Source organism: Epinephelus lanceolatus, chromosome 5 (assembly GCF_041903045.1).
Source record: "Epinephelus lanceolatus isolate andai-2023 chromosome 5, ASM4190304v1, whole genome shotgun sequence".
Lineage (NCBI taxonomy): Eukaryota > Metazoa > Chordata > Actinopteri > Perciformes > Serranidae > Epinephelus > Epinephelus lanceolatus.
The window spans coordinates 10,793,775-10,931,164 of record NC_135738.1 but is presented as its reverse complement, the minus strand read 5'-3'; the positions used below and the strand labels follow the sequence as shown (position 1 = coordinate 10,931,164).

General features: G+C 41.1%; 5 protein-coding genes across 17 annotated transcripts; 2 read left to right on the top strand and 3 right to left on the bottom strand.

Annotated features, from left to right (window-relative positions):
* Window positions 1-1,708: 1,708 nt before the first annotated feature.
* samtor (S-adenosylmethionine sensor upstream of mTORC1) lies at window positions 1,709-14,622 on the bottom strand. Of its 2 annotated transcripts, none has more exons than XM_033635052.2 (5): window positions 14,371-14,622; window positions 7,504-7,645; window positions 7,245-7,373; window positions 4,513-4,627; window positions 1,709-4,247 (listed from the first exon to the last, which is right to left on the bottom strand). In XM_033635052.2, the coding sequence occupies exons 1-5, from the start codon at window positions 14,528-14,530 to the stop codon at window positions 3,615-3,617; spliced, it is 1,179 nt and encodes a 392-aa protein (XP_033490943.2). In that variant the 5' UTR covers window positions 14,531-14,622; the 3' UTR covers window positions 1,709-3,614. The 2 variants fall into 2 exon arrangements, with proteins under 2 accessions (XP_033490943.2, XP_078023831.1); XM_078167705.1 differs by lacking the exon at window positions 14,371-14,622 and adding an exon at window positions 7,857-7,994.
* A 6,698-nt stretch (window positions 14,623-21,320) lies between these two features.
* On the bottom strand, window positions 21,321-26,990 carry LOC117262236 (uncharacterized). Its single transcript, XM_033635051.2, is given in 5 exon segments — window positions 21,321-24,593; window positions 25,290-25,387; window positions 25,477-25,544; window positions 26,141-26,939; window positions 26,942-26,990. Coding segments are annotated over 5 exon segments (4,146 nt in total). The 3' UTR covers window positions 21,321-21,461.
* Window positions 26,991-31,030: 4,040 nt separating this feature from the next.
* LOC117262746 (forkhead box protein P4-like) lies at window positions 31,031-50,728 on the top strand. Its single transcript, XM_033635864.2, has 16 exons — window positions 31,031-31,093; window positions 31,890-32,058; window positions 34,914-35,018; window positions 38,207-38,293; window positions 38,749-38,857; window positions 39,506-39,683; window positions 40,120-40,224; window positions 42,215-42,302; window positions 42,716-42,853; window positions 43,618-43,801; window positions 43,911-43,981; window positions 45,430-45,531; window positions 45,640-45,761; window positions 48,044-48,113; window positions 48,222-48,352; window positions 49,627-50,728. The coding sequence occupies exons 2-16, from the start codon at window positions 31,903-31,905 to the stop codon at window positions 49,745-49,747; spliced, it is 1,767 nt and encodes a 588-aa protein (XP_033491755.1). The 5' UTR covers window positions 31,031-31,093; window positions 31,890-31,902; the 3' UTR covers window positions 49,748-50,728.
* A 3,462-nt stretch (window positions 50,729-54,190) lies between these two features.
* On the top strand, window positions 54,191-62,515 carry LOC117262089 (myoD family inhibitor domain-containing protein-like). The gene is made up of 4 exons (XM_033634767.2): window positions 54,191-54,428; window positions 54,770-54,859; window positions 56,516-56,776; window positions 59,904-62,515. The coding sequence occupies exons 1-4, from the start codon at window positions 54,368-54,370 to the stop codon at window positions 60,173-60,175; spliced, it is 684 nt and encodes a 227-aa protein (XP_033490658.2). The 5' UTR covers window positions 54,191-54,367; the 3' UTR covers window positions 60,176-62,515.
* A 5,658-nt stretch (window positions 62,516-68,173) lies between these two features.
* On the bottom strand, window positions 68,174-105,095 carry ankrd26 (ankyrin repeat domain 26). 12 transcript variants are annotated; one of them, XM_033635240.2, is made up of 45 exons: window positions 105,027-105,095; window positions 103,613-103,901; window positions 102,662-102,776; window positions 102,339-102,512; window positions 101,491-101,597; window positions 101,256-101,393; window positions 100,435-100,595; window positions 100,290-100,316; window positions 99,984-100,020; window positions 99,830-99,899; window positions 99,699-99,750; window positions 99,416-99,612; window positions 96,762-96,945; window positions 94,038-94,099; window positions 93,638-93,737; window positions 92,272-92,376; window positions 91,735-91,790; window positions 91,581-91,650; window positions 91,442-91,486; window positions 88,023-88,289; window positions 87,831-87,932; window positions 87,672-87,742; window positions 85,908-86,879; window positions 84,226-84,401; window positions 83,668-83,883; window positions 82,767-82,797; window positions 82,529-82,670; window positions 82,110-82,323; window positions 81,790-81,973; window positions 81,476-81,622; window positions 80,826-81,288; window positions 79,471-79,976; window positions 79,177-79,329; window positions 78,818-78,993; window positions 78,516-78,609; window positions 78,266-78,292; window positions 77,794-77,871; window positions 76,164-76,298; window positions 75,946-76,058; window positions 74,938-75,085; window positions 74,553-74,843; window positions 74,092-74,327; window positions 73,718-73,961; window positions 69,287-69,332; window positions 68,174-69,179 (listed from the first exon to the last, which is right to left on the bottom strand). In XM_033635240.2, exons 2-45 carry the CDS (start codon window positions 103,810-103,812, stop codon window positions 69,049-69,051), a joined length of 7,263 nt encoding a protein of 2,420 aa, XP_033491131.1. In that variant the 5' UTR covers window positions 103,813-103,901; window positions 105,027-105,095; the 3' UTR covers window positions 68,174-69,048. The 12 variants fall into 12 exon arrangements, with proteins under 12 accessions (XP_033491131.1, XP_033491132.1, XP_078023820.1 ...); XM_033635241.2 differs by having other exon boundaries at window positions 85,971-86,879; XM_078167694.1 differs by lacking the exon at window positions 105,027-105,095 and adding an exon at window positions 104,220-104,367.
* Between the last annotated feature and the right edge of the window lie 32,295 nt (window positions 105,096-137,390).

The window sequence follows — 137,390 nt, the reverse complement described above, 5'->3', positions numbered from 1 at the left end:
GTCCTACTTTACTAGGCCTATGTTTATATTTTAACTGAACAACTGTGTTCCAGATTTTAACTCTCATTCTGTGCAAAAGCCAGGATTTTTATACTTTTAATACTGAGGTCATGAGTTCAAATCCCCCCAGTTTAATCCTACCTTCCTGAGAAAAAAAAGATTGTAAAATTGTCTTTAAATATCTGAATTCCTTCCTTTCACATTAAAGTTATTTTTTATGGCCCTGAGGTAGTAAGGTAGGTAGTGTGGACTTTTGAGTGAAATTATAGTGTGTGTGTGTGTGTGTGTGTGTGTGTAAGACATGGCTTTTATGTCAGAGTGGCCTTAAAGGCTAGTTATAATACAATGTCTAATGTACAGTATTACTACATTTAAAGAAGCTATCCTGCCTCTTGATTCAGGTCCCTGATTTATTCCTGTTTTAACTGCTACTGACTAATTCCAGATTTAAAATCCTTCACAATAAAGGTCAAGTGCTGGCTTAAACCAAACCGGTGCTGTACCAACTATTTGCTATTGCGCTAAAATTTCTATGGGGTATTAGTGTATAAGTGTGTAGTGGTATGTGTATTTTAGTATATTTCTTGTGGTATGTGTGTCGCAGTGTCTGTTTTGGTAGATGTATTGTGGTATATCTTATGATGTATGTACTGTGATTTATGGATTTTATTGTGCAATCCTTCCATGGTTATAGTGTAGCATGATTTGATGATATTTTTTAAAAACCTTGTAGGCCTACATGGAAAAGTCCAACTAGGGACAAGAGTTGAAAATTAGCAACAGCTATAAACTCTCTGTGCAACACATCAGTCTCATACTCTGTATTGGAACTATGTTAAATTGCATCATTCCTATCAAATAAAATACAATGTTGACAAATATTGTTTGTGTATCAAAAGAAATGTCGATCAAAAACCTGCATGATCTTCTGCAGAGGGGTTACCATTATTTTGCAGGTCACAAGTAAGTCTCAAGTCTTTGCTCTCAAGTTCCAAGTCCATACAGGCAAGTCCTGAGTTAAGTCCCAAATCAATACTGATGAGTCCTAAGTCAGGTCCCACGTCCTAAACTGCGTTCTTCACCAAATGTAATGTCATTTTAATGTCAGAGTAATAGTGTATTAAATTTACAAAAATTACAAACTCTTTATAAAATTTGTATTTAATCATTAAAATGTGTTTTTCAGAAGTTGTTGCATCTCTGTATCTGTAATTTTTAACCCGCACATTTTGAATAATCCAGTTCCTCTGTTGCTGACCACCAGGAAGTTTGCGTACGCAAACAAAATTACCTTTGGTATCATTTTTTCCAACATTAGTACCTCATGGTTGTCTCTTGCAACTTGATTGGATGGCTGTAGGATTATGGGAGTTAAGCGTTGATTTGCTCAGAATGAACAAGGTTAGTTAATTCATTAGTTTGTGGCACACTTTTAAATAACATACTTTTTAATCAAGTATTTTCAAGTCAGAAGGCTCAAGTCCAAGTAAAGTCACAAGTCATTGGTGTTAACATCAAAGTCATGTTGCAAGTCTTATTTAATTTTGTAAAGTTGATTGTAAAATAATAAAATCTGTGACTCAAGTCCACACCTCTGATCTCCTGAGTCAAAAATGCCCCTTCATAACTTCATAACCAGCACACAGAGCAGTATTTTGAATCTACAAGAAAGGGTGCACTGCACACCAAAAAACTCCACACAGACGCGTTACATTTACATTCATTTATAAAAGAGAAATACAACCATACTATAAGCACACATTGTTCTGCATTGTTGAAAATGTTGAAAATGAAGATGAAACAACTCATGCAAATGGACCAAAAAGAAACATTGGAAGACAAATGCACCAATTAATCACAAAACCTTAAAGTCTGAGTATGTGCGGTACTGTGAAATGTTGTTTTCCTGTTAAAACAGAGAAGATATCAGCATAGAGATGTGCATTAACTGGAAAATGATATGGGTATGGCAACAACACACTGCATTACATCAACACTGGAAATGTCTCTTGTTATCCATTAATATGTCAAAGGAGAACTGGACAGTTTGTACATACTGTTTGGCCTCAGAAGCTTCATATCTTTTTAGTTGAAAGGTATGAGTTTCATTTTCTCCAGGGGCATGAAAGTCTGCTTGCAACATACAGTAAATGTGAACAAAGAAGGCACCTTAGACTTATTGGTATTATCTTATGGGCCCGTCATATTGGTTGTAAAACTGTCATCATAGGAAAATAATTACATCTTGTGACACCCTTTGGGATCAATGATAAAGTGCCACTGACAATAACACATCAACGTAAACTCATTCCTTCATTCACACAATCAAACCCAACCACACCCACACAATGAGCCCATTCAGGGACAGGCAGAACACACACTAACATTTCATCTGGTAGTGTCTTTAGCTAAAACCTCCCCCCGTCGGATACAGCATCTTCAGATCTGCTCTGGTTTGCTATTGCTAAAATCTACAGTTTCTCACCTGTTTCAGAGGTTCTGTATGACAAAACAGTAAATTAGTGCAAATCTCTTGTGTCAAGGTGAATTTTCTGTAAGGAGCTCAGATCTGGATCTTTTTTGGAGGCAGAGTACTTAGTTTCACAAAGTTACAAAATTGTGTCAAAGGATACTGGTGCTTTAAAGTCCATTTGATATGGGTCACTGACTTGCTGTGTTGTACTATTTCTCCGAGAGAGCACAAAATGTACTGGAGATAATTCAGTCTTAATATTTGTGAGGACAACGAGAGGAGGAAAAAAAGTCTAATACCTACTTTGAAACACTCGTACCTTGTTACACAATGAGTAAACACAGTTACAGTTTCACATTAGTAAACCTAGTAATACTCCTACCGTATGGTTCTGAAAATGTTTAAAATGCTACAAATACCACTTTCTTGTAAAAGATACACAAATCATTCAGATGATGCCAAGTTAAAATGGCACTGCCACACTTTACACTGGACGACACCAATGTTTTGACTGTTGAGAATATATATATTTCAAAACGATGAACTTCGTTTTTTTTTTTGTCTTGGAAAACTAAATGCACATCAAGGATTTTCAGAAAGTCTAGCTGCATGACTGTGACAGAAGCAAGCGTACCAGTCCAGTCACTCCATCTCAGTCTCTCCAGTGCAATCAAACTCCTGTCAGACTGCTCAGGTTGTTTGTCTTTTATACTAAGCAGCCTGCCACACTAGCTTATTCATATAGAGACAGAGTACAGACAAGCTGTTTTTGTTATTGAAAGCTGATTGGAAGATGATATGGAAATCAAGGAGCGGGGAGTTAAGATATCGTCAGGGCATTCACTTTCCAACTCTTAAAAAACCTAGATATTTATCAAAATATATCCATCTTAGTGTGTGTGTTTATGTGGATATGTGTGTGTGTCTGTGTGTGTACTCTCAGAGGAGTGTGGATATGAGAAAATAATCTGTAAACTTCTGTCTTTCACACTGTGCAAACTGCATTGTTTTCAGGAGAGGGAGGAGACGTGGGAGAAGAATGCAGCAGGTTAAATTTGGCAGCGCAGCAGTTGAAGGGGAGGTGACAGTGGAGGAAAGGAGAGGAGGAGGAGGAGGGGGGGGAGGGGGGTAGCTGGTTAACCTAGCTCTGAAGCAGTATGGGGTCTTCTAGCTCGTGGAAACCAGGCACCGAGCTGCCCTGGCTCTCCCCGGAATCTGAATCATAGGGCGTGTCAGGCAGCTCCGAGAAGCCCCATGCCATCTGGTCATCCTCAAATTCGGAGCGCACCTGTACGGGCACGTCGGCACACTCTTCCTCCTCGTTGGAGTGGAAGTCCTGAGGGATGTAGAGCATCTCTGGGTAGTTGCGTGACACCAGGTCGCTGGTGGTGGCCAGACACACCTTGCGGAAGGCGATGAGATGCATGTGGGAATACTTGACGTATTTGTAGCGCTTGAAGCCCAGTGACTCCACTGCAACGCGCCAGCTGCGCATCATAAGGGCGTGGCGGTTTTGGTGGGAGGAGTCGGGCGTGATGATGAGCAGCAGGCCGTGAAGCTCCAGCAGCTCGTGGGCCTTCTTACAGCAGATCCAGCGCTGGTATGGTGAGGGGAAGTAGGACAGGAGCAGGGAGAAGACCACCACGTGGAAAAGCTGGGCAGGCAGCGAGTCGATGGGGTTGTGGAGCTGGCGGAGGAACGCCTCAACCGCATCGCTCGCCAGCTGGAGAGGCTGCTGGAGCTGAAGGTTGAGGAAGTCACACTTGTACACGCTCTGAAGGAGAGAAAACAGGCAGAAAATTCAGCACTTTTAAACGTCCTATACTTGCAGCTGCAAAATGCAAGACACTTTTTGTTCTGCTTTCTGCAGAATTTGTTCACACGCCGTCAAACCACAACACGGATAACCTGTGCATGAGTCATTTCTGGTGCTGCTTTTGCTCTGTAATGCCAACACTGAATCACCAGACAGGAAAACCTCATGCATTTTATTTGTGTCAACATTTTGTCAACAAAATGAGCAGAATAAACAAGCTTACCTCAACTGCAGGCACTATGTCAATACCAACTGTGAGGAACTCGTCAAACTTCAAGAAAGGGTTGAAGCAGCTTCCCACGTCAAGAAGGCGCATTTTCCCCAGCTGAGAGATTGAACTGTAACACAAATGTGGAACAAGCGTCAATGTCAAAACCATCATGTGACTTTTGCATCCAACAGTGCCTCTTTGTCTAACAACCACATCGTTAAATTTAAATCAGCAGAGGATTTTTTTCCCCACAACAAACAAACACATCACATGCGACAGCCCATCGAATCTTCAATTAAACTTTCTGACTGTTACAAAATGTTATTATGCAAGTACGGTGTGTTAAAAATATATTGATGCTTTTGATGAGGAGCAAGGTCCACATATAATTTGCAAACAGAATTCCTACACAATTCTTATTTCATAATTCTGCTAAATTATCTTTAAACTCGGAAAAGCAGATGCAGGTTTTAAACTGTGGGCGGATAGAGGTGTAAAACAAAAAAAAGACATTTATGGTAATAATGGGAATATCTTAACATTCGATGAGCTGATCAGGAAATACAATATCCCTCGCAAACACTTTTTCAAATACCTTCAGTTAAGGAGTTTTATTAGAGCAAATCAAAATCAATACATGTCCTGTCTGCCCCTGACCCAACTGGAGAAAACTCTTATAAAAAATCCTTTCGGGAAGGGCATCATCTCTGAATTTTATGATTTACTGAAAGCCTCCTCAACTGAGTCTTCTGACTCTAGTTTTAATGCATGGAAATCAGATCTACAGGAGGAATTAACACTGGAACAGTGGTGCAGCGCATGTAAAGCATCCCAGACAGGGACGGGTAATACTTGCTTAAAATTCCTACAATATAACTGGCTGATGAGGGTGTATATCACTCCAGAAAAATTGAACAAATTTAATGTGAATATTCTGGACACTTGCAATAGGTGTGGTGTAAATAAGGGCACTATTTTTCACTGCCTATGGCAGTGCCCAAGAGTGGGGGAGTTTTGGGAAGAGGTTAGATTAAATGTGCAGGACATCCTCTCAATCAGATTAGAGCTAGAGCCCAAACTCTTTCTACTTGGCCTCTCTACCCAGATGTATATAATGTAAAACGTCATTAAAAAATCTTTTTAAACATATGTTTTTTTCAAGCAAAGAGGACAATAGCTCTAACATGGAAAAGTATGAATAAGCCAGGTATTGCAATCTGGTTTAGGGAATTATCTTCTTGCTTACCTCTGGAAAAAAAATTCTTACATTCTTAAGGACAGGAGACATTTCAAAAAGTGTGGGATTGATTTATTCAATATACTAAAAACAATGATCTATCTCGGGGCGTCGGTAGCGTAGTTGATAGTGCCCGCGCCCCATGTACAAAGGCATTGCCTCGCTGCAGAGGCCGTGGGTTCGAATCTGGCTCGCGGCCCTTTGCTGCATGTCAGTCCCCACTCTCTCTCTGTCTCCCCATTTCACCCTCTGTCCTGTCAATAAAGGCAAAAAGCCAATAAAAATAATCTTTAAAAAAAAAAAAAAAAAAAAAAACAATGATCTATCTCATCTGTTGAAAGAACCTGGAGTAGAATAAGTGCACCCTCTGCATAACTCTGTTCCCTCATCCTTTCATCACTGGATTGTACGGCATGTATGGACTCATGATCCTATATCTTTACAGAAGCATTCTATTAACTGCCATGTTTTGTTTGTTTTTCTGTTTTTGTTTTTTTTTTCTGTCCCATTTTGTTTGCACTGTTATAGTGACCATATGTGTGTAAAGGGGGAAAACGTAATGTAGGGTTTTAATATTTTTGTTTCATTGAATGTCCCTGTCCTACAAGGACCTGTATGTTAACACACTGTCTCATTTGTGTCACTTTGTTGGCTTTTTGTTTTGTTTTCTAAATTTGGAAAATTCAATAAAGATATTATTGAAAAAAAAAAATATATATATCTTTAAACTCAAATTTAAATCAATCATCAATATTTTTGTCTGCACTTTTGCTATTTTAAATGTTGATTTTTTTATTGTAAATAATTTAGTAATTAATTTGACATTTTATATCTTTTTTTCATTCATTCATTCATTCATATGTTATTTTTCAAATAAGAACAGAAAATTAGTTGATAATAGTTTAATCATTTAATTTCCCAAGTGTCTTTGCAGCTTTGTTTATTTACTGTGTTCACTGTGTGTTTCCTTGCACATGAAAGATTTACTTTTTGATATCCACATCTCTGCATAACTCATAAATATTCAAACAAGCTTAATATGTGGTTATTTGTGATGTTACACATAAATTAAATTCAAGAATAGCATTTCATTGCATTTCCTTTTTCTGAATTTTATATGTCAAAGAAAAGAATAGGGCCAATAGTCTGGATACACAAATATTTTTCCACAAGATCTTTTGTTTTTTCCGTACCAATCCAAACCTGAAAAATTACTATAATCATATTCCATACTTTTCCATATTGTGTAGAAACTCTGTGCAAATAAAACTGAAGGTGCTTTTTATAAGAAACAAGTAAAAAACAAACACATATTTCATTACAAACACTGTTATTTCATCTCTGAAGTAACTAGAAATTTGTAACTGTAACTGTATTTTTTTTTTCCTGGGTCATGGGTGAGAGTTTAGTTGCTCTCACAGTTTTTGACTGTGCCCCCAATCCATACTAAATATTCTAAGCGGGTTGTAAGGATGTACTGTAGTGTGTTCACCTTCAGTGTGCTTACCTGGGGATGGTGCTGTTCGGTTGGGCACTTACAGACGCTGCAGTCAGACCCATGGTGAGCATGGCACTTTTCTCATCCTTCTCTAACATTCTTTTCATCCCGCCGTCCAAAAAGTATTCTTGACAGACACTGTGGAAGTGGAATGGAAACACTGCTCAAACTTTAATGTGAAAGTGGCAGCAACATGTCACAGAAGCACATCCCACAGACTCCACTGTCAGGAGGTGTAAAACTGCAGCTGATTTGATTTGAGCTGTACCTGCGACACCAATCGATGCGTCCCTCTCCTTCGCAGTTTTTGGTCCAGTGGTTGTCAGCGAGATTCTTCATGGCGAGGGCGTACTCACTCAGCGTCTGCTCATCTTCACAGTGCTCGCGCCAGATCTTGTCAAAGTCGCCCACTGAGAGAGGATATATAAAAATCAGGACAGAAACAAATATATAACAAATATAACGCAACACAAAATGTAAATCACAGACTTCAAAACTTAAAGGAATCAATTAAGACTTTCAAAGTTAGCTTAAGCTACTGGTATCATCATACTGAAGTCCTACTTTTGAGTTTTATCTGGCACAGTCATCCACGGCAAGTAGCAAACACTCATAACCTACTTGCCAACTTTGGTCATCCCCTTCAGCACCAAAACATGGCAGCACTCCTTGGGAAGAAAACTGATAAAAAAGCTTAGGCCACATTTACCGCTACAATGCCTACATGCTCACTCCTCTCTGCCAGCACAGAAGTGTAACTGTTCCTCGAAAAAAATCATCTTCAAATAGCCATTTCACAGTCATACTAAAGTCCACAGAAACTCCGTTCAGCACATCTCCACAGTTTACAGCCTGTAGCGTAGGCAAACACGCTGATAAGGGAAAAATCTCATGACCACAAAGAAAACTCTCATTTAGATTTGCAGAAATGAAAGAACAACAAGAGGAGTGGTGGTAAACAGCAGCACTCTAGAAGCATGACCACTGTGATTCAATGCCAAGCCCACCAGATCATGCTTTACTTATTAACCACTCATGAGGTCTGCTAGCAGGACGACTTCTCTGTACAGCCTCCAAAACAACCAGCTATTCTCTCTCACTCCCAATATTTCAGACTTATCCAAAACACAACATCACGTTACAACACTGCATCATGGTTGCGTAGTGTTTTTAAGGTGGAAAAGTAGGACAGAGACTACACAAATAACAGCAAACCTGACCTCTTTGTGCATTGGCTGCTACATAACTGATAGTGGAGAATGTGGCAACGTTTGCTACAGCACAACACTGACTACACGAACATTACCCAAACTCCTTTTTCACACTTTTGATGAACTGTTTTAAAGTGGTAAAACTTGTCTTGTGCCGAGTCTTCTCTGTCTGCTGTTTGCTTCGAGGTATGAGAGCAGTGGAATGGTCAAGTGCATATTTTGGATTCAGAGGCAGTGGAATGAAACAAAACAGCCAAAGCATTCAAGCAGGAGATAACCTACGTCATGATATCTGTGGCTGCTGTACAGCCCCGGTTCCAAGACAGTTAAGACGCAGTGTAAAACATACATAAAACAGAATGATTTGCAAATCCTTTTTGACATAAAGTGGGGAAGTAACTATTATATTATATTACTATAGACCCACATAGACCTATTTTTGTCTTTTTTTTTTGGAGGGGATCTGTAGGGAGTGATAGCAGGTCAACAGTATAACACATAGAAGTGGTATTCATCATCTGAAAGCTAGGAACCTGAAGATTAAATTAAGATGCAGCTCAGCACCATGTGTCAGGGTTTTCTAGTCATAAATAAGTATTAAACATTGTGTTTACATAACTTTTAAAGTTAAGCTAAGAACATTATGATGGAGGTATGTAATGGCTATTCCCGTGCTCATTTACGTCTCAAAGTTGTTACACAATTTTTGGTTGATACTATTTGTTGAACAATTTTGGTGCTAAATCTAAGCCTCTTTTTACCACACAAGAATTTTAAAAAAATGACCAAAAATTGCTTCAAAATACCACATTAACACACCAAGTTTCAAAGGCAGTAATTATCTAAGATAGTAGTTCCCAACTGGCCCAGCCACAGGGTCCAGATTTCTCCTTAGTCATAAGTCCAAGTAGGGATGCACGATAACTATCGGGCAATAACAGGAAATTATTACGTCATTCGATAAGTCCAATATCATGACGAATAGCCCCGATAACATATATAATTTTGTCAGCATGGCAGTGCCCCGCTCCCACTATGAGACCTGAATGGCCTGCAGTGAATGCTGCGTTCAAGTGACGTCGGCATAATCAGAAAAACTCTTTCTGACTGGGAAAATTCAAGAATACCCCCTCATGTCGGAAAACAACTCCTTAAGTCAGTCATAATTTCACACAGACACTCTCTCTCTCTCTCTCTCTCTCTCTCTCTCTCTCTCTCTCTCTCTCTCTCTCTCTCTCTCATCTTCTCTCTCTCTCTACTCTCTCTCTCTCATCTCTCGTCTCTCTCTCTCTCTCTCTTCTTCTCTCCTTCTCTCTCTCTCTCTCTCTCTCTCTCTCTCTCTCTCTCTCTCTCTCTCTCTCTCTCTCTCTCTCTCTCTCTCTCTCTCTCTCTCTCTCTCTCTCTCTCTCTCACACACACACACACACACAGACGCGCACACTCTCTCTCACACTTTGCACGGTATACTGGTACCAATGGTAGACCGCGGCACTAAAACTCCACAGTACATATGATACCATAATGTTGGAGTACCGTAGTACTATGGTACCTCAGGTACCACTGCTGTGGGATAAGTTCAAAGTCCAGTCGCAAGAGGGTGAGTGTCCATGCGCCGTCCAATAACGGCGAATCCTGCCAGTTGTGGGTTGAACGGTGGTCACAGACACAGACAGGAATACTATTCCTGTCAAATACGGCAGCCATAGTGCTCCGCGGCGCAACATAACGGCTTACCGGCGACGGATAAGTCCGGCTCCAAGTCCAATAATATCCTCTTCTTGGTGTCATGACTGCCCAGAAGTACCTGAACAGCCGAGCCGTGGCGGCACACAGGTATATGACGTGTCAGAGGAGGAACGAGCCGTTCACATTTCTCTCTTTGTGGCAGGTAACGGTCCACAAACCTCACCGCACTGTTCGTTACTTATGAAGGGACCGTCAGGGGAGGAGGGTGGCTGGTTGATTTTTATTTTATTTTGATCCCCCCTATGTTAATCACTTATTGATGCTGTTTTTGAAGTATGAATAAGTCAAAAAGTAATTTATTCCTTTGAAATATCATTGATGTATTATAGAAAAGGCACATCTGCCTCATTTTTGCTGTGGTATCGTGATACTACTCAGAACTGTGATACTTTCACTGGTATCGTACCGTGGGTCCCAATTTTGGTACCGTGACAACACTATCTCACACACACACAGACGCGCGCGCTCTCTCTCTCGCTCACTCGCGCGCTCTCTCTCTCTCTCTCTCTCTTCTAATATGAGATAAAAGAAAAACTGAACCTCATTTACCTTAGTGAAAAGGTATTCATTTGAATGGAACCATAAGCCAAAATTCTTTAAACTTATTTTTTTGTTACTATGGAATGCACTTTTTCAGTTTGTTTACATAGTCAAGTCTAACTTGTTCAGTGCAATCATTTTCTATATATATTTATTTTTTTGAACTTCTGGAATGAATATTTCAGTTTGTAATCCCGATGCATGTATTTGCATCAGTTCTTTTCTTTCTTTTTTTTTTTTTTTTTAAAGATTATTTTTTGGGCTTTTGCCTTTAATGTACAGGACAGAGTGAAAGAGGGTGAGAGAGAGCGGGGGGGTGACATGCAGCAAATGGTTGCAAGCCAGAGTCGAACCTGCGACCACTGCAGCGAGGCATTGCCTCTGTACATGGGGCGCCGGCACTATCCACTACGCTACCAACGCCCCTATTTGCATCAGTTCAAGGGGCCTTTATTTTTATATCAGTAAGTAATGCACCTTATTTAAATTGATGTTCATTTGAGATATCAAATAGTTTTTTGTTTGATATCTTTTCGAAAATGTTTAAGATGCTTGCCAATAGTTTTTCATTGGAAAAAATAAATATCTCTTCATTTAAAGGGTCAAAACTGTTTTGGTTTTGTTCATAGTATTGATGTCATGGTCTTAGGTGTATATATATATATATATATATATATATACTGTATATGTGTGTGTTATCAGTTATCAGTTATCGGTATCGGCCTTTAGGAGCTGAAAGTTATCAGTATCGGTTTAAAAGAAAAGTTATCGTGCATCCCTAAGTTCAAGGTCAAGCGTCACGCTTTCATTTGGCCATGTCACTGAGCTAGTTTGCCGTTTCTGTTAAGTAGCTGTCCGTTAGTCACTCACCCTACAGTGGGAAATTCACTGTTCTTCAAAATAAAGTCTGTTTTTTACAAACTTAACACTTTTGTGAGTCACTTGCAGTCAACTTAGGATGGACCCACAACCCACCAGTTGGAAACCACTGACCTAAGAGGTCACAGTAGGTGTTTTTGTACAGTACAGTTGACTAATATCATCGCACATGAATAAAACTGGGCTTATTGAATCCACAGGAGTCTCAGCTTTCAGGTCATACCCAATTAATGCTATTCCAAGACCATTTAGAGGCTGCAGTATGCAGAAATATTCACATACAATAAGCGACAATGACACATGCAAAAAACTGCATGTTTTGCCCAAAACTGCATGGGACAAGCATAAAGTGAGCATGTCACTAAAGTGGAGACTCGTGGGTACCCACAGGACCCATTTTCTTTTAGGTATCTTGAGGTGGGAGGCCAAGGGACCTCTGTGAAAATGTCCATACGGGATTTCCCTTGTCAAACTGACACAATCCTCAGTTACCAAATGCTTACTAAGTGTTGTTAAAAGAAAAGTTTGAACAATAAATATCTTGTCTTTGTGTTATATTCAAATGAGTATATATTGAAAAAGATTTGAAAATAGGAGTTATACTTGCAAATTCAAATAAGTCTTATAGCCTACAAACTGTTGGCTGTTGTGCTGTGACAATTACCCAGATAGCGATAAATAATGCAACATTTCTTTACTCAAGTTAAAGACTTTGCAAGATTGTTGTGTTTCCCTCCTACACATTCTCCAGTAAGACTTTGCATTTCCTCAGAAAGAGAGAATGATACAGAGAGAGTGCAGCTTCAACAACAGCACAATGCTTCAGGCATTGTAGCATCTTACTGAATCCGGGCCACTTCAGCGTTGCTTGTAGGCACTTTAAACTACACAGTCTTGAACTTCAAGCTCCTAGCTGGAATAAACGATTTTGTCTATGCTGCAGAGTAAAATGCCAGTTTCTTTTCCGAGCAATGAAGAATTCGATTACTCTGGCTGATGCTCACACGTCAGTGCTGATCGTCTTGCAAAAGGGTTTTTCCAAACTTCCCATTTTACATCATGCTCTTATCCAGACTGACTCATAATCAAGAAGACAGATGTTTTTGTCTTCAGGACAGACAGCTGCTGATGAACACACACTGTAAACCAGTATGGAAATCTAACCCTGACACCCTGAAGATAAATTAACTCTTTTTATTTCAGTCACAGTAACACAAACACATGCCAGAATTGAGCAGCAATTTGTTTTGCATATTTGCACCCATAAAGGTCGATTATGGTCAGTCAAATTTTGTTTGCAAATAGTTATGGGCTCGCTCTGAGTGAAGACAGATGAGGTGATCCAGAGCAACATCCCATGACAATGTAAACATTTTGACAAAGAAATCACAGCTTCAGAGATACAGTATCATCTGCTTCCATTAAGTTGTCACTTTTGCCTTTCTTGCACTTCCTCAAATCATAAAAGCAGAAGTAAATCCACCCTAAAGTGGCAGTTTGGATCTTAACTTTGTTTATCAGTATTAAATGGGGGAAATTTCTCTTAAAAAGTATGAACAAAGTGATGTTCTCAGGTGACATTTTCTCCACCTGCCTTTTAAAAGGGATGACAAATATGACTTTCTTGGCAATGAGCGATTAATAACATGCTAACTATTCGCTAAAATGATGCCAGACCTATGGCCATACTTAGTACTGGACAAAAATAACAGAATGTAGCAGCCATAGGTCTACCAACATTCATTTTCTCTATGAAATATGTCCCAAATGATTTTATATTTGCATGAGAACTGATTTTATGACATATTATTCTACTGTAACCCTGCGGTCCACCCCTAGCATGTCTATAATATAGCTATACTCAATATTACAATCATTTTTAATGGTCAAATTGTGAGAACTGACAGGATTGCATTTCCATAAATCTGTATTTTACACAACTTTACGTGCCAAATAGATTGATTGACTGATTGTCGTACCACCTCTGTACTTCTGCTTTCTGGCAAGAAGTCAGACTCAATCTCTTTTCTTTTAACTGAGCACTTAAATACCTTGGCCCCCACAACACCAGCCCTTCCTTACCCTAAATATCCTTCCCTGCAGTTTGGCATATAGTCAGTTGAGTTTGGATCCACTCACAAAAGCTCTACTTTCATGTCTTCAAACAAACTGTGGATCTGTGGGTTTATTTTTTGACATTTTAAGAAGCGTGAACTCCTTTTGGATGTGCTGTCTAGTTCTAAATAACACCAATGCTCAGACATGAAGCTACTTTGGTTGTAAAAGTTGCACCAAATGTTTGTTCAGTCCACAGAGTTATCATTTATTGGCAATAAAGAGGCAATAGAAAGTCATTCATTGCCATGAGATCTGTTTGTGTGTGTCATTAGTGATGTATTAATGCCTCTGCTGTCAGTACACTGGGTTTAAAGGGGAGATAATACGTGTTTGCGGTAATAGATTAAGTTTAAAAACAGCAATAACACTGCCTGTGTGTAATGTTATTGTTCAGTAGCTTTAAAAGGCCTTGCTTGCTGAGTGCAACCCTGACTGCGGTCTGCCTCCATAACAAGCTAACTAGAGTCGACACAAGACCCTTAGCTAGCAGGGCTAACGTTACCGAGCAGAATAAGTTAGCTTTACCGGGATTAGCGTTAAGAGAAATTGTTTAATGTCGCATTTAAGAGGTAAGGTTTAGTGTTCGCCACTCGGCTGCAGGGCCACAGACAGCAAAAAGGGGCCCAACCGAGGCTGCTTACCCTCTCTGTATTTCCTGCGCAGTTTTCTGTGGACGTTTTTGACGACCCCTGACAGCTTCTCCTGCTCCCTCTTACACGGTGCTTCCTCCGGGATCGGCACGGAGAACAGCTCTGTGTGGTTTTCCGTCTCCCCGGTCTCGACATTGTCCCTGAGGTCCATAGCACCGCTCCGCCGATGCTGCCCTCGCCAGTTGCTTCCCCCTTCTCCCAGCTGCAAACCGACCGGCGAACCGGTGCACCGGCCAACAAGACGCGACCCGATTGGCTGACTTTGACAGACATGGTTCGGAACTGACAGTCCGTCGGCCAATCACAGTCCTGGAAGCGGACCCGAGCCTGCGTGTGTGCCAGGGAGCGTTCAAGTGCAGCTGGTAAAATCCCACGACTCCCAACACCTCATGACATGACACGAAATAATTTGTATTTGTCTGTTAAATATGTTTTCATAAATAATTTTAAAATGTATTTACAAACTGTTTCCTCCCCTTTGAACTGTTAAAACTGTAATAAAGTTTAACAGATGCAATCTATTCGTGTAAGTGTATTTATTTATTTTATTTCTTATGCTCTCACATCACTTTTTACTTCATTTTAATTTTTTTTTTTATATACTAATATATATCTAACACTGTGATGCATACTACATATTACATGTTTTTGTATTTTTTTTCTCTTTTAATTTGTAATCTACACTTTACAATTGTATGTCTGTACTCTGTTCATCTGTATTTTAGGTTTCTTTGTCTTTTTAGATTGTGGTCTGTGTATATTGTAAATTATATGTTGGGACTACAGATGGAAGTTAGCAGTTATTGCTAAATCTGGTCCAACCATCTCCTCATCTCTTGTAAATGATTAATGCTATTGCACACTGTCCCTTGATAAACTAAATAAACTAAACTAAACTAAACTTGTATTTTAACCTATATTAATATTTATTGCACAATTAGCACATCAGTGTAAATGCATTTTAATACACATATTGTTTATTATGTGACAAATGAAACCTTTGAATCCTTGGATATATATTTTGTCATGTGTTCTTGGCTCCTCCCTAGCATTATCGTTTAATGGTGTAACCTGTGAATATAAATGTAAAATTTAAGTAAAGTTTATTTCAAGTAAAATAAATAAATAAATAAAATGAAATCACCAGGAACACCTTGCTTGCACCTTACTTTTTATAGTATATTACAGTAAATAATTTTCATTTACAGCTTATGTTAAAAAGACTATTTAATTATTTAAACAACTAAGTCACACTGTAAACTATACTAAATATACTTAAATGTTTTTAAAGGCGGCACAAGTACACTGTAAACTACATATGTTATCAGTCAGGTCATTAACTGTACTTAAAAATAGTTTCATCCAAAAACATGCTCATTTAAATGTTCATTACAACCTACAATAACTTGGCACAGATATGGCTAAACAACAACTAACTGCTTCAGCAAGTAAGATAATCTGATTAGGCCCTGAAATAGAGAATGGAGCCTGTACAATAGATTTGGGAGAGTAAGTTGGACATGAGTATGGTTTTGTCCTGTTCAGGAGGTTAGTGAGAGAAGAGGCACTTGGACAGCCTATATTTTTGCGGTTTGTGTGATGTGCAGATTATCAAGGAGCACTGGATAGTAGATAAGACTGTTAGACATCTCAGAACTATTCATGAGCATCACTTCTTGGATTAAAAAATGGGCTAAGAAATTAAATACCTGAACTAAAGAGATTAAAACAAGCTACTGTTTTCAAAACAGCTGGGAAGATTCTAGAATGCTTACGAAATTGTTATGAACACTGTGTAACACTGTTGTTTACGGGAACGTTCAAAGCTTCCCTTGTGTATGGGTCCCGCATACAAGGGAAGCTTTGTACCAAGTGCATTTAGTAAAATGAAAAAACAGCAGTAAAACAACTTTATGATGGGATTTACTATAAAAGTTGTATCGACTTCTGCATCGCTGCCATGATGTTGAAGATTTGATGATGCTGGTGATTTGCAAAGTGTCTTGTGATGTGTTTATTTTTATTGGTGAGAAAAAGACAAAATTCTCTCCCTGGTGGAACAATAAAATCAAATAAATATACACATTGTGCATTCAGTGTAAAAAATTTTTTTTAAACCCATAAAGTGTTCATATAATTTTGTATGGTTAAAATTTTGTGCATCAAATTTGACTTGTAATAACTGTGTAGGCCTATATAGTGCCATCCAATGGTTCCAGTGTTATTTATCTTGTGTGGACGCCATATTTCCTATGACTTCCACTATACAGTACATCGTTTTCATTTGTTTTAGTTCGCTGTTAATATGCCTACACATTTAAGTCTACATTTCTTAAAAACAAACAGATTGGAAGAGCTGAGTTTGAAGGAGTTCAGCAATGAAAACACAATATAATCACCTGAATCACCAATTATTTTACAGTTTCAGTACTGCTTTTGTCCTGATTTTATGTTCTATGTAGTGTGAATTCAAGACAGTTGTAGCTCTATCTAAAGCTTTGTTATCCAGACTGTGTGCGTAAATCATTTTAAATCCCTTGCCTTAACATAACTACTCCTGTCTTCCAGAAATAACACACAGCACATGATAGTTAACTGTGTTGTTTTCTTAGCTGCAGATACACTGGCTTGTTGTGCTGTGATACTGTCATGGGTGGGTGGTATGTAATTACACCAAAAACACATACTAACGTTAGTGGGTATTTATAGGATAAGTATCTTATTTAAAGGCTCTGGTAGTAAACAGGATGTTTGAAACAAAAAAAAAATGAGAAAGGCCTATAAAATCGTTTTCGAATTTTCTCTCATTTTGAAGTTATTTCGTGCTGCAGATCACAAATAATTTAGTTCTCATGTTAATATAATTAGCACTACTGCTTCTTGGAACTCCCTGATTGAAATGTTGATCCACATCCTCATATCACATTTGATTTATTACTACACTCCAGTAATAAAAGTCCTAGAAAGAGGACAAACAAGCATCTGCTAGGAACTGAAGACACTTGGCTGGCTGCAGTAGCTATTAAACACTGTGGTCGTTATCAGAATATGTAGTTCAACAAGTGAAAGGGTCAGCCAACGTGGTTTGATGATACATGGCCAACATGAGCTCCACCTGCACGGCTAATAAAAATTAGCGTGGGCACCAATTTTCACTTCAGGTCAAATGACTGCTGGATGATTTCAGTGAAGTGACAGAGGAATGTTGTTACTGTATGACAGATCTGATACTCCTCTGTAAATCACGGTCTTATTTAGAACCTCTAAAAGACAGAAAGACGAGGCTGGATTGAACAGCAGAATTCAACTCACAGATTACCAGTTTATTAAAAAAGGATACTTGTAATAAACTCCTGTCCCTGAAGGCTGTGATTGGAATTTGATCCACAAGGAATTTGTGGTCAGTAATTCTTTCACAGATAGCTTACACTCTTCTATAGCCTATGTCTCACTTGTCAAAAATGTTGTTGTGTTTCTTTTGGTGGCTAAAAATGTTCGTGTTCATTTGGCAAAAGAAAGTGGTAATCCTCCCAGTGGACTGCCCCTGAAATCCCCTGGCGAGTATATTACTGCAGCTGTGTTCTGCTCAAAACATGGCTAAAAGCCAAAGTTCAGATAAGGAGCAGGAAGTACATGCTATCACCACAAGTGACTTGATTCAGCTCCCAAGACATATAGGCACTGAAAGTTGTTAGAAGAGTGCTGCCTATTTAGATTTACTGTTGTGGACTGAAGTTAGAATTTCACGTATATTTGGCTCAATGCTTGTCCTCTAGTTGGAACAACTTCTCTTGGACAGAAGTATGTCATAAGATAAGAAAGGGAAGGAATAATCCTTAAAACTATCTTCTACTCTGTTACGAGAGCTGTTTGTTCATTTGTAAATATTGATTTTCAGACTACACTTTGTAAACCCCGGACATGGCCTCTAACTGTATGAAAGTACAGGTTAATACCTCTGATGGTCAGCTTCAAGCCAAACATATTTCACTACTGATAAGTGCTGATAACAAGACACCCGATTTGATCAGAATGCAGTGCAAGATTTAAAAAAAAAAAACATTTCAACACACCAGGAACACAAACAAGAATCCAAACTGTCGAGTCATTGCCGGTTTCTGCGTTCTTGTCGAGTTTCAGGGTACGACCGCAGATCTCTGACACAACATACCCCTGATGGCATTCATATTTTCTATTGAAAAACACTGATTATGGGTTAGATTATCTGTTACTAACCTGACTAACCTGAATACTCCCAGAAAATAAAATGTATTTTAAGTTCATTCACTTTACTGTTTATTTGTAAGCGGGTACATTTAGCTTATTACAGAAAAATGCAATGCATACTTCTATCGGATGGATTACCATGAACTTTGGTGCAGATATTCAGATGTTAGAAGATGATTCCTAATGACTTTGCTGATCCCTTGACTTGTCCTCTAATTCAATCATGAGGTTCAATTCATGTTTTTGAATGATTTGTCTCTGAGACTATCGGATGAATTCCCACCATAAATCGGAACAGATGAAGATGCATTGTAATAACTTTTCACCTAGCTACATTATCTAGACAAAACTTTAATTTTTTCAATACTTTTGGTGGCAACATACTCAGCTGTATGTTGTGCCAAGTGTTACTTCAAATATGCGTGACTACGATGGCAAATCTGCCAAATATTACACCTTCTAAACCAGAGGTTCTCACATGTTTTAAGATAGTGTTCAGCCAAGTACCCCCTGACCAGCACAAATTACCCAGCAAGCAATAATCGTGATTTAAACGTATTGGCTATATTTAGCTCCGATTTAGTCTAGCTACACGTAACCCAAATCTAGCTGATTTAATTTTGAAATTGATTAAATGTAATTTTCACCATTGCAGATGGCGTGCAACATGATATATAAATCACGTATGGAGAGTCAACAGTAATTAAAATATGTTTATCTCCATTTTTTGGACATGGTCTCTACATAGCTGTATAATTGATGATGTCTACACTTTGGCTATGGTTAGACGTCTACCAAATTTTCACTGACAGCCCAAATTCAGCCGTGATTTAGCCTAGACGTCAGGTCTTCATGTAGACGGCTATTAGACGTTTTTTAAACCAAAAAATGCTTGCTGGGTAGTTTTGGTAGGAAAAAAGCCTATTTAAAGAGGTGCAATACAGCACAGCACCATCACTATCTGATTTACTAAACAGCATTGTGACTGCAAAACACTTAAATGGGACATTGCAAATGTTCTAAATCAATAAATTCCTGGCAAACTATTTTTTTTAACACCATGCAATAACACAGAGACGGCAGTGTCGTTGCATTGAACTGCATCTGTTCAATAAGTTGCACTTATAATTTACTGATATGATTATGCGCATGACTGATTAAAGAAAACTCACGTACCCCAAAGTACTCTGAGAGGTACCCCGCCCCCATTTGAGAAACACTGTTCTAAATAAAACAAAGTTTAGCTCAAAACACCACTTCAAAGCTAACCGTATGGCTGTAGGTTACAGTCTTGTTGGTGGATATTAAGTTGCATAAATTTAAGCTGCAGAGACTGGGGATGCAGTTTAGCTGTATAGCTAACTCTGGCTCAACAGTTGTGTTGTGTAAAGCCCATGTTAAAACTAAAATAAACTAAATCTATTCTGTTATTCCCTTAGCTGGCCACTATTTTTAGTCTTCTATTAGTGTTGTTAACACTGATAGTAATATAGAGCCACTGGACACATTGAATTATTTGTCTACAGTACAATTTATTCATTCAAGGCTTATGAAAACTACATGTACCCTACAGAAACACAATGATTTATAGGTGGCATCCAAACACACAGCACACTGAGAACCTTGAGAAAGCATTAACGCTCTGCAGAACTAATCAGTGTGAGCAATGGTCCACAGCCTGTTGTCTGAGTCAAAACTAAGTTGTATGTACAGAAAAGAATAAAGATCGTTTCAAACTCCTGACAACAGAGAGTTACTCCCATAGGGAATATACAGCATTTATTCTAATGTGTGTCATATATCCTTTAAATCAATGCCCATTATCATTTACTGTTCTATGTATGTGTCTTCCTCGTATATTTAGACCATTACTAATTGTGAAGATCTTGTTCAAATAACTAGTACAAAGCAAAAGTAGAGTTTTAAATCTACTGAAGGCTTGTGTCAGCACTTGGCTTACACACTCATGAACCAAGCAAATTGTTAGAAAACTGTTGGCACTGTACGTTCCTGCAAACCAAGGATGAGTTACATTTCTATGCCATTATGTGAAGGATACGTTAAAACTTTTTTGTTTCAACAACGCTGTGGTTAACATGTAGTTAGGTTTAGGCAAAAAACCCACTTAGTTATGTTAGGGAAAAGATCATGTTTCCGATTTAGATACCTGGCTTTGGGGGCACGATCCAAAAAAACAAAACAAAAAATGCAGTGATGTCTTGGTAAAAAACAACCACTTTTTGTGGCACTATCTCCAGTGGAAAAACAGCATAGGGCACTAAGAAACACTCATGTTTGGGGCCTAAAACGCTGACAGAAAAACAGCCACTATTTGCTAAAACCCACCCACGTTTGAGGGCAAAAAAGGCAATAGCAAAAAAACGCCACTGGTTGCTAAAAACACCCACGTTTGGGGCTAAAAACCTGCCGGAAAAAAAGCCACGGGGTCCCAAAAAACCACCCATGTTTGAGGGCCAAAAAAACGCGAGAAATACAGCCACTGGTTGCTAAAAACCACCCACATTTGAGGAATTAAAAGCCCCTGGAAGAAAAGCCAAGGGTCACTAAGAACCACCCACGTTTGAGCGCTAAAAATTTGCTAAAAAAACCCCCCACATACTGGTCATTTTAGAACATAGCATGGGTTACTAAAAAAACAATTGTTTTTGTTTTTTGCTGGTCGCAAACAGTGGTCTACAGCTTGGCAGGCATTTGCCAAGGTGCCATGCCATCCAACATACTCTTTACCTCCTGATGATAAAGTCAACTCATACACTACATCACTTTAGAAATGTTGATATGATGCCTATAAAATGTACAAATGTAATCTTGATTTGCAGAAACGCAGTAGCAGTTTAATTCAACTTATTCTGCTGTTTTTGTTGTCCTGGCTGCCTGTCTCCCTGACAATAGAGCCAAACCACTGATACCAAGTAGAGCCCGAAACAGGCAAGAAAATCATACCGGTGGGCCACCACAAAAAATACAACTAACAAGGTGGCATATAACAATGTTTTTGAGATATTGCTGCAGGAAAAAGTCTCTCTCCACCATGCAACATTTCTATTGATGCTCTCCTGTTCACCTGAATCTGCAGCTGTTAGTTGGATTTCTGCTATCTCCATGTCCTCATGATTGTCCAAAAGGCAGCTGAAGTGTTGCTCTTCATCCAGAGACTCGCTGATGGGTGGCATGGGTGTGGACAGTGGTTTGCCTCTGCTTATGGAGGGCCTTTTGGCCACATTAAAACCTGTATCCTTGTTTCTGTCTTTCTGGGGCTGAGCCCCAGCGTGAACGGCCCTCAGACAGTGCATGTACAACTCCACCTCATCATCTGAGTCAGACTCTGCCGAAGAGCTGTCATGGCTTTCTTGGTCACTTTCAGGTTCACCTGTAAAAATCCATGAACCTCCCTCTGCAGCGGCGGAGTCATTCTCATTTCCCTCAGCTCTTGATAGGTCATGTGTGACATTCTCGAAATCTTCCTCATTGTAAAGATGCATTTCAGTTGGGATGTGTCCATTTTGCCCTACACCTGTATTTTCTTTGTCAATGACTCTCTTGTCCTGCACATTGTTCAGTGAAGCAGATGAACCATCCTCAGTTTTGTTTTGTGTAATGTCTGATCTCTCCTCAAAACAGCCCTCTTCATTTTCCCCATCCTCTATTGTCATGCTCTCTGATTCTACATCAGCAAGACTTTCCTCATTGTAATCAGGATTCTCCACTTCTCTGTTTTCCTCCCTTGTTTTTAACTGATCCTCCCATTCCACATCTGCATCATAGTCATCGCTCAAGTTTATTTCCATTTCTTCCTCCTCCTCTATCTCCTCTTCATCTTGGACATTTAACCTTTGGGTACTGATCTCTGGTGTCACTGCAAAGTGTTTTTCTTCCTCTAACTCTGCCTCCTCTTGTTCCTGTCTTTTTTCTTCTTCAGTCTCCTCAGATGGCTCTTCCTCTCCAGCTGTCTTTGTGGTCTGAACATATTCCAATTCTTTCTCAACTTCTTCCCTGTCTTTTTCAGACATAATCTTGGAAATATCATTGTCTGCAGTCCTCTGCTTGTCCTCTGAAACATCTGCATCTTCAGCCTTGTTCTCAGTCTCTCTTTCAGCAGTGATCTCCAACATTTCCTTCTCTGTTTTCTCTGTTGTATCTCTATTTTCTGATGCTGTCTCTATCCCTGCATCCTCCAACTCTATCCCTGGGTCGTCCAATTGTCCTTGGTCTTTCTCCACAGTTTTTACACTTACAGCCTCGCTTTCTACTTCATCTGTTAATATGTTTTTCTCCTCTTCTTCAACCATCATTTCCCAGTTTACCTCAGTTGTGTCTGCCAAACAAAAATCCTTTGAGAGAGCGGCCTCCATTTCATGATTCTCTTTTTCTTGAACGTCTTCGTCCTTGAGCTTGACGAACACGTCGCCATTGTTGTGATTACTTATCGTTGCTTTTGTCGTTGACTCAGCTACCTCACCAATTACCTTAGTTTCAGCTGAGTGTTTTGCTTCACCTTTATATGAGTCGTTTGCCACTTTATATCCTTCTTCCATATCATTAGTTTCAAGAGATATCTGAGGTGTGGTGACATTCTTTTCCTCCACAATTTCAAAACAAGAAACGTAGCTATTCTCAGTTTCTTCTGTGGCTGAATTATTGATGTGCTCAGGATTCAAATCATGTAAAGCTGCTAATAGTTTATCCTCCTCTGAAAGGTCATTGCTTGTTGGTAATGTTACTGTTTCGCCAACGCCATTGCCTTTGTCTGACTCATGTACACACTTGAAGTCATTTGCTCCACTTCGGCTGGTCTGTTGATCTGTCTCGTCACTAACACACTCTGACCCACTCTGAGAGGGCTGAAGTGGCATAAGTGAGGTTTCTACACTGGGCATGTCATCACTCTCTGCAAGTGTTTCATCGAGATTAGTTTGTGTGCATGAGTGCTCTGGCAGTTGGAGGTCATGGGTTAGATTGTTTTCCTGTGCCTCTCCCTGGAGATGTAAACTCTCATGAGGTATTTGTAGATTTAACAAATCTGTATTTAAAATGTGTACAGCATGTGGATGTACTGTGTCTAATGAAATAGTATTTGGAACCTCAGATGTATCTGTGCGACTCTGGTCTGAAAGTATGATATCAACTGGATCCTGCACAGTTTCTGCATGGTCCAGGATGTCATTTGCCATCACACTCAAACTTGTTTCTTCTTCTTCTTCCTTGGGAGGACTATTTGGAGTGGCATCTAAGAATTCTTGGTTTGATTCCTGAGTCGCTATCGCATTTCCGTGAACTTCCTCATCGCTGCCTCTCGTGTCTCTTGGAAAAGGGCAGCTAGTCTGTCTTCTTTCAGTGTAAAGGTAACTTTGAGTTAAGTCTGCAACATTCAGTCCTGGATTTCCCCAATCACTGACGTTTTGACTTTCACTTCCCACTCTGCCAAACACCTGATGATACAACGGAGCCACTACAGTTCCAAATTTGAAGCTGTTGGTCTGACTTACAAGGCTGCTCACTTCAGTTGGTTCTGCTGCGGCGTTGCTTTCCTCAGCTTTTGACTTGTTGATATTTTCTGCAGGAGCAGGCTCATCATTTGAGGGGTTGTGTGGGATATCCGTGGCACTCTCACCTCCTGTTAATAGGGCAGAGTCAGCCAAATTGACGCTCTCAAATTTCGCTGTCTCACTGTTAGATGTGTAGTTGTGTGCTGGTGATGTATCATGTAGAGCATCAAGGAGAGGTGCGCTGCGTGTTTCCACAGATTCAGAACATTCTGATTTGCTGCATCCCTCAGTAAATGATCTCACATCCAAGTGTTTTTCTTCTGGGGTTTCTTCTTGAGCTGCCTGTTTAACTTCTGGAGGTGATTCATCTCTTTCAGTGTCATCCACCCTTCCATCTCTCTGAGAAAAGTAGTCCCTCACCCGAGCAGTCCGTGCAGCCTTTCTGCGACTTCTTCGACTGCAGTTATGTCTGCTTTCGACCTGTCCGTCAACAACAGGGATAGATTAATTTCAGTTTGCACACAGAGCGGTTATGCTGTTTTAAGAAATGGAGTAGGGTGACACTTAAAGGTACACATCACACAGTAACATGCTCGCAATAAATAAAATCCTTGACTGCATTTTTGATTAAATACAAACAGATAAACGATTGAAATAGTGTTAAAACAGCATGCGTGACAAAATATGAGACACTGAGGAAGTGCTAACTGCATGCACAGAGTGTCCTTAAGGTGCACGGGTACATTATGTCTCTCTGGTGCTACTCAGGTCCCAGTCATGTGATATTCTCTCAGAAAGTGCTCCAGGGGTCATGTTAAGTTTTCTTTTTCTCCTGGACCTCATATACACACTGTGGTGTCTCTAAACTCTCTTTCATAGACGATAATGCATCAATGTTGTCAAACCAAGTTTGAAAATAAGAGATTGTTTAAACAGTCACAGAGTTTGCAGTATCTTGTGAGAAGCAGTTCAGATTTCACAACGATTTGATGGTTTCCAGTTACTTAACGTGCAAATACACTTGACGTTGCAAGCACAAAGTCATTGAATTGGCATTTAAAGTCTGGATATTTGGCTAGGAAGTCTAAAGGCAAAGCATCAAATGTCTTAATAAACCAGACTCTTGTGTCTTGTTTTATACGTGCCAAAAAAAAAAATTTATTTCTTTTTACTCACCAGTAATTTCTGTCTATCCTCCTCTGATGTTCCTGACTGATCATCTGAGATTTGCTTGACTTTGATAGTGTCTGCTACCCCTCCTTGTTTCAAAACAGCTGGGAAAAAAGAACCATTTTACTCTCATATTGAGGCTGTATTATTTCTTTTAATTCCACAATTATTTTCCCCATAATAAAATATTCACCTGTTGAAATGTGTTCTTGATTTGAAGCTTCCACTGCTGTAGGGTATTCCACAGTGGAAGTGCTCTGACTGTGAATTAATAAAATTGGGATCAATCACACTTTCATGCAACTATTAATAATCAGCACACCACAAGGGGTGACAACGTTGAGATACATTAATCATTTTTAATAAAAAGTATTTAAAATCATTTTGCTGATGGCATTTGTCAGTGTAAATGTGATCATCCATACTGGATTTAAAAAAAAACTTTTACAACTGCCTGTATTGGTTGCACAATCCCAGTCCATCATATTATTAACTCAGCAGTAATATAGAGGATCTTTCCACCAGTTATGTGAAATGATTTCTCACAAACTTAAAGAAAGCACAGACCTCACATAATCCACACCTAAATAAACCTGATTAGCTAGTTGTCACTTGCTATTTATAAAACCAAGGCTTTTATAAAGGTAACATCTTTCATACAATAATTACAACAATTTCTAGTTTTGATCAAGCTACTAATGAACAGTAGCCAATATTCTAAAATTATATGGCAGAAATTGGCCAGTGCGCTCTTTCAGCTTCAGCATGATGGACATTTCTCCTGACTATGTATGATTGTCATCATTAAATATACTGCACTGTGTCTACAAACATCATCAAACGCTTAAAATCCTCACCTGACAATCTTCAGGCAACTTTTTTTGTTCACATTCTCCTTCCGTGGTTTCTCTTTCTTCTCTTTCATTCTCTGGTGACAAAACAGTACGTAGTTCCTGCCGTTATTGTTGGCCCAGAATGTCCCTTGTGGAGTCTCATACCGTAGACAAAAGTCAACTCTGGCTCCCTGCTCCCCAAACGGAGGCACTAAGGTGAGCTTAAATGAAAAAAGGTCCATCAGACTGTAACTGGAACCGGGCATGTACTCTGCCAAGAGGTCAAAGTGGCTGGACCAGGTGTCCAAAGTGGCTCGGACATATACCGACTTAGTGAAGGAGATGTTGAGGACACGGATCACTCCTTTCAGTATTGTGGTCCCTGGAATTAACTCGATAGTCTCCAATTCCACTTTCTGCTCCTGCACTTTGACGAACAGCTCTGCCGTAGGCAACGGAAGGGAGAAAGTGAGAGGAGACAGGAAGTACTCCTCTGCAACTTTACCTAGAACTTCAGAAGGGTCACATACTGGCAGCTTGGGTAAATCCCAAGTTTCAAACTTCTTCACTTGCACCAAACTGAGGCCTTTAGCGTCTGCAAAGGACACTCTCCTGGAGCCCGGCAGAGGCGGCTCCGGCTCGAAATCCTCGTCACTTGTAGAGCTCTTTCTCCGGGGGAGAGGGGAAGATTTGGGCCTGATGCCGATCACCACCTCACACTCGTCTTCATCCACGTCCAAGGAGCTGAGGCCTGGCACTCCTAAGAAGTTACAGGCCTCAGAAGCTTTCGGTTGTCCCACAAACTCCATGGGGCTCTCGGTGGGAGAGTTAGCGGGAAGTGAACTGCAGTGCTTCTGCTGCTGGCAACTGACATTCAACATGCTCCGACTTCACAGATGGAGTCGAGTTACAGATGACATTGTTGCAAGGGCCAACACTATAAATAGGCCAGAAGGGACTTAAACTATGTACAGTAGTCTAAGCTCAGGAGGAGAAAATATCATCCTCTTTCCTCTGAGAGGCAGAGTTTGTGTGATATAATCTACAATATAGACTGATAACTTCTTCTTACTACAAAACTGTTTTCACATCTTAGAGTTGTGGACATTGTTCTTAAGTAACTGTATTTATTGCTCCCCAGAGTGTTGTAATGCTATTTGTATAACAAGCATGAGATTTACCATGGTAGCTATGGGTTGCTTTTGGCCCACAGTGGGTCACATGAGGTCCAAAACAGAACATATGTACTTCACATAGTGTTCAGGCCTCCGAAATAATTCCCACTGACCAGTCGCTGACTCTCTGATGGTGCAACTGTGAACTCCTGATAATATGTAAGAAACAACCATTCCACAGACGCTCATTCTTTTATCTGCTTATCCCATATCGAGATTTATCTGTGGATACCAGAACTACAAAGTTTACAGTTATGCATTGTGTTTGTACTACTTCCTGTGTTTATCTCGCAGCTGTGACAAAGTGGCATGTCCAACCCGAGCCACGAGCAAAACGGTTAATCCTTAATCTCACTGAGCAAATAAAATACATATTTTAACAGTGAGTAAGAGTGTTGAGTCTTAACAGAGGAATGGTGAACCCCCTCCTGAACTGGATATGAACAGTATAAAAGCATGTAAAGGCTGTCTCGGAGATAAAAGTTTTGTCCAACAGGAAAGAAGCAAACTGTCAGAGGATGTGGGATCTGATGCAAACAGGATACTTCAGATTTCAATGCAAGGACTTGGAAGTGAAATAAACAATGAACACAGAGGGAGGAAGAACAACGCAACATCTCACAGAGACTTCATACGTGAAAGAAGAAAAAGCAGGATGTGACTTCATGAATGCATCTACGACAGGAGAGAGCAGCAGAGAATTTATAGGGACAGAAGTGGCTGCAACCACGGCAGACGCTGTCAGCACCTATGAGAGCATCCTCACCAGCCCAGCTCATCCACCTGACAACATGAGCTCCTCAGACAATCCCTCCTCTGAGGCCACACAGCTCTTCTCAAAGCCTTCACTCTCTTACATTGCCCTGATCGCCAAAGTCCTCCTCTCCGCCCCCTCCCAGAAACTCAACCTGGCGTCTATCTACAGAGCCATGGAGGAGCAGTTTCCCTACCTCAGGAGCCGGGGTCCGGGCTGGAGGAACAGCGTCCGGCACAACTTGTCCGTGAACGACTGCTTTGTGAAGGTGAGCCGCTGCGAGGACGGCCGGGGCCATTACTGGGGCGTCCACCAAGCTCACCTGAGAGACTTCCAGCAGGGGAACTTCAGGCAGTACAAGAAGAGCAGGGGGAGGAGGGAGAGGGGGCGATGTGACAAAGTGGAAGAGTGTCTGGTTTGGATGGAGACCAGCTGCTTCCTGGGAAGCTTCTATGAGAACAGATGTTTGGGTTGTGTGGAGCCACAATGCCCTCTGCAGGAACCAAGGAGACATCAGATGAGTTACTGGGACTGGACGCAACTGTGCTATCAGCCTTGGAGCATCAGTGCGGGTTGGGTAAAACCCCCAAGCTGCATGAGACATTACTATTTTCCCGAGAGGCTGCCTAACTCATATGGCAGGGCTGCAGCTGGGAGAGGGCACAACGTTCAACCCATGACCTCCAGACTGCACTGCTGGGAGATGAACGACCCAGCTCTGAAAGGCATGAGAGAGTCACATGACAGCAGGTTCATGACTCCCCCAGGGCAAGAACTCAGGTTTCCTGGCTGCTGGTGTACATCTCCAGTCATCAGAGAGTTGATAAAACCTTTTCCTTACAAAGTCAACTTTTAATTTTGCCCCTGAGCTGTCTTAAAGCAGTATAATGAAAGAAGAACAAAGTGGACACTGTATGGAAGGGTGTTTCCTGTTTCTAAATTGACAGAGAGAAATTCACATGTCACATGATAGTGGAACCATCTTATGGTGATCACGTCTGTCCAGGGCAAATTGATCACTATCAGCAGATCGTAAGTGCTATATCGTAGGCAACTGGACTTGCTTGCGTTTCTTGAAGACGTTTCGCCTCTTATCCAAGAAGCTTCTTCAGTTCTACAATATAGCACTACCATGACCTGGATGACTGAGAATCTTCACCGACAAACTATCAGCAGATGATTATCATACCAATTTTTCTTCTTTGTCATGCACATTACCATCTAACTGTAATTTTTATGTCTGTTACAATGCTTCATTTTCTCTCTCTTTATCAGCGGCCATGGCTGTGTCTTGTTGTTTCAGTAGACTACACAAGGGATCATGAGGAACAAAAAGTCACCGCTGCATCACGTCGGCTCATTTTGAGCAGTTTGTAATGAGCTTTGAGGACACTACATTTTTCATTGTGAGAAAATGACTTAACTTTCCAGCCAAAGTATCATGGCAGTTAGGTGGAAAAAACAGAATTACTGTAGTATGTTGTCATGTATGAGAAGACCCAAAATGAACATTGTAAGTGGACTACTTGATTACAATAAGCCAGTTATCTAAACAGCATTTGTATAGGAATGATTCTGTCCCAAGCTTTTTGATCCATATCAGCAGTTGATCACTATAAGCAGGCTCCACTGCCAATAAAAACTGGAAGGCAGGTAAATACTAATCCAGTAGGTGGCAGAAAGTTACCTTGGTAATATCGACAATTCAATCATTAATTGCTCCGTCCTGCTTTGACATGTTTTGAGGTGAGATTTGGCCTCTCTGCTCTGCTATCACTCATAGAAATGCATCATATCTAAATGTGCAGCAATAATCTACATTTATATGGTGTAAACAGCTTCATCTTGTTGTGTAGATTTATAGCTATGCCCATGACAAGGGATAAACATGTAACATTGTGTGCGTGTGTGTAAAAATATTAAAGAATGTATTCAGGGTCTTTGTTCTTTACCTTGATATCCCTCTCATCTCTCCAAAGTAGAATAGCTCCTGATGTTACAACAGCCTGGCCTTTGGTCTTCATCATCCTCCTTTATTATTCACTTGCAGTCTGTAAAACAAATTTGGCAATAAAGTGCTGACATTACAAAAAACACTGAAGGGGTGTGATAAAGGTGCTTTAAAGTAGAGAAGAAAGAAAAAGGAGAGGAAAGGAAAGGAAAGGAAAGGAAAGGACACAAATGTTGAACAAAATGCTTAAAAACATGCAGACATGACTGTGCAGAAATGTCCTCCACAAAGTTTAGAGTCACTTCAGATATTATTTTCCAGTGTAGCTGTGTTGATGTTTTACACTCTAGGGTACACTGCATTTATCAACAGCCAAAATTAAAAACCCTTTTATTTGTTTTTTAACAGATGCACTGATATGCTATTTGAACAAAAGTGCCGACAATACTGTAAATAGCTCTTTGATAACAGTTTGACAGTTGTGTAGCTGCAGAGCTCTTTTTGCTGATGATACTGCATATCTAAATAAAGTCACAGACAACTATACTTGTCTTTTCTCAACGCGGAGTCTTTGTTTTAATCATGAAAGACAATAAATTATGCTTGTTTTGAGGCATTTTTTTTTTCATTGGGTTGTGTATGTCTATGAATATCAACAAAGAAAAGCAGCGCCTGCAAAAATTGATTCACACTGCAAAATAAATGATGGAAAAGCACATGCACTATGTTACACATTATATTTTGTGATATGATTGTAATGTAGATGTAATATTTATTGACTAATGTAAAATGTAGAGGACTTCTTTTTTCACAAATGCTGAAGAGAAATCATCATTACAAATGTGGAGACACTCACCGGGTAAGCACTGTTAGAGTAAACATGATCTGTAGCTCCAGCTGATTTTCCTGTTCCTCACATGCCAGCAATCAACTGCTGTTCTCACTGTCTAAACCACTGGCTGACACTGGGACTCCTCCCCCTCAGGTAGACACACAACTCTATCAGTTCTCTCCCATCCTCACTCCAAACTGCATGACTTCAAGTCTGAGACATCAACTCTGCCTGGCTGCTCCGAATTCGACTATTCACCTTAACGGTATGTAGCTTTAATACAATTCTTACAGACACGGAGGTGTCAGGGAGCTTTGATTTTGAGTTTACTTCCTGTATATTTTAGGAGTTATATGTAAAGTTAAACTCCTGTTTGTGCTCAGTTGTAGAGGTAATAGGTTGTATTTTACAGCTAGTTTCTTCTTCATGCACTGCAGGGATAAGTTTGAATGTACTAAAAAGTTGGATTTGAAAAACTTTATGCAAGCTTTCCTGGATCTTCATGCCCTGCCAATAAGATACGGATACATTTACTGACTTAATTCTGGGTCAGATAACAGGGATTTGAGCAGTGATAATCTGAAATTATAAAAGTGGTGCTGTGCAATAACTGTTACATGCATGTCTAATTGTCGATATCATGTAAAAAAAACTTAATATGTTAGTTTGCTGAAGGGATTTTGTGTATGAGGTGTGGATGATGTTAATGCCCAGAAATCTGGATTTTTTTCTGTGTGAATTAAATATGCTGACATGCCTACTGGTACACTTTTTCTGCTGTTTCCACCTACGTACAATAAAATTCTTACTTGGAAACCACAGATTTATAAACTTTATCGTGTCTGTGGTTCTGTAAATAGCATTTGAGAATTGCATTGTTTCTTTAAGTTGTGCAAAGGAATGTCAGCACCTCAATAAACATGCCCATCGTCTTTGGTATTTTTTTTCTTGCCACGTCTTTAACGCAAAGCCACACAAAGTCATAATTTAGCAATGAAGCTAAACTGTACCTACAGCGTTTGAGTGTTTTATCTAATTTAGTGTTGCCTGCTTTCTTTTAGGACCTCAGCTGGGATGCCTGAGTCTCCTCTCAGTCCCACAGCAGCCCGTCAAACCCCAGCCAGCAGCCTCCTCAGCCACACAGACGTCGGTGCAGGAGGGAGAGTAGCTAATGGGGAATCCTGCAGTGGAGTGAGTGGTGAAAACTGGCAGAGTCTCCACCATAAACAGGTATCTTCATCCTCCTCAATATCCCCCTCGTCCTCCTCTTCTTCTGCCGTCTCTTCTTCCTCCTCTTCATAAGAACAGTCTTAGCAAACAGATGTCAGGAGAAATACCAGCTCCATATTGGACGTCCTCTGACAGGACACCAAAACCCAGTGACTGCAGCTCTGTTGACAGTGGCCTGGATTTCATATGAGATCTGATCCGGGTTGGGAGTTGACACGCAGAACTGTGTTTGTCCTTCATTATTAGTTTGTGAGCCAGAGCCAGGGAGGAATAATTGTCCACAGACCTAGGCCAAACAGATGCAAGTGAAAGGCAAATAAGCATGACCCAACATAATTTTATGGTTGTCTGTTGTGATTCCATCTCTGCGAATGTTAATCTAGGGGATCAATAAAACAACCGAGATAATGAATGTCTGGTCGCCACCATTTCCTCAGTTTGTTCTCTCATCTTGTCAATTTTGCTCTGCTCTTTTCTCTTAATTCACTTTCTAAACCTGTGCAAGGCACCCAACATGTGACCCTACATTATTTTAACAATATTTTTGTTTTTCTGTTTGTAATCTTTAGCAAATATGACTATAGTGACAATGTCATAACGCCACTGCTGCAACACTGCCTGTCTGCCTGAGTGATTCCAGTCTTCAAAACATAATAATGGCTTGTGATATAAAAGGTTTTTCATCTGGCAAACTGCAAATTTCACAAATGAAGATTATGTACAGTGAACACTAGTTTTCTCTCATGACAAAAATGAGGGACTTTCTTTTTCTCACTGTAGCATCCAATCCACACACCACACATGGTTACCCAGTGATTTCTAAAGCGTGATAATAAAGCCAGCTGTATGTCAGTGTCTTCTTTTAAACTACATACACAAGTGTGACATTAGGGCTGCAGTTGTTTCAATCATCAATTAATCTACCCAGTATTTTTTTACCATTAACTTTTTAAGTAATACACTGTCAGAAAATCAAGATTTCCCAGATGCCAGAGTGAGCTTTTTAATGTGCTTGTTTTGCCTGACAAATGTTGGAGAATTTAAGGGGCATGTGGTGGAGTACGGACATTATAACCTGTACATTTTTACACACATAGGTGATTTTTATTAGACACACTAGGTTTATTGGCTGGTGCATCCACTGTAAGTACCAGCCGCGACAACGTCAAGACAGCTGGTATTGTTTTGCCTCTGTAAGTCTGTGTGTGCCTGTCATCATGGCACAATGTGGTCCCGGTGACACCTATTGTAGTGAGAACTACCACAGAGAAAGTTTCAGGTATTTGCCATGTGTTTATATGTCTGTCTGTCTTTGTCTCTGTATGTGAAAAAAAAAATTCACTGCCTTAACGTCACTGCAAGATGCAGTAACAAAATGTGGCCCACATTCGTTGTAAGCTGCAGAATGCAGTATTTTTACGATCAATCAATTAATTATTTAGCACTTAACTGTCAGAAAATCACAATTTCCAGATCCCAAGGTGACCTCTTTAAACTGCTTGTTCTGTATCACTTAAATAGTTGGAGAATTTCAGAGGTAGCTATATGGTTGGATAAGGGCATCAAGTTGAGTTGGGGTACCCTCCCTGTGCATTTTTACCCACAAAGGTGATTCTTATAAGACACACTAGGATTACTGGCTGGTGCATCCACTGTAATGTTAATGTGTTAGGTGTTAAGAGTTTAGTTAGCTCAGATGAGAGCAGTAAGTTTTGTAAATTTTGGCAAAGCCTTTAAAGAACCTATTTTTGTGTGTTTAAATACTGCAAACAGTTACATAATTGCTGAACATTTTCTGCTTATTCCAACACTACTTTGTCTGCCCTATTCATTTGTTCTAATGTGTTATTGTCTCTGGTTTAGTCCAAAACAGACATTCAATTTGAACAGATGTAAGATTAAAAAAGCAAATCCCAACATTTACGAGGCTGTAAATGCCTAAAAACTTGTCTTAAAGACTTAAAAATTGTCACTTAAACGACCAGTTGATAAATAACACCAAATAATACATGCCAACAAGCAATGCAGATCATGATACCTGCCGAGCCAAAGTGTAAATTCATCATCTGATTTCCACTGTTTTGAACTTTCTACTTATCTTATCAGTCTGGTTGAATCACAGGAGGTATTATCTCAAAGGACTGACGACAACAATGACAAACTTAAGGTCCCTAATGTGTTCCTTTTTCATTACATCCTGCAAGCCGCTAAGATATTACTCCAATATAGACACTGAGCTTCTCTGAAACCTATGAAGAACATCCGTCACAACCCTTACACGTCTGTGTACAGCAACTGACATTTTAAACGTAGAACAAAAGATATATTGTTTAAACAATAAACTATATTTTCCCCAACAATCAATTGGCAGCACCAGTATATTTTTTTTGCATTGTTTGTAATACAGCATGTTGAATTTGTACATTGCTTTTGTTGTTTCGTAATGCATTCATGGCAATTGCTGTTGCCTGTGTTTGAATACAAAAGGAGACAATCACTGTGTTATTTGTCACAAAATCAGTAACAGTGCAGATCAGTTATTATTCAGTGAGTGTTTGCCTTGATTAATACCCATACACTTCTATTAGGAGTCACAACAAGCATGTAATTGTGTTGCTAATTAACTGGTCATCCCATCTCCCATCTCATTTAGGGTCAATGACACAATCCGGCATGATGATGTTCACAAAAGGTTGACAGCGCTGTTTTGTAATTGGATTGGAAAGATTCCCAATTCGATGGTTATTACTGTTTAACACCTGACACTTGCCTTCTGTCTTACTCACTCGTCCTTCTGCCTTCGTTGTGTAGACTGTGGTCCTCTATCATTTTATCCTTTCTCCTTCTTCTTGCAGGTGTTTCTGGCCATGATGGCTCCTCAGCAGATGCAGCAGCTCCTGTCCCCAAACCAGCTGCAGGCCCTGATCCACCAGAAGCAACAAGCCCTTCTGCTTCAGCAGGTATTTATACAACACTTATACTAATATAGGCACTACTACTACAACTACTACTACTACTAATAATAATAAATGTATTTATAGAGCACTTTACATCAAAGTGCTGTACAGGTGAATTTAGTAAAAACATGCACAGCACTGGTAAAAACACAAACACAATTTAAAACAGGACACCATAAAAAAAAATTAAAAAAAAAAAAAAAGCAAGCTACCTAAGACTCAATACGCAACAATAAACAAGTGGGTCTTAAGCTTTGCTTTAAAGACCTCAATCAAGCAAGCCTGTTTAATTTCAAGAGGCAGGTTGTTCCATAGTGTCGGTGTCAGTAAGAAAAAGCCCGCTCACCGAAGGTCTTCTTTTTGACCTTTGGGACACACAGACGACCACTACCCTGAGAGCGAAGAGACTGTATGGGCAAATAAAAATGAGTTCTGTTCTGTCAGGTAAGAAGGTGCCAGACCATTTAAAATTTTATATGTCAATAACAGCACCTTAAAATCAGCTCTAACCTGGACAGGTAGTCAATGAAGAGAGGCCAGCATGGGAGTTATATGGTCATATCTAGATGATCCAGTCAGAATACGAGCTGCCGCATTCTGCACCATCTGTAGATCATAAAAACTATTCTTAGGCAACCCTGATTAAATAACATTACAATAATCCAGCCTAGATGTCACAAAAGCATGGATAGGGGTCTCAGCATCTTTCAATGAGAGGACAGATCTAACTTTCGCAATTTTTCTGAGGTGAAAAAGGCTACCTGTCACCTGCTTTACATGCAGGTCAAATGAAAGGGTCTGATCAAAGACCACACCAAGATTACTTACCCTGTCCTTGCAATGAATGACGCAATCATCAAGAGACAGAGTAAAGTCATCAAACTGGTGGCTTAATTTTGCTGGACAAATAGCTAACATCTCAGTCTTAGCTGGGTTAAGTAGCAGAAAGCTAGTTGATAGCCAGGTCCTCACAACAGCCAAACAGGATGTAAGTTTGTCCGAATCAGACCCATTCCCTGCAACAACAGGCATAAATTTGCAGGTCATCGGCGTAGCAATGAAACCGAATCCCAAAAGAGCGCATGATCTGACTTAGTGGTGCCAAGTACAGTGAAAACAACAGTGGACCTAGGACGGAGCCCTGAGGGACCCTGTGCCTAACAGGACAAGAATCAGAAGACATGTTATTGTAAAAAACACATTGAGATCTTTCTGACAGGTAAGATCTTAACCATTTGAGCACCTGACCAGATGCCAAAATAATTTTCAAGTCTGTCCAAAAGTATACAATGATCCACTGTGTTGAATGCAGTGCTGAGGTCCAACATCAAGAGAACAGATGTTGAATCTGAGTCTATGGCTAGTAATAGGTCATTTACAACTCTTGTAAGTGCTGTTTCTGTAGAATGATTTGGGTGGAAAGCAGACTGTAGTGGCTCAAATAAATCATTTAGTGACAGAAATTTTAAAAGTTGGATTGAGACCACTTTCTCAAAGAAAGGCCAAACTCGACACACGCCTGTAGTTTACCAGAGAGTCTGGATCTAAATTTGTTTTTTTCAATAAGGGTTTAACCACAGCAGTCTTAAAACATACTGGAAAGACCCCACTGAAGAGCGAAAAATTAAGGATAGCTAAAACATAGAATCCTAATGTTGACCATAGCCCCATTAACAGCCCATGCTGGCAAAGAGTCCAAAGAGCAGGTAGTACTTTGCGCAGCCATAACAACCTTAGTGAGATCAGCCAAAGCGATAGACTCAAACTCAAAAAAACCCTTCTCCTACAAAACTAGGCATAGTAGCTATCAAGGTAAGATAATAAATTAGCTCTAGCTTGTAAGCTAGCTAGTTTGTCTTAGCTTTCACATTAGCTCATATCAGCTAATAAATTAGCTTGGTTTGCTAAGCTAAAGTAATTGGTCAGTTATGGTAAGCTAATTTTCGGCTAAGACAAAAGAGACAAAAGAGCTCATTTAATAAAACACTATTGAGATAACTTATAGCTAAAGTGGTCTGCTAAGGTAAACTAAGTTCAGTTCAAATAGGCTAATTGTATGCTAGGACAACTAGCTAGCTAACACAAACATACAAAGATGTGGGAACTGCACATTGGTTCGACAGCCCATTGTTCCGACCATATTAAACTCATTGTTCCGAAGTCCATTCCGAAATCATCATGATGCCCTGTGGTTAAGATCTGGTTAGGTTTAGGCACAAAAACAACTTGGTTAGGGTCAGGAAAAGATCATGGTGTGGGTTAAAATGAAAAAGAAAGTGAAAACACATAAGCTGTAAGCCTGCTTCGCCTCAAGCCGGTCGCGGCGCACCATACGCCGCCACGAGCCGTTCAGCACCGCGGACAGTCGGACTAATGGGATGTCGCACCAATGGGCTGTCGAACCAATGACATGGACCCCAAAGATGTCTGGGGAAAATCTGCTAATTTTAGCCAGCTAAATTATAGCTGATCTAGTCAAAAACTGGTCAAAGCTAGAGCAAAATTTTCCCACAAAAAAAAAAAAAAAAAAAAAAACCCTCATCAACTTAGTTTCAAGTTACTTTGGTGATGTATTTTAAAAAATTAGCTAGTTAGCCTAGTTAGCATTAACCTTTCAAAGATAACTATACTAGCAAAGAATTTGGATTGGTACTAGCCTAAGCTAATTTGTTTGATCGTCTTCCTGGGCAAACTGCTCTGCTAAGGTATGCTAAGTATACAATACAGTGGTCAATTTAAAGTTGAAGCCAGTTGCTTAGCCTACCTGACCAAGTAAGTTCAACCACAGATCTGACGTTTGTTAAATAGTAATATTAATAAAGGTCGTACTCCATTTCGCTTCACTAGTTCCAGGGCTCTGCTTTTGTATTATTTCTGCCTCCGCAAAACTCCTAACTACCCTTGACTGAATTAAGTGTTAATAAACAAAACCCTCTTGTCATTCTTTCCAATTTTCTCGTAACTAAGAAATGTGTCAAAATTGTGCCTCACATCTCACATTGGCTCATTGTTTGTCATGATAGTTGTCAATAAAATACATGTGTCAAACCTCAATGAATCCAGAAATATTTTGTGTTGGTAATTTGTAATTCAAGATTTTCAAGATTTCAAGATATATTCTACTTATTTTACTGCAATATTTTTGAGTGTGTTAATGTCTATATAATAATGGTGCTTTACTATTTTCCTAGCAACATCTGAAAGAGTTTTACAAGAAGCAACAACAACAGATTCACCTGCAGCTGCTTCAACAAAAGCCCAGCAAGAAAGTTAAAGAGGTCAGTAGTTATTTGTGGTCTGTTTTTTAAATTCTATTTATTATTTCTTTAAGAGTGGTTTTGCACCAACGTCTATGTACACATTTTGGCATAAAAAATCTTTTAAGTGAGATTAATTAAATGTAACTGATTAAAAAAAAATACTGGTGCAAATTAAGTGACACAAATCATGAAAATATTGCTAATATGATGGATGGCAGAAGGTAGGAGTTCCAACAAAAATATCCAGTGAAAAGAGAACATGTTTGTGTGCTTTGTCACTTACGTTAAGGATTTGAGAACAATATTTTCTGGCCCAAATGTAGTAGTTGTTGAAGGACGCCTTTAGCAATGCAGTATATGCCACTGATTTTATCTCAGGATCAATACCTGGACACCTACAAGCAAGTGTGAGCAGAGCTTCACATGAATGCTACCTCACATTTCTGTGAAAATTCTCTCTCTCCTTCCTCCAGCTCCCTGCACAGCAGCTTGTGTTCCAGCAGCTCCTCCAGCTCCAGCAGCAACAGCAGCAGCTCCTCCGGGTGCAGAGACCGGTCCTGTCCTCTCCTGCCCCCTCTCCAGGTCATTATGTTTCATCTCCCTCAGTAGCAGTGTCTGTTGAAAGCAATGGTGATGTCAGCTGATTCATTTCCAAAGTATTTTGTATTCCAATTTTCTACAGTAAGGTTAATTTAGCATGTTGTATCATATCACAAGGTCACATAAGTAGACAAACACTGACAAGCGTCTGATACAGTTTTGTCACCAAGACCTCCACACAGGGAGATTTGTTTCTCCTTGATTTTATGTTCTGTTACATAACCACACTGAGTTTAAAATAAACAATGATGAAAGTGAAACTTAAAAGTAGAAAATTCATCCTTAGTCATAATTTTGGCTGTGATAATTATTTCTGGATTACTGTGAAGAGGTGACATAAGGTCATGAGAGAGAGTTGCTCTCCTTGTTTCTGCCCTCAAGCTTTGAGGTGGGAATAAGTAAAAGTCACTGCAGAGCACAGATTTAAAAGGTGCAGATGTAATCAGCAGAAAAAAACAAACCATAACTATTAAGTAAACATAAATCGGGAAAAAAGTCAGCTGTCTGTAATATATTAGGGACAGATAATAAGCCCCTTTGTTTTTGCAGTTTCCTTAACCAGCATGTAAAAGAAAATATTCAGATTTAGAAATTTACAACATGCTGTATCTCTCTTTCTTTATGTTGTAGCTGGTTTGAGCCCTGCCGAGATGCAGCAGGTATGGAAAGAGCTCGCAAACGGACTAACTGAAGATAAAACAACATTGAAGGGCAATCAGGACTCCTCTGCCAACAACATTATGTCAACAAAAGTCACAGGGAGGCAGAGCAGTGACCAGCAGTCTCCTTCTCCTCGCAGGGCAGAATGGTACGATCTGTCTGTTCATGCTGTAAACTGATTGTGAGAACTGATACTGCTTCTTTCTAAACATCAAAGACTCGTCATCTGTAGACATTTTCTTTCTCTCAAGGTACGGGTGAGGAGCTGTTTTGCTTTCACAGCGAGACTTCACTTTTAATTCCCCCTGGGATGATATATTTTGTCTTGTTTGTTTGCTTTGTGTTCCGCCACCTGAAGTGGTTCAGCAAAAAGAAAAAGTTTACATGACTACACGTCCCAAATCAAAAGTAAATAGTTTTCCATTTGTTTTTCAGTGCTCTCCTCCACCTCTCTCTGTCATTTTCTGCCACCTGAAAAGAAAAGAAAAACACGCTTGTATCTGTTTTATTGTTGCTTTGCTCCTGTTTTGATGCTGTTGTCTGCCTGCTGTGGTTTTTTAATCATGACAATACTTTCACTCCAGTGCTGTCAAAGCTGATCGCGCTGCCACACACGCTCTCTACGGTCACGGTGTGTGTAATTGGCCTGGATGTGAGTCGGTGTGTGAAAACTTCAGCCAGTTCATCAAGTAGGTTTTAACTCCATCCTAATCCATTTAACTCTTTGTGTCTTTGCACTTTTCTGATTATGATTTCAAGAAGTTCTCCTGTGAAAATATTTTCAGTATCAAATACTCCAAGGAGATTTGAAATGTTGGTAGTCTGAGTTTTGTCATTACATTTAGGTGACAGAGCTATGCATCCATTTTCCTGAGACATAATACCAGTTTGCAAGGTTACAACTGAAATTCAAGGGAGACATAAATTACATATCTCCTTGCTCATTTTGTACAACATAAGAAAAATATGACCACTTATTTGTTAATGAAAATATAAAACATAGAAAGCAATAATGATCAAATGTATAACTGATAACACTTTTTAACTGAATTAGCAAGGTCAAAGTTATTTCGTATTTCGTATTATTTATTTGCACAGTATTAAAACAATTGGTTTTAAAAACAACAACAACAACAACAACAAAAAACCGGTTGTGCAGGTGAGATGAAAAACTCCTTAAAAGGTTATAAGTTATCTCACCTAAATATTCAATAAAACAAAAAGACAAAGATTTTAAATTGCCTTTAAAATAATCAATAAGATACAATATAGTACCAAAAATCGAAATATAAAGTAGAAAAGAAACATAAAGTAGGCCACCTAATAAAGTCCCTAATCAAGGTCAAAGTTATTCCCAGCTTCCACCTTTGTTTAGTGAGAAAAGAAGGTAACCCAAATGCCAGAAAAAATGTGGACATTGTACATTTCTGCAAATCCCAGATATGCTACATTTACATGTGTAGTGGATACGTTGAAACTTTACGTTTCAACAACACTATGGTTAATGTGTGGTTACGTTTAGGCACAAAATAGTCTCTATATACAGACTCTACATTCAGTGAATGTAGAGTCTGTAGGAAAAGCCCAGAGATCTTGCTTCCGGAAGAAGAGCGGAAGAGCCCTGGTTTCCGGTTGTAGGCTGTTTGTAGTCCGCGTGATATTGACCAATCACGTTTGAGCCGGCTGCAGTTGTTGCCAGGTTAAACGGTCCGTGCGGTGAACTAACGAGGCGGAACATAATTTCACTGCAAACTCTGAATCCATCGCAATGGTTCACCATATTTACTTATATATAAATGGAAGTCGGAAACGGAGATTCGCCTCCTCCGCCCAAATCAAACCGGAATGCCAAAAAATCGGGGGTCTGCCCCCAGAGGCTGTATCACTGTCTGCCGGAAGTCAGACGCCGAATACAGCCGATGGGTTCCGAGAATGGGCACAAAACAACTTGGATATGGCTAGAAAATTATTAGGTTTTAGCTTCATTTATCCTGTGTTGGGGGCACGATCCGCTCTGGAAAAGCAGTGATGTCTCGGTGAAAAACAACCACTTTTCGTGGCACTATCCCCGCTGGAAAAACAGCAGCAGGTCGCTACAAAACACCAAAGTTTGGTGGCTAAAAAAGCCACAGGAAACACACCTTAATCTTCATCATCCGATGGCAGAGTCAGCTCATGTGCTACACCAGTTTAAATATGTGGATATGATGCGTATGAAACATGCAAATGTAACATATTTGTGGTTTGCAGAGAAAATCGTATTGAGAAGGAGTATTATTTTATCCAGATGGACAGAGGAGTATTTGAGACTGTGAAACATCTTTCACAAAAAGCTTAGGCTTATCTCAGTGACTTAAATGAACGAAAACAACAAAACAAACGTGTTAAAATAGCCATAGAAACTTCTGCAGCATAATCTACTTATCTGCTGTAGATGCATATGTTCAGTGTGTTTCAAACAATCTTCACTCTGCCAAGAAACAGGTTTAATTAATTAATTAATTTCTGCCCAAGTGTTTTCAATGAAGTTTCCATAAATGTTTCGATAGATTTTGACACAGTTTTGGGTCTCTGGGGAAGCCATTGTAGCTACTATCTTTGTAAGGTAGTAGAGTATTTGAAATTCAATAGACGGATATTCAGTGGAGTATACCTTTAACGCTCCTGTGTGTGTTTCAGGCATATAGGCAGTGAGCACACTCTGGATGACAGAAGTACAGCGCAGTGCAGAGTCCAGATGCAGGTGGTTCAGCAACTTGAGCTTCAGGTAGGAACAAGTTCTGCAAAGATGTCCAACAACAAAAGTTGGAACTGCTGCTTGGATGTGAGTTCTGAGTCCTGTGCATTATGGGTCAAACACAATAAGGTGGAACTTTGAGTTGGCACAGATGATTAGTTTTTACTGATTTAAAAAATGTCTCCCCTGATATTTATATATCTTGGGGTGTTAGTCTGAGTTGCTGTCAGAGTTTCCCCAAAATTTCTCCACCTAAACACCGTCTTGCTCGTGGTTATTATTCATTCAGTTCTTTCAACACTGCCTCCCTCCTGATGTTTGACACTGCAAATAGAAATGTACTTTGCAAAATGTGTTTGGGTCACAGCGCTCCATTTCAACAATGCTGTGTTTAGTGTGTGTCCACGCTGATGTCTTCCCTCTCCCCTCATCACCTCTAACAGCTCTGCAAAGAACGGGAGCGTCTGCGAGCAATGATGGCTCACCTGCATCTGCCATCTTTGGAGTCGCAGTCAATCTCTGCACCTGCGAGTCTTCAGTCCCCACAGTCTGATCCGGCTGTTGACCCACACGGTCTCCAGGTAGATAGTGTGCAGTAATAGCTGTGTGAACAACAGAGACGAAGCAAATGAGGTGTAAACTGTACGGCATTTTGGGGCTGTAAGCAAAACTCAAAATGTGTGGTGGAGAGTGAAAATAACATGTGGCTGCAACCTCATCTTCTGTAGCACTGATGAAGATACCACCAGCGTGTTGAACTGGTGAACTTTTATAGTTGGTTGAGTTGCAAAAATATGTTGGCATTTTCTAAGAAACAAAACATGGCTTAGGGGTACACCTGCAGAAGATGAGGGTCAGAAATATTTGAATCTGCCCAGAAAAATGATGGCAAATGTATTTCGTGGAAAAAGTTTCACCATTTTGCACCTTCTTACCATAACTCTCAAATGACTTTTCCTTTGTTGAGATCTCTGTACTGATTGAGTGTGACTCGCTGCATGATGTGAGTGCCTCTTTTCCTTTCGATGCTCAGCTGTTGGCACCAGATGGCTGCCGTTGTGTTTTCAGACAGCAGACATGCTCTCGTAACGTGGAAGCTAATCAGATGTTAATCTTGCAAATATTGCACCATAATCACAACACTCACCAAACAATTTCACCCTATAATTAACAATAATTGGCTTCCTTCTTCTTGCGATATTAGCAGAATCACCTCTGAGGAGGCGAATCCAATCGCTCTGTTACACTCTGTTAAAAATCTCCCGCTCTGTTTTGTTTCTCTGTCAGTCTTTCCATTTCACTTGTCCCTTTGTTAACTTGGATCATCTGCTTGTGTCGCTCTCAGCTCAGCTCAGTCGCCGCCACCAACAACAACCTGAGCCCGTCAGACTCGCCCCAAGTGTCCCCACAACCTCTGATCCCTGTCAGCGTTCCATTCCAGGGTGGTGAAGGAGAGTCGCCCACTCATACACCATGTGCTGGGGCCATAAGACGTCGCCATCACCCTTTGGTCTACTCGCTGTCTTCAGGTAAACTAAACACTGTAGTCACCTTTATGTTCATACAAAAAATAAATGCTTCATAGCACAATTTCTACTCCATCTTTCAATTACTACTGTATGTTTTGTCTTGTTTCAGAAAATGAATATGAGCTTTACAAGAACACCGATATCAGACCACCTTTCACCTATGCAACACTGATAAGACAGGTACAGTCTATGACTTGGAGGAGAAGTGATTTCTGTCTTTACTTAAAGCTGGGGTAAGCAAACACCAAATACCGCAGGCAAAATGCCCCCCCAGTGTGTGATTTTAGATAGCGTAGTGGAAGAAAAAGTAGCATGAAACAGTGTCAATGTCTAGTGTGACATATGTTGACGGCTCACCCTTTTTCCCCTTTAAGGGCAGTGGCCTTGTTAGTAACCTGTGAGGGTGTGACATGTGCTTTTTGTATGTGGAGGGAACCAGCTCTCTTGGGGTGTTATGGTGAAGACAGTGGGTGGCATAGAGTGATGACATCAGTAGAATTCAGTGTCTAGATGAGCTCAATCATTTACCATCATTGTTATATGGCAGTTGGTCTTGTCCTCTGCTCGGAGGGTAAGGAGTTCCCGGATCTCATTGTCTCCCCAATTTTCAGATATTTTTAGTTGCTGTACTTCTACTTTGAGTTAGCTGCTAACTGCTATCTGAATTTTAAATCTCTTGCTAGTGGGTTGTAGACATAACAAGTCGTCAGCCTCTCTTGCCGGCTTAAAGGCGAGACAATGCTGTCCCTCCACTCCACAATTGTTTCTTTTGTACAGAACTGCAAGCCAGCATAACGAGGCTCTAAATGGCTACATAATCTTAAACATGAGCTAGTATTGGTAGCCTATTAGCAAACTACTAGCTACATTTTCTGTCCATCTCTTTTCCAATATTGGCACGATTTATTTCATTTATGGTCAGATTCTCTTTTAGTCTCTGTTTACGATAAGTCTGTCTCCTTTTGTTTTGGTTGCTTTGTGGTGTAGACAGACAATAGCAAATTTCTCTGCAGGATTTTCCGCCAATGAATCGGGCTTTCACCATCTGAAGGCACGTGCACACGCATCTGCTTTTGTGTAACAGCCAGTAGCAGCAACCTCTTTCTGAAATGACCTGTGATTGGAATAGGTCTCCCGTCACGTCCTAGATTTTGTAAAGCTTGTAAACAGAGCCAAGAGCAGGCACAGAAATCTAGTTTTCTCTCAGTCTGCTTGATTTACAATATGATCAGAGTTTAATATGGTCTATTCAGCCAGTGACGGAAAGAAAAAACATTTAACTTTAACTTTAACTTTAACAAAAAACTTTAACTTTAAACATTGTCCAGGTGTAATATGTTTACATTATCTAAATCCCTTCAGAGACTAATTGCATAATTTGCAATTTAGATGAATCCAGATGTTTTCTCCTTTGAGGTTCTTAATCACTGTTTTCCTTTTTTAAAATATTGTTTTATTTTATTTATTTATATTTGTGCTGGGCCCTTTAATGTGAACAATATCATATAAGAGACCTTTCTTGCTGATAAACAACCTTTCTATGTTCACGTTACATACTGAATCACCTGTCAGGGCTTTAATTCAATCCTTTAATGTGCTACAGTTATTTATTTCCCCTCCATCTACAGGCTATTATGGAAACATCGGACATGCAACTAACACTCAACGAGATATACAACTGGTTCACACGGACGTTTGCTTATTTCAGGCGCAACGCTGCCACTTGGAAGGTATTGCACCTCGACATAATTAACTGTGTGATCCCAGTGTGTGTCATACCTGATTTATGCAGCATGCGCTCAGTAATATCTCCTTCACTCTGATTTTCTCTGGATCAGAACGCAGTGCGCCACAACCTGAGCCTGCACAAGTGTTTTGTGCGTGTGGAGAATGTGAAAGGCGCAGTGTGGACGGTGGATGAGGTGGAGTACCAGAGGAGGAGATCCCAGAAGATCACAGGGTACGGTAGATGACTTCCTGTTTATCACAGCATCTGCATATATTTCAGGTCAAAATATAATGATACATAAGACATTTCTTTATTCATTCAAAACAATAATTTTATTAGCAAAAAGTACAGAAGCAAAGATACTTAAGGGTCTCCTGTCTAAGCTTCAATATTCATGTAGAAAAATTAAAAAACCTTTCTTCTTCCTTATGGTATCACCTAATATTTAGTGGTGTCGGCTATTTAACATGCTCATAAATCAGTGCAAATGGCTAATGGTGTGAGATTTAAAGCACAGCATAAATGCAGAATAAAAAAACAGACAATTTTCAATTTTTATATTTTCCCTTTAAAAAAATGTAATGCATTTTGAGACAATTTTTAGACCTTAAAGAGGACCTATTACGCTTTCCTTATTTTCTGTCATATATACAATGTTGCAGTGATGGATGTTTAAGCAATATCACACAAGAGGGAATGATGTTGTACTGTTTATCGTCACAGCTGTGATTCGGTCATAGGAAGACAATTAAGTAAAGTAATGGTTGTATTTATATTTATAACACCTGTGAGCGGAGTGATTTTACTGTTACATGCCCCAGTGATGTCCTCTATATCAGCACTCATGGGATGCCTCTCGTCCAATCAAATTACTCTGTTGGAACTAACTGTTGTATAATTATGTTTAACGTGGCCAAAGTTTCAAATAATGAGGTAAACATATGTAAAAGTAAAACCTGTTGCCAAAAGTTGACGTCAGATCGTGATGAATTTCTCTTTATAGTCATCTGCTCCAGGTTCGCCACTGCAAGTGTTTTCATTATGTAGCCTACACTGCTACATGTAGATATATGCTAACTTCAGGGAAATATGTCTTATTGGTTGCTGATGTTACTATTTTATCCCCGATTGCGGATCATATTCCTGTTGGAACATGTCCAGTTGTGTTTTGAAGCCTTTAATAGTGGTTTTTCAAAGTAGAAAGTGCTGCTGTACTCTGTTGCAGTCATTCTCCAGCTGCAGTGAAGGTGCAGAGAAAAAGTTGGACAAAATTTGGAAAACCTGGAAACACTGACCAATCGGAGCTGACTGAGCTTTTTAGGGAGAGGCACGTAAAGAGACAGGCGCCAAATGGAGTCTCCTTAAGCATGACTTTTAGTAGGTTGCGCCACATTTTTGATGAGCATCCCTCGACAGAAATGACGCATTTTCAACAGGAGAAAGTTTTCCTCAACACTGTCCCACACCTGGAGAATTTTAATATGTCACGGACAATGGCATATTTGGTCGCGCAATGTGATTGGTAGTGTTACTATTGTCAGAACAAAAAAATACTTTGCACATATATTTCCAAACAAGTGTGTAGGAGAGGGACGAGAAGAGAAAAACTCCTGCACACTTTATAATTTGCAAAAATATTGATTTTAATGCTGTGATGTTTCTGTAACTAGACCTTCATCGAGCATACCGAAACGTCGCAGCATTAAAATCAGTATTTTTGTAAGTAAGGGTGCAGGAGTTGTTCTACATGCGTTACTGATGTCGCCATGGCAATAGTAGTTTGCAGTCCACACTGCCTCTAACCTGCATTTGGCACCTCTGTCCACAGAAGCATCCATCTGCCTGCAGAGCTGAAACAGTGACTGATCAAACTGCCCTCACCAGGCTGACTGACAGCAGATATTTACTAAACCAAAACACGTTTAGCACCACGGGACAAAATCAACAGTGTTCATTTTTATTGAGTCATTGATTTTATTTCCCAGCCCACCATAGTGAGTGAGGGGAACCTGCTGCTCCCAGACACTGGGAGCTGATCAATCAATGTAGATATGGTTAATAAGTTAAAACACACATATACAGCGGGATATATTTGTGTGATTTAAACAGCAGTCTGTGCAGATTACGCTTCACTAAACGTGACAGAAGATGACTCAAAACCTTTCCCTGAACCATAAACTGAAAACGCTGTGTGACCATTTAATTTCTGTTGAGCCACACTCTTCAAACTCCTTATTTCATCCAAAGTAGTGCGCTTGTTTGTTCCTTAACAACAGGCCTCTGTAAATGAATGATAAATATGGCTGGACTCATCCTGGTGACAGTTTCAAGGCTCTTTCCTGATTGTTGTTTGTGCGACTGAATTATTTGTCATCATAAACGACCTTGCCTCAAACTATTGCTGTTTACCATGTTGTGGCTTCTGAAATATACACAAGGTATTGATTTGCTTGTTATAAATTACACATGGATTGTGTCCATTTTGAAATTCTCTTACCTCTGTCATTCCACAGGAGTCCATCACTGCTGAAAAATGTGTCTTCCAACCTCGACTTTGGGACGGTTCTGAACACCAGTTTACAGGTGAGAGGATGTGTTAGTGTACACCTTTAAAGCCACTGCAGCACCAGCTTCTTGATTACAGGATCTGGTTGATGTCGCTGTTTGATTTCTGATCAATCTTCTTTGTAGACCGCACTGGCTGAGGCGTCACTGCCGGGATTCAAGAGGGAGTGTGTTAGCAGAAACTCCAGGAGTCGAATACAGGAGAGCAAAGCAACAAACAGCCACAACAAACAAAACTTCTCTCCAGGAGTCCAACAGTGAGTTTTGGTTATTGTGAACTCTAAAAATGTATTAGAGCTGGGGTAGGCAGGTTTATTTTGGTGTAATCGGGCAAGAATCCTGTAATAAACCTTGAGCATATTGTAATTCAAGTGGACTGAGAGAACAGGAGCCTTCTGCACCTCCTCTTGGCTCTGTTTTCAGGCTGTAGAAAATCTAGGCCACTAGAGAAGTCTTTGGCCGATCATGGGTCATTTCAGAGAGAGGGCGTTCCTATTGGCTGTTCTACAAATGCAGATGTCCATGCACGTCTCTGCAGTGAAAGCTTGATCCAATGTCGGAGAATCCTTCAGAAAGAGTTGCTATTCCAGCACCGGCAACAACTACCTACACTGCACAGCAACCCAAAAAAGGAAAACAAAGAGAAAATGTTGCTAATAAATTTTGCCTTCGGCTAACCAGAGCTAAACGCTCATGGCTGCGGCTTCAAGTTCACGTCTATGTAGCCATAGAACCTTAAATCACAGTTTGTCTTCTCAAGGGGCTTTACAGGTGCGCACCTTTAGTCAGCAGCTGTAGCAAATGAAACCGAGCCAGTGCAAATCCCAGACCATTCAAACTCTCCGCTAGATCAGCAGACTTTCTGTTGCTGCCATTACACAGGTTAGCCCACCACTGCCGTTGACCACCAGCTTGCTGTGATCCCTGGCGCTGGGGGTTTGCCCTGGCTGAATTCAAGTTTCCACAGCCACTGACCAAAGGTCCGTCTCTCAAGCTGCTGCCTGCTCTCCTCCCAGGGAAGCAGTCCACAGCGATGGGGAGCCAGGCAGATGAACCATGGGGCGGCTAGCTGGCTAATTTTTGTCTCTCAACGATGAAAAATCCAAATAATTTCAAACTGCCGAGGGCTCAACTGCAATTTTTAGAAAACATTTTATTCTGTTTTTTGCCGTGCCAGTTTTATTTATATGCGCAGCTGCGACAGAGATAGTCATTTGTTCTCTTATTTTAGTGGTGACATTACTGTTTCCTTTTTAACAGCCAATCAAAGTGCTCGAGGAAAAGTGCTGCACAAAGAAGACGAAGACTGATTGATTTTATAGTTTTTTTAAGAAAAAGATGGTAAAAGGAGCATAAAGGGGCTGAATGAATGAATGAATGAATGTAGAAACGGAGGCATGTGAAACACTGGGTTACTGTCTGAAATGCCAGCATTGTTTTAGAGAAGAAGTGCCTATCCCAGCTTTAAATGACTGACGTGCAGCAATAATTGATCCATGATTGAACTGTCTTTGTTTTTCACCTCTTGCAGGTCTCTAGATCTGAATGACCAAGAATCTCTGCTGCCAACAGTAAAACCAGCCGGTCTGCAGCACGACATGACTGAAGACGACGACGACGACGACGACGAGCATTTGTTTGACCTTGAATGACAAAAGAAAGGATTCAGACTGGATCGTTTGAGTTAAGTTAGCCTTCGTTGAACATTCAGGGATATAAACCCTACCATCTTCACTTCATTTTAATCGTCAGTGTGTTGTACCAGTCGGCCTGAAATTCTCACATAATATCATTAAGAACTCCGAACTGTGGCTCATTACATAGTTCATGTATTCATAGTTTCATACACAAGCAAACTGGTCTGATGTTGTTGCCTGTTGATGACTACATGTCTGCAAAAGTGGACATTTTCCTTTGACTTTAGACCTTAAAGAAAGGAAAGTGAAATATAGTGACGTCTATAGTTTTTGTGCTGGCTTATTACTTTATTATTTTCTGCTTTTCTGATCAGCCAGAGATTAAAAACAAATGAATAAATAAACAAATAGTTTAAAGATATGATAAAAAGCCTTACAGGTGCTCACATCTGAACTACACACATAAAAATTTTTTGATCTTGATCTTTGAATCCTACCCTTTTCATGTAAATGATTCCCTCCAAAGGCCAAAGTACAGGACTAGTTGTTATAATACTGTGTAGAGAACGACTGTTTGTCTGTTATTGTGATAGCTCAAAGAAATAACACAGGGTGAATGTGGATGTTACATTACAGCAAAGCCAGAGATGTTTTGCTGTGACTGTTTTCTGTTGATGACATATCTGAAAACATGTATTACAGTCTGTGCCGTGGCTTCTCTCTGTTGTCTCTGTACATTAAAACTACTTGTATGATGCACATCGGTTTGCTGAAATGTGTTTTATCGATGTCACCGTCTGGTTTGTTTTCCTGTTCCTGTGTGTAACTTATGTATTTATTAACACTGTGTTTCCACTGAAATAAAGAACGTTACAAACATTTCACTTTTATAACAGTATTTGCAATAGACACTGTGCACATAATACTGTATTTATAAAAATGTGTTTGTCTGTAATTGTGTGTCCAAAGTGTCAGTTTTTAATGTAATAAATATATGTAAACCCTGATGATTGTTTGTGAGTTCATGTTTATTTAATCACCATCACACATTTGTGTTAAAAAAATCAGGTATTCAGACAATCATTTATATTTAATGTTACATGTTTGTTATTTGGTTGAGATGGTGTTTGTATATTTAATATCTAAGACTGTTGTTTATTTATCTGTATTTATGGTTGTAAATAAGTTTGGGATAGTATAGACAATTTTAAATGAGACATGAATACTGAGGAGGTAGGATTATGTAAGTGTACACTTCTTCCTGCTCCTTTTTGAGCATGTCTGTTCATGTTTTGCTTGTTTTTTTATTTTTCATTTTGGTCAAAATAAATTAATTCATTCATACACTCATAACAGCACACATATAGACTTAATACCACACGCTGTCACTAGAAAATAAATGTGAAATGTGTACATATTTTTGACTGAATATCAACAGCGAGAGCACGGTTGTGTTTCTCTGGATTTTAGTTTGGCTAATTCTAATAAGAAATTTGAATTATTTAAATCAAACTAAACTATGATGACGTAATTCAAAATGATCTATTCACATGGATGCTTTGTGCAAATCAGATCCCTCACAATATTGCTGGCATTTACAATTCTGAATTTAGCAGTGTGTGTTTTATGTAGTTGGTGTGCAAGCAGAAATTGTTACCTATATGAACAAAGTAAAAATGGATGTAAGATTCTGCATGACTTAAGTAATAAGTAATAAATTAAAATAATAAATATAAATTCCTACTGCAAGTAATGATGATTAACATTAAATTATTACATAAGCTGCAGATTGTTTTTTAAAAAAATATATTTTTAAAGCATTTTTGTTAATATTCATGGTTGTTTTGCTTTTGATGATCACTGAAAGATTTTGTTTACCCTCCTTTATCATACCATCATGTAAAATGCCATAATAATAATAGGGAAAATAAATAAATAAACAATGGCGTCACACCATGAAGTGAAGCTGTTACTGTAGACTTCACCACCAAATCCAGAACAAAGGCCTCAGATTCTCCAGCTCCCTGTTTTGACTAATGTCAGTAATTGTCTTTGCTGATAACGAGTTAGCTTTAAGTTTGCTGTTGCCTCCCAGAGCTTCCTTTGATTCGCTGTCAGCCTATTAGACGACATTTTCCTCTGGCTGCCTCTCCACTGCTGCGTTCACTGACTGAAAGTTAGCATGGTGCTCGACAACTTCAACAGCTTCACTTATGTGTTGCTTTGATGTGCCATATACTCGCAGTGAGGCGGGCGAGTCAACATGTTTCTCAGCGCAGCACTTTTGACAGCACTTAGTCAACAGCCGTGTAGAAAGGGGCTGGTCTCTGTTCATCTACTCATCAGCGTGTAATCAAGATGCTGTCGCCCATGTGTCCAATATCTCCATGAAATACTCATCTGTGGGAAAACATTTCCACATGCAGAGATTTCAGTGTCACTGACTGTAATTAATCACTCAGTAATGGTTTTATTTTGTTCTGGGAGGTTAAAGTAAAAACTCTTGATTGGCTCACTATCACTCTATGCCCTCAAGTACATATTAAGATTAAAGGAATACTTTACCCACAAATTATCATTTGTATATTAATTACTCACCCCGTTTTATGCTGAAGTCATGAGAGAAACTCAGATTTTTTTGCATCCTTCCACTGTAAACAAAGAATCCAAAAACTGACAAAGTCCTTGATGTGTTGCAGTGAAAGGGGGCCACGTGTAACGACAGCAAAACTGTGTAAAAACACCTTTTTACAAACACTCACACAGCTGGTGCAGTATAATCCAAGTGTAATTTGTCCTGTTGTAATCAAACACATGCATTTACACTAAAACTTTACTATTTAAAATATGCAGGTCCATGCGTTCTACTTGCATGTGGTACTAACGCCTTCTCATGTTGTTGTTTTGACAAATTTGTCCAAATTGACAAAGGCTAAAAATACATTTCCTGTTTATTTGCATTCTATTTTAGTTTTGTAATATTGTTTTCAGCCATTTCTGTTTTTTTTCTAAAGTCTAGTTTTTGTTTTTAAAATTTCAGTTAATTAAAAAAAATTGTTCACACCTAGTTTTAGTTAGCTATACCAACCTTGCAAGCGTGTGTTTGTTCTCTGCTCGTGCAGAGTTTTTGAGCAGAGTTCAAATGAACATGCTTGCACAGACGCACTGCTCCTCCCTGTGTGAGACTGTTAATGCGGAAGTGTTTTAAATCGTAAAGTTTTGGCGAGAATGCATGTGTTTGGGAAGTACTGAGCATCAACTGGATAAATGGGACTTGGATTACACTGCAGGAGTTGTGTGAGGCTTTTTAAGTTAAGTTAAGTTAAAGTCCCACTGATTGTCACACACCTGAGTATGTGAAATTTGTTCTCCGCATTTGACCCATCCCCTGAGGGAGCGGTGAGCAGCAGCGGTGCGCTCAGGAATCACGTGGTGATCTAACCCCCCAAATTCCAACCCCTGATGCTGGGTGCCAAACAGGGAAGCAATGGGTCCCATTTTTAGTCTTTGGTATGACCTCCCAGTCTCGGGGCGGACACTCTGCCACTAGGCCACTGAGCTGGTTTAATTGGAGGTTTGATGTAGTTTGCTGTTGTTAAACATGGCCCCCTTTACTTTAATTCATCAAAAATTGTCTACATTTCCTTTGAGTTGAAAGGGGTCAGATGAGGTGGTTCGGGGATTGGATCAGGATGCCTCCTGGCCGCCTCCCGTTAGAGGTGTTCCGGGCACGTCCCACTGGTAGGAGGCCCCGGAGCAGACCCAGAACACGCTGGAGGGATTCCTATCCCATGTGGCCTGGGAACACCTTGGGGTCCCTCAGGAGGAGCTGGAAAGTGTTGCTTGGGAGAGGGATGTCTAGTGCTTTGCTTGGCCTGCTGCCCCTGTGACCTGGCCCTGGATAAGCGGATGAAAATGGATGGATGGATATCAATGACATAAATGTTGTTTGAAAGTATATAGAGGTACATATAATGTTATTACTGATACTGTTTTGTATATGTTGTGCTTGAAGATGTATTGTCATATTTTGTATGTTTGATGTCAAGCAGTGTCTTCTTATCTCGTGGGATCGGCCAAACATTTTGCATGATACAGAAATAAAAACTAACAGACTATTAAAGTGAAAACATGGATTAACATAAATACAGCAAATTAGTAATTGCATTTAGTTGCAAACAGAATGGTAGATCATGCATAACTTTGACAGGTCTGTGTGTGTGTGTTTGTGTGCATAAGAGGGTGCGAGAGCTTGCATACATAGAGTATTCAGCTAACACACTCGTGGGGCATGTGCCTCCGTCGTGTTAGGTGACTAAAGGCAGAACAGAGAAGGCAAACTAAAGTCACACAATCAGACCTCGGACGTCTCAGCTGCTCTGTGATCAGCATGTTCAGAGCGGCGACTCAGGAATCTGCTGGGAAGGGGAGTGTTGTTAAGTCACTGAACAACAACAAAACACACACACACACAAAGAGTACAGCTCACAGTCTCCTGAGCGGTGACTCAGGGCGGCATGTTGGGTGTTGTTGGAGGTTTCCTGACCTCTTGGTGCCGACAGAAGCAGGGAGATGAGAAAGGTGAACGGTTGAACGGAGTGTAAAGGAGCTCCTGAGCAGTCATGAGTATCAGACATGTTAGAAGGAGACCATTCACCTGTGGACAGGACGGAGGAACACGGCAACCCGACTAAAGGCAAGTGCTCATGATCTGACCTGACATAAGCTGTAAAATATGTGTCTTCACGCTGCTGCTCTTGCCTCGTGTTTCAGACAAAGAGACAATATTTTGTGCTGCTATTTATTCCCCATAAATTTGACCATTTTTGTCCCAACAATATTTAAAGTTTTAAGTGTTTCCTGGGACACTGAAGCACCTTAATAAATCATGTGATGGTAAGGAGCTCTTTAAATCAGGTCTACACTACACATATTAAATGGTAGTGATTATGATAAATGACTACTGAGTGGTCAGTAATAAATCTGTCATATCTTTTAATACCTTTTTAACATCACTTTCTCTTAATGTCTCTCAAGGTAGTGCGTCTTTAAAATCAGCGCAGGATATCCTTCCAGCACGTGACCCTATTAGCAGAGGAAATACCATCCCCGCTGACCTCATCAGCAGTAAGTGGAAACCGTGAGATCTGTGAACAATACAATGACCTAAATGAAATATTATTATTCTCGACGTGGGGCTATCCGCTACCACAACGTGTAAAGAAAATGAAAAGAAAAGTCCTGCGTGCAAAACAATGACTGTGTTTCAAAGCTGTTTTACACTTACCAGTGTGTCTCGAATTTTAAAGGGATGGTTCACATGTTCACAAAACATTAAAACCACTGACATTTGAAGTTTATAACACTTGTCATCTCATTGCAACTCAACATTCTGCTGTTAAACCTTAGGTCCTTGCATTCATTTGGATGCCACCTGACATGTGGTGGGACCCGTGGGACATGACGGTATCTCAGAGGTCCTGTGTCCACACCTCAACAGGTCAGAGGCCCCATCATGGATCGGCCTTGGCTCTGACCTGTCTAGGCATCGACACATCACCTCTGGGTGTGTCCTGTGGTGTCTGGACCTAGGGAGTTGGTGGTAGATCCCAATGTCCAGCAGAACATTGTATTGTAACGAGGTGAACAGGGTTATTCACGTCACTTGTGGATGGTTTTAATGTTTTAGTTGATAGGTGTATGCCACTGACAAAAATAAATACCAGTTTAAGTGTGCACTGTCCATCTATGCTCCCTTCAAAGGCACCAGATTCCATTGATAAAAATAGTAATTTTACTTCACATAACACAGGAGTGGTTGGTCTACCAACTTCCTCAAATTTAACAGTGATTAAACTGAGTAACTTCTCATTGGCACCAAATCCACATTGGCAAAAATTGACAGTTTCACACTTGATATTGATTACTCCTCAGTCTCCCCCCCCCCCGCAGTTTAAGAGTCTGGGGGTCATCCTCGGCAGCACTCCCTCACACCGCAGGGTACCGCCTGGTTACATCCCGTATAGTCTCTATAAACAGACTCTACATTCACTGACTGTAGAGTCTGTAGGCAAACCCCGGAGATCTTGCCTCCGGAAGAAGAGTGGAAGAGCCCTGGTTTCCGGTTGTAGGCTGTTTGTAGTCCACGTGATATTGACCAATTACATTTGAGCCAGCTGCAGTTGTTGCCAGGTTAAACGCTCCATGCGGTGAACTAACGAGGCGGAACATAATTGGCGTCACTGCAAACTCTGAATCCATCGCGATGGTTCAGCATATTTACTTATATATAAACGGAAGTCGGAAACAGAAATTCGCCTCCTCCACCCAAATCAAACCGAAATGCCAAAAAATCGGGGGTCTGCCCCCAGAGGCTGTATCACCGTCTGCCGGAAGTCAGACACCGAATACAGCCGATGGGTTCCGAGAATGCATCTCGTATTGATTACTGTAACTCACTCTTTTTTGGTCTTCCCCTCAAGTCCATCCACAAACTTCATCTGGTCCAGAACTCTGCTGCTCACATCATCACCAGAGCCCCCTCCATCAGTCACACCACTCCTGTCCTTCAGTAGCTTCACTGGCTTCCAGTTAAATACTGCACTGGCTTTAAGATCTTACTCATACAACCCACTTAAAAAAAAATCCAAACTATCCCTTTAATGCCCAGATTGATTATAGCTTTGTGCTCACTCTGAAGCTTCAACACTGAGTAATTCTATTCTTGCTCTGTGATGGGGTATTAAGACTCTTCCCTGTATGTTTGTTTGTTATTTTGCCCAGCCCAGCCTCTACCTGCTGCAGTCCCACCAGCAGAGGCCTCGCAGGAGGCAGCCAGGTTTAAGAAGCCTCAATGTGACCTCCAAAAGCCCACCTGCCCACGATGTGGCCTCACAGTCCCAGACCACAGTCTCCCCGCTCCTCCCCCAGGCCTGAGCCGACTGCAGGGCTCCAGCTTGTCGGTGCACAGCAGCAGCAGCAGGAAGGGCAAGAAGAGTGCGAGGAGTGTGGCTGGCTCACACCAATCTACTGCTACAGCAAGTGGTAGGCACAGCAATCATGCCCCCCCCCCCCCCCCCCCCCCCCCACTATTTCTTGCGCTAGGTTTAGTTTTTTCCGCTTTCTCCAGCGCTGGCATAGCACTAAAATGAAGTGTGGACATAGGTCTGGCAATGCAAGACTACCTGTCCTAGAATCACCACCATTTAGGTCTCCTAAAGCAAAGTGGTCCCAGCTAAGCTGGCCAGACTAAGAGCGATTTAAGAAGACCCCGAATTAAACGGTCTAGAAGATGATTGAGTACCTCATCTGGTACGAGGAAACCAGGGTCCCCCCCAGAGGCTGAGGAAACACCCTGGAGCCACTGCCCACAGTGGGAAGCATCGGGGTCATGTGTATTATGTGCCAGGCAGCAGGCAGGTGCAGGTACCCAGGCGTGCTGACTCTTGACATCACAGACAGAAAGAAATTAGATTGGGGAAACAAGCTGCTGAAATGAATTTCCTCCATAGGGTGGCTGGGCTCAGCCTTACAGATAGAGTGAGGAGCTTGGACATGTCGAGGGAGCTCAGATTAGAGCTGCTGCTCCTTCCTGTCAAAAGGGGCCAGTGGAGGTGGTTCAGGCATCTGATCAGGATGCCTCCTGGGTGCCTCCCGTTAGAGGTTTTCTGGGACATACAGTTGGTAGGAGGCCCTGGGGCAGACTCAGAACACACTGGAGGGACTGTATATCTCATCTGGCCTGGAAACCCCTCCAGAGGAGGAGCAGGAAAGTGTTGCTGGGGAGACGGACGTCTGGGGTACCTTGCTAAGCCTGCTGCCCCTACAACCTGGCCCCGAAAACCTGGATGAAAATAGATGGACACATGACTAGCGTTAGGTTGGCTGGTGAAAGAGCAGTGCGCATAATGATGGCTAATGTTAGAGGAAACATTGGAGAGACTCAGCCATACATGTGAGAGATGAGGAGTCTGTTGTGCACCAAAATTGGTGGCTAGTATACGTATCAGAATACTAAGTGTTGTTTTGTTTATGTTGTTTGGTTAGCTTGTGGTGAGCTTGTAGGCTAACTGTCAGTGGCTTACACAGCGCTAATGGTTGTGAAATGGTCTACACTAATATGGGATTTTTGGCAGACAGTGGAAGGATGCTCCAGGGTCCAGTTAACATCCAAAAACTACACACCCTACCAAGTTTGCTGTCAAAACCTTTGCTATGCTAACGCAAACTCTGCTTTCTGTACTTACCGCTAATATGTGTTTCCAATAATAGACAACAATGGGCTGTCATATTAATGACGTATATGATCTATCTTGCTTGGCATACGTTTGAATCCAGATTTTAGGGCAGTGCACAGACATCGGTACCCTGGAAATTCTCGCAAGAGCACAATTTGAATTTGCTCAGCGAGTCACTCTGGCAATCGTAATGATGCTCATTACCCATGCCGTTGGAGCCGAGCTGCACCAATCACATCGGTGTATCTTATAGGCGGGCCAGGGGCGAGCTAAACAGATGACGACAGCGCTGCGACGACGAAGTCCGGAATCAGTCAGTAAACATTGTAAGATGGCTACGAATGAACACCAGCTGTTTGAAACGGCTTTGGCCGCTACAATGAACGAATTAGACTTGGCTTTTTCTCTAAAAGAGGAACAGAAGATGGCGCTCGAATCTTTCCTTTGCAAGAAGTACGTTTTTGCTGTTTTGCCGACCGGATACAGCAAGAGTCTAATCTACCAGTTAGCTCCGCTGGTAGCGCTCTGGATACGTCACCCCGTGTATGCTTCTGATTGGTCGTAGTGTTATCCAATTGTGTGCAGTGATATTTACAAATGCATGCTTGGTGCCGCCCCTCGAGTTGGGCCATTTTCATTACTCATAGCCAGACCCTAAATCTTTCTAGATTTGAGTCTGGATTTCCAGGCTAAGACATCGGCACCTCAATTACAGGAATGTGAAAACAATTCTCTAGTAACTAATGAAGTCAGTATAGTTCAGGTCAGACATTTTAAGGTACATAAACATTTTTGAGTCGATGGACTCTTTAAACAGCAGTGGACAATATGATATAAAATTAAAACCACAATAAATTGTCATATTTATCCTGACATATAATACATTGATTAACAACATTTGAATTCTCAAACTTACATTTTAAGTATACTTTTATATGTATATTTTGATTAATAACAGAATTACCGTACATATTTTGGACTGCGTTTTGGACTGCTGTTGGTAATTTAATAAATTTGGTTTATCATGCACCATTATTGGAAAGTTATAGTTAAATTGAAAGAGTATAAAAACTGTTTGAAACATTCAAATGATTTTTCAGTTACCACCAAAGACAATCTCTCTTCTGACACAAATAGATCTCTAAAAAGTTTCCCTTGAAGACTTTCAGACTGCTGCACTTTCTTCCAGTTTTATCAAAGCATGCAGCAGGCCACTCCTTGTTTATCCTTGTGTTCATGTTGTTATCTCTGTGAAGTTATGCATTAAATCAATACAGTAGCCACACATAATGCTCCTTTTTCATCTACACACATATATATAGGTATTAGCATAAGTTATGCTGGGGTGTATAATTCGAGCGGCTAAGCAGGAAAACGCTGAACCCCACTCCCCAGGGAATTCTGCCATCTGCTTTTCATTTACTTCCTTGAGTAAACAGGATAAAACAGCTCGATTTGCATGAGCTCACTCACTACCTGGTCCTTGCGAGGATGAAAACAGCAGCTGAGTAACAATACAACAGTTAGGATCGCAAGAGATGCACTGTAACACACCAGCGGGGTTAATATATGCAATTTCATCTGCACCTAATTTGGGCAGGAGAGCAATTATCTTGTGACAGCTTCTTCCTAGTTGTTGTTCATCACTGGCAGCCTCGGTGGCCTTTTTTATTTTCCCTCGAGGACTGAAGGAAGCTCTGTGATTAAGTAAACACAATCACACTTGATCACTGCGGCAGAGCTGTTTCTCTTTTATGTTCTCGTTGGCACCACAAATAAACATGCGAGAGATTAATTTAGGGTTAATAGAATCGTTAATCCCCGTTTCTGATGATGTCTGACAGGCGTTTAGAACATACAACAGCTTCTCTGTGACCTCAGATGTGATATTTGTGGCAAAATCACTTCTCTGTCTCATTTCTCCTCACCCACAGACTCTTGTTTACACCTGCTGCTGGCGTGCCTGTGGTGCCAGTGCTCCGTGCTGCTCCTGGGTCTGCTGGAGGCGTGCTCCTCCTGCCTCCACACCCTGTGCTCCTGTTGCTGCCACGCCTGCGCCCGCTGCTGCTCGGCCATAGAGGAGGCGCCCGTGGAGGAGCTCAACTGCCATGCCCACTGCCACTCGGTGCTGTTTGAGTCTTGCTGCGAGCCGACCGAGTGTCTTGAGTTTTGTCTGGAGTGCTGCGAGATCTGCCATCGCAGCTAGGACGCGACTGGGCCATCAGGCCTGAGAACTAATATACTAAAAGACGTGATGAGACTGAAACAACAGACATTCTAACCAACGTTGGATTCGCTAGTTCTGCAATGACATTTCTTTGTCATCACCCATCTATGTACTAATTATTCTTACAACACATGCTGCTAAAACCAAACTCTGAATGGTCACTTTTCAAAGAGGGAAGATCTGACTCCAGTGCGTCACACTTCTCTTCATCAGTAAAGGCAATTTTAAGTGCCTTTATAAACTAAAGCACTTTGAAATAAGTAAAACATTTTGGGAAATTCTCATATTTGTTTCTCTGTCCAAATCATAAGTACTGAGCTATGGCCAGGATGTGATTCAACGTTAGCTAAACTTAGCATAAAGCCTGGGAGATGGGAGGAATGACTAGCCTGGCTCAACTAATCCAACCCTCAACATCTCTTAAGATCACAAATTACTGAAAGTAAAACCACAAATTGTCCTTTTGTGTTCAATTAGCTATTTTAGCAATGTTGCTGTCAGTGTTGCTCAGTCTTTTCCAATGGAAGTAGTTAGCACTCACTCTAAAAGTCGCTGAAAGTTGATGGCATATGCTTATTTGCATTAATGGAAGAATTTAAACTTCACAGCATTAGATTCAATAGAAAAGAATGAGATGGGCCAAATGGGAAACTCACTAGGCTACAACTGAATTCCCACGGCGAGCAGTGCCTCCTCTCCTCTTGCCCTGCCTGTCCTACACCTACTGCACGATGCAAGAGAAGAAGAGAGGGGGAGGAACCTGCACTAACGGTGAAAAAGCCGTGGACTGTGATGACTCTGAGCAGCGTGCATGGGAATGAATTACAATATACTATATTTTCTCTTTTCCCCTGATGGTCTGAATAAGTCGCTAAACTTGTAGCTTTTTAGAAATAAAGTTGCAAACAGGGTCTGAAAAGTCATTAATCTAGCAAGAAAGTCCCCAAGTTGGCTACAATGGTTGCCTTTGTTTAAGGGAGCGATCACACCGAGATGAAATGCCAGAAACGCGACGCCAGTAAAACCATTGTTTTCCTATGATACGGCGCGTCTGACCGGCGTTCAAGCGTCTTTTTAGACGGCCGTTTTTCCAGTGTCTTTTTAGACGCACGTTTTTGTAGACGCACGTAGACGCTGAAAAGTTAAAATATTTTCAACGTTTTGAGCGTCAGACGCCAGTAGCTAGCGCGCATTGAATAAGCTCTTCCAGTGTTTCAAGCGTCTTTGAAGCGTCCGTGTCTCTAGCGTCTCATTTCTGTGTGATTGCCCCCTAAGGCTGTTCACTGAGTTAGCACTGTTAGCTACCGGCTCAGCCACCACCAGGTTGAGAACTGTGTCCAGACAACTCCTACGCTCTAAATTACACAGAGCCCTTTTATAAATTAATTCAGACTTTTTTTAAACTCTAAAATACACTGAGATAGACACCTCATTCACGTTATAACAAAGTAAATTTTTAAAAAAAAAAAGGATCATCGGCACATTGACCACAAATCAGATAAAAATGGTGATAAATGTAATACAGTTTTAGTGAGAGATAGTCTATGGCAGGCAAATTACTGAACTTTGGACAGATCCTGGTTAACTGATTCCCACCCTTCCAGTCGTTATGCTAAGCTAAACTAAGCTAAGCTAAGCTAAACTAAGCACATCTTGGTTTTGAGAACCACACTTTTGAGAAATACACTTTTTGCCTAGAGTTAGATTAGAGGTTTCATACCACTCCCATTTTGTCTGTGAAATATGAAGCTACAGCCAAAAGACCATTTTTGACCTCCTTGAATCTTCACCATGAGGTTACCAGGCTAGTCGTATCCCCCCGTTTCCATTCTTCATGCTAAACTAACCGCTTCCTGGCTCCAGCTTCATAGATCATTTAAACACACATATGAGAATGGTGTCAATCTTCTTATCAATCTCTCTGGAAGAAAGTAAATGAGCCTGTTTCCCAAACTATTCCTTCACCATCAGTGCATTCTCATCTCACTACAGCCACACTAACAAGAGGAAGGAATAGATTATTATGTATTATTTATCTCCTACTTGATTTCGTGGGAAATAGATTCAAGGACCTTTTGAAATATTAAAAGAAACTGACAAGGTCATTTATTCTGCTCATTAAATCTCTTTGGATAGCCAGGGTGAATAAAATTAAAGCTCATTAATACTCTAGTGTTGTTCTCGATCACATTGCGGCACAATGAAATGGTCAATTTTGTGATAAACAAGCACAGAAACTTACTGCACTGCGGTGTGTTCAAGCTACAGTGTGTTCAGGATTCAGGCTTTATTCTACAGAAATAAAACCTTTTGTTTGTACATCAAGTTGCATTTAATGACTTTGACCCAGCAGGACCCCGAACGAGTGGGGTCTACCTCTTTGCTCAGCTTTGTACGGGTTCTCATGTTATAAGATTGCAGGTCTGACTTTTCCCTGCGCAGCTCTTTGCAGCTGAGGAACAGGGCGACAAAAAACCTGTCAGCTCTCTCTTGAATCCCTTTTCATATTTGTCATATAAAGCACTTAGAACATAAAAGGATGCTCATTCTCCCCAGATCTCGGAAGATCGAAGCAGGCTCCTTTAAAGCCGTCGTGTGACTTGACAGCAGAGAGGCAGAGTAAACAGCCAAAAATAAAACAAAGCGGCGATAAAGACAACGCTGTCAATCTGTCCGGGCGAGCCAAGAGGCTCATTTAAATCATGTTACAGCAAGTAAATCGAATTTAAGTATCTCTTTTGCCCACAACACATTTGGATTCTGCTGGTGACAAGAAACAGCGGTGACGTCCAATTTAGAGCATGGCGAGCATACACCAACAAATAAACACTCAGGTTTGTTCCACTTGTCCCCCTCAATTTGTTATACCCTTTACCCACAGCTGATGTCTACCACCACAAATCACAAACAGCTGGTACTGTCAGAGTGGATTCAGGACCTACATGTGTTACAGCCACACAGTGATGCGCTACTTCAAGATGGATGTTTAGGTTTGCATTTGAGGTTTGATTTGAAATCACCACTAAAATGAAAAATACTGATGAAAATGATGCCAGTGACAGTGCCACCGCTTTTGATTTTACGGTTGTGAAGACAAACAAAAATAAAACTAGCTCTGGATATAAACTTTTAAATATTTTGCTAACAGATTAATCCTTTTAAGTTGTGTTTCTAAGCAAAAATGACAAATACTTTCTTGTTCTGCTCCATCACTTGTTAGGATTTGCTGCTTTTTGTCATTTTATGTGTCGATAAATTATCTTCAATATATCTTTAATTTCAAGACATCACCGTGGGGTTCCGAGAAATTGCTATGAGCATTTTTCTGACTTTATAGACCAAACAATTACTTTACAGATGAATTAATAATGTACAATGATTATCATTAGTTGTAACTCTAAACCTTTGTGCCTGTTTTTCCAGCAAAATAACATAATGAAATATGAATCACAAAAAACAATTGTACTAAGAAAAGGCAATCAAAATTTGAAATAAAAAGTCTATTAAAAAAGCTGGTGAAAATGGTGAAAAATAATTACAAGAAATTATTTAAACTTTTTTATTAATAATAATATATTGTTGCCCATATCTGAACACCCATTACTACTCTGTCCTATTTATATTTTGGTGTGTGTTTGTGGGTTTTAATTGTGGAGTTTACATTCCACAGTTAAAAACTCTAACATGATAGGTATTTTATAAACTGATATTTTTTATGACTACTTTTACTGCTCTGCATGTTTAGTAATCCTGTTTATGACTGTATATCTAGCTACTGTACTTTTATTTATTTAATTTATGCCAGAAACAGTCCCACTGAGATTCAAAACCTCTTTTTCAAGGGAGTCCTGGGCGAGACAACAGCATCAAGAATTTCACAGAAAAGTACAAACAAACAGCATAAAACTTTTCATACACATAACAGACTACATTCTTAAAACAAACCAGTTAACTAAAAACAATTAATTTGAATTCGGAGCATTCAATAGAGGTGGGAATCACCAGATGATCCACAATACGATATTATCACGATACTTAAGTCACAATACAATATTATTGTGATTTTAAATATGTTGCGATATCCTGAGAATTGGGATAAAATATATTGCTATATACTGCAAAATATTAACTTTTTTTCAACTGTGAATCATGTCCCTGAAGGAAAACTTTGTCAACATCTTTTTTATCTTATAGGATAAAGTTTTCAGTCCGTTCATTTCACCTCAGCCATTTTTTTGCAGCAGTAAAATGTATCTAGAGGACTGAAAAAGTAATTGATTACGTTATTCTTGTCGGCTACCTCTTGAAGACAAGAGAGTGAAGGAAGCACTTTTACCAAAGACAGTGCAGGTAAGGGAAATGACACACACACAAGTCAGAAGGTTGACAGAAGGTTAATATAATTTTTCCTCACAGGTGAGACAGGAAACAGTCACATTAAACTAAAAAATAAACATATCAAATGAGCACCTCTCTTGAAACTGCCCTTCAGTTAAACTTTTCTTTTAGGTTTAGAGACATTTTAGTGTCAAGTGCGCGTGGGAAATCAGAGTGCTGTAACTGTTGGTCATTCATACCTCAAGTGTCGCTAACTTGGGTAGTTATGTCAGGGTGTCGACAGATATCAACAGTTAAATATAATGCTTTTAAAGACCTTTACAAGATACATTTTTAAATTTAAGACAGATTTTTGGTCAAATCATCTTTTTCTTATTCAAGCATAGCAGGTAAGTTTAAGGTTGAGACCCATGCAGAGAAAGTTTTATGTAGAAATTCTGTTATTAGAGTAAGTTCAGTTAACGTACATTGTGCCAACAGGTAAGTGGAGTAAAGACCAAGGGTCACTGGTAGGTTTAACGATTTGTAACATCAGAAAAGAGGACTTTAACGAAGAAGAGCTTGACTCATTTTGAAAAAATACATAAATAATTAAATTAAAAAATGGGTAAACTAAATTAGATAAAATGTGCACGGCAATTTAGACCTCACAAATTCAGATTTAGGACTATTTAATGCAGGGGTGTCAAACTCATTTAATCATATGGGCGACATGCAAGATAAATCCATAATTACCTTAAAATAACATCCGCTCCAATTCTTTCCCCTTTCTTGTATAAAGAAGTTCAAGTACATTCTGCAGACGTTCATCCTTTTATAAAACAGATGAACAGCCTGAGATGTGTGAAGAAAAATAAGTGTAATCACTCAGTCAGTACATGTGCATTTACCCATACATTTTTTGTTTTTTAGCAATGGGGTTCTCCCAGCATTATTTTAAGTTAGAAGTCTGGCACAAAATCTTTTGGACTGATTTTGCAGCCTTAGTAGAAAATTAAGTTCTTAGAATTAAAGAGTTGAGAAAAGTCAGAATGAGAACAACAAACAAAAATTAAATCAATCTGACGGGTGTTCTGAGTCCGCTGATTCAGCCGTCATGCTGGTAAAATAAAATCGACACAAGTGACCAGTTAAATGAACACAGTTTTCTGGTTTTCTAAGAGCGGCGTGCTCACTGATACGGCTTCGAAAATGTTTGACTTTTCTTTCATTGTTATTTTGCGTCATGCTTTCGTTCGGGCGACAGTCAGAGTTTGAGATGCACTTCTACATTGGTATCATGGTACGAAGATTTATAAATAAAGTGGCCTGTTCAGTTGACAACCTCATCATGTGTCGGAGGCTTGAGGTTGAAAACCGACACCTTGTTTTGTCTTAGCAGTTGTCGGACTGGCAGTCTGAGATAACAAGACTGGGCATCACAGACGGAGGATGACCCAGTGAGGAGCGGTTTGTTTTAAATCTGAGCTGCTTTTCAAAAACAACCCTTTCAACACTTTTTTTTCCTCCTCAGAATCTGTCTATTTGTATTCTCGCCTGCCTCCAAAGCTTTATGACAATGGTTGTAACCTCCTCAATCAAAACAAGGTTTACGTGTAGTGTATGAAGTGGCGTCTATTGAAAAAAGGGGAAATAATAACACCTAATAGTCAGTCTGTCAGATGTGCCCATCTGCTGTAAAGGAAACAAAAATAAATGTAACAAGATTTGAATATCTAACATTTGAGGCTGACGCAGGGAGGACGGATCAAAGGGAAGAGAGACACACCAGAGGGGGGCAATCATAAACACATTGTCTCATTTTAATAAGTGAGGGGAATGGTTTCTAAACCAGCGCATATCATCAAGTTTCATGTGTTTTCTACTGCGAGAAGAGGAGGGGGGGATAAAGTGAAGTACATCAAAACATAGCTAATGAGGGTTGGGTTAAAAATGGCTGTGCATGAAATATTGATGGCAAGCTGAATTTTTATCTTGAATTGAAGATACCTGAGAGCAAGTTCTGCACACAATAACCGCAGGATGAGGAGTAATTCAACCATAAGAGAGTTCAGTACTAAACATTATACTCCTCTGCTACAACTCAACTGCATGCTTATACTGCTCATCAGTCCGATACTTCGTCATTACAGTAAAAGGAAAAAGGTAGGAGACAAGTCATGAATGTACTTAATATTTTAGTTAATGTACTATTGATATAATGTGTAATCCTGCTTTCACATGGACTCAGGCAGTTGGTAGACGGCAGATGGAAAACAGTTTGACAATAAAATGAAACATGCATGATGATATGTTGCAATGGTGATGCCATGTTTCTTATTTTATGAAATCTGTTTTACACAAAATAGAATTAGTTTGAAGAAAGGTATTCGGACATCCAGCTGTCTCAAATACAGAAGCGTTGGAATATATCACTTGAGTCTTTGAGCAGAAAATCCCACACACTGCTCTTACTCGGCTTCACAATTTATTGGTAACACTAACGTTTCGAGGGTTGAAACCAGGTCGTCCAGGACGGCCGAAACGTTAGTGTTACACAAAAAATTTAATGACATATATTCAAATTATTTTGTGCTTGTTTATGATGAACATTTTCTAGTGATGTCCAGAATATATAGTTCAGATCAACCCTGTTTTCATCTTGTGTGAAGGAGGGACATCACATCTTTGTAAATTCCTTCTCTGAGGACGACGACAAGTAAAAATATTTTGACCTTGAACGGCAATGTCGTCTACTGTTGCCAATATTCTCTGCCAGCCTCACCCAATTTTACTGTCCTCCTCTCGTCCTCTAAAACAAAATCCAATTTGCTGTCTACAGACTTCTTGATTCCATGTGAACACAACACACTTAAAATAATTAAATCAGCATGCTATAACATTTACGTCTGTAATAACGCAGAGGTCCATCAGTCTTGTATCTTTGTGTCTTCGTATTTTTGTACTTTCTTTTGCATGCATAGTTTTTAAGTTTTTAAATTCTGAAATTTTTAATCTGACTCTTTCTCCTTGACTGCTGTAACACTGGAATTTCTCAATTGTGGGATCAGTAAAGGTGTATCTTATCTTATCTTTGCAAGACAACAACCCACGTTGGATTTATTGATTGTTTTTTTTTTCGTCCTCTTCTGTTTTTTTCTTGTTTTGTCAGTATGCGCTCTTGTTAGAGCTATGTGCAGGAGTGTGAGTGCTGCACCGGGGACAGCTGGTGAGAGTCCACCTGCATGCGTGCGCACACACACACACACACACACACCAAGTGACTAACTTAAGCATCACAATGCAAACTTTACGAGTTTAGCGACAGAGTCAAGTCATTTCAGGGTGTCTGTGTGGGTCTGTTGGGACTATTTTACGTCTCGTGTTGGACGTTAGCTGCTGCAATGTTAGTTGCTGCTAATTGGGCAGACTTTCAGCCGACCGGGAGGACAGCGGCTCAGAGATGGTCCTTCAGCTCTGCGTGTAACCTATGTAACAGCAGCAACAGAAAGTTTGCAGATTTTTCTTATGTTATCTTTGACTTTATGGTCTAATAAGCTCATTAAAGTCCAGTTGTTCATCGTTGCCCATCCCTAATATGTATGTTGTTTAGAACAAATTAAAATCAAATCACATCAGTCACATCTTCAAACTCCAAAATCTGTTACAAATCCTTGGTTATTTTATTGGATCTTTTGCTTCTCGTCAGACATCAATATTTCACTCAAGTTCAAGGTTTTTTACTTTTATTTTTTATTTACAACTTTAGAGTCTTCTGTAATGTACAGGCGTCATTAATGTTTTCCTATATTGATTTTGTTACAGTATTTATGAATAATGAAAAAAAAAAACAAAACAAAAAAACAAGCGTGTTTCACTTCTGGTGGCTCTAAAAGCAAGCCAAACAAAAGCTGAAATGTCAGTTGTACAAATGTAGTCACCCTGTTTCAATGGCCAGAGAGTATTCCAGCTCGTCTTATTCAAGTATATCATGTTCATAAAAAAACAAATATTAGTGAATAAATAAAATAACCATAAACACAATACTCCGATGAGTCTAAGACCAAGACAGATATTGCACCATTTGATGGCACGTACCAAATGTAATATCTTGGCAAAAAATGAATGATGCATACATCAAATACTTAGAAATTCAGATTTAGCAACACCAACATTCACAAATAAAAATCCAAACCAGGACTCTGTGTGTGTATATATATATATATATATATATATATATATATATATATATATATATAGTGCTAATAGAAACAGAACGGTAACAGATTGAACAGATTAGAACAAATACTTTCGAGGTTCTCTCTAACTGTACCCATCAATGATGCAACATCTATTATATGACTCATGCCCTTTGCTCCTGAGTGGTTAAGTGCAATGTGCATTATGTTTGCTTTTTCATAAAAGTAGGTAAATAGATACAAAACTGGACTACTGGTGTTTCATGACTGGGCGGTGGCTTTTATTTTTTTTTACTCGCTAAAATACATGTGATTGCGAGCAGCTGTGGTGTGTGTTCAGATCATGTTGTTCTTCTTTAGTACCTCCAAGTACTGCTGCGTTGCCCTGCTGACGGGGTCCAGCTCAACCCTCGAGGCAGAGCCCACCGGCGACATACGGGCTGAAGCAGCGTCCAGCTCTGCTGTGGCTGAGGACCAGACAGAGAGACCACAGTGAGTGTCACTGAGTAGCAGCTACAAGTCAGACACTGCTACCAAATGATTACTTTCATGTTTCCAGCGTCAGTGCACTCACCATTGTTTAATTCCCTTGATATGCTTTTATCCAACTCACTCTGCATCTGGAAAATAAAGGCAAAGTTGTCGTTAAGATTTGAGTTCTAATGTTCTAATATAGATTTTAATACATTTTAAAAACACACCATGAAACGGATGATATTTCACCACCAAACACAGCACTATAGTAATGACAGATACTTGGATAGTGGAAAAAAACACTGCAAGAAAATTAGGACCACTATGTGAAACACAGCAGGACATGCCAAGCATGCAAGCTCTGCTTTAGTGTAGAGTTTCTGCAGGCCGTATGATGTTGCCTTTTAAAATCTTACTGCAAGTGGCAAAAGCCAAGTCAGTATGGTCATGTGATGTCAGATGCAAATAGTTGGTTCAAGATTTAAACTAATAACAAAATACTTTTTGGTGAATATCTGAATTAATTTTACATTGAAGAAAAATGTTCTTGGTAACTAACATGTAAAACCATTAAAGGTCTGTGTGACATATCAAGAAAAATGTTATTTCTCCGCTAACTGTAATTATTCTATTATATGTATTGAGATGTGTCTGAGTACATTCACCAACAAATTATATATGCATGTGGTACATATGTAATCAGTCTCATTTTTTTTTGCCTTGTTGCAGTCCTGAAGTGTTTTAATTGTGGTTCTACTTGGCTCTGGCTTCCCTATGCTCTCTCCTACTTTGTTATCCATCTAACCCCAACCCTTTGGCTCCCACTCGGAAACCCCCAGATGGTCTCAAGTATGTGCACCTAGTCCTAAACTGAACTAATACAGCATTTTGTAACTTAGTTTTAAAAAGTGCTGTTTAAATAAAGTCTAAGAACTATGAAGACTCTTTTTCTGTTGGGTCCCTTAAAGCCCAGTTCAGACGGAAGATTCGCGATGAGACGAAACTTTTAGAATGCTGCAGAGAAAAGTTGCAGTGGTGTGAACCGGCCGGTCTGAGCTCGACTCAAGCCGGCTGATGATGTCACCTGCAACTCAGCTGGTCAAATCACTGACCGCTGGCTTTAGAATGTAAAGCACGTCACCTGTTTCAACACCCAGTCAGCTTGTAGTCCGCTGATCAAATCTAAATAACCGCAGATGGCAGGTGCTCTGTCCTGGCCGAGCCCTCATGGTGTGCTGGTATCACACGGTGGGTCACTGCTGCTGCTGCTCGCTGTATGTGCTTAGGCCCCCCCACACACACGTTCTCACTGACGGATTAATTGGCGCTGGTTATTTACATTATTGTGGCGTATTTATTATGAATTCAGTCCATCTGATGCTCGTTACCTGCGCCAAAGAAGCCAAGCTGCTTGGTGGAGGTCTGCGCTCTCCGAGTGCTCTAGTTTTGTTTGTTTTTCACCATTTCATCACGACTACAAATGCAGCTGTGGCCAGTATCTCACTATCGCTATCCTCAATTATATTTTAAAAGGAGATAGCAGCTCGGATTTCCTGCCATTTTATTATTTTATCCACTTCGCTTCAACCGATCACCACCAAAATATATCATCTGTTCCTTGTCCCATTATCAAACTTTCCTGAAAAAGTAATCAAAATCCGTTCAGAACTTTTCGAGTTATTTTGCAGACAAACAGACAAACAGACCAACGCCGGCGAATACATAACCTCGGTAAGGGCTCGGCCAGGACAGAGCACCTGCCATCTGCGGTTATTTAGATTTGCTCTAGTTTTGTTTGTTTTTCACCATTTCATCACGACTACAAATGCAGCTGTGGCCAGTATCTAACTATCACTATCCTCAATTACATTTTAAAAGGAGCTACAAATTATATTCAGCCACAAAATAAATTTGTAAAGCTGGAAATCAGAACGTAAGTACACAGAGTTGCTGCATAGAGCTGGTACACCGTCTCATCTAGTTCCATTGGTGTGAACTGTTTTTAGAGCGTTGCAGAACGGCACATCACAAGTAGCTGCCTGTTAACTCTCTATTATCAGGTAGCTCTAGTAAGTCCTTAAAAACTCTCCAGCTAATTCAGAATGCAGCAGCACGTGTACTAACAGGAACTAAGAAACGTGATCATATTTCTCCTGTTTTAGCTTCTCTGCACTGGCTCCCTGTAAAATCCAGAATTGAATTTAAAATCCTACTGTTAACTTTTAAAGCTCTAAATGGTCAAGCTCCGTCATATCTTAGTGAGCTCATAGTGCCATATTATCCCACCAGAACTCTGCGCTCTGAGAACGCAGGGTTACTCGTGGTCCCTAAAGTCTCCAAAAGTAGATCAGGAGCCAGAGCCTTCAGCTATCAGGCTCCTCTCCTGTGGAATCATCTTCCTGTTACGGTCCGGGAGGCAGACACCGTCTCCACATTTAAGACTAGACTTAAGACTTTCCTCTTTGATAAAGCTTATAGTTAGGGCTGGCTCAGGCTTGCCCTGTACCAGCCCCTAGTTAGGCTGACTTAGGCCTAGTCTGCCGGAGGACCCCCCTATAATACACCGGGCACCTTCACTCCTCTCTCTCTCTCTCTCTCTCTCTCTCTCTCTCTCTCGTATTCTATTACTGCATCTTGCTAACTCGGCCATTCTGGATGTCACTAACTCGGCTTCTTCTCCGGAAGCCTTTGTGCTCCACTGTCTCTCAGATTAACTCATACCGCAGCGGTGCCTGGACAGTGTGACGTGTGTGGTTGTGCTGCTGCCGTGGTCCTGCCAGATGCCTCCTGCTGCTGCTGCCATCATTAGTCATTAGTCATACTTCTACTGTTATTATACACATATGACTATTGTCACACATGTATACTGCCAGATATTAATACATACTTTCAACATATTGTACCACAGTAGCCAGAACTATAACTCTAATATTGTTACTTTCAATAATGTTGTTGTAAGCTACTGTCATTACCTGCATCTCTCTCTCTCTCTCTCTCTCTCTCTCTCTCTCATTGTGTCATGCGGATTACTGTTAATTTATTATGCTGATCTGTTCTGTACGACATCTATTGCACGTCTGTCCGTCCTGGAAGAGGGATCCCTCCTCAGTTGCTCTTCCTGAGGTTTCTACCATTTTTTTTTCCCTGTTAAAGGGGTTTTTGGGGGAGTTTTTCCTTATCCGCTGCGAGGGTCATAAGGACAGAGGGATGTCGTGTTGAACTGTTGCGAATCTTTGGTCTAAACTGGGCATAACACCGGAATGAAGGGATGTATGATTATTTAAACTTGATTTGATTTTCAAATTAAATCGTGTGTGGGCCGAACTAAAAATCAGCTTGAGATCAGACAAATGATCAAAGTACAAATTACTCTTCAAGAAAGCTGCATCATCTCGTCTCTACCAGTCAATCTCAGAGCATGAAGAAAGTCAACTCAAAGCAGAGAATCAAGGAGCAGGGTTTGAGATTTCAGCTGGTACAATCAGTTACGTGACTAACCACAAACCCAGGGTTCCTGCACATCTCACCAAGGAAAGTCTTGAATTTTTCATTTACATGTTTTACAGCCTCAATATGTTTTTGTAGCTTTTGCCAATAAACCTTCAAGTTATGATAATATTTGTTGTTATATCAGTTTTAAAATCAACTGTGTGAATTCCTTTAGTACGCATTTTCCTAAAAGATGAAGCATAAAAAAAAGCTCTGCAATGAAGTGGACCACTGTCAGAGAATTCTAAAATATAGCTGTAATTTTCCACTTCAAGACAACTGATTAGATAAGAGGGCTACAATTTTAATGCTTTCACTTTTATACTTTACCATTTGAAAAAATACTTACACTGCTCTGAAGCAGTACTGGGTTAGCTCACAACACATTTTCTGTATCTTTGCTGCCCCAAAAGTTAGCAGCAACTTTTTTTGTTTTAAACAGAAACTATTTTTTCACTGTGCGAACCCTGAACATGATGGTTTGCATGTGAACAGAGCCCAGCAGCAGGGTGAAAGGAAACAGCAGCCAATCAGACACTAAATAGACACATCTACACACCTGGTTATGGGTCTGGCTGAAGAGAGGAGAGATGAGAGACAGACTTTTGAGCTAGAAGCTAAAAGAGTGAGAAATGGAAGACAGGTTAGGAGTAAAGTCCCGCTACCATAAAGGTTAGAGAGTGAAGACAACATGCAGGAGGAAGAAGAGAAAAGAACAGGGGGAGGAAATAGCTTGAAGGTGTTACAAGACTTTAGAAAGCCATTAAATCAATATTTATAACTGTCTTTCTTTTAAGTATGTTTTTCCACAACCTTAAATATCAGATGTGTAATGCCTGAAAACCTACAGATCAACATGTCTCTGCAGTTATAACGATGTCATAACACCTGTGTATAAAAAGCAACATCTTTAAACAAAACAGTTACACAATAACAACGCTGACAACCATGACGATATGGAAATGAAAATGGTCCAAAATAAATATGTATCCATAAAGAATATTCCACTTTAATGACCATGGGTATGTAAATCAATACAGACCCTGGCTAGGTAGTCTTCCACCCTGCTGTTCTGCCCCTCAGTCACAGGGCTGAGGAGGGAGATCCCCAGGCCTAGGCTCCTGTTGAGGGGCCCCAGTGTGGCCCCATAGTGTGTTGGTGAAGCTAAAGAGCCCACGTCCAGCGAGGACCCTCCAAGGCCACCGTTTGCGATGCTGCTTGTGATCAGAGACCTGCTGCGCTCGTTGAGCAACTTGGAATTGGCTTCATCGAGCCGGCTGTTGGCTCTGAGGGGAAGACATAGTAAAAGTCAACCACTGATACAAGTTTGTTACCATCAGCACCATCTGTGTCTGTTTACACAACATCCCCTCCAGAACACCTGACACTAGACTGTGAGGTACAAGCTGATCTCACCTCTCTAGTTTTGCAGCCAGAGACTTGCGGAGGCGAAGCTCCTCTCTGTAGAGTTGCCGGTATCGCTCTAGCTCTGTGCGTGTGGAGTCTCTTTGGTTGAGGCTGTCATGACTGGTGGTGCGGGCCCGGGCCAGATCTCCCTCTAGCTCCCGGATCTTCTGCTCCAGCTGGGAGCGCAGGTTAGCCTCATTGGCCGATTTAATCTGATCCAGTGCTTCTTGCGATGCTGCCTGGGTCTGACAGACAACAGATACAATCTATTAAATCAGGCTTGGTGATGTTTTGATAGACACATGCATAGCTATCGAAGCGACTCTGTGAATATATACACCCATGAATTTGTTCAGTAAATCATGTCTAGTAAGATGTAGTGCACTCTTTCAGTGGCTAGGAAGCTGCTTCGTAACGCAAGATTAACTTTGTTCATATTTACCAATAAAATTCACCAGACAGTTCTTTACCTGCAGGAAGTTGTTGACCTGCTCCAGTTTCTGTTGTATCTCCTTACGGGCCCTCTCCTCTGCGTCACGGCGGTACTGCTCCACCTGGCTCTGCTCCACCTGAGCCGTTTCCATCCGGCGTCTCAGGTCCAGCACCTCCTCCTCCAACTGCCTCTTACTCCTCTCTAGTTGGTCATTACTGCGGCTCAGGCCCTTCAGGGAGGCCAGCTGATCCTTCAGGTCCCCGTTCACCTTCTCCAGCTGGCTGCGACGGGACCCTTCCTTCTCCAGCTGCAACTGCAGATCATCCACCTGGTCACATAAGAGAACAGAGGAAACGTTTGAGGCAGAGGTCAAACAGTTGAGGTTCATACTGAAACCGTAGTGCTGCTCAAGACAGACAAACCTTTTCTCTCATTCGTTCCAAGGCACCTTCAGCGTGGCTGTGTCTGCCTACGTCCATCCGTAGACTGCTCATAGGAGAGCCAAATTCAGCCCCACCTGTCTCCTGATCCCGCAATTTCTTCTTTGCAGTCTTTAACAAAGTACGCAACCTTAAACACATATGCACAAGTACTGTAAGTAAACAAATAGGTGAATATAAAACACAAAATAAATATCTAATACAAACCTGAGAACTAAGTTATGACATAATACATGTGGCTTGCTCAGAGATATTGCTGTGTCTCACCTTGGATACTTCTGTACTTGTACTTGCTATTTTAAGTGTGACACACTGGGAAGTGTGGCAAAATGTAGTATGTGGCTGGTGCATTCATAGCGGTCAAATAGTTGCGTGTGGAATGTTGGAAACTTTCCACCCCCAGTGGTCTCCATGTTGCCTACAGAGCTGAAGCCACACTGTTACATGTGTAGTGGCCTGGACTATATGATCTATGGGCCTTTGTGACATTTGGTGGTAATTTTAAACATTTGCAAAATGTAGCAGCTATTATTGGCTCAGTAGATCAGCTGGTGATAGAGCCAGTCAGTATCAGCCACAGACACCTCGCTGTATAGGCAGTAACATTATATTTCAACAGTCTGATTAAATGTAACTCATTTGTACTAAAATCTTACTCAAAACACATCAAAACAACCTCTAAAGGCACACTCAAAATACGCCAAAGAATAAGAAACACTACACCAGTCACAATTAAGTGAGCACACAAAAACAAAAACACTAGACAAACACAGTGACTGCAGGGACTGATTAGAATAATTAATAGTTAGTAATTAATAATAATAAATTAATAAATTCTAGAAACTCTTACACCAGACACACACACTGGTGCACCACAGCCACATAAGCCAGGAAAGACTGCGCTCTACTGGATCTCTGTTGTGTCTAAACAGCAGGGAGAAGTACTGCCGTGGGTGAGGAGGGTGCCAGGAGGAGGAAGCTAAGAGTCACCTGTACATTTCTTTTTGGAGCTCTGTGTTTCTCTTCATCTCTTGATCCAGCCGTGTGTCGACAGCCTTCTTCTGCTCTGCTATTTTCTTGGCTTTCTTCTTCTCTATTTCCATCTGCAACACAGGCAACAGAGACCCAAAGTGTGTTATTACCATCAGGGGCTACTGAAGCCATCATATACAACATTAGCCTGCGCATAGATGCGTTGCTGTGGTCACCTGGGTGCTCAGGTCTGCTTTTTCCTTTTCAAGCTCTGCCAGGCGCAGACCTAACTTGGAGCGGCCCTTCAGCTCCTCCTCCCACATGGCCTGAGAGTTCTGGGCGGTGTGAGACAGCATGCTTTGCTTCTGGACCTCAGGAGGAGAAAGACAAACCCAGGAAATGAAATTATCATACATATAATAAAAAGAAGTTCCTCGCTTGTTACAATGATCAGACTTCTGATGGTTCATCTCATCTGGAAGACACTGTCTCAAACATGCTGCAAAAATGTGGCCAATTTCTCATTTGTTTAACCTAATGTATTTTGTATTAGAAAGTATCAGTAAGAGAAAATCTGAAAGGACTAAAACGTGCACTTCGTTCTTATTTTTCATTAAGGGATATTCTTCCTTTTTTTTATATAGGGCTGCTTTTCTGGTTTATGTGTGAATTCAGAATTGTGTGGTATTCCAATTGCCTCGTTTTCATATAAACACGTCTTTAAAGGTTTGATTCTTTCTCTTGAGGTAATAATGATGTAACAAATGTAATTCTGACAAGGGAAATGTGTCAGTCTTTGTCACAAACATTTCTCAGCTGGTTACTTTACTCATCTGATTGGCAACTCAAAAATGTAGACACTCCCTGCTCAGACAGGTCTCAGGTGAATTACATACACAAAGACTAGAAACGAATTTAACGGAAAGGCTAAAAATGAAGGGTTAAATTAAGTACATTACAGTGACCTCGTGAAAAATGGGGAATGCCTCTCCCATGTCTAGGGGATTATTATAAAGCAGCACACCTGAGATATTAAGTGGAGTAACCCACATTAAAAGATGTGGATCAGAGCCGATTAGACACACCTCTTCAATCACTATTGAGAGAATGAACTCTTCAAGTATTACATTTAGAGAAATTACACTGCTGGACAACAATACCCCTGAATATCTGCTTTCGAGAGTACTACAAGTTCAAACCGGAAAGAAATGCACAAGTGCTAAGATGGCTGTCATGACGGAGACTTCAAACCTGCACAGCTGGATGGTGTTACAGTATACTGCTTAATTTCCTCCAATAGAGGAACAGATGGCTTCCTACAACTTACAGACACCTACGATCTAAAAGACAGGACCCAAGTTAGGCACTACTTTAACAGAGATATTAGTGTTACTCAGGAAAGCGAAATCTGATTAATGTATTCAATGATGCATGCAGGTCCAATCTCCACAGGAAATTGGTTATTAGAATTTATTCATTCTGTTTGTCAAGTCTGCTGAGAGCCACTCGACAATGTATTTCAAATCTTAATGGGAGAAAAAAGCCAATATATGCAACTACTTTAAGTTCAGGTCAATGGAGAGAATATGTATGGATAAATATTAGCAGGTTTTCATCACCCTTAAGCTGAAACAATTACACAGGGGCAAACCAGGACGTGGTGACTATTGGAGGAAATATGAGAATTCCTTGGCCCACCACTTTTTATTCTCTTCTCTTTTTCTCTTCCGGGACTGCATAACTAATATTGCTAATGTTTAACTGCACCCCTTTGACCCATTATTTTACGCCCATGCCTGTCATTGTTCATTCACTGAAATCTAAGCTGAAATCTTTCTCTGTGAGGAAATAAAATAAGCCACCAACCTCTTGACTGAGTTGGTCTTCCAAAGTCATCTTACTGCTTTGGAGGTTTGTAACCAAGTCCTCCAAATGACCTCTGACCTACAGAGATAAGAAAAGCCTTGTAAAAAATAAATGCAAGAGGGCGTTTTGTTTTCTAATTAAGAAAGAAGACTTTAAACTAGGGTGAGTGACATGCATCATGCAGCCTTAAGGACTGAAAGACCCCACATACCAAGATCAGGATTAAGGGAAAAGACACATTTTGACATCACCAAGAAAAACCCAAACCAACACAAAGCTAAACTTCCTCTGTAAGTTTGGATTCCTGGTCTAGCAGCTTGTGCAAAAAAGCCAACAAAGCCCAAGTGCATTTCACTGTGTAAAGAGATTAAAAATGATTTTATGATGACCGGCAATTTACATGTGTATAATTTAATAAAAAAACAGAGGTAAACCCACACAGAGAAACTAAGCCTACATCCACAATACAAACCCCTTCTCCAGGCGAGCAGTCAGACAGCTGAAAAAAGATGGGATACCTTAAAATATAACTTCATAATGTAATGTAAAATCAGCCAATTGATTTAACAAGAGATTTCTCTAAGTATCACAATACTGAGATGTTGTATCTTGCTTGTATAGTCACAAAAAAGTAGATATGGCCCCACCAAGCTCCTGTGTGAAATCTGTGTATGTGTGCGTGTGTGTGCAGTTTACTGAATCAGGTTTGCAGCAGCACTCACCATAGCAGATTTCTCAGCGCCTTTCTGAAGTGCATCAATTTTGTTGGACTGTTGCTTTGCAGCCGCTTCAAGTCTGGCGTTCTCTATCTCGAGCCTAATGTGACATTACATTGACGCTCTGTATCACAGACATTCATATACTGCATATAGAAACATATCAAGACTCATGGCTGACGATGCTTTAACAGACGTTAGCCCACTTTTCAAGCTGGATTTTTTTGTGCATGTGGTACCCAATATAATAAAATAGTTTGATCTTTTAGTCCCCAGTGTGTATGTGGACAGCATGTGTTTGTACATACCTTTGCACAGCTTCCTCCAGCTGTTTGATGGTAGTATCTGAAGCTGCTGAGGTGGACAGCGCCTCCTGGTGTTTCTGAAGGGCAGTGTTGAGTTCTTTTTCCCTTTCATCCAGACTGCTCTTCAGACTGTTAATACGTCTCTCAGCCTGCACGTACTGGTGTTCGCTTTCCTCCAGCTGCATGACAGACACAAAGCATCCACCTCATCAGCAATGAGACTTCAATGTCACCAAGAAAACTGTTAATTTCTGTTCTAATTTCAGTACAGATTAAAGTATTTACTTCATAATCATTAACTCAGCTGGTATTGAAAGCGTGAGGTGATGCTGCCACAAGGTGGCACTGTTTCCTGCTGTTACCTTTCCTTTGAGCCTGTCCAAGTCTTTAAAGAGCCGAGCCTTCTCCTCCTCGAGGTCATTGCGGTACCGTGTGTTGACCTCCAAAGAAGCTTCACTCATTGACAGCTTCTTGAGTGAGTCAGCTAGCTCCTGCTGAAGCTGCCTTAGGCTAGTCTGCACCCAGACAGAACCCCAAGGAAGCAGGGTTTGATTAGATATAAAGAGAGATCCTTAACTGGTATGTGGAATAAAGACTGTAAGTGGGAGGAGGAAGAAGTTAGGTAATCCTCTTACACTGCAGAGTCCTATTCTTACCTCTCTTTCGCTCTTCTCTTCCTCTAACTTGTAGATCTGATCTCGGAGATCAGCAGCCTTACTGGCGAGATCCTTATTTCTCTCCTCCACTAGTTGTACTCTCTCTTCGCAGTCAGAGCGCAGCTTGGAGAGAATGTCACTAAAGCGCTCCTGAGCATCTGTCACAGCACGCTCCTTTGCTACACCTTTGTTTTGGGCCTCCTCTAGCTGTTGCCGTAGTAACATGCCTTCACTCTGGGTTTGGGCTAGTCGCTCCTGTGCGGCCTCTTGGCGTGCCCCGGCACGGCTGACCAGCTCCTTCTCTGCCCGCAGAGCCGATTCTAGCTCCTTGATACGTGCAGCCGCCTGGTCCTTCTCCCGCTGCAGGACCTCCAGCAGCAGACCTTTCTCTGTCAGCTGCAGTGTGGCCCGATGAACTTCATTCTCCATGCTGTTTGCCTGAGTCTCTGCCTTGGCCAGCTTCTGGGACAGGCTGCTGACTGCCTCACGGTGACTGGCTGCTTCACCTGTAGAAGCAAAAAACCTTAAAGTTAAAAAACAAGCTCCCAGTTCAGCAAAAAGGATTGCAAGACAAAAAGATACACATAACCCAAAGGCTGCTTATACAATTAAACATAAGCCTCCACAGTCGGCAGTGACCACAGCAGCTCCGGCCCAGACAGAGCAACCCATCCAACAGCCTCTCAGCGTCCCAGTCAACAAAAGCAAGTTGACATGGACATGAATAACCTGTTTACGATCTGGCTTTTGGAGTATCCCATTTATGTGTTTGAGCATGTAAACACAATATCCTGCTTTCAGATGTGCAGCTAAGCCCTTAATCGATTCATGAGTAACTCAAATATGCTAGCTGGAGTACTCTGAAAGAAACACGAATACTGTCACATGTATAGCCTGTTTCACTGGAGTTGCATTGCTAGGCAACAGCTTGGGTCCATGTTTACTTTCTGTCAGCTGATGTCATCCACATACACTGCAAATGATCCCAACAGGAAATGCAAAAGGAATCATTAAGAATGTTTATGTTGTCAAGTTTGAAATGGTCTATACACCTTAACCTGGTTACTGAGTGCGCCCAACTACCTGCATATGCTTGGCGTCAGCTCAGTGACGGTAACAGAAATACAAACAATGGTAGAAGCAAATCCGTCTTTCTTCTGGAGAGATGAAAAAATAGTTTCGTCTTCTGATAATGAAGAATAGATTACAAACTGCTCTTCCACACTGGTGTGCCTGTTTGATATGTAGCTTTTATGTCTTTAAGTTTGAATGTGTCTGAAACAAAACACCAAACACATGGCCTGGTTGGGCATGCGTGAGCTCGGAGCTGTCCATCCATTCCTACCACAACTAACCTGTGAGTTTGTCTTTAAGACGCTGGTGCTCCTCTTTCTCCCGCAGCAGAGCTCTCTCTGTGTCTGTTTGACCTGCCAGGCAACGCTCCGTCTCTTTTACAGCTTCGGCCAGGCGGCTACGAATGGATCCGACCTCTGCATCCAGCGCTTCACGAGTCTGCCGCTCATTTTCCAGTCGGGTTGTTATTATAGTTAACTCAGACTTCAGGGCGGTCACCTGGTTATTGCAGTTAAAGACAGTTTGGGTCAGGGCCTCGCTGTTGAGTTTAAGATCTCGCCGAGCATCCTCCAGCTGTTCCTTAAGGGCCTCGTTCTCCTCCATGAGGTGGCTCTCTTTGAGACTACTGTTGGCCTGTGAACGCTCAAGGTCTGTTCTCAGGATGGTCAGCTGCTCCTGGAAGGTGGCATTCTGCTGAAGCAACTCCCTCTCCCTGTCACTGGCCTCAGTGAGCTGAGACAAGGCCTGTGAAGAACAGGAGAAAGTTAATATTGTCTTCAGTCAACAGGTTTTCTTCAAGATTTGATTTCAAAACGGATATTTTATTCCCAAACTGTATCATTACAAATAATAATCTTCTGTAAAACATCATCTTTACCTAAAAGAAAACTAATGGTTTCTAAAATGTTGGATACCACTCTGTGAGGATTACCTCGTTGCTTTTGCTGATGTTTCTTTTGTTTTCGTCCTCTATCTCTTGCTGCTTACGGAGATGGCTGTTGAGCAAATTCTCCTGCAGTGTCCGAGCACTGCGCTCCTGAGCCAGCAGTCTCTGGGTCTCACTGTGGTCCTCTTCAAGCTGGGTGATTGATAAATTATCCACCAATGTAACTTAATGTTAACTTAATATCAACAGAGTCATATCACATTATTAGTACAAAATTAGCAAACATCAATGTAATGACAAACAGCACATCAAAATCACTTCAGATTTTGGATAGAAAAGCCAAGTTTAAGAGTGTGTACTTGTTTCATGTTGTTGACCAGAGTTCTCATCTCCAGCTCCAGATTCCTGAGGGTGAGCTCCACCTTCTGTCTCTCCTGAACCTCCAACTGATGCTGCTCCTCCGTCCTCCTCAGCTTATCTTTGGTCGTATTGTACATCATGGTGGCGTTGCGGCGGTTTTCTTGCTCCTGTTTCAGCTGAAATCTTCATCAAGTTGGAGACAGAAATGTCAAGCCAGCAAATCAAAATTAAAAAAGATCCACAAAATATGCAATCACATGAGATATGATGTACAGAAATGGCTACAGAGTACTCAAGGAAAAAAAAAAAAGGTTCTCACTTGAGGTTTGTGATTTCAGTCTGCAATTCCAGCTGGCTGCGCTCCAAGGCAGATTTAATATCTTTAACTTCCTCCAGAGAGCCTTTCAACTCCGACCTCTCCATTTCCAGCTGGCTCACCTTGTCTGCCAGGTACCCGTGACGACTTCTTGCCTTTTGGATGGAGCGCTCGTATTCATGGAAAATGTTTTGCAGCTTCACCATGCTTCTCGAGTCTGTAAGATATAATATGGCAGAGCCTGTAAGGGAATCTTCAAAATCTCATTACTTAATGAGCATATAGCATCTTCATTTCAAAGTAGATTATGTTTGCATAATTTGCAATTAAATGAACAAGCTGATAAAATTACAAAATCATAAAAAGCAGAAACAATTACTTATCATGACATAAATTAGCATTTGAATTAGCTGAATCAGTACCCAGAGTGGCTGAGTCCAGCTTCTGAATAAGGAGGGATGCGTGACGATATCCTGAAGTGGGAGAGTCGATGTCATCTGTGGCTGTGTCCGACGACTGAGTGAGCTCATCGAAGTCTTCTGCCATCTCCACTTCTTCAGGGTTCTGAGTTTGGAAATAAACCGGGGCCTTAATACTGTTCAGTTTCTCATTTTGTACTCGTACGTAAACTTTAAACCATACCGTCAGAATTTGTTTTACCTCGTCTTTCTGTTTTCCACTGGTTGGAAACCTGAGCCAGCACAGAAGCAGAGGGAGCAAAGAAAAACAAAGGTTATTTGGAAAACTGACATGCAGGACAGCTGCACTGAAGAGTTGTTGGAAGTATAATGGTATAATGCAGTATACTAGTATTTTTTTTTGGAAAATCAGTGGTTAGTCATGCAACTATGTAAAGCAGGGAGGAGAATAATTAAAATCAGGAAAAAAGTGCATCCTACTGATCGCCCACCACCATATTGTAAAGGTTTGTTTTGACTGAATGCAAAGCAAATTTCTACCTTGGTTTATTCATTAGAAGTCTGTGTTTATTCCTCACAAACTACCAGTGCTTATAACTTACTAACAACTCCTGTAGTTTCTCCTATGTTCCTCCTGTTTCTTTTTTCTCTTCCCTTTGTATTTTCATGAAAGGCAGCTCTATTATTATAATTATTAAAGGTTTTTATATCATTCTGTAGCTTTCCAGTAGTGTTCTTTATGTATTCAAATGTGAAAATACAAATTTTGGTCTAAGTTTCAGAGTCAAAATGCCCTTCTACAAACTGATGTAGGTTTCTGCATGATGACGTTTCTGCGTATTAATCCATAAAAACCAGTGTACTACTGTAGACACCATGTTAGTTTGCTGAGTGAAGCTGAGTGAACAACTGCATGTTTCAGATTAGTGTGATTTTTCTCTTTGATCTATTTTTCAGACACCTTCATTCACTCTCCCTGCAGCAAATCTGTGACTGTTCACATCTGCTCACTTCATTCCACTGACTTTTTACGCAGTCATGCTACCTTTATAATTAACTTTGCGTTCAGTCTGAACCCACCTTACAGGTTAGTGACAGAGAGGTTTAATTGATACAAAAAAAGCGGCATACTGCATATATACCTTCCTTCATCGTCCGACACTTCACTTAAAGTGCTATCATCAAACACAGAGAGAGGATCTCCATTGACATGAGTGTTGGTCTGAGGGGCTCTGCTGCGCCGGGCCCCTCTGACCAGCTCCGGCTGTAGGGTCTCCTCTACAGCTCGCCCCTCCTGTTTGTTGCTACTGTAGGTCTGCTGGAGCGGGAGATGCAATTGCACTGGGACCCCGTTGGTGCTATGGAGAGCAATAAACCTGATAGTCAATGAGCTGTGACATCTACACTTTGGGGCCCTTGAAGGCATCGTTGAAGAAAACCTCAATACATGGAATCAATAAAATAAGGTTTGGACTGGGCTCTTTCTGTTCAATGTGTCACTGAAAAATAAATGTAGCTAAAGAGTATTTATCACAGGGGCCTTATAAAATGGTTTAGAGGACACACACACACAGATGAAATCTATTCTTGTGGATAATATCTGATCTGAATCTAGAGGAGGATTGTGGATGTGTTGTTCTGAAATTGTAACAGCAATAGTTAACATAATGATAGCTGCACAAATGCAAAACAATGCATACCTCTTGGTGGCTGCAGGCTGCTGTTCCTGCTGAACTGCTCCAGCTTTACTTGACAGGCATCCTAACCTGTTCTCAGGTTTCTTAGTACCCACATCTTCCAGCGCCGTTCCACCAGTATCCCAGGAAGTGCTGGATTTTTGCACCTCCATTGCAGTCTTTGTTGTCTCTTTGCCAACCTGAAAAGACAAGGGGTAAATATTTGATAACTGGACTTGACAGTTGATTCCTGACTGACAGAGGTTGGGACCAGCCTTTTTAAAATGCATTTTGGAGCAGGGACTTGTACACTTTGTCATGCATAATTTAGTGTCACCCCTCCCTTTGGAGACCTAACACCTTAGTGTGGTTACCCTATTTGACGTGGTATTTTCAGTTAATCACAAGGATGCACATTTCAGGGCATTACAATGCTTGCTGCGGCATTCTCAATAACTAAACTGAGAATTATCTCATCCAATTTTTGAGAGTCTGATATGAATGGTAAACATCCAAATGCTAGAAGAGACAGCGGTCTTTTAAAAACTAAAACTACAACCTAAAAAAAGGAGAATGACGATTTTCCTCACTACATAAGCTCAACACACAGTATTACTATCTCTTTAAGTATTATCTGCAGCAGTTTATACTGTAGGCTATTTACACTGTCATTTCACTTACTAGAAATTATTTGTTCTCTCTTTTCCTCTATGCTTAACAAAAGGTTGGCCAGACAATAAATGTTTTCATCCCCTGGAGATCAATTTTCTTTAAAAAAAAAAAAAAACCCTGCATGTATAAAGACTAACTTAAAGGTCCAGTGTGTAGGATTTAGTGGCTTCTAGCAGTGAGGTGAACTGTAACTTCTTCTTTGTGCCAAATTCGTAGGATAAGTAAAACTACAGTGGCAACGCAAAAACACTAAAATGCCCTTTCTAGAGCCAGTGTTTGGTTTGTCCATTCTAGGCTACTGTAGAAACAACATGGCAGACTCCATGGAAGAGGACCAACTCCATATGTAGATATACAGTTTAGTTTCAGGTGATTATACACTAATAAAAACATAGTTATGAATATTATATTCAATTTCTGCCAATAGATGCCTCTAAATCCTACACACTGGACCTTTTAGCTCAACATGCATTAAAAGACAAAAACAAAATCCAGCAAATGTCACAGCACAACAACGGCACTTCTTTTGCGGGCAAAGAAGGCTATTTTTTTTCACAATCTTCACACAATATCACCTCGAAAAAAGAGTTCATACTACTGAACCTATTCAATGTAAAGATACATGCAAGGTCCATGCATGATGAAGGATAAGTCACTACTAAAGGACACACAACTTTGTTTAGTTCTGGAGTACAATTAATAGTGCCAAAAAACAATATTTTGTATAGGTTACTTGAAGGCAGTGCAAATGACCAAACAAGTGGTAGTTCAATTTTACATGTTAATTAAACGGACACAAAGAAATATAAGGAGAAACATGCACTTCTACTTGGAGTCAAACCAAAAGAAAATAAATATCAAGACATGGAAAATGAACAACACTAACAGAAAGAAATGAGATGATGTAATTATGTATGGCTAGTTTGGGCCCTTCGAAACAGCAGATTAAAAGAAATGAAATAAAGTACATGGATGAAATGAAGAGAAAGATAGGCGATCAAGAAGGGATGATAAGAGGGACGGCCATCCTCTACCTCTTTCTGGAGTTGGGCCTTTTCTTTCTCCATATCCAGGAAGACAACCTTCAGCATCCCTACCTCATGTTTAAATCTTTCCATGTCCTCTTCCAGCTCCTCATCAGAAACACCTGGGACAGATGCTGAAGGTCTGCTAATTGAGGGGGGGCGAGACTTGGTGAATTCCTCAGGATCCTCCTCTGAACTCGCATTGTTCTTCTCAGCCTCATCTAGATTAGCAGTGTTGTTCTTCCAGATAAGGTCCAGACGTGGTTTCTGGGATGGCTCAAGTTTGGCCTCATCTTTTAAGAATGTGCAACACTTAATATCAGACACGGGTACAGTGTTATCATCAGCAAAAGCTGTGGGAACAGGATCTATGCTGCTGTCTCTCTGTGCCGTGGTGGGTCGTATTGGAAAAGACCTGTGTTCCTCCAGAGCATCATCAGTCAACAGATCCGGGTCTTGACACATGTTGGTCTCACTAGCTGGCGGCTCACGGACCTGCATCCTGTCCTCACATAAGGAGTTGTCGGTCGACTCTGTTGCAGAGTCTTCCAGTCCAGACTCCCTCTGCTCAGGTATGGTAAGAAGGACAGTACTCCTTGCTCTGGCCATTGGGCGCACAATGATTTCCCCTTCTTCTTCATCACTTGACTCTTCTCCTGCAGAAGTAGACTCAGCCATGGCCTGCTCTTCTTCTGGGGCGTCTTCAGCAGAATGTCTTGATTTAAGCAATTCTCCAAACTTCTCTTTTAATTCACCAGCAACATTCTTGAAGGTGGATTTTGCCTCCTTTTTCTCCACCTCTACCCAGAGCTTCTCATAACGATTCTCCCACGGGACATTTTCAGCTGCTCCGTCTCTTTCTTCAGGACTTCGTTGATCTTTAAAGCCAATATCCTGTACTCCACCGCCAGAGCCCACATGGCCAGATGGATGTGGGTTATTTAGATCTAACTCACATGTATCTAGAGCATCATCTATCTCCTTTGATGGCATGGGTGGACAAGGAAAAACACAAAACAGACAAGACAAAAATGCAAAAAAACAAGTTTGGACTCATGTCACACTTGGGGAGCAAGTTTGGACTTATGCATGTGGCACATAAAAAACAATACCCAAATCAATATGGAGGCATTTCAACATCACATTCTCATAACCCTTCTAATAATGTAAGCAAATTACATTCTAATTATATTTACGATTGCGTTATTAGGGATGAGTTAGAACTTCCTTGGCTTTTATGTGTTAAATTTTGACACAACCTGTGATTTCTGGCACAGCAAAGATTTTTGCCTAAGTCAGTCTGTCATGCTTATAAAATTTGGAGCCATGTCCCACAAAGGCAAAAGCACATTTAAAAATGCTTTACCCAGTTTTCCCCCAAATGTCTGGGATGACAGAAGGACCAATCTAGTGAGCCAAAAACTACAAAAATGGGGAGTCACTGTTTTTGCCTAAATGGCTCCAAAACACACACGTTTCATCTGGAACTGGCCAGAGAGAAAACACAGGCTCTGAGGATTCCTAAAGCCTTGACAAGTAATGTCACAAACTAGATGACTTAGTAGATCCAATTTTATGTGATTAAAATTGGATTTTTCTAACATAACTCTACTTTGAAATGTGCACGTATTAACCAATACCTATGACTTAATGATGTCTTTCAATTTCCCTGTGACTAGGAGAGCATGAATGGCGATGTTGTGTCTGTGACAAAAATGCCAGGGCTAAAAATAAGGATTATGTTAGAGATGGTCTATTCAGAGTATTTCTCACCTTTTGTTCCTGCTTGTCAGATGCTGCATTACTTCTACTGTCCCTTGCCATCGGTGAGAGCTCAGGGGAACCTAAGGAGACAGAGAGCCTTTATTTCAGAGCACAGCGCATGTACACACAAATCTCTGTAGGCATACTCATAAGCCCACTGAGCCTTACCTGGTGTACCCACTGCCTGAAGCTCAGCTACGTTTTGCAGCTGATTGTCAGTTTTGGCTGTATTGGAAGGAGGTGTCGTGTTGTCTGGTTCCCAATCTGAGTCTGAGAGCAATGCAAGAAAGAAAAAAAATGCTCTAATAATATATGGATAAATATGTTTGCGAGACTGCAGAGGGACTTAATAGGCCTTACCCTCTTCACTCTCTGGTTTCTGAGGAACCATCGTTCTTGCTCGAGGTTGGGGCACAGGTTGAGGGGGAGTGCTGGGGGGAGGTGTCTTGTTAGAGCTAATGCTCCTGTGAGGTGTCAAGGGTGCTGCTGGAGCAACGTCTTCATCCTGCTCTTTAACAGGTAGATAGGAGCATTCTGGGAACTCCTCAAATCCAGGGGAGGTGGCCAATCTGCGGCCAGGCAGGGTTCTCTTACTGGCAGTACTGGCCGAGTCCCAGTCTGATGCATCTGTGTCATGAACACAAGAAGCTGCAAGTCAGTGGACAAAATATGACACTAATGTTGCTAAGGATAGGAGTTCAGTTTACACTGGGACAACCACAACACCCAACAATGCCACCACTCAATGGAAAAGGTCTGGGATACACTGTAAAGCTACTGCACTCCACCAAACTGAAATCTCAAACGAGGAACTAAAGCTACCAGTGTATACAGTTCACTTTGTGTAATCAGCTAGCTCATGTTTACTGACCTGCTTTTTTAGCTTCCAAAAGTGTGATGACAGAAACATACAAAGGGTTGTGAAGTGAGTGTTGCATGTAAATAGACCACTTTAACCAAAATCTTAAAAAGACAGTGGCTCCTCAGTATTTGAAAGTGAAACTCCCGTAACACAGACATTGCACCCTGTAAAGGATCCATGTGCATTAGGTTTAGGGGCAGACAGCGACATCAGGCTCCGATCAGACAGAGCCCATTTTGCAGGTTGCAAAATGTTCAGCGTACCACACTGCCTGCCCTGATCAGAGAGAGCACTTTTTGGAGCTTGCTGCGTCTTTTTTAAATTGTTTCTATGCAACCGACAAGTCACCCATCCCTTAATCTCTCAAGACAGATTCTGCAATTTACATTGTAGAATCTGTCGGCAGCCCTGTGTGAAAGACGACTAGAGAGGGGGGGAGGGCGGCTTTGAGTTTGAACGATGCTGCGCTTTAGCCAATCACAATGGAGGGGGCGTGGCCAAGACGTGCAGGTGTCCCCAGGAAATGTGTACCTACAGAAACAGCAAGCTCCGCGTTCATAGCGACCGCTCCACCCAAAACGCTGTCTCGTCAATGTGAAAATTTTTTTTCCAGCGGATGTCTTAGTTACAACTAGGGATGCACCGAATATTTGGTAACCGAATATATTCGGCCGAATATTGCAAAAAAACACACATTCGGTATTCGGTGGAATAAGTTAAACGCAAGGCCGAATAATAGCGGCGTGTTTTGATAACGCAATCAAACAACGTGCCATGACGGGCGGAATAAAATGTCGGCAGTGTGGCGATCCGTCCGTCACGGCACTCGCATTTGCGACTAAAAATATTTTTGAGCAAGCAAAATAGGCTTAAATCATTCAGCACGCTGTGCAAGCAGCCTACAGATTTCAACCAGCAGCAGAAATGAAAGGCGAATCCCACCGATTGTGGGTTGAACGGGGGTCACAGACACAGACAGTAATATATTCCTGTCAAATACGGCGGCCATCGGCTTACCCGGCGACGGAGAAGTCGGCTCCAATAATATCCTCTTCTTGGTGTCATGACTGCCCAGAAGTACCTGAACAGCCGAGCCAGCCGAACACAGGTATGTGACGTGTCAGAGGAGAAACGAGCCATTCACATTTCTGTCTTTGTGTCAGTAACGGCCCACAAACCTCACCGCACTTTAGGGACTGTTCATTACTTATGAAGGGACTGTCAGGGGAGGAGGGTGGCTGGTTGATTTTTATTTTATTTATTTATTTTATTTTGATCCCCCCTATTTTAATCACTGATTGATGCTGTTTTTGAAGTATGAATAAGTCAGTAAATAATTCATTCCATTGAAATATCATTGATGTATTATAGAAAAGTGATTTATCTTTTTATAAATGACAAAAGGCACATCTGCCTCATTTTCGCTGTGGTATCGTGATACTACTCAGAACCATGATATTTTCATTGGTATCGCACAGTGGGTCCCAATTTTGGTACCGTGACAACACTAATCTTGAGGGGGTTCATCTGCAAAAACTAATGAAAAACTAAACAATGATATTCGGTATTTGGTATTCGGTACTCGGTATTCGGCCAAGCGTTTAATAATATTTGGCTTCGGCCACAAATTTTCATTTCGGTGCATCCCTAGTTACAACATGGTTGAGCTAACTGGAGTAGTTTCATGTCGTATCCAACAACGGGAGGCTTTTAGCAGATGATGTCCTGATGTTAGCTTTGCTGCTGCTGTTAGCTGTCCCTGTCAGCTGCAGTCTGATGCTTTCTAGACATTGTGATTTCCCATATATCCGCTGGAAAAAATATTTTATTCACGGACCGTTTATTGAGTTATTACCTCATTTTTATACAGTCTATGGTTATTACAGACACCTCTAACGGCTAACGTTAACAGCTAACGGTTACTACGATGTTATTATTGTTATTATTGTTATTATTTACAAAACGTGCACACAGAAATAGTAACGTTTGTTCAGTCATTGTGTTTATAGACTTAACAAACATCAGATTAGTCTACACGGTGATATAGTGACGTGAAAAATGTGATATATAGCTAAACTCTGCTGGTTTTCTACCCGAAGTATTTGTAAACAACACGGCGATTCCCTGGGGGCACCGCCAGAAGTGAAGGGCGTGAGGCCCCTGCACTTCCGTTAGTTGAAAAACTCCGGGCTGTGCCTCCAGAGGTAAAGGAAGAAAAAAAAGTTTTGTTTTTTTTTTGTTTTGTTTTTTACCGATGGATTTCCAGATTGCCCATCCCTAGCTTAACCACTCAAATCCGTACCTTAAAATCTGCATAAAACATGGATATGCGGAGGGCACTTGGGGAATGGACACAGGGAAATGGAGATCAGTGTGGGTACATGAGACCCTCAGGAAGAAGATAAATCACAGAGAGTACCACCAGCTTGTCCAGAAGCTTCGACTGGATGATGGTATGGTCAAGGCTTATTTTAGGATGAGTTGGGGACAGTTTGACAATATGCAGTCAACTGTTAGGCCTAAGTACAGTTGTTAAAACATTAAAGAGAAGTTGAGGCTACAAATTGTGTCAAGATTTTACACTACCACCTGTTGTCATCACCACAACAGAAGGCCCACCTTTGACCAAATCTGACTGGACAATGGGAGGACATGCCAATGACATCAGATGTTTTTTCCACTCTGAGTTGTTTTTTTTTAACTTGAGGCATATAGGACAGAAAAATGCAAAAAACTCGGCAACACAAAAACAGCGAGCAAAACTCTTCACTCTCGTCGAAAACTAGTACAAAAAGCCGTCCCTGTTGCTAAAACATGCTCTGTCTGATCAGGGTTTTGGATGATCCACTGCCTTCGGTCACATATACAAATCTGAGAAATATTAAATCAAATTGAAGAATTCAATATTTCATCTTACCTTCAAGGTCATCAACATCACCCAGACCAAGCTCTTCCATTAAATCTGTCAAAGAGAAACAAAGTACCATGTTCAGAACAAACAGTATAAAATAAACAAATTCTTAGACCTACAGGGTGCTCCAGATTATTTTATTTACCTGTCTTTCGTTCGTTATCTCCTTCAAGTTTGCTCAAAACACGAAGTGGTTCCCACTTTGCCTTTTCAGTCTAGTAGAGAGGAAAAACATTGCTGTTTGATCCCAACAGATCATAATCCTTTTAACCTTCACCGCACGTAGTTGCTGAACCTACCTCTTTCTGTATAGTATCATCTTTATCAACATGTTCGCCTTCATTATTGTTTCCAGCTACAGACACAAGAGATAAGACACGTCAGGTTTGAGACAACACAATGAACTTCTTCTGTAAAAAAAAACAAAAAAAAAACAAACAAAAAAAAAAAAAACAATATTCTGATGAAGCTGGATGAGTTTGCCAGAACATTGTAGGAAGCATTCCCATGCAAATGAACTCATGGTTAATTGGCATGAAGATACATGGTTAGGCATCAGATGCGCATAAATATTCCTCATTCGGGTTTTATGGGGACACAAGTCACAAGTGCTTATTTCACTTATTAATGTCATTTAAGCCAAAACCTGCTGAAACCAAGCAAGCTAAGAAGAACTTGTGGGCCCCAAATTTAGGGAAGTGAGATTCAAGGGTAGCAGGCAGGGTGTAGTAGTGTATGCTGCATGCATTCTCTTATGGTGATCATAAGGTGATGGTCAGGGCCTCTGGTATGATTAACATGCTGTTCCTCAGACCTATGAGCCAAGACATTCATACCCTCTCCCTGGCTGCCTCTTGGCCTGCCTACACTCCCCCGAAGCTTTACGACTGCCATCCTATTGCTTCCTTCCCCTCTTAAAAAAGAGGGAATATACAACAAGTCTACAAAAGAAATGTCACATATAGACAGTTTCACTGGAATTGCATTGCTAGACATCTTGGGTCCACGTTTACTTGCTGTCAGCTGATGTCATTCACATAACATAAAAGAAGAAAAGGACATGATGTCAGTGACAGCGTTTGAGTTGTGCACTGGAGCCAGACTTTGGTGCCAGTTCTACTGGAGTCAATGGGGCGGCCATGGCAAATCACACTTTCAACCATTATATCTTCAATTTTTTCGCCTAATTTCAAAAACATACATTACATGATGTTGACTGATGTTTTTTATCTAAATGTGCGCATTCATTTTTCTTGTTATTGGTCTCCAAACAGCTCATGGCTCTGTCTGTCAGCTGCATATAGCTCAACCCAAGCCCCTGTTGGGTCCAAGAAGAAGAAATAGACAGAGAGCTGCAGCGTTGGTGAGTGACAGCAAATGTTACAGCTTCTCAATCCGAATCTTTGTGTGTGCTGGCTAATAATATACGCTATGGCTGGATGACTAACATTAGTATGAACGTAAATGAGTGAGGCAAATTGCAAGGCACTGTGGCATATGGTTAAGTCCTAGTTTGGCAGATATTTACCAAATGCTTGAGTCCAGCCAGAATTCTAATCAGGGCCATTCATACACTGAACTGATTACGATTGCAGTCTGGTCAGTGGTAACAGGTCAGACCTGCCCTGTTTGGTCATGTATCATGATGTAGCTTGGAGCAAACAGGGGCTTGAGTTATGTGCAAAACTGAACACGCCCATTCAGATAAACAAACATCAGTCAACATCGTTTAATGTGTCTTTCTTATTTTGTTTGAAGGATATTTTAGTTAAGGATGAAACAACAAAGATAAGATGAGTTATAATATGATTTGCCAGGCCTGCTCCATTGAGCGAGTACAAAACTTAAATGCCGTCACTGACGTCCTTTCCTTTTTATAGTTTCCTTGACTGCAACAGGAATTGAATTGGGACACATTTTGAGTGTTTACTTTTAACACTGTGAAATAGCCTACTGTTGAAAATGATGTTTTAATTGATGTAAATTATACTGAATTGCACATTCTACATCATATTTTCACTAAAAACAGAAAGCTTGAACCATTGCTCACAAATGAAATTGGTGCATGCCCTCATACAGTAAAGCACATTTCTCTATGATCATGATTAAATAAGGTCACACTGTTTCTGCAGCATGAAATGGTGCCTGGAATGATTTGATCGCTTTGAAAACAAACCACAGAAGTAAGTAAAGTTGACCTACTGTCTTTAGTCTCTTCTTTTACAGTGGACTGGTCTTCTTGATCCTGAGTATGCAAGCTTTGTTTTTCCTCATGCGGCATGTTGGGGTTTTCAGAGTGGGACTGAATGAGAAAAATCATTATGTAAGAATCTGTGTGGCAAACAGCCTGCCAGGTATCAACACTGACACATATGCCACATATTAAGTTTTTATTTTTCTTAACTTTCAGTCAAGTCATTTCAGTGTGAGTTTGTTGGGACTGTTGAACAGTGTCAGATGTTAGCTACTGCTGCTGTGTTAGCTCGTGCTAACCGGGCAAACACTGAACTGATGGAGACAGTCCTAGACAATCCACCCCAGACACAACTAGAATCTAATTCTGTGGGAAACACAACGTATCCAAAATGTGTCTTTACTGTACCTCAGAGTCCCAAGAATCCTGCTCTTCCTCTCCTTTCTCCAGACCCAGCTCAGAAAGGAAATCTATTTCAACAAGATGTAGGTTCATTACAATGATATAACTGAAAAGCAATGGTAGTTGCAAAACAATTTGATTTTACATTTGTGCTGCTTTGATTCAATTCAAAACAATTCTTTATGCCTCCCTACTTTTTCCTACTGCATGAAACATTCCACTAATAGTTACTACAGTTACTAAAAAGGCATTTTTGACCATTATTAAATCAAACAACATCAAGAAGCAAAGTGGCATGTGTGTTGTCAGTAAAGCCCAGCATACAATGTACGATTTTTAAAATCTTGTTGTTAATACCAGCTCACACTGTACGAGTGAATCGTCTGCAATGTGCGGCCAAAGCTCACACTGTACGTTCCGATCATCAAGCACGATCAGAGAGCTCACACTGTACGGGTGAAAACGGCTCGTCGGCCCCTGCTGACTGTCCTGCCCGTTGACAGCTGTCAATAAAGATACATTTGAAAGCTCCGATTTGTTCCGGAAGTGCCGTTGTTGTCAACGAAGCAGGACAAGCGGTTTGCTTTGATGATTTGCGCTATACTGTGTGCCGAAACGTCCAAAAAGAAGAGGCGTCGACGCATATGGACTCGCAGATGGCTTGAGAGACATGGACAGTATGGTTTGTCCATTTTACAACGAGAGTTGGAGGTAAGCCGGCTACAGCCGGGTGCACCCTGTGTGTGTGTGTGTGTGTTGTACCTGTTCTAGCGCGATAGCTTCTATGTTTGTTGCGCTTGCTTGAAAATGAGAGCAGAAAAAACTTACCAGGCAGCTGAAGAATATCAATCAATCAATCAAACTTTATTTGTATAGCACTTTTCATACATTAAAAATGCAGCACAAAGTGCTTCACAGAATAAAAAATAAAAAAATAAAAAATATTGTCTATCTCCTGCCAGTGTTTCTCTCGTTGATAGCGGTCGTGGTAGGTGGAAGAAGAAACGTTGAACAGGCACTCATACTGTTGCCACAGCTCAACCAACCTGGCCTCCATATTTACAGTCCACCAACGCGTCGCCATGGTGATCTATGTCTTCGCGCAGGCGCAGTGAGGGATAAATGCACAGACGTTGGCGAATTGGCTCGTGGCTCTGCTTCAACTGTGCGAATGTCTCTGCCTGCCGACCAAAATTTCTGTCATGTCAGAAATTCATCCGACCGTCCGACCGTGGTTCTGGAATAGATGATCGGCCCTCGCCCCCCCCTGTACACTGCACGGCAAAAGACGCACAACGAAGCAGAAATCCGGCCCGAGCGTCGGCAGGTCGTACGTCTCAAAAATCGTGTCAAATCCGGTCAAAAATCGTACAGTGTATGCTGGGCTTAAGTTGTTCAAGGTAGCCATAGTCACAGAACTGTGATTAATAGATAGACTAGTCCATACCCATTGAGTACAGCATACCATACCATGACTTAGTCATACCAAAATTAGAAGAAAAACCCAACAACATTTGGCCACAGGGGGAGCCACAGCGATCGGTCGCATTTTAGCCATTTTTAAGCATTTTTTGTTGTTATAGCGCCACCCAGTTGCCAATTAGAGTTAAATTTCTCCAGTCACCTTGAGGCGTCCTGTTCTACATATCTACCAAGTTTAGTAAAAATCAATATGGCTGTTAGGCCTAGACACGAAATTAGCTCTCTAGCGCCCCCATTTTGTTTGATGAGGTCAATAATGGAGGGGTCCCCTCAGATTATGTGTGGTCATATGCCTACAAAGTTGCGTGGTGATCGGTGAAACCCTTGAGATGTTATACACCTTTATGTGATGAGCCACGCCCTCTGCAATATTCATTGCCTTATAGAAGCTCAGTTTTAGTAAGTTTTCCAACTTTTGCCAAGAGGGAACTTTAGATATTGGTCCCATGTTCACCCAGTTTCATGCAGATTGGTCAAACTTCCTAGGTAGAAATCGATTTTAAATGTTTTTCAAAAAATTCAAAATGGCGGAAAATCTATATAACCAGCACAAGTTATGGGTCCTTGAGGCAAATTTGTTCCTCATGAGGAGAGGCATCTCTGTGCAAAGTTTCATGTCTCTACGACATATAGGACATGAGATATGCCCATTTAAAGTTCACAATTTCAATCGGTTGCTATAGCGCACCCCCTTTGGCCAATTGATGTAATATTGCTTCATTCACATCCTCCCATGACCCTCTACCACTGTGCCAAATTTCACATGGATTGACCAAGTCAGTGAGGAGAAAAACGTGGAACAGACACACAGAGTTTTCGTCATTATATAGTAAGATTAGATAGATGGATACTAATTAATACGAATTAATTCACACACGATCAAAGAATAGAAACTTAAGAAATAAAAGTAAACAAAGCAGTAAAGTTATCGCTTGACCACCAGAACTACTACAGAGAGCTGTGACAATTGTAAATCGTAAACAGGGCAGGTATTGCAAATGAAATGTGATTAAATTAAAGAGTAAAAACAGTGCTATAATACTGATAACTATGGACAATACAAAATACAAATTGAAGATAAATATATGGACAAATACAAAGGCAAATTGTGTATAACGTTAACAAAGCCAGTAACTTACAGTCAAGGAAAGTTGATTAAAACTAAATACAGATAGTATACGTTGAGGTGTTGTACATTTCTGTGAAACACATGCAGTTGTTCAGAACATTGATAATTGATTTTCATACCTCTTTTCTTATCTTTAGAGACTTCTGTCTCAGGAGCAGCTGAAGTGGCGTCAAGGGGCTCTCGACTCTCTTCGGGTTGATCATTTTCATCTGAGACATTTTCTTCTTCCTCTTCCTCCTCATCATCATCATCTCCCTCCTCGTCTTGGTCATTATCATCCTCATCCCCAGTGGAATCTTCTTTCTGTGTTTAAAAATAGTTGTATACTCATATTCATGTTCTTTTAAATGTACTTCTACTAGTGCCTGTGTCCTCAAAAGGCCTCTCACATGAAAGGAACAGCAAACTTGGAACAAGTATGTGAAAAAATGAGTGTGATGAAAGTGTTTGAGGTGCTTGAAGAGACTGCACAACATTTCAGAAACTGCTATACCACAGCTAAAAACTACCAGTTGTGTTCCTGTTTTACCTGAACGACAGGCTCCTCAATATTTCTGAGCTCTTGACCTCTCATGCCTATGCTCTCGGCCTCATCAGGCGAGTCTAGATCAACATCATCGATGTCAGTCTGAGGTAACGCTTCATCAGATAATGTGTTTGCGTCTGAATCTCGGTGTTGACCAGCGATGAGAATCTTTTCCCTTATTGGTTCTTCATTGAGGTCATCTGTCTGGGGGACGATGGCACTTTTATTTTCAAGTGGAACATATGCAGTTAGTCTAGCCTCATCTTCATCGTCATCATCAGACACTTTGACTGTGGCGCTGGTGAAATCGTACTGCAGCTTTTCGTCCTGGCTGTCAGAGTCCTCACTAGTCTCATCGTCTTGGCTGTCTTTCTTAACACCCGCCAGCTTTTCCTCCTCCAACTCATTATCTTCTGGAGACTCATCCTCTCCATCAATAACAGACTGAGGAGCCTTTTCATCGTCTTCGTCTTCCTGTAACTTCTTGTCTATTGCACTTGCGGGCCTCGACTTGGTTGGGGTAGAATCATATGCCTTCAAGACATTACCACAGGCCTCAACTTCATCATCTTTTGTCACCATTGCCTTCTGCTTTTCTGACTGATCACTTTCGTCTTCATCGTCCCAACTGCTATCATCACCTTTCTCATTCTCTGAGTCTAATTTTCCTTCAATTTGTGATGACTTGCCAATTGATTCAACATCATCGTTATCTAGTATTTGGCTTCTGGTTGGTTTTTCTTCCTCGTGTACTGATGACACAGCAGGAGAGGGGTCATTTGACTCTTTCTCAGTACTTTCTTTATCTTCTTCCCCAGAGCCACCAAAACACTGCTGCTCTCCAGTGTCCTTTGCTGTTACAGTATGTGTTTCAGAAATTGGTGACTGTACACCTGCTTTAGTTAGGGAGCCATCATCATTTTGGTCATTCTTTTCAGAACAAGAATCCCACTCTGATTCATCCACTGTTGCTTCTGATGGTCTGTTTTTGGCCTGAGGAGTGCTTGTTGAACGTAATCCCAAAGAGGGCACAGGTTCATCTATCACTTGCTGAGGTGAGACACATTTTGGAGATGGTACAACTGCTGATGAGGAATCCCATGAGGTGTCCCGGTGGTCTTCATTTGTTTGAGGTTGTGAGCATTTCAAGTGCAGTGCTGCTTCTGCTTCTGGTTGTAAATCCAATGCTTGAACGTCATCTTCCTGATCAAGCATCCCATCGTTTACATCTTCTTCTCTGGGTAGGTCAGCATCACTGTCCTCTAACGAGGAGCCCCATGAGGATCTGCGTTTCCCCTCTTTGAGAGCGTCTTTATTTGATCCAGCAGCATCTTCAGCAGTGGAGGAACTGTCTGTATTTTCGACACCATCCTCTGGCACATTTTTTTGATTGGCGAGTACGGTGCTGCGACCAAATCCTCCTCTTTGATTATCCTCTTCATCGCCACTGTTTTGTTTATTGCTCCAAGAGTCATCATCATCCTTTTCCATCTCTTCAAACTCTTCCTCCTGAACCCCGGTTGGTGAAAGGGTTTCTGTGGGGCGTCTGGATGGTGTGGGGCATCCTGGTGATTCCAGATTGCATTCCTTCCCAAGACTGTCATCTTCATCAGAGAATTTAGACTCTACCCTAATGGCTGACACAACACAATCCTCCTCTAAATCCAATGTTGCTGGCAGTGCATAACCTGCTGTTCCAGGTGTTTTGGCATCTTTCTCTGAGGCATCTACAGTCTCACCTGCAACACCAGGACTAGTTTCACTGTTGTGAGAGATGTCAGTACCAGGTTTGTTTTGAGCATCAGCACTGTCAATGATCTTAAGGGCACCTGTAGCAGAGGGTTTTTGCGTATCTTCAAATTCAGTAGTGTTGGCTTGGACAGAAGCCACACACTTGTCACTGTCCGCCTCCTCCTCACATTCATTCTCTTCTTCCTCCTCTTCTCCATCATCCTCTTCACTTTCCTCATCATCATCTTCATCATCATCTTCCTCTTCCTCCTCTTCTTCGTCATCATCCTCATCTTCATCATCGTCATCATCGTCCTCCTCCTCTTCTTCTTCTTCTTCCTCCTCAGAGTCCTCACCTTCTGGGCTTCCCTCTGGAGAGTCTGATCTTGCTTTACTACTTGAGGGCTGTTTGCTTTTATCCTGCTCGTCTGCTTGTTATAAGCATTTGTGGGAAAAAATAAAAGGAGAGACAGATGTCACAGAAATGCAAGAGGCAAAGATTCCGCACAAATATACCTTTCTGTAGCTTGGAAGAGGAGAAGAGGTCATGTGGGGTGCTTTGAAAAGGAAGGAAACAGGAGAGGGATCTACTGGGAGCTGTGGAGCTTTGCTGGATGGTAAAGCCTTTGGAAGGGATGGGATTCTCTGGACTCTATTATCACTCTCTGGCTCTGATTCTGTACCGCTCAGCGATCTGTCAGGCAGTGCAGAAGCTACAGGGTGAGGAGGGATAAAAGATTACTACCACAAACTACGGAGGGACACCAACAAGTGAATAAGGTTAAAAGATTCTTAGTACCTTCTCCTCTTTTAGATGCAATCATTTTCCTGAGGTTTACCTTCTGTGGTTTCTGAAAGACAGCATTTCAAATGAAGGCCAGAACAAAACGTAGAGAAAACACACTTTACAAGAAAAATAGCAGCACCAACCTTTTTGATTAAAGCTGATTCATCATCATCTTCTGATGAAGGCCATTCATCTGCAGCACTTTTTGAAACACTAAGGGGGCAAGAAGAATGGTTAGAGCTGAGAAGCCAATTGTAATTGTTAGTTGCAGATCACAAGAAAAAATAGTGTGCTCACCGACTTAATGACTCGGACTGAGAATTGTCTTCAAAATCTGCAACAAAGCAGAGGAACTTATTTTCAGTCTCAAATGAATCAGGTTTTGAAAGGCACATGTCATATCTTGAGGGCATCTAAATCTTAAAATGCAGATGAAAGTATGATGCTCAAAGTGCTGCAATCTAAGCAGCCTGAAAGGGCATTTCCTGAAAACAGGAAAAGGTTAATTATCTATCCTTAGTAACTGTTAATGACCTTTACTGGCACGAAACTGATGGCTTTTAACTAAATTCACTCAAAAAGCTCATCTAAGCAAAGTAATACCTCCCCCTGCTTCATTTGCTCCATGCTCTAGATCCAGTCAAGAGGTTATGCATGAGGAATAAACCAAATAATCAAAGTCAATAATGAATAGTCACAATAACTACCACTTTCATTCACTGTGCTATGTAAAGAAAACAAATCTTACCATCTTTGTCAGTGGCTGGTCCCCCTAAGGAGAAGCCTGCTTCAACATCTTGGGAAGGACTGCCCAACAGTGTTTTTTTATTCTTTTTGCTTGGACCTTGATGTGATTGTGAGGGTCCATCATTCCTCTGGGTACTGTGCTCAATGATCAGGAGGGAACAACTACAAGAGAGTTGAGACAGTGGAAATGTCATAATGTCATAAGCCTTAACAAGACTAACCAATCAATTATCAAAAGAAATGATCCATTTGTGGGCTTTGGTTTTTTGTTTCAGTTTTGTGTTTCACTCACACACAGCAAATACATATATTACAGAGCACTAGGGGTGTAACGGTATGTGTATTCAGCCTGAACCATTAGAAACCAGACATTTGGTTCACTGTGCAACATGTGCTCAGTATACCCTGTAACCCAAACAGGCTTCCTTAAACTTGCATCATAGAGAATACCAAATTTAAGCAAATGTTCAAAGTGCTTGAGCTCAGCTACAATGTGCCATTTTATGTTGAATTTAGTCAGTCCATTGTGTCAGTCTTATGATGGAGCATTACTTTTACATTACATACTGACATTTTTTTTTCTTCATGACAATTTGCCAGCATTAAAGTCCATTTAACCTTACAGTAAGAGTTACAGCCAATTAGCACTGGCATTTTTGGGGGTTTACCTTGCTGTACCGAACATGTACCAAACTGTGACCAAGGGACATACTGAATCATGAATTTTATATTTTTCTATTGAATTTGTACCGTTACACCCCCACAGAGCACATGCCACAGTTGGAACATACAGTAGGCGCAAAGAAAAGGAGCACAGCTTACGGATGATGTCCATTCATCACTGCGTAGTCATCAGCCGACCATCCTTTGGTATCCTTTAGTGCGATATCTGCGTCAAACCGCAAGAGCAGCCGCAACATACCAATTTGTCCATTACCAGCAGCTATCATTAATGGGGACCTGCAGGTAAATCAATGACAGCAACATGAGCAACTGTGAAGAATAATATCAGCGACATTAAGATTATTGGAAATGTATCACATTTTTTAGTGCTAACCTTTGGCTTTGGTCCATAAAATTTACACCAGCACCCTCCTTGAGGAGAAACTCAGCCATCTCGATGTGGTCCTCGCGGACTGCCACCGTCAAGGGTGTGAATCCCTCCTATAAATGAAGTCACATTCAGCAACCTTATTCAATGGATGACAGGTGTCATCAGAACAGAAATAATTATAATACACTGTATCTCAAGCATCATAGGTAGCAGAAGCATTTTGCTACTTTAGTTTTTAATATATTTTTTTATACTTCTTCCTTTACAAGATTTTTACTGTAGCCTGCAGACACATGTCACTGATGCCATTACAATACTGTATATCTAGACATACTGTATAATAAGCACAAAACATCTTTCTCCCTGCAATTATTTTGGCTCATAATAGAAAAAAAAAGTACAAGCGTGTACCCTTAAAATATTCATGATGGCTCTGGTCTATTTTGACATGCCCTGCCATGCCTGTTGTTGGGAGCAATACCATTTATTTTGTAAAACCAACTGACACTAAGAGGTCCTCCGCTATTGGCCATCATTGGATATTGCAATAAAGACTGCTATTGTGATAAACAGTAATGAGCTGTGATGACTGTTAATACCTTTTTATCAAGACAATTGAAGGGTTAAGGCTGCAACTAACAGAAAATAGTGAAAAGTGCCCTTTGTAATTTCCCAGAGTCCAAGGTGAGGGACATGTCAGATATTGTCCAACCCTTTTCATCTTCGCTGGAGCCTATTACAATTCAATTACATGTATGGTAAAATGATACTATGTCTGTATTTGAAGATCATCCTGATGTCTGGCCTAAGGCTAACGAATTGTACTGTGGCAGACAGACAGACAGAATCACCTTATTTTGTGCATTGATGTCAGCCTCATGCTCCAGCAGCAGGACAGCAGTGGAAATGGATGGAATGTTTGCTGCTAAATGTAGGGCTGTATTTCCATTGATGTCCACCAGGCTCGGCTCGGCATGATTCTCCAGCAGTATGTTCACACAGCGCTCATGCTGGCCCTGCACTGCCTGATACAGTAGAAAGATCAACATGAATGCAGAGGCCTGAATAAGGCTTGAAACAATGTGTGAGGAGAGTAGCCAGCTATGATCATTACAATGTATATAACTTTAAATGAAGAATCACTCTGTGGTGGAGTCTCATCATCCAGGATTACCTTCATTAAGGCGGATCTATTTTGATTGTCGCATAGGTTAAGCTTGGCTTTGCTCTCAACGAGGAACTGCACCACCTCAGCATGTCCACTGGCGCAGGCAATGTGAAGTGCGGTTCTGTAACAGCAAAGGAGAGAGTTCTTGTTCTTACTAGAACATTTCCACAGATCTTTACAAGGGTTTTGCAGCTATTTAAAACCTAGGCCTCCATTCTCCATTCTTCCATCCACATTACTTCTTGTCTTATAAGTTCCATTACTTCACAGAAGAGCAAGACATACTATAGATCAATGATATATCTCAAGCAATTTTGTTAATTGCCTCAAGTGCTATACGTGCACCACTCACTTACTTCTGACAAACACTAATTGTTAATGGCAACTTGATCCTACCTTGAAACATAAGTAGAAAAGAAACAATGGGGTGTCATGCACATTTTACTTGATGCTTAAAACAGCTGGCAGTTTGATGCAGACAGTAAAAAATACTAAGCGGTATTTAACCACAATTCAACTTTACTATGGAAAAAAAAATCATAATATACTTAACAATATACCATAGAGCTGCCACGTGCCCTTGCAATACAATTATTTAAAAAGTGATTTGTTATTTCCAAAGAACAAGGCAGAGATCCATCTGTATGGCTGCATTAATTTTTGGGGAGACAGTTTGGCAGATTTTTATTTAATTCAACTAATGTGTCAAAGCGATCCCCAAACTATATCCTTTAACAATTAGTCAAGGGTCAATGGAGGACAGACTCTACTATGTACTAAAGAAAAAGTGGAAAAGGCTCCATAAATATGTGCTCAGGAGATATAGACAAGAGTATAACACAGATAGAGATCATGACATTTTATTTAGCCATTTACCTGGACTGCATTACCAAGGTACATTGCAGTCAGCAAAAACACTTTCAAGTATGTGACAACAAGTGCTTTCCTCACACTTACCTGTTCTCCTTATCAAGCTGATTGATATCATTCTTTTTAGCAAGCTGCTTCAACTTGGCCAAATCACCCACTGAGGCAGCCTTGTGAACCTTCCCGAGGTCCTTCTCTTTCAAATCGTAGCCAACAGAGAGCACACTCCCATTGTCAGGAGTGCCGGACGGATGTTTCTTTTTCTTAGTAAAGCTGAATATCTTCTTCATTGTACCAGGCAGCACAGCATTGCTTGTGCACCGTCACTACCTGCCACTCATCAAGCGCTGGAGGATCACCACAGGCGGCTCTCCCATCCCTACAGATAAGACGTACAAAGCGGATTAGCCTATAAAACTGTGCTGAGAGCACTGCGGTGTTTCTTCATATAAAGACACAAATTAAGTGCCACAAATACTGTTCCTCACACGGTGATATGCAGTGAGCTAGTCAACACATACACGGCATAGTGATCAGCTGCATATGAAGAGAGATAATAAACATAGCGTTTACTATGTAATAACTTCTATGTAACGTTAGGCGACGGTAAAAACACATAACACAACTGTCATGCTACTATCAGCGATTCAGTGGAGGCTAACTAAGCTACATGCAGCCTCATTTGTTTTGACCATACCGTTCACCGGGACGTCCTCTACGTTAATTAGCATCAAAGCATGTTAGCGTTTCATCATTACGATTGTAATGCGATTAAGATGCATGGAATCGACAATGTCCGAATTGGATAACGTTAACGTTACTCTGGGTTGTTTGTAACACCGTAGTTAGCGTTATACCTTGTGGCTTGTTACCATGGTAACTGACTGCACAAATGGTATGCTAACGTCACGTTAGCTGCCAAAGGTTATCCAATTTGGTGCCTTTTCGAAAACCAAAAACTCAAGTTGTATTGGTGCTGTTATGCAATAAACACTGCTAAATCTACTACTGGAGAAACAAAAGAAAAAGATAAAGTTTTTGCCAATGTAAAAACTATTCTGATATTCTGGATTATCTGTTGCCTAGCAACCTAGCTTCAGTTGGCTCCGTGCTGCGCCTCCCACGTCGTCACTTTACAAATACAGCAAACCGCCACATTTAAACCGGATTTGTAGCAGAGGCGAGCACAGCGGGGACCGTCGCGACAGCTCACTGTAGTTTGCAAGACTCGGTTCGGTTAATAGACACTTGTGGTGTTCTTCCCACAAGCGAGGAGGAGTCGGTAGCTAATGCTAACTAAGGTGAAACAAACTTAACCCTGCTAACGCAATGCTAAGTAGCAAACGCTAAAAATCAAAGCCGAGGTGGTTGCTGAGTTACTAAGAGCCATAACTTGAGATAGATAAATACAAAGGAGCTGCGTGCGGGCACAAAACTCTAATTCACGCAAACATGTGTGTAATTAATGCTTACTAACTCACAGTATTTCAATTCAAACACTAACCTGTTGATTGTCGGAGTCAGACCGCTATCACAGAGAGCTAAAGCTAACGAACGTACGCTCAGAAAAAACGTGCTGGCTGCTGAGTTTTTAAACAACCAATCAGAAATGAGTTCGCAGCAACGAATGCTTTCTCTGACCAATGGGCGGCTTCAGTCTGTGTAAAAGGTTGGTTTACAAGTCACTGAGGGTTGTATGGAAGAGAAGCAGGCTTGTTGTGTAATGGCTGATGTTTACCACTTGATGGTGATCTTTGTCTTGAAATCGCGTTAATAGAACCTGAAGATGCAAAACAACCCCTTTCCGTACATGTTAAAATAGTGACTCAAAAAGAGGACACTACAATCTAGTAGGTAATTCGATTTTTTTTAGATTTAGGCATGTAAAACAGGTTCTAAATGTTAAAAACAGGAATCCGGGCAATGTGCTGATTCAATGCAACAAGCATACAGTAAGCGGTAGGCAGGGGCTTTAAGATTGGTTGTGGCAGAGATCAAACCTGTTTTGTTTTGTTTTCGGTAAGCCCTTCACCCAGTCTCTTTTCCCATTTAATTCGAGGAGTAGGGATGGAGTACAAGAGGGCTGGTAATTACTTGGAAATAATAGCAACAAACTAAAAAAAAAAAAGCTCTTTGTGAATCCGAGGAGGACTCACACCTGCAGCATAAAAGATAGACACCAATTAGAGATATCACCTTCCATGTTTTTGATTAAATCATATGCAGCTGTAACACTAATTGTCGTGACAGTGCTGATTATATGATCCAAAAAAAGATCCATCCTCATTTAGACCCTAGCATAGTAGAGTCACATTGTGCATACTTAAGTATCACATGTAAGCAACAAAAGGCATGATATTTCTATATACACAGAGGAAGTTAGGATTCCAGGTGCAATAAGATGTTCAGTAAGCAGATGCCATATCAAGAACACAGAAATCTACTGCAATATTCCAGCAATAAATATTACCTTTGCAATGTTAGATACAAAAATGTAACATAGGTTTGACAACATGTAAATTGTGGTCAAGTCTGCTGCCATATTGTAAGATCTTTCCAGTGCAATACCTTATATAATACAATCCAGCACAACATCAGTCTATGTCCTCAAAACTTGCTTTTTTAAAGATTCTTTTGGCCTTTTGTATCGTATAACTTTGCCTTCATTAGATAGCACAGATAGACAGGAAAAGGAAAAAGAGAGAGAGAGTGACATGCAGCAAAAGACCACAGGTCGAAATTGACACAATGTGAGTATTATTGCTCACCACATGTAGACTCCTTTATGATTAATACCTGCTTCTGCTAAGCCACCATAGGGAAAAAGAGTGGTTATAGTCTAACACTTGGAAGCACTGGGGAGGCCAACATATTTTTCTAGTGCCATAAAATTTAGGCTTTACTGCCAATACTAAGTTTTGCAAGCAGGAGCCAAGTTATACTCACAGTGTCTTCCTTCAGGGAAACCAAAAACTAACACAACGGTTTTAGAAAAATTTAAATGATACCGGTGTTTGCTTTGCGAACAGCTGACATAAGCATCAAGTTAAAAGTTTGCAGAAACATTTTACGTTTTCTTGATGAAAACAAAATCCTCCCTTCTGTTTAACACAGGGAAGACATGGTTGGCTGTCACATGGCTTGGCTGTTACATTCATTAGATTTTGCTTTCTAGAAGGTGCTGTAAATATGTTGACCTGGGGTCAGATGTCACCAGGGTCATTTCAGGAGTAATTGAGGCCAGACTTGTAGTGTTTTTTTTTTTGTGTCAAAATGTAAATATCTGGCTCTTCTGTGTTTCTCCTCTAGACTTTTAAATGATGGCTTTATAATGAAACAACTATTACATTAAATAGTATGAAGGGAGAGCTATAGACTGGATCATCTTTTTCTTAGCTGGGCTACAACCAATGGTTGTTAGCTTAGTCCAGGGATACTCAGCTTGCTTAGCCTGGGGACCACTTTTGCAAAACAACAGGAGGCCAGGGGCTACTTAATTAACACACATTAAAAATATTTATCAGATAAAATGAATGAATAAACGAGGCAAATGCAGTTGCAGCAGCCACATTTGTGGTCAGGTCAGGTGTACGAAGGGGTGTTTCTAGGATTTGAGGACATAGCCTACAGGGCTCAGCTCGGACACCGGATCCCCCCCTGGCACTTTTTGTTTAAGGGATTTTAATGCACATTCAGAGTACAAAAAATTCCAGTGTGATTAATTTATTGTTTCACTATGAATTAGAAAATGGTCTGCAGGCCACTGTGCACCCTATCATGGGCCAGATTTGGCCCACGGGCCACAAGTTGAGTATAGTTGCTGGCAAAATATCGCAGTTGGGGGATACTAATACAATCTCTTTAGGGTTGATTGTCACATGTTTTTTTCTCTTTATAATGTTATATAAGCATGAAAAATGCAGGGATGATTTTTCCTGCTTGTGTTATTTCTCAATGTGTGATTATTTAGTGAAGATTAATGTAAGCCATCCAAGTGAACTGCATTATTGCTTCTCACAAGTGTTCAAAACAAGTCGATGCTTAGACAATGTTCATATTTATGATCCAGAAATTGCCTGATATCTAATCTCTCAAGACAGATTCTGCAATTTACATTGTAGAATCTGTCGGCAGCCCTGTGTGAAAGACGATTAGAGGGGGGGAGGGCGTGGCTTTGAGTTTGAACATTCTGCGCTTTAGCCAATCACAATGGAGGGGGCGTGGCCGAGACATGCAGGTCTCCCCAGGAAATGTGTACCTACAGAAACAGCAAGCTCCGCGTTCATAGCGACCGCTCCACCCAAAACGCCGTCTCGTCAACGTGAAAATTTTATTTTTTTTCCAGCAGATGTCTTAGTTACAACATGATTGAGCTAACTGGAGTAGTTTCATGTCATATCCAACAACAGGAGGTTTTTAGCAGATGACGTCCTGATGTTAGCTTTGCTGCTGCTGTTAGCTGTCCCTGTCAGCTGCAGTCTGATGCTTTCTAGACATCGTGATTTCCCATAACTGAATAAATACCACACATAGCAACACAAAACTGCTGTGCTAGCTCAATCATGTTGTAAATAAGATATCCGCTGGAAAAAATATTTTTTTCACAGACCGTTTATTGAGTTATTACCTTATTTTTATACAGTCTATGGTTATTACAGACACTGCTAACGGCTAACGTTAACAGCTAACGGTTAGCCCAGCTAATCTATGATGTTATTATTGTTATTATTTACAAAACGTGCACACAGAAATAGTAACGTTTGTTCAGTCATTGTGTTTACAGACTTAACAAACATCAGATTAGTCTACACAGTGATATAGTGACGTGAAAAATGTGATATATAGCTAAACTCTGCTGGTTTTCTACCCGAAGTATTTGTAAACAACACGGCGATTCCCTGGGGGCACCGCCAGAAGTGAAGGGCGTGAGCGATCGCCAAGGCCCCTGCACTTCCGTTAGTCGAAAAACTCCGGGCTGTGCCTCCAGAGGTAAAGGAAGAAAAACAAAAGTTGTTTTTTTTTTTTTTTTTTAACCGATGGATTTCCAGATTGCCTGATATCAAACAGAACTGCCAGTTTTTTCCATCAGAATCAGTCAACTCAAACTCAGTGGAGTGGGCGGATTCAGAGGTCTGGACCCAGGACAGCAGCCTCATGCCTGTGTCAGCTAATGTTTTGCTTTCTACACAGTGATTTGAGATGTTTTCTCAAAATGTGAGGCCACAGGGGTGTACACTGTTTCCAGACAACCAAATCATTCATTTTTATCTCACCTGTTGATTGGCTGTCATCTTACCAAAAAGCCCCTTACAATATGATAAATCATAACAATCCCCTAAGAGATGTTTTTATTTCCAAGTAAATAGAAAAATATTGTTGAATCTACTATTCAGTACACATTTGAGTCTCATTATTATAATTACTTGCTGTCATTATATTTACAGAAGAGGATGTATGACATCTGGGGAGTAATTCTTATTTGAATATTCATGAATTTGTGACACCAAATGACGCAGTTACCAACTGATAATTATAAGGCTGCACATAGTAAGATGTCTGAACATCTGAGTCAAACCATTGACACAGTTACAGCCCTGACAGGATGAAAGCACAGCAAGATAGCAATGTGACTGTTGTACATGTCCACCCATGACTGGCTTTGTTCAGGTGTCATGTAAGTCTACGCCTTAATTAAAATTATAATTGAACCAAATGGTGCAGAGCACTGTGATACAGATCATTAAATTGTCACAATGTTCTTTAACTTCCGCTGAAGCACAGCTGCTTAAAAATGCTTTATGCTGCAGCTGAATGTGTTGTAACAGCACTGTTAGAAATTGAATTTATTTTTTTGCTTTTGTAAACCAGTATTACTTTGTCTCCAGGGGGGAATTTGATACGGTGGGTCACACTTCCAAGAAAGAGATTTAGAGTTTTGGATTCCACAAATATTCCACCCACAGTTGGCAGGATGATAGAAAATTTCTCATTGACAAAAATATGTAAAAATAAAAATACACTCATTTTTCACTCTCAGACAAAAAATAAATAAATAATAAATACTACAGTACTTTGGCAGGGTAAACTCACAACATGTTTGTATTTTTTAGATGGTGATTTGTTTTAAATCTCTGGAAAAAGCTAATAAGTTGACCTTTTACCGTTTTACTATGTGTTATAGATGCATCGTCAGTTTGGTGCAGCCTCTGCAGTGATGCGGTGCACTGTGCCAGACCATTGTGGTGAAGAGGGAGCTGAGCCAGAAGGCAAAGCTTTTGATTTACTGGTCCATCAACGTCCCAACCCTCACCTATGGTCCTGAGCTCTGGGTAGTGACAGAAAGAATGAGATTGAGAATGTAAGTGGCCAAAATGTGTTCCTCCGTGGGGTGGCTGGGCTCAGGCTTAGATAGGGTAAGGAACTCGGACATCCGGAGGGAGCTACGGGTAGAGACGCTACACCTTCACGTTGAAAGGGGTCAGTTGAGGTGGTTTGGGCATCTGATCAGGATGCCTCCTGGGCACCTCCTGTTAGAGGTGTTCTAGGCATGTCCCACTGGAAGGAGGCCCCGGGGCAGACCCAGAACACGGGATTACATATCTCATCTGGCCTGGGATGCCTTGGGGTCCCCCCAGGAGGAGCTGGAAAGCGTTGCCAGGGAGAGGGACGTCTGGGGTGCTTTGCTTGGCCTGCTGCCCCCTCGGCCCCAGATAAGTGGATGAAAATGGATGGATGAAATAGAAATAGATACATTAATATTAAAATGTAACAGAAAAATGTATTTCTTTTCCTCCTGAGATTTCTATTACACTGAAACACAATGGGGTTCGTGATCAACCACCCTGTTATGAAAGGAATTATCTGACGTCAACAATAAGTCCTTGTGATGTCATCAGTTGCTGGAATCTGAGATACTTTTGAGCCAGGAATCAGTCTGAGTCATATATCAATTCAAATCCCAGGTGCCTGTTATCTGTGAACCATTTACCAATCATTGTGTTGTTACAGTGTCAAGAATCCAGGTATGTCGTACATGAAATAAAAATTAATGACAAGAATAGCAACTCTGCAACAGCTTTTCCTTATACCCATATGAACACATTTCCATAAGTGTCATCCTTCTATTGTCACTTTAGACATATGACAGTGATTTAAAATGCAATAAAGTGTTTACCTAACACACTGTAAAGTTCTCAAACACTGCTATTCAACATTTTTTTAGATATAAAGAGCCTTTAGTAGATTAACTTGTCTCAAATAGACTTAATGCCAATAATTTAATACCATTCTTCAGAGTCATCAGCTCTGTTGAACAGATGTGCTGGCCCTAGACTACAGGAATTGGAATTCATTGAGGCCTTTTACGGTATTAATTTTGACATTAATGTCATGACAAGTTATTTGTGACGTCACAGACGTAGGCTCCATTCTACAGTAAATCCCCCGAAAATCCTATGATCTGTAAATCATAGTGGTTTTGTTGGAGAGCGCCGTCAGATATTGACTCATAGGCTGCGAATGAGACAACCATAAAGCTCGTATTCTTAGATGTACCCTACTGCACACCTTACTCCATCATTAATCTATTCATTTAAGGTTTAGTGGGTCAGTTATTTTGTAATTATATTTTTAAAGATTTATCTTGTAAAAGGTACTGACAGCTAACACTCCAACAATGTTTCATGTCTTCGCAGCTCTTCTGGAGATTGTGGATGACCAGCCTGTTCTTATTCCCAGGTTGTCAAATACTGAGGATTTGTCACGCCCCTTGACATGTAATATTGAAGCTAAAGGCAGCATGTAGTGTGTTAATGAGACACACAAGGCTTTTGATTACCTTCAATGTAAACCCTGTGAGGAAAATTCTCCTCTCTGAAGAAGTGACAGTCTTGGTGTGAAGAATCAAGTCTCTTTAATACATGCAACATGGAGAGAAGTCTCTCCTTCCAAGTGTTCTCTGACAACCTTAAGAATGTACAGACTTTTAAACCAAACTGAAGCTCTGACCCCAGGTTGCACCCACCGGCTGCACTCGTAAAGGAGAGTGCTCCCCATAAAACAGGTTTATTAATACAGGAAACTTCCCCTACCAAATGTAAGGTCATGACCACAAGATGTAGAGAATTGCCCCCCAATAAAGATTCCTGGATAATTCCCACAACCCATCAACAGCAATACTTGATGCTAACCCTAACTGATGTAATATGAAGAGCGAAGATAGCGAGCGAAAGTCTGCAAGGGCAGGATGGAGAGAACAAACATGACTTTCTCCCAGGAGAATACAGTTTGTGTCCTGTTGAGACCAAATGTCAACGCTGTTTTAACGTAAGGTCACCTAACTTACCTACCTAGGTCCTGATCGTAAGTGCTAATATCGTAGGCAACTGGACTTGCTTGTGTTTCTTGAGGACGTTTTGCCTCTCATCCAAGAAGCTTCTTCAGTTCTAAATGACTGGTATGAAGTTGCAGGCTTTAAACCCTGTGTGGGTGGGAACCCTTACAGAGTCGTAGGGGTCACATGAGCTCTTAGTTTCAGAGTCGATAAGGTCAAAATGTGAGTCGTTGACCCACCTGGCCACCATGTGAGTCGTTAGGGTCAGGTGAGACCAGTGGTGAATGGGTGTGAAGTCATCTGGGGAGGGACATTAAGATATTCTGGTATCAGGTATTTCCGCTAGTCGGTGCTGTTCAGGCAGCTGGTAGTTCTTGTGGTTGGGGAAAAAAAGAGGAGGAAGAAGGCGAGAGGAGAGCTTAGGACAGGATCGAGCAGGTGTAATGGCTGACTAATCTGTGTTCGGACTTCACTTAAGATATGAGGAAAACCCAGAGCATGTCAGACTGTTGCATTCCTTCTCACACACCGACGTCGCTTACAATAATGTTACGTGACAGGAATATTACGGTAGGACATCCCGCAGTGACATCACTTACTTGATGTATTTACGTCACGTGATGTTAGTTTACCCACAAACTTATTTTAACCCAAAGCATGATCTTTTTTCTAAACCTAACCAAGTAGTTTACTGCCTTAACCTAACCACAATCGTTTGGCAAAATTAATCACGTGTCACAATGTGTTTCAGCTGTGCATCACAAAGAGATGCTACAGGGTGCTTTGTGCGTCTCTACCACACGCTGAGGGGCGTGACAAAGCATCTGTATTTAACAAAATGGTGGGAATGAGAACGGGTTTGCATGACAAGAAACTATCCTGGTTTGACCCCTCTATGCTTCTGCAAGTAGGGGGTTTTGATGTAGTACTGAGCCAGACTTTCTAAACCCCCAGTCTTTGCTGCAAAAAAAGGGAACGGAGTCTAGAGAGTAGTTATTTTGTTATTGTTGCACTCAGGTTCTGCTCAGACCAATTATATGTCTCACAGCATGGCAGGTGGATCTGTGGTGATAACGAAGAACGCATTTACCCTTTGGTGGTACTGGGCTCTCTGCTATCATCATTAATGGGACACACACATAAACAAACACACGTTGTTGTCACACCTCTGGGTCTCGTCTCTCCCCTTCACTGCTGGGGCACAAACTATATGTTCTCTCCTCCAGCTTATCATCCCTAATCACTAGTTATGTTTTCAAAGTGAGGAGGACTTTGTTTCAAAGCCAGACAGCCAGCAATCTCCTTCAGATGCTCTTTAGTGTCTGGTCTAAGGTGTGATTTGAAGGTACAAAGCTAAAATCCAATCTGTCTGACCCTTAAAAAAAAATGAGCTTCAGGGTTATTTGATTCGGTCGGAAAAAAAATGAGAAAATGAAAAAAAGGCGAGATAGAATGTATTACATGTGAATTACAAAGTTCACTCACACACACTCAGAAGCTCAGATTCACACTATCCATACAAACCTCTAAACCTTCTAATACCCAGGAGGACAAGGGTGATAAGAAATATGAAGCTTCAACCTGCCACTATGTTTAATATGGCTCTCATCCTCCATAATAATAAAAATATTTTGTACACTCCATCACGGGGGAATCAGACATTGTTGCTCGCTCCTTGGTTCTTCAGGATACTGTATTTATTCTCTCACTTCTGTTAACATTCCCATCCTGTCCTAGTACAAAACAGACAAAGAACATCTTGATTATTTCGACAATTAGTAACATATTAGGTTATTTAAGGCTCTTCATTTAGCATAAACATGCTTTTATCTTATCTGTAATATGATGCATGTGGTCACTCAAAGTCAGCTTATCATTAAACGGGCACTGTGTAGGAATTTCTCCAATTTAGTGTTGAGATTGTATATTGCATTCAAACGGATAGCGCACTCTAGCGCCTCACTGTTTCAAACGCATATTGCAACAACGGTAGCCGCTGTGTACCAAAAAGCTATGATAACATTGATGAAACTATGTCATCCGATACTTAATGGAGTATTCATTCAGGCTCCTACAAAGACACGCGACGTGAGTTGACAAACCCCCTCCTCACCATGCTGGCTGTGTTTACAATGTAGGACTGTTGGGGTGGGTGTAAATCGAAACAAACTAATCACGTCTTGTCTTATGACAACTGACAAGTGGCTCAACCTCACACACCTCATCCCTCTCCTCGCAACATTGCGTTGCTAACAGCGACTGGTGTTTCATCATGTACGTGCGCCATCTTGAAAATACAGGTACGTACAGGGACATACTTGAGAAATACGGAATCGCCTTTCACGTTTTCACTTGTCGGTTTCTGGTTTCTGCCTGCAGGTAGAGTGACGAAAAGCAGCAGCAAGCAGGCTAGTCACAAGTGCCGGTGCATTTAAAAAAAGGCAAAAAGGCAACGTGACTGGCGATTTCAAAAAACAAGGGTCAACATAGCGCAATAACAGCGCTAACAGCTGTTAGCAGCACTGTTAGCGGCGCTGGTCACTAACAGCTGTTAGCCGCTGTTAGCTGTGATTCTCCTTCAGCAGCTCTCTCCACCTGGGAAAGGCTACCCCGATGTTGACCCTTGTTTTTTGAAATTGCGTTGCCTTTTTGCCTTTTTTTAAATGCACCGGCACTTGTGACTAGCCTGCTTGCTGCTGCTTTTTGTTACTCTACCTGCAGGCAGAAACGGGAAACCGACAAGTGAAAATGCGAAAGGTGATTCTCTATTTCTCAAGTATGTCTTTGTACGTACCTGTATTTCCAAGATGGCACACGTACATGATGAGACACCGGTCGCAATGTATATGTAAATGAGAATTTCGGAGCTTACGGACATACATAGATACGCTGATGGAGGTAAATACACATGTGCTAGGACACACTTTTGACTGCCAAATTTGTTTGCCTCAAAGAACAACTGAAATTGTTACACAAAGTGCCTTTAAACACTGCAGCAAAGTTCAGTAGCGTACAGTGACGAACCTGAACTACTGAACTTAAACAAAACAGACTGATCTCCTCCTCCATCCTGATGTTTGAACTTTTTGAAGTGGGGTTGTATGAGTTACTTATCCATAGTCAGTGTACTAACCACAGTAGATGGCAATCAGGACACAAGCTAAGCAATGTACTGCTGTGGATGGGGGTTGCAATCAGACAGACCCTTTCTTTTGGCACTACATTTTCTCAACCGTAGAACTTCCATATTCCTTCGCAAAACTGCAACCGTGGCATGCACCATATTATGCCGCGGGTCAGCTGTCGCTTAGTGAGGAGACAAAAGGATACCCTTGATCATACAGAAGAACCAAAAGAAGACAGAGGGGAAACTTCTGTTGAAACTGGAGGCAAAGAAAGAGCACAAGCTAACTGTGTAAACTGTAATCCCTTGTCCACGGACCCAGAGAGCTACTGCTGCCATGGGTGGGACTTGGTTACAACACAGATTCTGGGTCCCGCACTTCACACCTTGCACTTATGCAAAGGAATACAGAAGTTCTGTGGTTAAGACAATGTAGTACCAAAGGAAAGGGCTATCTGGTGACACGGTAAAGCTGTAAAAATAGTTACAGTATAGCATCCACGTGGACTGATATAGATTTTTTTGGGTAGGCTGTTTTTAAAATGGCTAAACTATGTTTTGCTGCTGACCCCCATCCACAAGAAGTGCATTGCTTAACTTCAGCGTCTGTACTCCTGCTTGTTTCTCCAAACTGTGGGCATGCTGACCGCCACCTACTGTATGCAGTGCACTAACTTTGGAAAAGTACCTCATACAATTGGAACTATCCCTTTAAGAGATATGTTTACCATGTGGTTCATCTTAGTTCAGCATGTGAGCATGCTAGCATATGGTAATTAGCACAAAAAAAAGTACAGCAAAAGGTTATCCGAATATCTGCAGAAAAAGCGATGCTTTAATACCAACTTCAGCAGGCTATGGTAACATGATCACAATTTTAATGCTAACATGTTAGCGTCATGAACTACGTTATTGCACATGACAATTCTGAACAGATGATGGTGTTTGATGAAAAGTCAGTAGCCCTTTTTAAAGAGGAGTTGTGCAAATTTGCAGGAAAGCCCAATCAGTCTTCATTCAGCATTGGCAGTTTAAAAACAAAATCGGGGAGTGCAGCAAAATTCCGCCTACCTACTTTTGTTCATACAGAATGTGCCTTTTTCGGGGCAATGGGGGGCGTGAGCAGGTAACAAAACGTGTAGATCAGGGTGTGATGTAAACAGTGACATACTCTGAGGGAAGCCGCGGCTGGTCAGTCCTTCGGCAATTCTCTCGTAAGTTGGCTCGTCCTTCGCCATTCCCGTCATTTGACAGTTAATGGCCTCTTCGTTTGTGAGGGCAAGGAGGGCGCGCAATTCCTTGTCTCCCCAGTTGCTCATCTTTACAGTATCTGTCAGGTTTGTGTTTCCCTCTTGCTACTAGCTGCTCGCTAATTCCTGCCATCAGCTGTTTCCTGTTTATCCACCACCAGTGGCTCGCACGTGCGGCGTCATCAACAGCTCCTCCCACAAGTCATCAACAGCCCCTCCCGTGACGGAAGAGCGCTTCTGTCTTTTTAAACCAAAAGGGTTCTGCCAATATGACTAGCCTACGAGGCGGAAAATTGGGCACCTCGGATCAACTCGCCAATCTGGCTTTGTGTGTCTAAACGTTTGCAGCTTGCCAGCAAAACGGCTCAACATTCACGGAAAAGCTGGCAGTGCAAAAGGGTCTATAGGAACAGTGGTCATTCTTTTGGAACCATGAATGTCTGTATCTTCCATGATATTTCAATGGATAAGTGAAAACAATGACCTACTGGCAACATTAAAAGGCAGGGACAATAATCAGTAGGATTCATCTTCTGAGCACCATAGTTATCTGTACCAAATACATTTTTTTTAATGGATTTTAAGGCATTTCACTAATAAATTAAAAAAATGTCAACTCCATGGTGCTGCTAGAGAAATAGTCAGGGGATCACTAAAGTCAGCAGGATTCATGCTCCTCCAGGGCTCACAAATACCTTCATAAAGAAAACAGCACAGGGGATATACATACCAATCTCTTTATATTTTTGTTTTACAAACATGCTTGTTTCAAACATGCTTGTTTCAATTGGCCAAATAAACAAAACAGCCTAAACAATTTGAGCTTTTCCATTTATCTGCTCTGTGTTTACACAGAAACAGTTTAGAAAGTTAATGCGATACAGTTCCATCCTGTTCACATCATGGTAAAACGCACATGTTTTCCTGTGAAAACATTGCCGCACTGATGGACCCCAGCGCTGCCTCACAAGAGCTTTCCCTCATCAGGAGCTAATCAACACCTCGTCAAATTGAGCTGTGAAAAGTGTTTGTGTTAATGGTGGATATGTGGCTTGGGGAGGAGAAAAACAACATTCACATATGAACTCAGGATCAGTAACCTTTTCAGTGATTTACAGTGTTTCCATCGGGAGTGAACGGTGAGGCCTTACAGGAAATTGAGGCCGGGAGATTGTTTTGCCTGCCTTAGTGGCTGATTATCCATGAATGCATTTCACAAAGAACATCTTTGATTGATTATGCACCCATAATAAGCTGTATCCAATGTACTTTAATCTTACATCACCTTACTTGGTATGCAGATTGATTTCTCTCCTTCACAGGGACACACTCATGTTTCCCTTCAAACCAGAAGGTGTTTTCATACATCACTGGGATCTTTATGTTTCTTGCAATTAAGCAGCCAGCAACAAGGCTACATGCCTAAGTTAACGGGGCTCATTATTCCCATTGAATTTCCTTTTGCTCTGAGGTGATTGGGTTTAAAGCATTAAGTCAGTGATGTCCCTTATCTGCACCATTTGCTGTTTTCCATCCGAGACCTGATATCATTCATGTTATGAGGCATTTTGTGGTACAGTTAATTAAAACAACTTAGATGGCTTTTGAGTTAAGGCCACATCATTTTTAGGTCACGATGGGCCAAACTTTAGGGAAGTGCACATAGAAATATCCTCTTCCACAAATTGTCTCTTGTTGCTTCCCTCTGACCCCAAGAATGCGTGGAAGGATGTACTGTGAATGCACATGTATAACATATGGTGAAATGCAAAGAATCATCTGTGAGGCAAAATGTGTTTATGAAATCAGAGCAGTGCGGCAATGGAAAAAGGCTATTTCAACAGTTTTTTGCATTAATTGTCTTTGGCACCAGAGGAAAAGTGTTGGCCATCAGCTAGGAGGCATACATCACCGGTGTTTGGCATGCTGGATCAAAAGAGGTCCAATTTGATAATACCCCTTTTTAAATCGTTATCTAATCATAGCTTAACCAGGTGGATGATTTAAAAAAAGCAATGACTTCATATCAACCAACTGATTAGAGCTTACGCTTCAATTAACACCTGAACTGACAGTTTCAGCACTTAAACCACAGGTGTCAGACTCATTTTAGCTCACAGGCCACATACAGCTCAGTTTGATCTCAAGTGGGCCAGAGCTTTAAATCCATTGCATAATAACCTATAAGTACTACGGAGTATTAGGGCCACACTGAAGAAAAAAAGATTAGGAGATTTTGAGAATAAAGTCGTAATATTATGAGAAAAAACTCGTAAAATTACAAGAATAAAGTCGTAACTGAGAAAAAGTCATAATATTATGAGAATAAAGTCGGAATATTATAAGAATAAAGTCGTAGTTTTTAAGGAAATAACCAACAACAAACAGAATGGGTTAGAGGATGAACCTGCTTGTGGCAGCTTCTCTTTTTCTCATAGCGCCACACTATGAGTTTTTTCTCGTAATATTATGACTTTTTTTTCTCATTAAATTACGACTTTATTCTCGTAATATCATGACTTTTTCTCAGTTACGACTTTATTCTCGTAATATTCCGACTTTATTCTCGTAATATTATGACTTTTTCTCGGGACGACATTATTCTCATAATATTACGACTTTATGCTCGAAATCTCCGAAAAAAAATTTCTTCAATATGGCCTTAATACTCCATCGTATACAATCAAAACACACACATTTGTTAAAACAAGTGCGACTGAACTTAATCATAAAAATAATGCTGACATTGCACTTTTATAGCATATAGCACTATTCACAAACACAATGAATTTTAGGTGTTTCTGCCCTGTCTTGTTGTATATAACTCTTCTCACACGTCTTTAACTTACTCTTGCCAAATTTGCTTGGTAGATGGTATCAAGTGTTTTCAAGTCAAAAGGCTCCAGTCCAAGTGAAGTTACGAGTCACTGATGTTTGAGTACAAGTCAAGTTGTACGTACTTTTCGATTTTGTGAAGTTGAGGCTAAAGACATCAAATTTGTGACCCGAGTCCACACCTCTGCTTGATATATTTACTTTAATATTTCATAACAGAAAAAGTCTGCCAAAGCTGAGAAAAGCTGTTAACAGAACAAGGATCTGTTTGAGATGTTAAACACGGAGCTGGATAGAAGACTCCAATGCCTTCTGAGCTTTGACACCCGAAGAGTTTAATTTTATAGCAGCAATAACCAGTACAATCTGTAAAAACCATCTAACTCACCAGGGAAACTTCCCTGTTTATTTACCCACACATCATCAAGACAAGACATTGAGTGTAAAATCTGTTTCGTTCACTGTTGCTCAAGTACAGAAGTACAGAACTAAAGTTCAAGCTGTTCCGACAGCAATAAGAGTTAACTTGAGGTAAAAGTCATGAGAACATTTTTGCATTCTGTATTTTGTTTGGAAGAACATCGTTGCTCCATCACGGTTTATTACATGTAAACCTGTAAGTAAATATTTAGTCTTTTTGCCAAGATGATTAGCATGCTTTGTTCTGAAGAAAGACCACTTGCAGCCAGTTTTGACACAAACAGCTTCCTTTAATCATGGGTATTTATGTTAATGTTATATTCACAGATGCCTTTCTGTTTGTTTCTGTCTGGCAGCCAGCAGAGAGTGCACTACACATGGGGTCAATGAGGACAGCTTTCGTTTTCATTTTGTTGGCAACATGCATTGGGATGAAACCCTTTGACTAGTAGTCAACTAATTAGAGGAAGCACACACGATAAAGGGGGAACTGAGTTACACTGGTGTGGTGAAAGGTTGGAGGTTGAATAGAAGGTTATGCTGGCGAAGCTGAAGTGGTGTCATGCAGAAATGAGTGATTGTGTTTACAACATGTGTTGCTGAGCCAGCTCACTGTGCTTCAGGAGGCTGTCCAAAGAGTGATGATGAGAACCAGTAGCAGCTATGTTGGGTGCTATGAAGTGTCAAAGGCAGAATGAAGAGATGTGTTCAGACGCTTTGAACCTCTTCCATGCAATTCCTCCCTGGAACATCCTGACCTGAACAGGAGTTCGTTTTCTGTACACAAAATTTAAATCAGTTACGTTTGTGCAATCAGTCTGAGACCATGTTTCCTTTTGTGTGAATTACATTGCAAACATAGTCAGATCACCCAGATAGGAGGAAATGGTGCCAACTTTTGCTATCACACACACGACTGTTCAAGCCCAACAACAAAACCGGCTCAGTTTTAGAGTCATCATTGCATATCCACTGGTTTTTTGACCACCAAACACGGGTGTTTTTTAAGCATGCTGACACTGTGTTGCTATTGAGGATAATCCCATGAAAAGGGGTTGTTCTTTACTGTAACATCAATGCATTACCAGTAACTTTTTGGCCACCAAATGCGGGTGTTTTTTAGAATCCCATCGCCATGTTTCTATTGAGTATAGTGCAATGAAAAGCGGTTGTTGTTTACTGAGACACTGCTGTATTTCCAGCCCAGATAGTGCCACAAAAAGCACTTGATTTGAGGATATTGCTGCCTTCTAGACAGGATTGTGCCACCAAAAATGGTTGTTTTTTTAGACTCATTGCTGCATTTCCAGCCGAGAGTATGCCACGGAAAGCACTTTTTACAGAGACACCACTGCATTTTCAGCTGGGATAATGTCATGAAAAGCAGTTGTTTTTAAACAAGACACTGCTGTGTTTCCGGCCTCAATAAGGGCTTTTTTTACCAAGATATTGCTGCATTTCCAGCCACAACAGTGCAATGAAAAGCGGTTGTTTTTTTGACAGGCATTGCTGTGTTTCCAGCCAGGATAGTGCTACGGAAATTGGTTGTTTTGTACTGAGACATTGCTGCATATCCAGAGGAATTGAACTCCCAAAACCTGGTATTATAAGCTAAAACATGATATTTTCAACCATAACCAATTGGTTTTGGTGCCTAAACGTTAACCATAGCATTGCTGAAATGTAAAGTTTAAATATTATCCGATGAATAAAACACAAATGAAATATTTATGCGTGGGTTGCAGGAATGTACAATGCCAACATTTATTCTGGCATTTAGTTTGGCATTATGTAAGTGCCCTTTTGCTTCCAAGTTCAGCACGGTGCACATGACGGGCTAATTATACCAGCTTCATTATTTCCAAGCCAAAGACACAAAGGTCAGACAGTACTCCTATGCTGGAAAAATAATAACTGGTCGCAAGATTTCTGTGTGTCAGACAGTTTGTGGTAATTTCATTATACACAGCTTTATTCTGGAGTATGCACCAAGTGAGCACCATATACTTTTATGTCAGCATGGACAAGATGAATATCTACAATTCCTTGACTACTGGGCATGCTCCATCTGCAGATGGAGATGTGACATGACAGAATGCTCCGAAACAGCTACTGAAAAAACTTTACGGTGTGAAGTTAAACTTAAGTCGTAAAACTAGATCTTAAAGGGGCAATAAGGGGAAATTCATCATTTCTAGATTGAAGGAATTGAAAAATCGCTATGCGAAGAACCAGAGGTGTAATTTCATCTGGAGTATACCATGACCTCACACACCCTCTCTCTGTGTTGATCTCCAGCCCATTGTTTACAAGCCGGTCCGGCTGCGCGTTCATGTACGTTCATGTGAATTGCCGCCTCCTCCCTCCTCCTCCTCCTCCTCCCTCCTCTCGGAGCCCTTGGCCGTCCCTCCCTATAAAAGGCTACGCAATGGCAGTGCGTATTTTTGAAGTGAAATGGCGGACAGCGGAACGAAACGTTCACCTAAAGACGACCAGGATCCGACATTACCTCTAAAGAAACAACGGTCATTGGCGAAGAAGTTGTCGGATAAAGAAAGGGACAGAACCCGGATTAACATTGGCCTTGCATTTTCAAGGTGGAGAGCACTGCGAGAGCTAACGGGGCTACAATTTGACTCGGAGCTAGCTCTTCTTCTCCTGGACAGATAACATTAAGTAACAACATAAAGTCAAATGTCTGTTTTAATTAGTGTTACAGTAACGTAACATGTCGCTATGTAGATTAAATTAAATTTAATGTTACAATCGTAGCATGGGTTAATCTCCGGAGCTTGAGTTATTAGCGGCTTGGTCCCAGCAATGGGTCAGGCAGCCCAGCTAACATTTGCAATTAGCATTGTAAAATGTAGCCAGGCTAAAACTTCGCTCTCACTCACGGAGAAGAGTAGGAACGTTAGCGTTAGCTCCTGGTGTTAGCACTAGCCGGGATCCGGTGATGGCTCTAGCTGAGTCAGCTGCCACCGGCTACTGGAGTAACTTACAGCTATGGAGCGCTTCTACCAGCTCTTCTAGTCACAGAGCCTCACCTCCATCTCAGCAAATATATTACATTTATTACAGGTACCATCATCATTGAAGTAGGCAGGGGAATAGCTAAACACAGCAGAGACCGAGAGTGAGTGAAAGACATTGCTAACTGCTAAACTAAGTTCAGACGAGGCGAGTGGGGGGGTGGAGAGCAGAGGTAGAGGGAGGTGTGGCTCATGACACACTTTGTTTTGGTCTACAGGCAGCGCACAACAGCAAACCTAGCGGTGAAACGATTTCGCTTTTTGCCCCTTTAAGCATTCTGTAACACAGGGCCACATCATCAATTTATAATGCAGGGCTGTTTGATATTGTAGCTCAGTGGGACAAAGCAAAATTGTAAGTAATTGTGGCGAGTGCAATAAGGGGAAGAATGGGGAGAGGATCAACAACCTGGGAAATACCAGCCAAGGAAATACTTGACATGATTTCAAAATAAACCAAATGTTTAACTGAATTAATCAAAATGAGCAAATTAGGTAGGAACTGAAGCTGCTGAGAGAAAAGAAAATATTAATAGTCAAACTAACACTTCAATTGTATTTTATTACAATAAGCTTAAAAAGGCCTTAATGCAAAATCTAAAACCATCATTTGAGGAAAAAATACTCAGTCCAACATAAGCTAAACTAAACAAAATGGCAAAATGGTGCAATCTACACTCATGTTCCTGTGCTCTTACTCATAGTGCAGGGGCCTCACCACTGGTGCCTAGCCTCCCAACAATATGGCACTCTGCTTCACTAAAAGAAAAAGAACTAATACAAAAACAATGGCAAAGTAGTCTAACTATTAGGCCAACCAAAACAACAGGGAGCAAAAGAACAAAACAAGGTAAGGGCAAAAGCGGCAGCAGGTTAACCACCTCTGGTATGGGGCATTAACATAGAGGATCAACAGGTAGACAGGACAACAACAGGGCTCCCACACACATCTGCTCAGCCAACAGATTAGATCAAAGACACAGACAAAAAGCCGGCAACTACTGTGCAGTGTTAAAAAGAGCTGATGTGTCTATGTTTAACTAGTTACCTGTTACACTAAACAACCAGCCGCACACATAGCCAACACCTGCACATGGTTAGGTTTAGAAAAAAATAACAGGTTGGTGTTACATTCATGCAGGAAGTGAACTCTGGCCTCCCGGGTGACAGTCGGTGATTGTTCAACCCATCTACCCCCACTCCCATCTGTCCTACTCGGACCTTCCACCCCCTTAACTTACATTGTTGCCCAGCCGCGTTTTCCACTGAGAGCACCTGGTCGTATATCATGCTGATGTGAAAGGACGGCTTTTTTCATCAATGTCCGATGGTGTCACTGCTCAAGCGCCGGTATTCAGCGACTTCGGAATGAGACCTGGTTGTCCACAACATGGACAAAAAAGTCAGGAGCTAAAAGAATGAGCCCAACCAATCTGATTAGGGGAGTGGCTGGGGAAGGAGTCAGGCCTGGGGCTACATTCACTAACACTACATGATGATTACACTGAAATAAATTTTAAAAAAAAAGAGGAGCACCCCACCATAAAATGAATCTCCCCTTTGCCTACAGTGCACCTAGGACTGGACTAACAGTGTAGTCACAATCAACACACCATCACCACACACAACAACACACTCAACTTAACTATGGCCCTGTTTACACTTGGTATTAATATGTGTCTTGGGTGATCGTACCACAAGTGGACACCTTTAAGTACAAGTATGGATGCACCCAATGTGTCCTCAATGCGTTTTGAGATCCAAACGCTCAGGCCACATTTGGACAGACTAATCGTCGGTATTTGAAAAATTGGGAGTGAGAATGTGTCGCATTCTGAGGAAGTCTGGGATGCATGTGGCCACAAACTTTCAGCAGTGTGTATGCTAACATGTCTTACGGTGCGAACACACCAACCGACATCAGAACTAGCGGCGACGAAACCCAACTGCTGCGTCGTCTACGTCGCCTTACATCGCCCTGTGTTTGCATTTGAACACACACACACACACACACACACATTTGACTACATCCGACGGCCAAGTAGCACGTATGTTCTGCGCCTGCGTGAGAGAGACCAGAGCGAGAGAGTGGTACATCCTGTCAGCTGAGGGGTTTCCTATCTGTGCAGCCGAGTACCGCAGCACCTCCACGGACTATTACATCCAGACAGTCCCGGTGTTTCCTCCGCAGGCTCCACTTCACTCAGCTGCCCGACAAACTCACTGCTTCTTCCCACTTTAACCTGAATAACAAACCAGGGCTCGGTGCTCCGGTTGGATCCAAACGGAGAGCCGGGGCTAGCTGGGAGGCTAGCGGAGGCTAACTGGCTGTGCTTCCCTCCGGTCATGCTGCGGCTAACGCTCCGCTAGCCGCTCCCAGCTAGCTCCAGTTTGTTATTCAGGTTAAAGTGGGAAGAAGCAGCGGGTCTGTGGGCAGCTGAGTGAAGTGGAGCCTGAGGAGGAAGCACCGGTTAGCCCCAGTTTCACAACAGGCAGATTCACTCGCTACAGGGGCAAGGAAATAAAACCTGAACAGCCAATCAGAGTGATCTCTCTCACCGAGCAGCTCTGCCGCCGACTCAACATGCAGCTAGGGCGGCAGACGCTCACTGACGGCCTGACTTTGGTTGACGGCTGACCGTCGGCTTGGTGTGTCAGGGCCTTTAGTCCACACACACCGCCTGCTCAACTGACGCCCTTGCTTATCCAACTTCCCACTTTCTGCTGCTGCTGAAGCAGGCTAAGGCTCATTTATACTCCCTTTACCAAAACAGATATGTCCATTTCAAACATATATGACAACACCCTCACACTTCCATGTGTAGACCTACTTTATGATGGCATAGAGCCAACAGATGGCGCTAGAGGGCAGAGTCAAAGTCTCACACAACAACAAATGAGGCCACAGTTAGGGTGACCAGACAGTCCCGAAATCCAAGCAGTTGTCTCGAATCCCGAATCCTGCCCTAATTATCCAGAAAATTACACTAGAGCAGAGTCTGGAGTAGTTATTGCCTGATAAAACATTAAAAACTGATCATGATGGTTGAGTCGTCCTGCAGCTTCCGCTGACTGCACATTGGCCGCAGCAGTTCCTACATGAATTATGGGTGTTGTAGTTTTTAAATTGTGTACAGCAGTGGCAATGAAAAGTGTGCAAGCTGCAGCCGTGAGGACAGGGAAAGTGCAGGCAGCCACGAGAAGGAGTGATTTGCACGTTACAGTGCAGTGTCTTGTTCTAACTGTTCAAAACTGTTTTACAAACTTGATCTACAAACTGATTCGCCTGTAACGAATGTACCAGGCGTCTTTAGCTTTTATTTTTTATTGAGTTTAAAGGACAAGTGCACTCTATTTGATCACTTCCATAAAATAAAACAAGAAATTGGAAAAGACTGAAAAAATTGTTAAAATTAAATTAGCGAACTGATCACAGATGTATTGTCTCTGTGTGTTTTTACATGTATTGTTGCTTTAATTTGCAGCTATGCTTTTAATGAAGCTGACATGTCAATTTCTTTGTTGTCTCCTGTGCTAAAAATATGCTTGAACTACGCTACACTGCCTCCATAATCTCCAATGGCACTGCTCCATTTTGTTTGTAAGCTTACGCCAGGGCCACACCGGGCGCAGAAGCGCTGCGAATAGCCTTGAAGCGCCGAGAAGCGAAGCTAGTTTCCTTTCGGCGCCCATGTTAACCGATTGTGTCATCCACACCAGCCGTGCCGCGCAGCTCCGTGGCCGGCACTGCAGCGATTGTTTAGGCATCTGGTCTATTTTCTGCGCGAGCCGCGAGCGAATGTGTCAAGCCGGGCAGGAATATAGGCTATACATATTAGTCAGTGGTATCTAAACAGAGCAAGAGAGAGATGAACACACACACACACACACACACACACCCACACCCACTAACACACACACACAAGAAAGAGAGAGAGAGAGAGAGAGAGAGAGAGAGAGAGAGAGAGAGAGTGTGGGCCGGCTATAGGGGGTGGGGGTTGGGGCACACACACGCAAACAGAGAGAGATACCCATGATGGAAAAACAGCCCCAAATGTGACAGACACAACAGCTGGGAGCAGAAGCGCTTGTCGACTGGCGTGGAGAAATGCGCGTCTGGTGTGAACGGGCTCGCGAGAGAATTTCGGTGCGCTTCGCTTCGCAGTACTTCGCTGGCAGTGTGGCCCTGGCGTTATACTCCATAGTACTCCATATCTAATGTTGAGCATAAATGAGCCCTTAGACGCAGTACTGAAGGACTGTCTCTGTAACCGCTCTCCTGCCGGTGAAGAGCCAGTACATCTGCCAGGTTAGCACAAGGTAATACAGCAGCAGCAGCAGCTATCAAATGGACCCGTCAAACTCACACCGACACCAAAGCAGCTCAACCCTCTATTTTAATAACCATTAGGTAGCATTAGCCATGTGATGTTAACAGCCCTGATGCTGTGTTTGTGGGAGGACTCTCACCATCTGTCCACTGTACAGAGCTCCCACTCCCACGGCAGTAGTTTCCTATGATAGTGACTGAATGATTTATGTGTTTATGTGCATAGACATGAAATCAGATCACAAGTGTTCACTCGAGAGGTGAGAACAGACAGATGTAGAGCTGTCCACTTGTGATCGATCACCCAAGACACCTATTAATACCAGGTGTAAACAGGCTCCATGACTCTCTACAACTATTACCCCACATCCACTGTATGGCCAAGTCTCTCCATATGCCAGCTGTTTCTACAACAATCAACAGAAGTGTGAACTGCCACCCACAATTCACACCTCTGTTGATTACAGCAGTGAGCAGCAGGGTGAATTATGCCTGTTAATTTCACATGGGAGGTTAGCACACCACTGAGGCTTGTACTTAGCATTTTATTCATCCTTGCCGATAAAATCTGACAATAACGTTGTCTTTTAAGGAACATATCATTCTCAAATAGAAGTATATTCACTTTTGTGTTTCTCTTTGATCAATCCTATTCCTCTCCAGTGATTTGGTATAGTATTTTAACCACATTAAAAGCAGCCATGTGATCTTTTTCATATAAGAAAACATTATATACACCTGCCTGACAGGAGCACGGTGGCCAGCATGAGTGAGGTCAGAAAGGGAAGGAAATAGCAAGGTGAGTAAAGACAGCTATATTGGCGCAGATGGCTAAAACCACATGAGCACGAGCCACAGAATCTAAGGTTTATTTTTCTATAACTAAAGTCGGCTTCTTGCTGGAGTCTAAAACAATAATCCTTTCATGCAGTGAAAAGTCTAATCTGACACTCATGTGTGCTTTTTTCATTCCCTTCTTTAACATGTAAACATTGTCTGCTGGCAGCATAAATTTAAGTGGCGTGCGTTGACGAGGTCATGTTATTTCAATTTTACGAGGCATCAGCAGGGTCAGTGCGTGAGGCAGCAAACAGTGTCTTTTCACCCCCAATCGGGGACACTGGGGACAAGTCCTGCTGCTGTAGAATGAAAGGAAATCACTCCTCAGTCGATAAACGAGGCCCATTGGTAGGAACATCTGGAAAGGATTTTGTTTCTCATCGTCTGCTCGGCTGGGAACCTTGGCTTGCCGTCAGGAAAGCGCAGCAATAGCCCAAGTCACATCAGCTGAGAAGGTGGGAGGGAGCGTATGGACACGCAGTTACTCACTGGAACAGTTAATGTTTAATGAGTCAAGCATGAGAAAAGACATTAAGAAGAACACAGCAGCAGGGTCTCCCACTGGTTAGAGTTGCTAAGATGTGGTCTGATTATTGAGTGTTGTATTCTCAGTTGCCTGTTTGTAAAGTACATCTAACAACAACTAATGTCATCTATACAACAGCACTGCAATAAAACCTGAGTTAATGAAAGTTGAAATGTTGCTGAAATTGTTTTAGAGAGGTATTGATTCAATTTTATAGTTACACTGAGGCGTTTCAAAAATTTTGTCCAACCACTTTATATCAGTGAGAGTAGACTGAATATTAGAAACACTTGTTGTTTTGCCGCGGGACGTGCTTGAAACACCACCAGCAAGAGGCGCCCAAGAGGCATCCTGATCGGAGGTCTGAACCACCTCAACTGACCCCTTTCGACGCAAAGGAGCAGCAGCTCTATCCACGATCTCATTCTTTCAGTAACTACCCAGAGCTCATGACCATAGGTGAGGGTTGGGACATAGATGGACCAGTAAATCGAAAGCTTCGCCTTCTGGCTCAGCTCCCGCTACACCACGACAGTCCAGCACAGCGCCCGCATCACTGCAGAAGCCACACCAAACTGCTGATCCATCTCATCCTCATTTCTACCCACTCTTGCTTGAGGCAGTAACTCAGTAACTATTACAACAATAAATCCCCTTAACATAAACAAACAGACACATAACACATTAAGGGCCCGTCCCAATACCCCCCCTTAGCCCTACCCCTTGGCCTTACCTCTAGATTTCCCGTGAGGGGTAGGGGTGTCCCAATTCCTTTTTGCGTGTAAGGGTAGGGGGCATAACGAGGGGTAGTGGGTATGAAACTAGCCCTTCGGAGCGAGGGATTTCAGATGCTGACTTGCTAGCGAGGGGTATACGTCGCCATGGCTACCACCGAGCAAGAGACGGAGAAAAATGTTCATACATGTAGCGTTCATATAATTTCGCAATTAAACATGGAACTTTTGTAAAAACGTTTTCGAATAACTGTGTATTTGTGTAGAGAACGGTATAACAATTTTTTATTGCTATTCATGATGTCTAAATTGGAATTGACAGAAAGCTAGCCAGCTAGCTAACGTTACCGTCGTCAGGTTGCTTGTTAGCTAGCTGGCTAGCTCGCACTATCTGGCATCTGTCATCTGTCCTGTTCTGCAAAATTGGCAGATTTTTCACATTGTGATAACACACCAGCTAGTATAACTATGCTGCCTCGTAATGTTAACTGGTTAGCTAGCTATCAGAAGTCCCCTGTCGTACATATCTTACTACTCTAATGGTACGTTAGTAGCAAGCATAATAGAATCGGTAGGATGAACTCAACTGGAGACTCCATGGCTTGCAGCTTCCTGTTTAAAATAGTTACGTATGCGTGAATGTAACCGACGCGATGACATAGTGAGTGGTGTCCCAATTCCTAGGGAAAGATTTCAACCCCTACCCCCCTAGTGGGCAAGGGCTAGGGGTAGGGCCAAGAGCCAAGGGGTAGAGGGCAAGGGCTAAGGGGGGGTATTGGGACTGGGCCTAAAACTGGATTGTTGTGGAACTCAAAATGTTAAGTGTACCAGTAGTAGTCTATGTACATCAGATAATGAGTAATATTAAGTGTAAAATAAGAAAAAGTATTAGTAAGTAAAGAAAGTATATCAGTAAGCAGTTCCTTCAGCATAATCAAATTCCAGAAATTAAATTATGATTTTTGCTTTGGGTGTGCCACCCCACGATTTTCAATGGCCCCATCTGACCCCCTGTATGATAAATTCCTAGGGGTGCCACTCCTTTTCTGTTACAAAATCCAACATATGTAAGGCATTTCACTTCTGTATACATGTTCTAGCTGTTTTAAAAACAAACCCTCAAAAGACTTATTGACGGATTCATAAAAACAAACACCGAAACACCCTGGCAACCAAAACTAAAATACTTAATATCCTCAGTACATAAGCACATTTGATGAAGTCCAAGCGTTTCCACCTGTTGTGCTGAGCGTTCAGGGAGTCATTCACTGTGAGAATCCTGGCTCACAGTGTCTCACTGGAGGCCAGTTTGCCAGTTAGCGTGTGTCTGCCATTAATGGACTAAAATCAGAGCATGTGGGAGAAGACAGCGACTCTGTTAACAAATGGGAACCAAGTGGAATCCCAGGGAATTTTATGATGCACAGTGGAGGGAAAGAATAAAAACGCTGTCACGCCTCGATTCAATGTGTGCTTCTCAGATAAACACTGAGAAAACACACATTTAAAAAGGTTATACATCCATATTAAAAAGGGGTTTCCTTCAATAAAAACACAATTGATTATCTCCATTTAAATGTAAATTAAATATTTCTTTAATCAGATTAGCTTCTTCTAATGGTGTTTAAATGAGAAAGAGCTTAATTTACAAATTTCTTATTTACCACCTGCTGCAGAAAGAACTGAGGCTGTGTTGCACAATGTTTTTACTCTTGCAGTATCCACAAACAGACCTACATTACATAAGACACCCTACACTTCTTAAGGGGACACACCCCAGGTGAATAGGGTAACATTTTTACAATATAGATACATTTTTCGGAAATATTATGTTTAAATAAGCAAGAGAGGCATTTTCTAATTAAATAAACATTAATTTGTACACAATTCCAGAACAAAAATCTGAACATTAGCTAAAACCAGATTCAAATTTCTTTTTTTTTTGTTAACACATGAGAGCCAAAGGTTTTTACCAAGGGGATTTTGGCTATCTCTTTTTAACACTTCATAAAAGAATAAGAAAGAATGACCGAAAGAATGAGGTCGCGTATACAAGCAGCTGAAATTAGTTTCCTCCACGGGGTGGCTGGGCTCAGTCTTAGATATAGGATAACCATAAAATAAACCATTTCCACCATGATTTTAGGAATAAAATCAGAGTATGAGAAAAAACAAATTTTGGAAAAATAGCCTTTAAATATACTGATTGTAAAATCACATATATTTTTAGACAAAAAATAAAATAATACAACTGAACAGGGTAAAACTTCCACAGTTGACTATTTACATTAAGGCAATTATTTTTGTAGTACAAGTTTGCATACATTTCCAGAGCAGAAATCTGAAGAAAAATAATAATAATAACAATCTTTATTTATGAATTCCTTTTAAAAACAGAGTGACAAAGTGCTTTACATGTCAATAATTAAAACAGACATGACATGAAAACAAAAACTCTTAAAATAACTGATAAAAACACTTCAGTGTACAAAAACTGAGGAAATAAAAGACCCTAAATTAACTTAAAACTCAAGTAAAATGAGGAAAGGCTCTCTGGTAAAAGTATGTTTTAAGAAGGGACTTAAAAGACATCACTGACTTGGCCAACCTGATCTTCTCCGGCAGACTGTTCCAGAGCCTCGGGGCCCTGACAGCAAACGCTCTGTCCCCTTTAGTTTTTAGAAAGGCCTCTGGAACAGACAAAAGACCTCTGCCCAATGACCTCAAAGTACGTCCTGGCGTGTATGGCACTAAAAGGACAGAGATATAGCTGGGAGAGAGACCATGAAGAGCCTTAAAAGAAATCAGCAAAATCTTAAAATCTATTCCAAAACATACTGGGAGCCAGTGTAGAGAGGCTAAAACTGGAGTGATCGCGTCTCTTGGTTCTGGTTAAAACCCTGGCAGCTGAATTCTGAACAGTCTGGAGTCAGTTAATAGATTTTTGATTCAGGCAAGAAAAGAGGTTGTTGCAGTTATCCAAGCGTGAAGACATGAACACCTAAATGTGTATTTTGGACCTTTTCTTTCCACTAGTCTGAAAGAAGACATGTCATGGAAGCAAAGTAGCACAAAATCCCAAAATGACCAGTGCATGACAAAAATGTTTCCACCTGGGGTGTCTCGCCTTGAGCATGAAGTTAAAGCTAATCCACTGAGTCATTGTGGATTTATTTCCCATGTAATGGGCTGTGCTGGATGTTTGTGAAATGATAATGAATGTGATGCAATCCAGTTGCAATCTGAGGGGGTTGGTGAAAAGCATCAACAACAAACAGAATGTGTAGCTCCCTCAACTTTGTTCCCAGGTTTTGGAGGAAGCAGTGGTGGTATCAGGAAGTTTCAGAAGTAATCTCAGTGGGTTGTGACGGTTTCAGGGTAATTAGATTGGGCTAAATGATCCATGTGTTCAAAACAATCAGTCCCTTAATATGCTTCAGAAGTGACATATTTGGATACAGTGGAAAAGTGGATTATTACTCTCTTTTTCAGTGACTCTGGGCTGCCATTGCAATTGCAGTCAATCCAAGCGGATTACTGCTGCTGAATGGGCAAACTACAATCCTTTTGGAGCAAACCTTCAAGCATAGATTTTGTTTCAACATCAAGGGGGACACATATGAAACAGGGGGTTTGGGGGTCCTCCGCCAGAAAAGTTTGAGGGTCAAGCACTTAATTTCCTGTATTCAGGTAAACGTTTATGCACCAATTTGTGCCTTTTGCTGCATTAATTTATGGTATAAATGTCTTTAATTTTGTCAAAAATCATTTCATGTTTTTACAACGGGGAACAGATGCACATGTTATAAATATTAAGGGGTATGTGTCCCCTGGGTCACACCCTCAAAATCTATGCCTGTTTTTTCCAAGCTTAAGCCGAGTTCACATTACACGATTTTCACCACGATTTTGGCGTCGCAGAGGATCTTGAGAGACACCTTGGGTCGGAGGTGAGTCGGCAGATAGTCTGCCACGACGAGTCCTCATGTGTGAACAAGCCTACGAGTAAGTCGCCCCCTCGTCTGTGACTGGGACTGGATATCTGGCATGCTAGAAAACTGGAGAAGTCTGACACGACTGACAAAGAGCATCAGCCAGTGAGAGGCGGGATACATCTCACGTCAGCACGCAGGAGGACAGAAGAAATATGATGAGGACAAGTCGCAGGGTTGCCACTTGCCAGGTCCGCTTATTAGCCACGACTTTGGGCTTGTTTCTAAAAGTGGAGTGGCTTATTTGGACTTGCTCTCTAAACGTCACCTTTCTCTATATATATCCGTCTAATAACTTATTAAAACGCATGATAGTTGCTTCTTTTGGGCTTGTTTCCATAGCCCTGGTTGCTTGTTTCTCTCCCAAGATCTGGCAACACTGACAAACCGGCAAGCAACAACAACAATGGCGGTATCCACAGGATCACGGGGAGCGCGTTGTGTTTGGACCCGGGCCCTGAAGACAGATCCGATTCAACACTGGGAAGAATATCCATGCCTTTACGATGTGTCGTCTCCAAATTTGGTGATGTCACCACGTTATCTGGGGCTCTGTTGGCGAGGGCTTGGTGGAGAAATCTTGTGGTGTGCACACAAAGGTCGTAACGCAGTTGGCGAGACTCCCAATGACAGAAACACACATCGCCAGGTATGAACACTCAAAAGATTATGATAGTCTGCACAACGCGAAATCAGGGTGAAAATCGGGTAATGTGAACTAGGCTTTAAAGGCAGTGAGTACTTTATACTCAGGGTGTCTGTACTTACCTAACCTGTTTGTTCAGTTAAAACAAACTCAGGTCAATTTGCACAGTTAGTACGGTTCGTTTAGGCTGGTGTGAATTCTGTCAATTGAACCCTGGTGTGGACCAAACAACTGTACTGGGACCACTCGAAAAGGTGGGTCTCAGTCCACTCCCAAACAGACTCTGGTGTGGTTTGTTTGTGGTGCGAATGAAGACGAACTAACCACAGGATTTTGTAATAGCAGATATGTTATTTTAGCATGATTTCAAGAGCTAAACCAATAATAAATCCATCTGCTGATCAGGAAATCTGTCTGCCATGTCGTAATTGATCCTGATAAATGCTATTGTATACATGTAACCATGGTAACACCTATGCACGTCAGTGTGGGTATTTTCCCCGATTAAAAAACAGTTAAAACTGCCATCATTGCATCATTGTACAAGACGTCTTCTTTTCATCCTGTCTCTAGGTACGTCATCATTAATAACATGCAATTGAGTCTAATTTGCTATCTAATAACAGCTCAATAATAATCCTAACAATCAGTTATTTCTCTATGAGCTATTTGTGAAACCAAAGAACATAAATATAAACACTTTAGAAGCATTAAAGTGCTGCTGCATGAACGTTTGTCAGTCACCAGAATCTGATTTCACCATGTGGGTCCTGACGATGCAGGATGATAAACATGTCATTTTCTCCTTCTGGTGCGACCAAATGAACCGGACATCAGGTATGAAGGCACCCTCAAGGAAAAAATATTTGGTGGAGTATTCCCTTAAGTTTAGGGAAATGATTGTGGTCTTGGTGAAAGGTATACTATGCAGGAATTGTTGGTAAATTTCACTCACTAGTGAAAGTAAAAGCCAGCCCAAGATTTCACTCATTTGGAGAGCGAGCACAGAGCTGGAAAAAGGTGAGCTTGCATGTTGAGGAGCCGTAATGCCAGACGAACACAATTGCCAGGGAGAAGACCTTCAGCATTTTAATGACTTCAAAATTGTCAGCGTGTTTACACCAAAACACAAGTGAGTCATATTTAGGGTGGGTGACTTCTGTCTGCCGACGGCAAGCGGAGTCATGAAGCCATAAACGAGCGTCAAGTAATGTAATGCTGGTGAGGTGAGCGACAGCTGAGACAGTCTTCAGACGCCAACAGTATCCATGACAACATAGTGTCACCTGGACCTTTGTTCTGAAGTAAACGCACAGATGTACCCTGTAATTGTATAGGCTACCCGCTGAAAATATAAAGGAACAATGTAGATTGCCTGTTTGTTTGTAATTAGGTTTTTCAGTTTTATTGTCATACTGTACCCTGTAATAATAGAATAATTATCCTGTAATTAAAAATACCTACTGTATGAGTTCTCTCTAAATTCCTCCCAAACTTCCATATTATTGATTGGTTGGTACGCCGTTAGTACAACAGATTACACCGTAACTACCCAATAGTTGCGGTGTAAATTGCAGGCTGTAATCTAAAGCGTTACCAAATTAAATAATGTGGCTTATTACCCTGTTACCTTGTCACTTCCATTCCATTTTGTGTGCTAATAACTTGCTAACAGGAATGGTGTTTTACTGAACTTTTCGTGTTCAGTGTTGTCATTTGGCACTTAGTTATCTGGCTACTTACCCTGTAGATGCTCAAGGGTCATTCTGTGTCAACTCAACCAGAGTTTGGCAGCTAAAACTTTAGACTTTGATAGTATAAAATTTTAAAGAACTAAAGTCGGTCCCCTGGTGCTGTACTGTGGCTGTGTTATGTGGCTCTTTAGCCGCTAAGGAGAGGTGCAATTGAATGTGAGAGGATGATAATCACTCAATAGACCTCTGAACAATTTGTCCCTCTCACTTCTGAAATGATGGCTACGCCCCTGGCGCTGTGTCTGCAATTTTCGCAGCTTCCTCTTGGACACATGCAGCTTATGGCAAAGTCCTGACCTCACCTGCATGCTGTGCCAAGGGACGTCCTGATGTTCCTGCAAAATAAGATGAAAATAAGAAAATACAGGCAGAGTCTCTCCAGATAAACACACTGCCACACACTTGTAGTGGGTCACAAGTGATAACTGAGAGGGATTACCTCTGTATAAGTCTATCATTTATTTTTGGGAATATCATGCATAGTATACCTTTGAATACCAGGGAAAAGTGAACTCCGAGTAACTTGAGATACAAAGCCAGGCCTTCAGTATTGACCACCTCACTCTCACTTTTCCTCGGCTGCATGAGCGCCACACTTCCTGCTGTGGAACTGAAGGTTTCCAGTGAACATAAATCGTTATCTGCAAATTAACTGCATATGTGTGTGAGTCCTTCGAGACAGGTTTGGTAAAACTTCACAGTGCTGTCATTTTTAAGGCAAAGCAGCTGCATTACTGCAATTTTTGTGTCACATTAGATGAGATGCATAGGATACAGGTCTCATGTACCCTGTTAGAAAATAACTGTGCGATATATGCTTGAGGTCATACGAAAAATTGTTCTGCAATTAGGAAAATCTGAGCCATATGTATGATTACTTGTGGTCTCCTTCACCTACTGCACATCTTACCACAATTCAATTTCACCACTTAAATGACCTTACCATCATGTATAATACGAAGGCTGCTTTTATAGTTAACACAGCGCCAGGAGTAAATCATCAGAATTTAATACTGAGTCCACAAACTTGGAAGACAGAACTTTCCTTTCGCTCTTTTTTTGTTTTAAGTGAGAATGTCACAGCTCTGTATGTGAGGAGAGTGACACATCCCAAGAAATCAACCAGCCAGACAGACTCACTGAGAGACCAAGCCCATGCTGTACGCCAACAAAATCCCTCTTCTGTTCTCAGACAAAAAGCCAGGCTAGTCCACAGTAAAGGTCCAGTGTGTTGGATGTAAGGGACTATGTTTTCTTTAATGTCTAATCACCTGAAAATAAGTTGTGTTTTTGTTACTTCAGAATGAGCTGTTACAGTAGAACAGACAAATAGAACACTAGCTCTACATAGGGCCATTCGCGTTTTCATGTCGGCTGCTGTAGTTAGCAGCCCCTCCATGATGAGCAGTGTTGGAAAAAACACAGATTTTTAAAATGTGAAACTGCTTTTTTGGTGTTTATACCAGTTTAAGGCCAAGACACACCAAATCAATGTCAGAGAACTTGCAGCAATGAGAGCCCCCTGCTGTGTCACCTCACGTCGCCGTGCCTTTGCTCAAAAAGTTGCACGTGAACACACCAAAAATATTGCACCTGCATGAGAGGACATATTCCTCCATACCAGCAGAGGTGCTCGTCTGTAATCATCATTCCAAAAGGGCTACAGGAAGAACGTCTTGGCACTAGTTAGCCAGTTAGCACATTAACAACACAATCCAGTGTTGAAAGAACAAAACATATTTACCATGCACCAGTGAACAACACTACTAACCATCAGGAAATGTTTCTGCTAAAGAGCTCAGTGGCTAAAGAAAAATAATCTTACCTTATAACAAGTTTGTTTTGGTCTCAGTTTTAGCTCTTTGTTTACATGTCTCACTTCCGTCTCTGCTCTTGTCCTTTGAACTGCCCATCAGAGTGATTTTATTCTAGGTCAGCATGTTGTATCAGCGTAAAAGGGCAACTAGCACTGATGAGCGTGGCAGAGGCACACCAACGGCTCAACTTTGAGCAAGAGTCGACAGTCAGGTTGGTGTGTCAGTGCCTTTAAATC

What these genes read in the sequence shown, in the direction of transcription:
- ankrd26 (XM_033635240.2), bottom strand. Translation starts at nt 103,812, where the DNA reads ATGAAGAAGATATTCAGCTTTACTAAGAAAAAGAAACATCCGTCCGGC. An exon ending in ACATCAGCAAAAGCAACGAG is followed by an intron (nt 81,289 to 81,475) that starts GTAATCCTCACA and finishes TGTTCTTCACAG; the next exon opens with GCCTTGTCTCAGCTCACTGA. An exon ending in TGGAAGACTACCTAGCCAGG is followed by an intron (nt 69,333 to 73,717) that starts GTCTGTATTGAT and finishes TTTATTTTCCAG; the next exon opens with ATGCAGAGTGAGTTGGATAA.
- LOC117262746 (XM_033635864.2), top strand. Translation starts at nt 31,903, where the DNA reads ATGCCTGAGTCTCCTCTCAGTCCCACAGCAGCCCGTCAAACCCCAGCC. An exon ending in AGAGTCTCCACCATAAACAG is followed by an intron (nt 32,059 to 34,913) that starts GTATCTTCATCC and finishes TTCTTCTTGCAG; the next exon opens with GTGTTTCTGGCCATGATGGC. An exon ending in AGATCCCAGAAGATCACAGG is followed by an intron (nt 45,762 to 48,043) that starts GTACGGTAGATG and finishes GTCATTCCACAG; the next exon opens with GAGTCCATCACTGCTGAAAA.
- samtor (XM_033635052.2), bottom strand. Translation starts at nt 14,530, where the DNA reads ATGGACCTCAGGGACAATGTCGAGACCGGGGAGACGGAAAACCACACA. An exon ending in CCGAACAGCACCATCCCCAG is followed by an intron (nt 4,628 to 7,244) that starts GTAAGCACACTG and finishes TTTGTGTTACAG; the next exon opens with TTCAATCTCTCAGCTGGGGA. An exon ending in ACATAGTGCCTGCAGTTGAG is followed by an intron (nt 4,248 to 4,512) that starts GTAAGCTTGTTT and finishes TCTCTCCTTCAG; the next exon opens with AGCGTGTACAAGTGTGACTT.
- LOC117262089 (XM_033634767.2), top strand. Translation starts at nt 54,368, where the DNA reads ATGTTAGAAGGAGACCATTCACCTGTGGACAGGACGGAGGAACACGGC. An exon ending in ACACGGCAACCCGACTAAAG is followed by an intron (nt 54,429 to 54,769) that starts GCAAGTGCTCAT and finishes ATGTCTCTCAAG; the next exon opens with GTAGTGCGTCTTTAAAATCA. An exon ending in CCCCGCTGACCTCATCAGCA is followed by an intron (nt 54,860 to 56,515) that starts GTAAGTGGAAAC and finishes TATTTTGCCCAG; the next exon opens with CCCAGCCTCTACCTGCTGCA.